The sequence below is a fragment of the Myotis yumanensis genome, unplaced genomic scaffold (genome assembly GCF_028538775.1).
Source record: "Myotis yumanensis isolate MYYU_CA2020_CCGP unplaced genomic scaffold, mMyoYum1.0.hap1 SCAF_21, whole genome shotgun sequence".
NCBI classification, from domain to species: domain Eukaryota; kingdom Metazoa; phylum Chordata; class Mammalia; order Chiroptera; family Vespertilionidae; genus Myotis; species Myotis yumanensis.
The window spans coordinates 14,889,964-15,031,649 of NW_027223772.1; the positions used below are offsets into that span (position 1 = coordinate 14,889,964).

Here is a 141,686-nt window from a genome sequence, read left to right on the forward strand (position 1 = left end):
AACATCACCAGCTCTGAAAACCTGTGTAGACGTCCTGTAACCTTCATTTAGAGAACAATGGCGATTCCCTGGCTTTTGAAGCACAATGCAGTCCAGTGGTCAGCAAGTATCCTATCTAATAAAGCGGGAATATGCTAATTGACCCTCATGCCATCACAAAATGGCAGCACCCACAGCCAATAAGGAGGGAATATGCTAATTGACTGCCCTGCCCTCAAAGATGGCGGCGCCCAGTCCCCTCAGCCCCCCAGCTTCCCAAGGCCGGCCCGAGCCACAGGCAAGCCTCGGATGGCGGTTGCCCAGCTGCCCAGGGCCACCCGAGGCTCAGATAACCAGGGCCAGCCAAGGTTTGCGCTGCGGGCAGTGGCAGCTGCAGAGGTGTGATGGGGCATCGCCTTCCCCCGATTGCCGGGTCGCTTTCCACCCCTGAGTGTTCCTGGACTGTGAGGGGGGCAGGCCGGGCTGAGGGACCCCCCTCCAGTGCATGAATTTTCATGCACCAGGCCTCTAGTAACCGTAATAAAAACCCTTCACTGGGGTTAAAAAGGTAATGCAAACTGAATGGGTGAGTGTCCGCGGGAAGGCTGAGGGGCTCCACGGGAATGTGAACATGTGCCATCACCCAGCTTTCTCCATGCATTTATAAGCTAACACACTGAATGTTCTGTTTGGGTTATTGTATTTGGGCTCAGAGTACAGGTTTTAAAAACAGGCACTCCACCCAGTGCTAGCGAGAATGTGAGGGGCTGGAAACTTACAGAGAGGTTTTAAAGAGGATTGTCCAACAGGAAAAAAAGGGGGGGAGGGGATGGGATGGGGGAACCTGGTGTTTTTAAACCATTTGAAGAACTGCAGAAAAACCATGAAACTTAATTTAGCTCCAGAGGGCAAGCCTCTGTCGGTAGGAGGAAACAAGTTAAACTCACTGTCAAGAACTTGGTAATATTTAAAGCCAAAGGCGCATGGTGAATTCTGGCGTTCACTAAGCCCACCTGGTTCACCTAAGGCCACCTGGCCCCATCCGTGGCCTCCTGGTCACCTGTCAGTGAGGATGTCTCGGGTTGGTGACTGGGAATACCCGGCACAGGGAAGGAGACTCCCTCCTGAGCAGTAGCACCAGGGAACGGCCTGCCCAGGGAGAGGGCCTGTCATCCCAGCAGGAATGGGCTGCAGGTGACAGGGGCAGAGGTTTCTGTTGTTGGCAGTGGCCCTCTTAGTGTAGAAGGCCCCTGCCTATGCCAGGGAGGCAGGCGGCGCACCCAGCGGGCTTCTCTCCTCCTTCCCTCTGACCTCTGGCCTCTGAGGCCAACCTTTCCCTAGGATCCTCGCAAGCTCAGGCTGCAGCTGCCTGCCCTGAGCTCTCAGGCAGTCTTGGGCGCAGGGGGCACCCGGGGGCATTAGGCGCAGGGGTGCACTGGGCGCAGGGGGGCGCATTGGGCGCAGGGGGGCGCGTTGGGCGCAGGGAGCGCACGGGGGACATTGAGCGCAGGGGGCGCCTGGGCGCTGGGGCGCGGCCGGGAGGAAGTGCGGGGCCTGCCCGGGCTCGTTAAGGAAGTTGCCCAAAATGAGGAAGCGCTGCTCTCTGGGCGGCTGAGGCGACTCAGTCGACGGGAGGAGCGAGGAGGACCTCGCGGCCCGCGCTGCTCCGGGACAGCCCCAAGGACCCACCGCCCACGCCCGCCACCCGCCGGACCCCGCGCCGCAAGGCCCGCTGCACAGGTAGGAGGCGCGCTCCCTGCTCGCCTGCGGGGCGCGGGGCCCGGTGCCTAGGGACGGGGAAGGCGGCGAGCGCGGGTTGGGGGGCAGTCGCGGGCCCACTCGTCCGGTTTCGGGGTGCCCGGCGCTGTGCCAGGGACGCTCGGAGCCCTCGGCCCTGGGACAACGGGACATTGATGAGATAGAAGCAGGGGACGCAGCCTTTTGTCCTGATCCTGGAGCCTCCGGGTGCGGCTCCCGCACGGGAGCGGCTCCCGCACGGGAGCGGGGCCTGGGCCCAGGGACTTTGCGGGAACTGGGGACCCAGCGTCGCAACGGAGACGGTGTGGAGGCAGCGGGTCCTGGGAGCGCGAGCAGGATCCGCGGGCACGTTTTCGTTCGGCCACTGACCTGACAGCCTGGCACACCCCGCGGCGCTCACCTTCCAGTTACTCCCGGGCCGCTCCGGACCGCGCCCCTTCCCGCCGCGGGGGGCGCAGGGCGCAGGGCGCGAGCGCAGGAGCCTCCCCGACCTGCTCGCGTTTAGAGCGGTGGCTCCTTCCCCACGCGTTTTCATGGTGAAGCACCTTATTTGCCAGTGTGTGGTGGGAGAGCAGGCGAGTTTTATGTAGTAAAACGTAAATTTGAGCTAATTGTTTAGAAACTGAACTGAATAACTATTCAAAGGCGATTCATGTTTGTTTGTTTGTTTGGATGTTCAAAAACTAGAAAGACAGTCATTGGAGACATAGAGTTTGAATCTTCCCACGTTGGGAACGGTGTTGGGGATTGTTTTAATGAGTTTGCTTGACTCGCATAGATTTCATTGAGCCCGAGTTAAACTGTTGGCTGGCGGATTGCGTTTTTCTTAAAGCGGCAGAGCAGTTCAGCTTGTAGTTAAGAAGAAGTCTGACATTTGAATCTTCATAATGAAAAGCTAATCATGCGACGACGGAGAATTTCTGGAAGCAATGAAATCGACTATACTAACTGATTTCTTTGTTTCAGCCAGAACAAATTCATCGGTATCATACTGGAAGCATTTCAGTTAAATGCGATTAAATTCATTAATGGTCCCTTCACACCCTCCCCCCAAGTGCATGGATGTATTTGTATTTGAGCTAAAAGTGAGGAATCTGGTCAGTTAAAATTATTTTATCAAATCATTTTGTTTCTACATCATACTTTTTATGTTTAGAGAAATTTTGCAGTAAATAGAAATTGTTTTGTTACTCTGTAGTGCTCAGATATATAGGATTATATAGTTTAACTAGAATGTTTTAATGTTTAAGCTAAGGTAAAAAATTAGGTGTGTATTTTAGGTCTTTGCCTTTCTTGAGGGATGAAATTGACAGATCATTTCATTGCTAGGTTTGCATTTCAGAAATACCACCTTGGCCTTCCTTAGGCTCATATTTAATTTTATAAGTGCAGGTCTACTTTCTCTGTTTTTAAACAAAGATTTCTTAGTAGGACATCACTTATGCAGCACATTGCATGTCCATAATCATTATTCAAGACCCTGTGCTCAGATAAGTTTTTAACTCAGGACTTTTCAGAATTTAGAATTCAAATTTAGAATGTGAATGTCAGCGCTGAGAACGTCTGTGAGAACTTAGAAAGGTGCGTGTGCGTGCTGACACCTCGCCCCAGCACAGCGGCCTGGGACCCCACACCGTCTCTGCACCTGCGCTGTGAATACTCTCATCAGGTGGCATAAATAACAACTATAAATAGCTGTGTGTCAGTTTAGAGCAGGCATGGTCACTAAATGAAGGTCCCCAAAATTACTAAGAAACCTCCTTATTTAGAGCTTTTTGGAGTTGGGCTAAAGAACTGACTCCATCAAGCTACTGTGCTTTGGGAAACAAATTGCTTTTCTATTGCCCAATCCTCACCCTTTCCAGTAATTAGACAGGCAATTTCCCCTCTGCAGATTCTGAAATATCAGGACTTCACTGAACTTTCAATGATAACCATTAGTATACGAGCCTGCAAGTGAGAATGGGAGGTATATCCTTACTGATACACGTTGACGCAGCAGCTTTCCTGCCGGTCGGTCTAGGATTGCAGAGCGAAAGTACAGCTCCCGGCAGGGGCGTGGTCACCCTCCGGAGGCAGGAGGCAGTGGTCCTGGGAGCAGAGCTGCCTCCTGTCCATGTGCAGCTGGCTCTCCCGGCCCTGGCACCGGACCGGACGGGGCCCGGGGCCCTGGGCTCTGTCAGCCCTCGGTCCCACCCACCATCGGTGCCCAAGGGATGGCAGGCGCTTTTCACAATTGGGGCTAATTTTTGCTTTTTTAACTTTAACTGTAGTAGACTTTTCCTAACTACACCCGGACTCACCTCTTCTCCCCGCCTGTGCAAGTTTTAACATTTTCTTCCACTTTTGGAATTGTTTAGCTATAAATGAGTGGAGGAAAAATTAGGAATTTAGACCTTTGGGGAGAAATTTTCTTAAATGTCTACATCCTTAACTTTCTCTTTCATAAAAAGCAATTGCAGTCAAAAGGCAGTCTTTTAAAGGGAGAGTGGAATGAAATCGCCTGATGTGTCCCAGCATCTTATCCTTCTACTTCAGCGGTTCTCAACCTGTGGGTCACCAACCTGTGGGTCGAGACCCCTTTGGAGGTCGAAAGACCCTTTCACAGGGGTCGCCTAAGACCATCGGAAAACACATATATAATTACATATTGTTTTTGTGATTAATCACTATGCTTTAATTATGTTCAATTTGTAACAATGAAAATACATCCTGCATATCAGATATTTACATTATGATTCATAACAGTAGCAAAATTACAGTTATGAAGTAGCAACGAAAATAATTTTATGGTTGGGGGTCACCACAACATGAGGAACTGTATGAAAGGGTCGCGGCATTAGGAAGGTTGAGAACCACTGTTCTACTTTGATTTGAACAGGTTGGTTTCTTTTCACTTGTAAAAGAGTTTTTATTTTTTTAACTGAGGAATTGTGAGAAGATTGAAAAAATAAAACTAGGCTGATTAAATTTTAAAGGAAAATTTTATTCAGGGAAATTTTCTGTTAGCTTATAACTTTGTCTGACAAAGTTATCTTGTATCAATTTGAATTTTTTACCCTTAATAATTAATTATGTACTGTTTGCCTATGAAACTTGAAAGATAGTTGAATTGGAATCTTAAGTATAATCAAATTTAGCCAAGGTAATACATACCAGCAGGAAGAACATTCAGTTTATATAGCAGTAGATTGAACAAATAAAAAATGACTCTCTTTTGATTCTTTCATTTCTTGGAGAAACCGTGCATTTATTTTTGGAAGCTGCCTAAGGTAGGTGATGAGAAGAGGAAGGTAGCAAGGATTTAGAATATTGGTGATGCCTCCATGACACAGGAGGGTGTCCTGATTAAGATGGGCAGGGTGTGGGGAGCGGCATCCTCTGTCCTGGGGTACCAGGCTCTGAGACGGAGTCCTTGCTCCTGAAGCTGGTGGCAGGACCCCTCCCTGCTGTGCTGGAGGACTGGAGGGAGCAGGGATGTGGGGTGCTGGCTTCCAGACGGGCATGCTGTGTGTTGGAGACGTGGTCTGAGCGGAGGCCCAGCAGGAGCAGGCAGCAGCCACGGGGAGCATGGGCTGCGGTCAGGGTGAGACCCAGGCCTGGCTGCAGGGTGTGGAGGATGGAAGAGGCCTGAGGCAGGAGGTTCAGCAAAGGCTTGAAGCGTTGGATTGTGGGGTGACACTCTGTAGCTACAAAGAGCATTTGGATGTCCAATGCGTGACCTTCTGCTTTCTCACTTTGTCTTAATTGATAAATCTTCATTCTGTTCTGCCCAGTATAATAATTTAACTTATTGAATCTACCCATTTCTGTTGAGATGTCATGGAAATGTTTTGGTATGGCCAGAGTTAATTTGTTTTTTACTTAATTTTATTTAATAACAATACTTTCCCATTCTGTAGTACTGTTCCCCAAAAGCAGTCTTTTAAATTTTTATTGCTCTTTCTTCTAGAATTCTCCTCATTTTCGTATCCTATGCTTATTTGCTTATGTTTGGCTGTATCAGTTTTAGACAATGTCTGCCGACTTCCTTCTGGGAAACGGGCTGCGGCCATCCTCGGCTGGCCACCGCCGGGAGAAGCACTGGAGAACGGGCCGTGTACTATCGGGGTGCACGTCATGTGCTGACGTTCGCCGCTAAAGCAAGGGGTGCCATATCGTCCCATTTTCCTGGTCTCCTTGTGACTTTTCCTGGGTAAATGCTGTGTGCTCTGTGTTCTCAGGGGGTCCTGTGCCTGTTACATGAGTCTCCCCGATGCTCTGAGACTGAGCTCAAACTCTTGACACAGCTTCCCACTGAGTCAGACCAAATAGCCTATCAGTTCCACTTTTCTCTCTGCTTTTCTGGCCCCCCGCCCCCCCCCCCCCCCCCGCCCCATTTTCTTGCTCCAGTCTGATAGTTTCTCTTCAGTCTCGCTGCGCACACACTAATAACGAAGCACCGGTTGGTGTGAGTGTGGGGACTGGCTGTCTGAAAGCATTTCCTGCCAGTTACTTAGGAAGCCTTTGCTTGACCTGTGGTGTCTTAACCCACCTCCCACTGCACTGAGGTGCACTTTCCCTGCTGTGAATCCCTTGTCATCATTGATGGAAACACCTCCCACCCTTAGGATTTCTATGGTTATTTATTTGTAGCGTAAAACTTTTCTATTTCTTCCATCAGAACATGACCTGACTCATAATAGTGAAAGGTGATTTTTAACTCCATTTTAGCCGTTGGCGTCTCCATTTAAAATCAGCCTCAATGTCAGCTCTGTATTTGTCCGACACTGATGTTTTGTCATCTGATTGTGGGACTTTGTACTTTCCGGGGAGTGGCGAGTCCGGGCTTTCCCCGACAGCTGGCCGAGGCTGGTCCCAGAGCAGTGAGTGGGTGAGCGGGCGAGCAGTGCTGTGCAGTGGTGGATGGTGCTCTGGGGGAGCAGCCCTTGCTCCAGTAGGTGGAATGCTGGGAGCACCATCGCCGAGCAGGGTGAGCACAGATCATGCGGCAGGTCCTCAGCGCCATGTGTGTGATGTGCACGGGCCGTGTCCTGTCCTCGCACACCTCCGTGGTGTGGGCGCGCTGGTTCTGGGAGCAGCTTGGGGACCAGAACTCCTGGGGTCCGCTTTCGGAATACGGTGGCCTTCTGCTCCCCTTTACAAGAGTCTCAGTCCTTGCTGGGGTGGAGACCGAGTCCTGGGTTCATTGCTTGCTCTAATGCCTCGGCCCCAGTTCCTGAATATTTGTGCCGGGGTGTTATCCAGCATCTAGAAGGGTTCAGGAATCTGGAGAAGGGCTGCGTGTAAAGTAATAAAGAGACTAGAAATATAAATTTGTAATACAGGGGGAGCCAGAGGAGACTTAGCTACAGCAACCAAGTTCTCTGAATCTCTGGACCCTTCGCTCTTCATTAACACAAATTGCCCTAAGGCAAAGCAGATATACATTTCAAAGGTTAAGGTTTGGTATACAGCAGGCATGGTCAGGTTTGGGGGAGCTGCCCTGGGCTGTCAGGCAGCAGGCAATAATAGATGCAAATCTTTAGGTTTGGGGAAATGCCTACAGTTGTTCAGCTGTTTGGCCAGCTGCAGGTAATAACATGTAGATTTTCAGGTTTAGGGAAATGCTTTCAGCTATTCCAGGAGGCAATAATATGTATCTTCAGCCCTGCTGAGCCTCAAGGTTCCATCAGCCTTCTGATGAAACTGCTTGTGTTCATGACCTGCTGGAATTAGCCTCCAGCATATTTGTACCAACAGTGGTTGAGAGTAGCTTCTGAGTGCCCACTGGGTTCCAGTCCCACCCTGTTTTAAAGCTACTCTTCGTCTTCGCTGACGGGACGATCACTGTGGGTGTCACTGTGATGCAGGATGGAGGCCGCGCGGGCATCAGGTTCCTGGCACCAGCAGGTGAGAGCTGATGCCTCTGCCATAGCCCCTCCAGGTGGTTGGCCCTGGGAGCCTGCCCCTGCAGTCCTGGGCGGAGCTAATGATGGCACTCCCAGACAGGTGGGAGGCGAGGCGAGTGAGTTCCATTCTAAAACAGTTTTCTCTGACCTCCAAGGTGAGAACTCTCCATCGTTTTCTTTCTGGAAACTGTTCAGTTGTGTAACGGATGCACAAGTCCGGTCCATTGGTGAGGATTTCGGAGGTGACAGGCACCTGCACACCTGGGGGCAGTGGGAGGGATTTTCTCCGCTTGGTTGTCCTGTGTGTGTATGTGTATATCTTCAGGAGACACAACCTTGTGTGTGTGTGTCTTCTTAATACCAATATCATTCTGCACCTTTCTTTTTTTAATCAACAGCTACTGCTAGGGTTGGGGAGCCCTGGCTCTCAATGACTGTGGGGCTTACTCAGCCGAGGGGAGAGCGCCCGCCACTGGGGGACACGAGGCTCCCCCTGACTGGCAGCACTGGCAGAGCCCGAGGCCCCGCCCTCGTCCCCTCCCTGCCCTCCGCATGTGTTTCATGGAGCCCTCAGGCTGACCTGTGGGTCAGGAAGGACCTGTCTTACATTGTAGCAAGCAGATGGTTAATTTCTGGGGAATGTATTTCGTTCTTATTTGTTGCTGACACATTGGGCTCTTGCTTTTTATTGCTGGTGCCAGTGTGGACGTTCTCTTGCTGCTTCCTGATCTCTGCCCTGACCCTCTGCTCACCGTGCCCTCCCGCACTGGGTCTGCTTCCGTGGCCTACTTGGGATTTTGCTCCACCAGAGGGCTGGCCTTTATTTTAACTAGGAGTCCGTCTTCTAAGGCTGCACTGTTGTGTGGCCCTCTCTTAGCCTGTGCCCACGAGAGAGGCGGCGGGTGACCTGTGCACAGGGGAGTATGACCCACTGACCAGTGTGTGTGGGGACAGGGGCTCCCTGCTCTTTGCAGCTGGCCATGCCGCCTCTGCACACGGAGGACTTTCTTGCAGAGGGCCTTCTGCTGCTGCTCGGGTGCCACAGCGGAGGGTTTGGAGAGGGCTTGGCTCCCGCTCAGCTCCCCCGGGCTCGGTCATGTCCAAGGTTTCTCCAGCCCTCAGCTGTCCTCCTGCAGCGGCTGGGCGGGAGTCGCCCTCTGCGTTGGGGCCCACGTTGCTCTGGGTCTGTCGGGCCCGTGCTGGTTTCCACGCCCTGCTCTGCTCCCAGAACAGGCGTGGACTGACACTGTGTTATGTCTTCAGTGCTAGTTCTCTTTCTCTGCGTTTAGAGCTGCTGCACTTGCTTGCAGGGGAAGTCCACCACTTCCTTTTTTGTTTTTTTAGCAACACCAATCAGCTGATGGTCGCCCTGTGTGAAGGAAGTGACAGTGAGGAGGAGGGAGAGGAGCTCACTGGAGCGGGGAGGGTCCCAGGGTTGGGTTTCTCTGTTGCCTGGGAGCTGGGCTCCAGCAGAAAGTGTGTCTGCAGGGAGGGTGGCCTTGTCAGGTCCATTCTGATTTTCAGGAGCTCTCAATGCACGCTCATTCCTTCTCGGCCTGGGTGAGGATGCTGGGATGCTGGCGGTGGCCCAGCTAGGAGCCGCCTAAGCCAACCTGCTGGGAAGACTCTGAATGTTGCTGCTCTTGCAGGCCCCAGCCCGAGGTGTTTCTAATTCAGAACCAGAATCCATGCCCACTGCTCTAGCAGAGAGTGAAAGCAAGGGTCTGCCCCTGGCTTCACGCTGAGGAGTGAAGTCATGTGAGCGGACTGGGGAGCTGAGAGGCAGCACAAGGCCATGCGCTCAGCTCCGGCGGACATGTCAGTTTCACACGTCACCTGTAGTTCTGGAAAATATGTAATTTATCTTTATAGTTTTGTGTTGAAACGTTAAGCAAATTCAATATGACTTGGACCAAAAAATCCCAAATCAATGAGAGATGTGACAACCTCTCCCCCTCAGCTTCAGCTGACTCCCCACCGGCCACCCAGCGTGAGCAGAGTCCTGTGGGCGCTGGTGGAGAAGGGTGGCAGCCCCCTTCACAGTGAGCGCAGCCCGGGCAGTGAGCACAGACACCCCCGGCCCCCCAGCACAGTCCCCGGCAGTGGGTACAGTGAGCAAAGCACCCCACCCCTGCCCCCCAGCATAGCCCTAGGCTGTGAGTGGGCACAGCCCTGGCAGAGAGCACAGTGGGCAGAGAACACAGCAGGCAGAGAGCACAGCGGCCTTCGTGTCTGCTTCCCCAGCAGGAAGATGGCCTGCACATGCCCCTGTCACAGGGCCAGGAGGGGAAGTACAAAGAGTCCTTAGGGGTGGGAAGAGAGCAGGGAAAAGGGGCCATTTCACATGCCTCGCCAGCCACTGTGGGAACATTGTGACACAGGTGGAATTTCAGCATCAAGTCTCAGGCTGGGAGGCTGGAGTCTGAGACCCAGGTGTCAGAGGCTGGCTCCCCCTGAGGCCTGTGGACCGAGCCTGCTTCTGCGTCCCCATCATCTTCCCGAGTGTGTCTTGCCCTAGTGTCCCCTTTCTATGTGGACAGGCATATGGACAGGGCCCACCCTAAGGACCTCATTTTAACTTACTCGCCTCTGTGGAAGCCCTGTTTCCAGAGTCCCATTCAGAGGAAGGGAGTTAGGATCCATCGTAGGACTTGGGGAATGGGATCAGCCCCTGCAGGGGGTTAGGCGGGGCCTGGCCTTCCTCTGTGGCCTTGGCAGGACGTAAACACCACACTGAGCAAGTGGTTATGCCTAAGACACAATTTTCCACCTTAGATTGATGAAAAAATTTAAAGGAACTTACGAGAAGACCCAGACAAAAAATAAAAACTAGGGGTGGTAAGGAGTGGCAAATTCTACAGGATCTTAAGGCAAAGCTACAATGTTGAGTGGACTGACAGACCCAGATTACACATGGAAAGTTATTGCAAGGCGAGGATGGCACTTCCCTGCCGTCAGGGGAGAAGAGGTTATTGTTAATTAAAGGTCTTGGGAAAACTGGCTAATAATTTGGTTGAACATAAAGCTTTGTTCTTTATACCAAAACTGGAGGCCCAGTGCATGGATTCTTGCACAGGTGGGGTCCCTCAGCCTGGCCTGCACCCTCTCCCAATCTGGGACCCATCGGGGGATGTTGGACTGCCGGGCCTTCAGGGATCAGGCCGAAACTGGCAGTCTGACATCCCCTGAGGGATGTAGCAGCGCCGAAGTGGCAGGAGGCTGGGGAGGAACCCGAGCCAGGGCCGGGCGCCCCACAGCTTCTGCTCCCCGCTGTGCTGGCCACCGCTGCCTACCACCCACCACCCGCCGCTACCACTGCCTGCCACCGCCACAGCTGTGCTTGCCAGTCATGAGCCCGGCTCCCACAGCGACACTCCCGCTGTGGGAGCACACTGACCACCAGAGTGCAGCTCCTGCATTGAGCGTCTGCCACCTGTTGGTCAGTGCATGTCATAGCGACCAGTCGTTCCAGTCAACCGGTCATAACAGTCACTTAGGCTTTTATATATATACTAGAGGCCCATTGCACGAAGAGATTTGTGCAATAGGCCTTCCCTTCCCCTGGCTGCCGGCATTAGTTTTCCTCCGGCACCCGGGACCCAGGCCTTCGCTCTGTATGGAGCCTTCAGTCTTCGCCACTCCCGCTCCACTGCTGCGCGCCTATGTATGCAAATTAACCGCCATCTTTGTTGGGTTAATTTGCATACTCTCCTGATTGGCTGGTGAGTGTAACAGAAGGACAGTCAATTTACATATTTGTCTATTATTAGGTAAGACTAGAGGCCCAGTGTACAAAAATTTGTGCACTTGGGGTGGTCCCTCAGCCCGGCCTGTGCCCTCTCGCAGTCTGGGACCCCTCAGGGGATGTCCACCTGCTGGCTTAGGCCTGCTCCCCAGGGGATCGGGCCTAAGCTGGCAGTCAGACATCCCTCTGGCAGCCCAGGAGCCCATGGGATATGTCCACTTGCCATCAAGGAGCAGGCCTAAGCTACAGTCCAGCATCCTTAGCACTACTGAGGAGAAGGGAGAGGCTCCTGCCACCACTGCTGTGCTGGCAGCTGTCAACCTGGCTTGTGGCTGAGCAGAGCTCCCCCTGTGGGAGCGCACTGACCACCAGGGGGCAGCTCCTGCATTGAGCATCTGCCCCCTGGTGGTCAGTGTGTGTCATAGTAACCAGTCATTCCCAGTCATTCTGCTGTTAGGGTCAATTTGCATATTACCCTTTTATTATATAGGATAGATAAACTCCAGGTTGAACAATGAATAAAAATATAACAGTGAAATCATAAAAGCTCTATAAGAAAACTTAGGTGAGTTTTTAAATAATTGTGGAGAGAAGAAGGCCTTTGTAAATGGGACAGAAAATATGAAACCATAATAGAAGAAAGATTGATGGGCATGATTTATAAAATTTTAAGCAAGTTCTCAGGGGAATGAAAAATACATATAAATAAGTGGGGAAAAGTGTAAGGTAAATTTATTTTTAATGCCTGTGGTCAAAGTATCAATAGGATGAAATATGCAGTGAGGTCTTCCAAGTCACGGAGGAGAATAAGCACAGTCCAACAGGAAAGTCAGTCAAGGACTAGCAAGCAGCTAGACAGGCAGGGACCTGGTGCATGAATGCCCTGCTCCCGCAGCGGCGCGGTTTGCTCTGTGGCAAGATGTGGGCAGAGGGTGGTGCCTGGGCACTGGCACAGCTGTTGGGTGGAAGCTTCTGAAACTTGCTTATTTATTTGTTTATTGTTGACACTATTACGATGTGCCCACTTCCCCCTTTAAGACACACATGTGCTTTGGCTCAACAATCTCATTGTTAGGAACTTATTTCACACATAAATTGACAAAGGTGGAGAAGTATATGCATACAGTAATTCATTGCAACATTTTATTTTGTAAGAGCAATGAAAGAAAAGGAAGGAGAAAGGGCTGCATGCCGTGAAGGACTGTGAATCAGCCATGGTGTGCCTGTGCCTGGAACCCCTGTGGGCTTTGCACAAATGTGGAGTCTTTGTGAACCAAATTATTGCCTGGGCTGACCAGCAGACCCTGAGCGATGGATGAACAGATTACTCTGACACATGTTTCTGTGAAAGAGAAGGCTAAGGGGCTGCTTCGCTTTAGGAACAAAGCAGCCTTGATTGACCACCTCCTTAGGCTTTTATTATAACAACAGCTTGAACTAAAATTAACCTCTAGATATATTCAGCAGGGCAAGTATCCCTGAGAAAGCACCTGCTTCTACAAGGTCAGGTCTTTAAAAACTAAACATAGAGATTCTAGCAAAATACCCAGGGGATTGGACTTGTTTGGAAAAGTCAACATAGGGGGTTCTGCCTTCAGCAAGGTCCCCCCAGAGGCCCCCAACCTTTTGGAGAATCCTCTTTTTTTTTTTAAAGATATTTTATTGATTTTTTACAGAGAGGAAGAGAGAGAGATAGAGAGTTAGAAACATCGATGAGAGAGAAACATCGATCAGCTGCCTCCTGCACATCTCCCACTGGGGATGTGCCCGCAACCAAGGTACATGCCCTTGACCGGAATCGAACCTGGGACCTTTCAGTCCGCAGGCCGATGCTCTATCCACTGAGCCACACCGGTTTTGGCAGGAGAATCCTCTCTACAGACCTTCCAACCAAGTCCTGTGCTTCCCCACAAATTATGAAGATGTCCAACTGATACTAACTTAAAGGGAAAGATGTAATATATTTTTAAAAACACATACATGGCCTTAATGAGGTCAGTGGCAGTGAGTTGTTATTTGCTGTGTAGAGATGCAGGCCTGCCTATACAGGTGTGTGTGTGTGTGTGTGTGTGTGTGTGTGTGAGAGAGAGAGAGAGAGAGAGAGAGAGAATAAGAGAATGCAGGGAGGTCTGGAAGCAAAGGCACCAAACTGTGAACAGCATTTAGGCGAACAGTGGGATCAGTTTGGAGAAAAAGGTGAAATATACTTTGTACTCTGCACACAGAAGTCTGCAGTGCTCATAATAGAAGACTCTTTGTTGAGTGGGGGAGTGAACAGGAGGAAACCAGGAAGAGAGCTAACTTAGAACTAGGCATCCATCACGGCTGTTGGGACCGTTCTGTCTCCAAGCAAGGACTTTGGCTTGGAGGAGGGGTGGTGTGTCTAGACGCGGCCGTCACCCACGCTGGCCCACCCTCGGCTGCACAGGCTGCCTCCCCGATCTGGTGTGGTCTGGCCTGCAGCCTGCTTTGAACTTTAATTATTAAGGCCACCTTCCCCACACGTGCAGCCGCCAAGGTTGAGAACCACTGGTTTAGGACCAGCTAGTGGTTTTACAGCGCACAAGCTCATCCATAAAGCAACAGAATTCCCAGCACATTTGGATTTGTCGGTGTGCTGGACATGGGGCGGCTGCGTGTGCCTTCGATTGCAAAGACTCTGGGTGTGTTAGGTGTTAGAGTGGTGTGTGTGGTGGGGGAGGAGAGGAGACAGGAAGGGAAGGTGAGAGGGAGAGAAGGATGGAGGGAGGGAGAGGGAGACAGAGAGAGATTGAGAGAGAGACCGAGAGAAGACAGAGAAGGACCATGTGTGGGCTCTGTGGGGGCTTGGAGTCAGGAGGCCAGGAGGCCTGCGGCGGGTGAGAGTGGCCATGTATCCTCAGCACATGCTCGAGACCTGTAGGGATGAGTGAGTGGGAAAGGGTCCTCGGAGAAAGAGTGCGTGCATTTGTGGCATTTTCTGCACAAGATAATTTGAATATTTCCGTCTTGAATAACAGTGCTCAGCATTTTTCCGCTGTGCTTTTCTGCCAGACAATTCACTGTCCAGCTGTTTCATGTGGATTCTTTCTCATGAGGACATGGTTTCTCAGTGTACGTGTCTTGGCTTCTGTGCCTTAGGGTGCAGCAGATGGTGAGCTGCCGGCCGTTTCGGGATGCTCTGTAGCTGTGTCCTCCCTGGCCCTGACTGTGTATACAACACACACACACACGCACACACACACACACTCACACACACACTCACACACACTCACACACACACACACTCACACACACACTCACACACACACACACACTCACACACACTCACACGCACTCACACACACACACACACACACACACACACACACACGGGAACACCTTGCAGCCAGGGCTCATCCGTGTGTCTGCGTTAGACTTTGTAATAAAACTTTTAGGAGTGGGGTCTTGAACTAGAAACGTCCAGCTTAGGGAAGTGGCTCTGAAGCCCCTCGCTGCGGGCGGCGTGGTTGGCGGGAGCACACCAGGCACGTGCGGTGAATTCCGTCATTTGCTGGAAGGGCTCGGGCTCTGGGACCGCACCTGCAAAGCGAACGTGCCCGGGCGTGCGGCGGGCGGCGGGCGGCTAGAGACCGGCTGAGCAGACACGGAGCAGAGCGGCTGCCAAGGAGCAGCGGCCAGATGCTCCGGGTCGGCTCCCAGCAGGTCGCGCTCCCGGCCATCAGGAACTGAACAGCCTGTGCTAACCTGGGCCTGAAAAAGCAGGCAAGCGGGAGAAAGCGATTATAGAAGACGGAGTGGGAGGACCCGGAGGCAGCGTGGCTCTGGACTGTGCCGCAAGTCTGTTCCCTGACCATGTGCTGGGCACCCTGCTGGGCTTTCCCGGGACCCCTGGGAGTTTCCTCGGCTGCTGTCCCCAGCGCGCAGGGACACCCCTCCCCAGGGCTCACGGCACCTGAAGCGCTAGGACACGGTGACTATTTTGGGCGCAGGTCATGCACTTTAAAAATGTCCAGCTGGAGCCCCTGTTGTAGAAATGCGTGTGCTCTGCTCCCAGCGCGCCTCCTCTGCACGTGTTGGCACTCTCACAGTTCCTTCCTTAGGTTCCAGGAGATCCATGTGAGCTATGATACAAAGTGAGGCATTTGGGGTAAATGCGTCTCTCCTTAATAAAAATAAGACCCGGAGTCACCACATTCGGCCTAAGTAGGAGAGGTGTTGGGGAGGGCCACACAGCCTGCCCGGGGTGATCTGATCTATAAGACCCTCCTCTGTACCCCCCATCTCCCCCAGCCCACACCTTGGTTTTTTTTTTTGTTTTTTTTTTAATATATTTTATTGATTTTTTTACAGAGAGGAAGGGAGAGGGATAGAGAGTTAGAAACATCGATGAGAGAGAAACATCGATCAGCTGCCTCCTGCACATCTCCTACTGGGGATGTGCCCGCAACCCAGGTACATGCCCTTGACCGGAATCGAACCTGGGACCTTTCAGTCCACAGGCCGACGCTCTATCCACTGAGCCAAACCGGTTTCGGCCACACCTTGGTTTTAAGAAGCACTCTGTGCTCCTCCACCTCCGACACTGGCCCAGGTGAAGGCAGGCCTTTCCCAGCTTCCCGGCCAAGAATCTATTGCCATGCTGTCCTGTGCGCCCCCACAGCCTCACATGGCCATTCATATTCAAGTACTTAATTAAATAAGATTTAAAATTCAGTCCTCAGTCACACTCGCCATACATGGAGGGCAGAAGCCACAGGTGGCCAGTGGCTGGCTCTGTGTGGGGCCGAGTGGACAAGCATTGGTCATCCACCACGTGTGGGAGGCAGGTCCAGAGGCCACGCTACACCTGAGCCACAGCCGGTGCATCCTGGGGACGCGAGAGAAAAGCAAGCTCCTCCTCCCACCTTCCTAACCGCTGTGATTGCACTGGTCCACGCTGACTCCTGAGCACACCCATTTCCTTAAGGGGATCCGACCGTGGGAAGTGATGGCAGCACCAAGAGACCCCGAATCTTGTCCGCAGCCTCTGGCCTGGCCCTTTCATCCTTAGCATAGTGACAATCTCCTATTCAACACAGCAGCCTCACACACACATGCACACACACCGCACATGCACACATAGCAGGTACATACAGCACACACAGCGTGCACATGCACACACTGCACACCTGCACACAGCACGCACATGCACTGTCACAGCCTGGCTCAGTGACAGGAACGGAAGTGGTTCCGTTCTCCCTGGAGCAGTGCAGGGGAGGCCGGCCTCGGAGGACATAGGAAGGGGTCCTCGTGTGGAGCACACCCGGCTCAGTCTGGTTTCTGGAAGAATAAAGTACTTTTGTTCCAGAGGATTCAGAACTGAGAAACCTTAGTACTTGTTAAGTTCTCTGCAGTAAAAGCAAGTCCAACATCATTTTCTCAAAATATTTGGGATCCGGGTTTCTGTCCTTTAAAGGAAGGTTTGAAGAAAGAACATGTCCCTCATTAAGGCAAAATGAAGAAAGTGTGGCTTCGTCTGTTCCATCAAGTACAGCAGCACAAGACTCCTTTCTGGGAACAGGTGCTCACCAAAGAGCCCGGGAGCAGCAGCAGCTGAGGGCTGAGAGGCAGGCGCACCCGTGGGAGGCGGGCATACCCGTGGGAGGGGGGCATACCCGTGGGAGGGGGGCATACCCGTGGGAGGAGGGCACACCCGTGGGAGGGGGGCATACCCGTGGGAGGAGGGCACACCCATGGGAGGCGGGCACACCTGAGGAGCCTGTGCTGGAGGAGCTGATGCGGGGCACTGTGCCCTGGGCTGGAGCCCTGGCCCCGGGCTTCCCCTGTTCGGGATAGGGGAGAGGGCTGTTTTGCTGTCGCTGGAATTCCGGAGCTGCTGAATTTAGGAAAGATAAAGTACCACAGAGAAACAGTTTGGAAGGTTTGCAAGTTGTAGGACTTCCTTTCATGACTCAGCCCGACTTCAGGAAGTGGAGCAACGCGTGCTGCTCCTGCAACGGCCTCGGGCATAAGCCTGGGCACAGGGACCCTGGCAAGCCCCCCGCCCCCCAGGTTACTGTGGTAGCAAAACCAAAATGTCTAAAATAGCCCTGGCTGGTTTGGCTCAGTGGATAGAGCATTGGCTTGAGGACTGAAGGGTCCCGGGTTCGATTCCGGTCAAGGGCACATGCCTGGGTTGCAGGCTTAGTCCCCAGTGGGAGGTGTGCAGGAGGCAGCCTACCAATGATTCTCTCTCATCTTTGATGTTTCTATCTCTCCCTCCCTCTCCCTTCCTCTCTGAAATCAATAAAAATATATTTAAAATATAGTGTGTGAGGGTGCCAACTAACAGTGTCTTCTTAAGTTATGGCTTTGGCATTGCTTTCTTCCATTTCCATGTGAAATTCCCAACTCTACTTTGGTCTGGCATCTTCCCTCGTTGCTGCCCCAGGTCGCTGCCCACGTCGGGGTCAGCTCCAGCCAGGTCGCTCTGAGCCCCTGGTCCTCCTGTCCTGCGTCCTGGCTGCAGGCCAGCGTCACCTGGAGGCTGTGAGGAGACTGAGGTCCGGGCCCGGGAGGTTCGGCGTGAGGCCCGGCTCACAGGCCCCCGGGAACCGCAGCCCCTGCTTGCCCTGCAGGAGGGCGGCCCGCGGTCCTGCCAAGAGCCGCCTGGCTCTGCCGGGACCTGGTTTGCTGGTAAAAGCAGCCACTCTTACGCTTGTCTGCGCGTCAGAAACTCCTGGGGCCAGGCCCAGGCCTCACATTTCAGGAGCATCTGGAGGGGTTGGGAAGCAGGTGTCCGGAAGGGTGAGGGCCCCGCTGCACCCCATCTCTGCGGACCCCCAGTGCCTTCCTACCTCCACCGCTGTCTCTGCCAAAGCGCTGACTGCGGGCTCCCAGCAGCCCATGCACACGCCTGCCCGACGGGGCGGCTCCCGGTCTGCTAGCTCAGAGTGTGGCCAGAAGGCCCGGGAATTTCCTTTCCTTGGCTGGCGCCTGGGTAAGAGAATCCAGGAGAAAAGCTTCTTTTATTTCTGGACGTTTACTTTCATTATAACTCGGGCGTGGGCGCCACTCCATAAGTCTCTGCTTCAGGGCCTCTGTCTTGCGTGTTTTGGATCTTTGTCCTCGTGTCTTTCCGTTGCATTGTCACTCTCTGTTAATTCCATTGCCTTTTCTCAAGCTACTCCACCCTTCCCACCATGCTCTCCGCAACTTAATGCCTGTTCCCTTTCGTTGTTGAGATAACACCACCATTTCTTTCCTACTTTGTTTCCTGATTCCTGTCAGCTGATTTCTGATGACTTCGTGTCTCCCCATCTCAGCCCCTAACTTGTGTGCATCACTGGTTTGATTTGCTTTAACGAAGCGACTGCTGTCTTCAAGTTCTTGGATCTCATGGCTAGGTGTGTGGTCTTGATGTCCTCTGCCCTCGGAACGGCTGTCTGGTGGGTGTTTCTATGGGCCACACGGTTCTCCCCTTTCATTTAGTGTAAGTGGGGACTCGGGGCAGCTTCCTCATCGTGGAAGTGACTCGTGTTAGAGAGCAGCCCAAGATGTCTTCTAGCCTGCCAGGGTCTTCCTCATTCTCACTACCGCTGTGTGTGTGTGTGTGTGTGTGTGTGTGTGTGTGCTGACAGAGAGAGAATTGGTTGAATGTTTATTTCTCCCCAGGGAGGCTGCCTGCTGGCCATTCAGAATCTCTCCACCCTCAGGAAGATGCTGGCTCCCAGGGCTGTGGGGCCCGGGGCTTGGCCTGAGGTCTGCAGCTGCCCCTCCCGGACACTCTTCCCTGAGGGTCTCGGTGCCCCAGGTCCAGCCTTTGCTGCGTAGGCTCTGCTCACCGTAGGGATGGGGATCGAGGAACCTACGAGTCCCACAGCAAGTCTCTGTCTTGTTCTCTCGGTGGGTGATTTCAGAGAGAATGGGGTTGTGAAACCTTTACTCTGTCCCAAACTACCTGATATTTATCATATGGAGTAACTTAGAGCAGCGGTTCTCAACCTGTGGGCCGTGACCCCTTTGGGGGTCGAATGACCCTTTCACAGGGGTCACCTAAGACCATCAGAAAACACATATATAGTTACATATTGTTTTTGTGATTAATCACTATGCTTTAATTATGTTCAATTTGTAACAATGAAAATACATCCTGCATAGCAGATATTTACATTACGATTCATAACAGTAGCAAAATTACAATTATGAAGTAGCAACAAAAATAATTTTATGGTTGGGGGTCACCACAACATGAGGAACTGTATGAAAGGGTCGCGGCATTAGGAAGGTTGAGAACCACTGCCTTAGAGTCTTGGGTATTTTTCTTGAACAAGTGAGTGTCTGCAGGAACAGTTAATGGCCCCTAAAGCTGATGCAGCCTCGGCTTCTGTCAGCCTCTCTGACCCAGGGGCCAGTCAGGGCCATGGTGTTGGCTGTCTCCACCTTGCATTGGTTTCCACAGTAACCTGTCCTTTCCCATCATGTCTGCTTATGACCAACAAGGCCACGTGACATTCTGGAGGTCTCTCACGTGGGTAAGCATAAGCCTGAGACCTGCGTTTAGCACTCTAAGATAGTGTCCAGTGTGTCCTCAGATGTGCAGGTCTGCGCGGTGGCTGGGGCTGACCAGCAGACCCTGAGCGACGGATGAATGATTAACACACGTTTAAGTGAAAGAGAGGCTAAGGCACTCCCTGGCTATCGCCGCCAAGTAGCCCTGTTCGCCTGCCTACTTTGGCTTTCATTGTCCTAACAGGTTGAACTAAAATTAACCTCTAGTTACAATCAGCAGGGTAGGTATCCTTGAGAAAGTATATGCTTCTACAAGGTCGTGTCTTTAAAGACTAAACAGAGATTCTAGCAAAACACCCCGGGGGATCGGACTTGTTTGGAAAAGTCAAGGTAGGGGCTGCCGCCTTCGGCAAGGCACCCTCAGAGGCCCACAACCTTCCGAAGAATCCTCCTTACAGACCTTCCAACCAAGGCCCGTGCTTCCCCACGCACGGTGAATTCGCCTACTCGCCACGTGGATGGAGACGGCCTCGGTCTCACGGTGGGGCCAGGCGCCTGAGTCACCCCGGTGTGAATGTGCCTCTGAGCCGGGACACGGGGACACTCTGCCCAGGGGTCCTTTTCCTGTCAACTGAGGGCCCCTGTTTTGAGTTTTGTGCTTTTTGTTGGGGATCTTACTGTTTAAAAATATTTCTAAACAAATATATTTCTCATAACCAGAGACTGATGTTATGGCAGGTCTAGTGCCACCTTTACAAGTGGAAACAGATGGTGCTATAGTAGATGTGCACCCAGCAGGAGTGTGTTGTAAAAGAATGCACACCCAGCGGGAGTGTGATGGAATAGAGCAGACACCCAGCAGGAGTGTGATGGAATAGAACACACACCCAGCAGGAGTGTGATGGAATAGAGCAGACACCTAGCAGGAGTGTGATGGAATAGAACACACACCCAGCGGGAGTGTGATGGAATAGATGCACACCCAGCAGGAGTGTGATGGAATAGAACACACACCCAGCAGGAGTGTGATGGAATAGATGCACACCCAGCAGGAGTGTGATGGAATAGAACACACAACCAGCAGGACTGTGATGGAATAGAACACACACCCAGCAGGAGTGTGATGGAATAGAACACACACCCAGCAGGACTGTGATGGAATAATGCACACCCAGCAGTAGTGTGATGGAATAGAACACACACCCAGCGGGAGTGTGATGGAATAGATGCACACCTAGCAGGAGTGTGATGGAATAGAACACACACCCAGCGGGAGTGTGATGGAATAGATGCACACCCAGCAGGAGTGTGATGGAATAGAACACACACCCAGCGGGAGTGTGATGGAATAGAACACACACCCAGCAGTAGTGTGATGGAATAGAACACACACCCAGCAGGAGTGTGATGGAATAGAACACACACCCAGCAGGAGTGTGATGGAATAGAACACACACCCAGCAGGAGTGTGATGGAATAGATGCACACCCAGCAGGAGTGTGATGGAGTAATGCACACCCAGCAGGACTGTGATGGAATAATGCACACCCAGCAGGAGTGTGATGGAATAATGCACACCCAGCAGGACTGTGATGGAATAGAACACACACCCAGCAGGAGTGTGACATAATAGAGCAGACACCCAGCAGGAGTGTGATGGCATAGAACACACACCCAGCAGGACTGTGATGGAATAGAACACACACCCAGCAGGAGTGTGACATAATAGAGCAGACACCCAGCAGGAGTGTGATGGAATAGAACACACACCCAGCAGGAGTGTGATGGAATAGAACACACACCCAGCAGGAGTGTGATGGAATAGAACACACACCCAGCAGGAGTGTGATGGAATAGATGCACACCCAGCAGGAGTGTGATGGAATAGATGCACACCCAGCAGGAGTGTGATGGAATAGATGCACACCCAGCAGGAGTGTGATGGAATAGAATTCAGGAGGCCCCCCAGCTCGTAGGACCAGGGCCTTAGGCCAGCTCAGCTCACACTGCGCATAGGCTGGCTCAGAAGGCTGGGGGGCAGAACCCGCTCCTCACAGCAGGGTGCCAGCAAGCGTTTCCTTGGGTGCTGGTCGCTGCATCACACAGCATGGGTGCCGGGGCCAGGCCCGCACCTGGAGCGGCCAGGTTGCCAGATTTCACTTTGAACACTCAAGGCACAGCGCCCATGGCGCCACCAGAACAGGCCCAAAGCTTTGGGCTTTATGGGATGTTTATGGTTCAATATTGGCAGGTGACAGTGGTGCTGGCCCCACCAGCCTCTCTGTGGCTCCACAAGAGGTTCAGCCCTCAGCGAGTGAGGACAGTGGTCAGCAAGCATGGCCAGTGAGTGAGGGCAGTGAGCGTGGCCAGTGAGCGTGGATCATGAGTGTGGCCAGTGAGCGTGGACCATGAGCATGGCCAATGACCGCAGCCAGTGAGCATGACCAGTGAGCGTGGCCAGTGAGCGTGGTCAGGGAGTGTGGACCATGAGCGTGGTCAGGGAGCGTGGTCAGTGAGTGTGGACCATGAACATGGCCAGTGAGTGTGGTCAGTGAGCATGGCCAGTGAGCATGGCCAGTGAGTGTGGTCAGTGAGCGTGGACCATGAGTGTGGTCAGTGAGCATGGCCAGTGAGCGTGGTCAGTGAGCGTGGACCATGAGTGTGGTCAGTGAGTGTGGTCAGTGAGCGTGGACCATGAGCATGGACATTGCCCCTGTGATGAAGGAAGGAGGGAAAATTGCCCTCACAGGCCCTGCACTGTGTAGTCACTGTAGTTCTCTGGGTTAGTGCTCACATTTTGTTAAAGGCTGTGCGTAAGGAAAAGAAGGAAATGAAGATGATAAGGCCCTACTGGCTCCGTGAATTGGGACAAGGTCAAGCTTTGTTAATTACCTAGTAGAAAGGAACACTAGATAGCACCTAAATGGGACATGCCCAGGTTTGCTAGCCATGTTCCACTGGGGAGGTATGAGAAATACACACAGAAGGGCTGTGTGCTGCATGGGGGAGGAGTTGGGGCCTGGGGTGGTGCTCTCTCGTGACCTGAAGTGGAACGTGGGCTGGACCCGAGCGCCTGTGGCTGCCATAGATTTCAGATGAGCAAGTGGGGTTCCTGCCTGGAAAAGACTGCAGCCCCATTTCAGTCACTGACTCATTCATTATTATTCGATTTGACAAATGTTTGTGGACCAGATAAAGCCATATGATTGTTCATACAATCATTCATTCATTTGTTCATACATGTGACGTGATTATGGAGCATCTGTTATGGGATAATCATGTTGGATTATGTATTCAGTCTTTCATCTGACAAATGCTTATGGACCATGTACTATAGAGTACTCATCTAACTAGGTGACCTTTTCCTACAAATAAACCAGAGTAAGATTGCAGCAGACTTCTCATCACAAACAGTGCAAATGTGAATGAGTTGTGAAATGCTGAAGGAAAGACAAAACAAGCACCAGCTTATAACCTGTATCCGCTAAATTTTCCTTCGAAAATGGGAAAAAGCAAGATTTCCTTAGACAAGCAGAGAAAATGTATCACTGGCAGACCGGCCCTACAAAAAATGTTAAAAGAAGTTCTTCAGGCGGAAGGAACATGATGCAGGTCTAACACCAGAACCCACCCGAAGGAAGGAAAGCATCAGAGAAGGTCTTAGTTTCAATTGATCTTAAAAGATAACTCTGCATAAAGCAACCGTGTATTGGGTGATGATCGCGTGTCAGTAATTGACGTGGATGGGAGGAAGGGGCTGGGAAGGCTCTTGATGAGGTGCCTGTGCTGTGTGTGAGGCAGTAGAATATTATTTAAAGATGGAATTTAGATTGTAAAATGTATATTGTAAACTCCAGGGAAGCCAATAAAAATTTTAAAAGATGTAAGGGAAAAGTATAAAATGGAGCCATATGAAATGCTTGATGAGAAAGCAGAAAAAGAGAAAAAAAGGAAGAAAGAACAAATGGAATGAATAAAAAAACACAGTTACAAACATGGTAGATATTAATCTAATTAAATCAATAATCCCTTTAAATGTAAATAGTCTACATACACTAATTAAAACACAGAGTTTGTCCACGTGAATACAAAAACAAGACCCAACCCTATGTTGCCTACAGGAAGCCGCTTTAAATGTAAAGACACATATGATGAGAAGCAAAGGGCTGGGGAAAGACACGCTGGGCCAGGGCAGCAAGGAGGAAGATGGAGCGCTGCCTTACTGTTACACTAAGAAGAGCATCGGGTAAGGAGGGGTGTTGCATAACATCAAGGGACCAGTTATCGGGGAGACATGAGCATCTTACATGTGTAGCGCACAAGGAAAGGCATGAGAAGGCACAAGGCAAGCACGGACAGGCCCCAGGGGAGCAGACACGTGCACTGTGGTAAGCGGGGGCTTCTGTCGCCCTCGGCCAGGGCCTGGGGTGAAGTGGATGGAAAGTCAGAAGGACGCAGGTGACCCGGTCAGCACTGTCAATCCACTCGACACCTCGAAGATATTTAACCGAGAACAGAAACATACACACTCCCGTCACACTCACATGGAACATTCACCACGACGGAGCACATTTTTGGAAAACATGCATAAATAAATGAATAAAAAGTCATACAAAGTATGTTCTCAGAACACAATGGAATTAAACTAGAAATGAGTAACAGAAAGATAACTGTAATTTTCCCAAATATTTGGAAATTAGACAATTTCCAGTTATAAGAAATACCCTGTGGATCAAAGAAGAAGTCTGAAGAGGAATTTAAAAATAAACTCATAAAAATTCAAAATATATACATATTTTGAATTGAATACACATGAAATACAGCTTATCACAATGTGTGGGATGCAGCTAAAGCAGTGCTTGGAAGGAATATACAGAATTAGGTATGTATATTAGATAAAAGGAAGTTATAAAATTCACCTTAGACAACTATGAAGAAAAAGCAAAATGACTAAAACAAGAGGAAATAAAATAATTAAAATTGTAGCAGAAACCATTGAAATTAAAAACAGGAAAGCAATAGAAAAAAATTTAAGAACCCAAAGATCAAGAAAATCAATAAGCCTTTAGCCAAAGTAAACAGTAAAAAAAGGAGAGAAGACGCAAATGACCAGAAATAAAAGGGCATCATTACAGCCCCATGGACATCAAAATGACAATAGCAGGACACTGTGGCCAGCTCTGTACTCACCAGTATAGTAACAGGGGAAATGGACTCATTCCTAAAGGGTACAGACCACCAAAGCTCACGGAAGGAAAAGGAGCCTGAATGGCCCGTTGTTTTCTATTTAAATCAATAATTAATACCTCCCCCAAAGCACCAGGCTCACACGGTTTCATTGGTGAACTGTACCATACATTTTAGGAGGCAATTATACCAATTTTTAATAATTTTCACTTCCAGAAAGTAGAGGCAGAGGGATGAGGCCTGAGTGTGGGCTCACGTTTCGATGGCTGTCGACGCAGATGGACACGTGGAGAAGTGCGGTAGGCGTGAGCACGTGTGCAGGTCGAGCTCACACACATGTCCTCTGTCTGAGAGGGCCTAGAATCGGTGGCATCCTCGTGCCAGTGAGCACACCTGGCACCCAGATGTTGTTTCTGAAGCCATTTTAATGAAAAGATTGGGAAGGGAGAGATTCTGGCGCTGGAGCAGTAAATATAGAGGCTGCACGGAGAGTCCTGCGTGACAGAAGGAGCCGGCAAGCCCACATGCGGGGGCCATGCCACAGGACACGGGACTCGCTGCCGTGCCCCGGTGGCTGAGCTGGCCCTGGAGCAATGACACAGGTGCTATTGCACTACCACCTGCTGTGTAGACTAAGTGCCCGGAGTCCGCATTCACACAAGTACATGATTGCATGAATAAGAAAGCGGGAGGATAGACAAGCCTATGCGCAGAATTCCAGACCCCAGAGACGGTACCCCCACATGCCTCTCCTCCAGCGCGGCTGCGCAGGTCCTTCCTGCCAGAGAGGGCGGCGTGGAAGAGGATGGGAGAGGATGGGAGAGGATGGGAGATGATGGGAGAGGATGGGAGAGGATGGGAGAGGATGGGAGAGGATGGGTGGGGACGGGAGAGGATGGGAGAGGATGGAAGAGGATGGGTGGGGATGGGAGAGGATGGGAGAGGATGGGAGAGGATGAGTGGGGACGGGAGAGGACGGGAGAGGATGGGAGAGGACGGGAGAGGATGGGAGAGGATGGGAGAGGATGGGAGAGGATGGGAGAGGATGGGAGAGGATGGGTGGGGACGGGACTTGCAGCGGAGAGACCCGGCCGGCACCACCGCTGCCAGGTGTCAAGGTCAGCATCCACAGCAACGGGCCACGTGGACAGCTTCCCGTCAGCTTCCTTCCCGTACACTCAGGCCCAGTGTAACCAGGAGGAAAGCCCCAGGAAAGCCCCGGGCAGCGGGTTCAAGCTCCTGACCGCGCTCATCAAAAACGGGGGAGTCTAAAACCTCCCAGGAGAAACAGCAGCGGCACACAGTGTGGCATCTTGGGGAGGGGGGTGGGGGGGGGTCCTGGAGCAGAAAAACAGACATTGGGTAAAAACAATCAATAAAAGAAGGTGATAAAGTACGGGTTTTGGTTAATAATGTGCCACCTTTGGCTCACTAATTGTGAGAAGTGTGCCCTGAAGTCATGGAAGGTGTTAATAGCCGGGGACAGGGATCTGGGGTCTGTGGGAGCCCTGCGCTGTCTGCACTTTCCCTGGGAATCTGAATGCATTCTAAAATGAAAAGTTTACCTGAGGAGTAGAGATGATAGATATAACCTCGGCCTTGGCCGGGGAGACAGGCGTTCATCAACGGTCACAACATCGAGGCAGAGGTCAGTTAAAATCAAGTCAGAACCGTGGTCAGAGCTGCAGCAGGACAGCACAGGAGCCCGCGGGGACTGGGTGGTCTGGGCAGCGAGGACACTGTCCAGAGAAAGCACAGAGGGAGTGGGGCCAGGGGCTGAGCGAGCTGCCTGCTGGGAGGGCACGGAGCTCCCGGGTCGGGGTGGGCTGGCGGGTCTTCGGCAGAGAAGTGGCGGGACCAGCTTTGTTTGAGGAGTGAGCACGGCTGAGGGCTGGAGGGTGGACAGGAGCGTGGTTGAGGTGTCACTCCCAGGCCGTGGAGGAGGGAGCCACCAAAGAGGATCTGGATGTCGTCTCCCGTGGGCACGTGGGTGGCACTCTTTCGAAAGGTTCAGACCTGAGCTTGGGAGCCCAGCGCCTGGTTCTGCAGTCGGTGAGGCCTGAGCATTTTCAGCTCCTGCAGGTTCCCGCCATGCTGGTGGCGCCGGGGCCAGGGCTGCGCGTGGAGAGCCGGGACTGGGAGGCGGCCAGGAGGACCCTGCGGCCCTGGCTGCGGCTGAGGAGACTGCTGACCTGCACACACTTCTGCCCAGCACCAGCATGTTCTTCAGAGGCAACTGCCCACCTTGAGCCAATGTCCATCTGTGGAGTGGGAAGGAGGGCAGCATGGCTTTTGGGGGTATCGTGTGGGTCAGCGGGCACCATGCCGGGCAGGCGGGTGCTGCTGGAGCAGTGCTCCTCCGCCGTCCTGGGCCTCTTTCGCCGTCGTCCTCACGGCTCCCTGGCCACACACAGATGGACGCCAGACCCCTTCCAGTCCGAGCTTCTGACTGTACAACGGCAATGCTTGTGTCACAGCGCTGTCACCTCCAGGCTGGGTGAGACCGGTGCCCGTTGCTTTCTGGAACACGTCCCCGTGCTGCACCTGGTGCACCCACACAGGGCTCCTCCAACTCCTGGGCCAGAGGGGGCTCCCCAATAGCCTGGTCCCAGTTACGCGCCCTCCTCGGGCGGAGGGGAGCCTGGCTGCGTTTCGAGTGTGGGAGGCAATGGAGCCTGGAGCGAGAGACTCAAGTACGCAAGTGTTTAGTGAGCGCTTGAGAAGCACCCCCGTGTCAGCCGAGGGCGCGGCCAGGAGCCTCAGTAAAGCGGTGTCTGCTGGCTGGAGCCGCCGTGTGCAGCACCTCTGGGCTCAGGGTCAGAGAGCGCCGGTGTCGCTGTCCTGGCTTAGAGACCCCGCCACCCAGCCTCCCGGTCCCGCTGTGAGTTGGCACCCTCAGGTCGAAGATAGGGCCTGGGTAGGATTTCTCTCCTACTTGGAATTTTAGTATTACACTGTCCTAGGGGTTTTTAAAACAATACAATAATGAAGAAATGTTGGTATGTGCTTCCTGGCAGTTTGAGACCAAGTTCACTTGGTAAGAACTCTTGGGAGAGTGCATTTCAAGTCCATCACTGAGACTCAGGTCTGTTTGGGGATCCATGGCCTTGTCCTTGGGGTGTCCTTGCCTCATTTTACTGTGCAATTGGAAGAGGCCCTGTGCGTGGGAGATCTGCATTTCTGCTCTCTGGCGGCTTTGCATGCGGACACTGGGGAGAAGCCCAGGTCCCGAGGCCCAGGCGACCAGAGCAGGAGGCGCGCCAGCTTGCGGGCTGGGCTGCTGCTATCTCGCTGTTTCTTCCCCCACTCTCGCTCATCCTCCCTTCTGGACACTTCTGTCCACTTGGTGGGCTTTCTCCTCCCAAACTCCACACTGGCCTGGGCTCCTGATTCCGGCCTGCATTTGGGTCAAATATATGAGTCAAGTCAATCCAGAACCGTGACCCCGAAGTCCGCACCCTGTGGGAAGGCGCCTCAGGTCTCAGCAGGCTCATATCTGTGCTCCTCGGTCTCCCCTGAGCGGCTGCGCTCCCCCGCTGAGCACCTGCCCGCAGAGCTGGGGTCAGCCCTCGGCTATCCTGCCTCTCTCCTGCACTCGCCACCTGGCTAAGCCTCCTCTCTGCTTGTCACATAACCTTTGCTGCCTATTTAAGCATTGGGTGTATTTATGTCACAGGTTTGTGAAAAATAAAGACACTGTCATAAGCTTCTGTAATAGTTTACAATGAGTCACTCACAGTTATTCTTTAACTGATTAGGAAAAATGATAGAGATTTTCACATGCATGTTCAGAAAAACTTTCTGTAGCTGTCCTAGTCCGCAGGCGCAGGCCCTGTGTTCAGAGGGCGCCTTCTGCAGCAGCTGCAGGGCCCCGCAGATGTCCTGAGAGGAGGGAGGGCTGGGCAAGGAAAGGGTGCCCATGGCTGAAACCCCCACACAGCACCTGTGGACCAGACAGGAGGACCCGGTCATGGAGGTGGCCGGGCCCCCAGGAGCCTCTGCGCTCTGAGAGGGGTCTGGGAGCGCCATTGGGAGCAGGGCCGTAGCCCAGGCACCTGCGGCCTGTCTGTCTTCCCTGGGAGGTTTGCCCCGATGACGAGAAAGCCAGCGAGAGCGCTCAGCCGCGTTCAATGCGAGTTCTCTTTGTATTATTTTCTCTCTTGTTTTTCTTTTTCCCCAGCGGAGAGTGAGCAGGGAGGCGGTACGGGACACACTGGCTGGGTAACGGTCAGTGGGGAGATGTCCTTGGACCCGCTCGGGGTCCAGCTGCCTCAGCCCACTGGATGCACCTCCCCTCCCTCTTCTGCTCAAGAGGAACGTCACCCCCGACACTGGCTCAACTGGTCGGAGTGTCGCCCTGTGCACCAAAAGGTTGTGGGTCCAATTCCTGGTCAGGGCACATACCTAGGTTGCAGGTTTGGTCCCCAGTCAGGGCACAGACTAGAGGCAACTGATCAATGTTTCTCTCTCACATCCATGTTTCTCTCTCTCTCTCTCTCTCTCTCTCTCTTTCTCTCCTCCCTCCTGTCCACACTCTCTCGCTACAGATCAATGGAAATAATGTCTTCCAGTGAGGATTAAAAAAGATAAATTAACTAATTTACAAAATAAAAAGAGAGACATTACAAGTGACACCTTGGATGGACCCCAGCTCATGGGTCATTCACTAAGTCCAGTGCTCCTTTTAGTAGCCAGTTGCCTCCGACGGCACAGCTGTGCGATGTGGGCGGGGAGGTCGTGCTGAGGGAACCGCTCCTCCCAGTGGTCAGAACCGGGTTTGCTGTCACTTCTCTGAAACGGACCAGCCACCCTGACCAGCCCAGGCAGAACCTCTCTGTAGGCCTGGCCTCTTTCCGCTTTCGTATGCAAATGAATTGAACCCACAGATGATGTTTTTCTTTTTACCCAAGACCTGACACCATTTTCTTCATCATCAAGCTGCAGAGGAGACTTCCGGGCAGTTCCCAAGACTGCTCTGCATTGAGCTGGCTGTGTGGCTTTGGCAGGAGAAGCCCAGATAGCTGTTTGCATCTTCTTTATTTTGTTCCCCAACATGGAAGGATAGGGCAGAAATTGTCCCCAGTTGTTTGTTTCCCAGAGCACCATCCACTTCTTCCACTGTTACCTCAGCCATATCATACGGGGAGGCTGTGGCCAGCGATGCGAATGCAGCCAGCAGCCGCCTGACTGTGAGCGCCGTGGGAGATGCTCTCTGCAGGCAGTGGAGGGGTGCACCCTGGGGCTCGGTGCCAGGGCTCGGTGCCAGGGCTCGGTGGGTCTCCAGAAAAGCAGAAGCCTTGGACCCGAGTCTGGGCCTTTGAGAACCAGGACAGACCCGCGGCCTGCTGCTCCCAGGCCAAGCTTAAAAGCACTGAAATGAACACAGATTTGGGGAACAAGAGTGCTGCCTTTACAAACACTCTTACACCCAGACAAATGGCTGCCCTTACAGGTGAGGTGGGCCTTTTTTTGCAGGCGGGGAGAGCAGAAGATGGTTTACAGCTGACCCTCATTGTTTCTGAGATCTATATTCGCAGTTCGCCTTCTCCCTAGTGTGTCTGTGGAACCCCAGTGAATACTCGCTGTGCTGCGTGCGCTCTGTGGGCCGGCACAGAGAAGGGCAGTCTGCCTCACCCACACGCCCATTCCCAGCGGAGGCTGAGGGAGTGGCTGCTCCCACCGCACGGAAGTGTCCCTCTCATGCTCTGCTCAGAGCCACTTGTCAGCGTTTGTTGTGCTCTTTGTTGCTGTGCTGTTGGAATGGCCGCAGCACAGCGCCAAGTGCAGTCTGGCTCCGCGGTGAAGGAGGCCACGCTGAGCAGCGCTGTGGGCCCTGAGCTCGGTGTGACAATGTCAGCAACATGCACAAAGCACGTTTACTCAAACAGCAGCACAGAAAACCAGGCTCTGTGGACGGGCTGAGATGTCATGAGCACGGGCTTCCAGGGAGAGGCACTGCCCTTCCCCAGGAGCAAGAGTGGCTCGGTGCTGAGAACTCCGTGCCCACGGTGACTGTATGGGACCTGCTGCCATGCAGAATGAGAATCCACTAAAGACGCCCAAGGCGACGAGGATAGGGAGAGGAGAGGAGTTGATAGAATGGAGGGGAAGGAGGGGAAGCAGCGACACGGTGGAGTGTGAGGGCCTCGCTGTGTGAATCCGGGCCCTGCATGGACAGGCAGCTTCCTATGCACAGACCAGGTGTGGTGCTGGGGGCTGGGGCCCTGGATGCATTTGTGGCCACTGAGTGTGGACACAGGAGGAGTGGTGCCCATGTGTGTCTAGATCTCGGTGTCTGCTGCCTTTTCAGGGGGGTCTTGGGCAAAATGGAATTGTGTGGAGCCAAGCAACCAGGATAGTGAATGTGTTAGAATGACATTGAGTGGGGACGGCTTGTGAGCCTGAGCAGAGTGGGAGCAGGTGAGCCTGGAGCAGAGCTGGGAGCAGGTGAGCCTGGAGCAGAGCTGGGAGCAGGTGAGCCTGAGCAGAGCTGGGAGCAGGTGAGCCTGGAGCAGAGCTGGGAACAGGTGAGCCTGAGCAGAGCTGGGAGCAGGTGAGCCTGGAGCAGAGCTGGGAGCAGGTGAGCCTGGAGCAGAGCTGGGAGCAGGTGAGCCTGGAGCAGAGCTGGGAGCAGGTGAGCCTGGAGCAGAGCTGGGAACAGGTGAGCCTGAGCAGAGCTGGGAGCAGGTGAGCCTGGAGCAGAGCTGGGAGCAGGTGAGCCTGAGCAGAGCTGGGAGCAGGTGAGCCTGAGCAGAGCTGGGAGCAGGTGAGCCTGGAGCAGGTGAGCCTGAGCAGAGCTGGCAGCGGGCATCTGACGACCTTGGGGATGCTGAGCAGGATGTCCTATGCATCCCGAGAGCAGCTGAGGGTCAGGGCTGGAGGCGCCGAGGCAGGGCCTGGGCTGAGAGAGCCCTTTCCACCAGGCGTGTCCATCCCAGGCTGGACCAGGGCCACTGGGGGGGCCGGGCAGTGAGCTGGTGCTGGCGTTGTGCTCCCTCAGGACGGGGAGCCTCGGGCTGGGTGCGTGTTCCCCAGGCTCCTCGGGCTCCACACTGCGCCGTCCACGTGGGCAGAGCACCCCTGCACCCGGGAGTTTGTGCTGCGACGCCATGTGCGCTCACGTAGAAACGGAACAGAGGCCCCTGGCTCCCAGGTGGCAGCCTCCATGGTGAGGGGCCGGGGACACTCCGGCTGGAGGCTCAGGGTCAGGGCCAGAGGGCAGGCTGAGCTGACGGCGAAGGAAGCGCTCACTTGAGTGAGATAAAGATAAGCGGGGCCATGAAGCCACCTCGGCTGCGGTCCTTGGCCCACGCCTCTGAGGTGGCCGGAACTGAGACCACGCGCCTGAGAAGGAGAAGCCGAGCAGGTTCGCGTGAGGCCTGGGGTCAGGAGAGGCCACCACGTGAGGACAGGAAGGAGGGCCGAGCGCTGGGCAGGGCGTTCACGGCACAGGCGGGCAAGAGGAGCCAGGGCTCGGGCCATGCAGGGAAGCAGGGTTCGAGGAGGATTTGGGGTGTCCCAGGGCTTGGAGAGGGCTCACCCGCCTCACACTGCGCACTGTGCAGGGCATGGCCAAGAGGGAGGGCTGGCGAGGGAGGACTGGGTGCAGCTTCCATCCACATCAGGGAGAGCTGGTGCGGCTCCAGGCAGCGTCGGGGAAGACCACAGCCAGGGCTTGGGTCATGTTAGAGAAAGCTGTGAGGTCCCTGGAGACCGGCTGGGGCTATCTCCTAGGTCCCCAGCCTGGGCAGGTGGTCCCTGCCTGGACTCCTGCTCCCTGAGGGAGCCCGTTCCCCCGTCGGGTGGTCACGTCTGGGAGAAGCATGTCTTTTCTGACTCAGTGGGTGAGACATGCATGAAGACTGAGAGGAATCCTGGAAGGCCAGGGCCTCGCCCTGTGCAGCTGGTCAGGGCTGGTGCCATTTGCTCAGGTGGGAGAAGCTGAGGGAGGGCGTGCATGAGCCACGAAGGCTCCATGCTGAGCACACGCAGGCTGAGTGTCGGGAAGACCCAGGTGGAGGCCTCAGGCGTGCGGCATCCGGTCAGGGTGGCGTGGAGGGGCCTTGCTGGTAGGCGGTGTGGATGGAGATGATGGGCTGCAGACCCAGCACTGGGTGCTGAGCGAGAGGAGGGGAGCCCTGGAGGGAAAGGGGCTGTCAGGAGGGAGATGGACCCCTGAAGTGGGCACTGCCAGGAGGCTCGGCCTGTGGAGGTGTGACATCAGAGCAGAGGACGGGGGGGGGGGGGGGGGGGGCGGGGGGTGAGAAAGGGAGGAGGCGGGGAGAGGGGGGGCAGAGGGGAGGGCAGAGTGGAGGGGCCAGCAGTGGACGCATGGGAAGCTGGCCAGGCTTTCTCCTCTCCCTCGTGTGTGTACGGTCACGTCTTTGCACACAGAGCCTTTAAAAACAAAACTGGACTCTGTACCCTTATTTGGAAACTGGCTTTCACGTAATTTTAAGTCTGTCCACCTGCCAGGTGCAGGAATGTTCCAGGGGCGGACAGGGCAGTGGGCAAGGCATCCCTTCCTGCCAGCTCTCCGCTGGGGGAGCCCAACTGGAGGGGTCAGGTGTTAAAGGGCCTCGTCCGTGAGGAGGCCTGCGGAGAAGGGTGAGCAGGGTGCATCCTGGGCGGCCCGGGCATCGCAAGGCATTACTTCATGTCCCACAACATGTTTCTATCACGAAATGCAGTTACCTGTGCCTGGGAAGGCCCAGACGTGATGCTGCAGAGACGGGAGCTCGCCTGACAATAGCCCGAGGCCTCGCCTGCTGGCAGCACCTGTTCGTTTCTCAGCGCTGAGCATTTGAATAGGTGGTTCCCCACCTGGAGAAAAGGCCCGGGAACGTTGAGTTGCACAGGGACGGGCAGCCTTCTCAGCTGCTGAGGACGTTCCCGGGTGTGAGATTTGAACGCAGACTCTCTGGGTCCCAGGAGAAGGCAGAGTGAAGCAGCGCCTGTGATGAGTCCCAGGGCCAGCCAGGTTGCTGGGAGGGTGCAGAGCAGGAAGCCTGTCCACCTGGCCGGCAGCGGCAGGAGCCGGCAGCGTGGCCCCACCTGAGGCTGAGCGCCAGGCAGACTCCGTAGTGAGCGAGTGGTATCTACAAAATGGGCGGGAACCGCTCTGTGGTGACAGCACCTGCAGACAGCGGCCGGGACGGAGGTGGCAGCCCCATCACCGTGGTCTGTGTTGTAGGAAGCAGGTCGGAGACCAGGGTAGGCCCTGGGTGGGCCCCTGTGGGAGCCAGTCCTGACGAGGCATGAACGGGTATCAGAGATGTTCACCCCCCAGTTAAATAGCCCAAGAAAGTGCCCGCGTTGTCCCTGCAATGGCCCATGCCTGCTGTCCGCCGGCACAGTGCGCAGAGGCCATCCTCCGCACAGGAAGTGGCCCGGCAGCCATGGCGCCACGCAGGGCAGCCAGGAGGCGCACCGCTCGGGTGACTGCAGTGTCCCTCGGAGCCACACAGGGGTGCCCGTGGGCCTGCCTGCCCCATGCCGACTGCTTCGGGGTGGCTCACAGCAGAGGCGCACCAATGTACCTGTTAGATGAATGTAACTTGTGTTAGGAGTTATGTAACTTTAAAAGTATGTGTTCACACTGAAAATATTGTTCTTGAAGACTTACAGTTTCAGTTGAGCTCACGGTGGGCAGCAGCTATGCCAAGGGCCCCGAGTGTAGGGGCAGCGGACAGCAAGGGTGCCGCTGAGGCCGGGCTCTGAGACGATCCTCCTGCCCTGACCCAGAGCAGAGAGAGTGAGAGCAGGACCTGGCCAGGGCAGCCGTGGCCCGGGGAACAGCCAGCTGGGATGAGGCTGACTGGCATGGAGGGACAGGGACAGAGGGACAGGGACATGCTGCAGGGATGGAGGAGGACCAGGATGGGAAGGAGCAGGCTGGCGGCTGGCATGCTTGCAGGGTGCAGCTGGGGCGATGTGGTCAAACCAGACAGGGAATGTGTATGGACAGAATGGAGGTCACACTAAAGGCATTTGTCACTCAAGCCTTTAGAAGGAGGCTGGGCCCTGGCTGGGCCCTGGCTGGGCAGTGCCCAGGTGAGGGAGGCTCAAGTAGTGGAGGTCCCGGCCACAGGCACGGTCCGGGCCCTGCATTGGTAGCACCGAGATTGCTGGCCTGCAACCCCGCAGGCCCTGCGTTTCAGATCCAGGTGATGCTCATGTGTGGGGGCTTGTAAGTGTTGGGCTGAGGGGGGCTGAAATGTGGATGGGGCCCAGGGAGCGAGGGGTGGCCGAGGCCCAGGGAGCGAGGGGTGGCCGAGGCCCAGGGAGCGAGGGGCGGCCGAGGCCCAGGGAGCGAGGGGCGGCCGAGGCCCAGGGAGCGAGGGGCGGCCGAGGCCCAGGGAGCGAGGGGAGGCCGAGGCCCAGGGAGCGAGGGGAGGCCGAGGCCCAGGGAGCGAGGGGTGGCCGAGGCCCAGGGAGCGAGGGGTGGCCGAGGCCCAGGGAGCGAGGGGTGGCCGAGGCCCAGGGAGCGAGGGGTGGCCGAGGCCCAGGGAGCGAGGGGAGGCCGAGGCCCAGGGAGCGAGGGGTGGCCGAGGCCCAGGGAGCGAGGGGTGGCCGAGGCCCAGGGAGCGAGGGGTGGCCGAGGCCCAGGGAGCGAGGGGAGGCCGAGGCCCAGGGAGCGAGGGGCGGCCGAGGCCCAGGGAGCGAGGGGCGGCCGAGGCCCAGGGAGCGAGGGGAGGCCGAGGCCCAGGGAGCGAGGGGTGGCCGAGGCCCAGGGAGCGAGGGGAGGCCGAGGCCCAGGGAGCGAGGGGAGGCCGAGGCCCAGGGAGCGAGGGGTGGCCGAGGCCCAGGGAGCGAGGGGAGGCCGAGGCCCAGGGAGCGAGGGTGGCGGAGGCCCAGGGAGCGAGGGGTGGCCGAGGCCCAGGGAGCGAGGGTGGCGGAGGCCCAGGGAGCGAGGGTGGCCGAGGCCCAGGGAGCGAGGGGTGGCTGAGGCCTTAGAGACGGTGGCGGGAGCAGAGCCAGTGTAATGAAGGAGCCGAGGCCGCACTGCGAGGCAAGGCCCCTGCGAGGCGAGCGCCGGGCAGAAGGTCCTGCAGAGCAGCAGATCCCTGGCCTCTGGTGTCTGCTCCTTAGCTGAGCTCTCAGCCTGACATGCGTGTAGACTGTGCTGACAGGTGAATTTTCAGAAACTGGACAAAGGAAAGCAATCACTGATACACAAATGCTGGAAGCAAGAAATCAATTGTCCCATCAAATCATAATAAGCGCAGTGTCCTGGGGCCGTCGGGGGCACTGGGCTGGCACATGGCCGGGAGGAGGGTCTGCTCCATGAGCACCTGTGCTCCCGGGGCCACCATGCCCAGCCAGCACCTCCTGCTCAGGGCTTCCACCCTGTCCTGTGTCGGGGTGTGTCTGTGTGTGTGTCTGTGTCTGTGTGTGTCTGTGTATGTGTCTGTGTGTGTGTGTGTCTGTGTGTGGCTGTGAGTCTCTGTCTGTGTGTGTGTGTCTGTGTGTGTCTGTGTCTGTGTGTGTCTGTGTGTGTCTGTGTGTGTGTGTGTGGCTGTGTGTGTCTGTGTCTGTGTGTGTGTGTCTGTCTGTGTCTGTGTGTGTCTGTGTCTGTGTGTGTGTCTGTGTGTGGCTGTGGTGTCTGTGTCTGTGTGTGTCTCTGTCTGTGTGTGTCTGTGTGTGTCTGTGTCTGTGTGTGTCTGTGTATGTGTCTGTGTGTGTCTGTGCATGTGTCTGTGTGTGTGTCTGTGTGTCTCTGTGTGTGTCTGTGTGTGTCTCTGTCTGTGTGTGTGTCTGTGCATGTGTCTGTGTGTGTCTGTGTGTGTCTCTGTCTGTGTGTGTGTCTGTGTGTGTCTGTGTATGTGTCTGTGTGTGTGTGTCTGTGTGTGTCTGTGTATGTGTCTGTGTGTGTGTGTGTGTCTGTGTGTGGCTGTGTGAGTCTCTGTCTGTGTGTGTGTCTGTGTGTGTGTGTGTCTGTCTGTGGGTCTGTTTAGTGACGAAGTGTGTGTGCTGGAACAGGTCTCATCGGTGTGGAGCCTGCACTGCTTCTCAGTGGGGAGCGATCTGGGGGAGGGCCGGAGGGGACAGGGACAGCCGAGGCCGGGGCCCTGGGAGGATGTCACTCTCCATGCCCAGGGCAGAGGCTGGTAGGCTCATCTCTGGGCCTGAGGTGTGCAGCCCTGGGGATGCTGTCACAGGTCTGTGTGTGAGGTGGGCCCAGCACTCCAGTTCCTGGAAGTAACTGCATCGGGCAGGTGCCTGGCGCCAGGGGAGCGTGTCCAGGGAGGCTCCCTGCTCACACTCTGACCAGCTGCCAGTTCCGCGCCAGGTCTCCGTGCCAGGGAGTGCAGGCACTAGCACATCCGGGCCCCACCTGCTCCTTGCTGACCGTCGGGCCAGCACCTCAGCCCTGCTTGCAACAGGACTTCTCTCTCACGCGTCTCTTCGAATCCTGTTCCGTGGGCACTCGTGTCCAATTCTCTGGTTTCAGGCTCCATGCAGCGCGCGTGTACGGGAAACCCAGTGTCTCTGTGAGCGGATGGGGTGGTGGGGGGAGGAGGGGGCTGCGGGGTGAGGAGAGGGGACAGTGTGTTCACTGGTGCAGTGTGCTGGCTCCCGGGAGGGGGCTCCCCTGGAAGCCTGTCTCCTGTGTCCAGGGCGGAAGGCTGGCAGTTACACACCAGTTCCTGCTGCTCAGGCGCTGACCCCTGTCCCTCTTTGTGATGCCAGGTGGACGCGTGTGGTGTGGCGTGAGGGAGACAGCATGGCTGCAGGCGTGGCTGACCACCTGCCCTTCTTCTTTGGCAACATCACCCGGGAGGAGGCCGAGGATTACCTGGTCCAGGGCGGCATGAGCGACGGGCTCTACCTGCTGCGCCAGAGCCGCAATTACCTGGGTGGCTTCGCCCTGTCGGTGGCGCACGGGCGCAAAGCGCACCACTACACCATCGAGCGGGAGCTGAACGGGACCTACGCCATCGCGGGCGGCAGGGCGCACCCCAGCCCGGCTGAGCTCTGCCTCTACCACTCCCAGGAGTCCGACGGCCTGGTCTGCCTCCTCAAGAAGCCCTTCCACCGGCCGCCCGGGGTGCAGCCCAAGACGGGGCCCTTCGAGGACCTGAAGGAGAACCTCATCCGGGAGTACGTGAAGCAGACCTGGAACCTGCAGGTGAGCCGCCGCGGGCACAGCCCCCATCACCCCTCCCCAGGGCCCGCTGCCTCAGACCAGCAGCCCGAGCCATCCACTCGGACCCAGAAGGCAGCCTCCTCCCTGTGCTCACAGCAGCGAGCGTGGCCCCTGCGTGCAGCGATGTGGGTTTCTCCACCAGGAAACCGCGTCACCATTCATGCCGGCCTTTTCAGAGAGCGTGGCAGGCACCCTGTTCGTTATTTACCCGAGGGGGTCGCACTAGACAGGATTCTATAGCTCCGTGACCTCTCGCAGAACGTCGGGTCAGCACCCATGTTAACTAACCGCTATGGCTGCCCGGCATTCCTCCTGTCCCCGCGGTTCACTTACCCGTGGTCGGCAAACTGCGGCTCTTGAGCCACATGCAGCTCTTTGGCCCCTTGAGTGTGGCTCTTCCTAAGCCTTAGGAGGACCCTAATTAAGTTAATAACAATGTACCTACCTATATAGTTTAAGTTTAAAAAATTTGGCTCTCAAAAGAAATGTCAGTGGTTGTACTGTTGACATTTGGCTCTGTTGACTAATGAGTTTGCCAACCACTGCCTTAGCCGGTTCCACTGAGGGACTTCCATTGTTCACACACAATGGGTGGGGAGCACCCTCCACAGCCATCCTTCCGGCCGCCGCAGTGTCTGCGGGGCGGGCCGAGCACCTGGTTTGCCCCAGCGAAGGGCGTGCGTGTCTGGTTTGTGTGTGTGGACAACTTGTCATCCACGAAGGTCCCGGAGGCTGTGACCACTCACACCCACGGCCTCCGGGCCCTCTCTGGGCTCGCCTCCTCGCCAGCCTCTGGTGCGCCTGCGCTCCGCTGAGTCATCGTCCGTGCAGGGGCGGCCGTACAGGCTCCCGGGCCGCATGCCGTGACTGCTTCCTCCCGGTAATACATTCTGTACTAAGTTCCACCTTGCAGAGAGTGATCGTACTCTGCCCAGCGTGCTCGTTAGCAGGCACTGGGTGTGTTAGACCATCCTTCTCCTCCTTTAGAGTCAGGTGGATCAGATGCATCGAGGTGTAATTTACACATCCTTTATAGGTACAATTCTGTGCCTTCTGACTGACACATGGTATAACGAGGCCCCATCCAACCAAGATACGCAGCAGCTCCACTGCCCATCGAGCACCCTGTGCCCAGCCCCCAGACGCCCCCCATCTGATTTCGGTCCCATAGCTTTGCTGCTTCTGGAACTCCATATAAACGAGCTCACACAGCAGGTAGCCTGTCAGACCAGCTGCTTTCGCTGAGTGTCGTGCCCCGGTGAGGCAGCATGTGGGCCTGGCGAGGGAAGCAGTGCGTCGGCCACGGTCATCCTCCCTGTCTGGGCTGCGCAGTGCCACACCCTTCCACTCTGACCGTGATGCCCTTGCTTTGCAGCCTCCCTGGTATGTAACTATCGCTGCTTTGGTTTCTCATTTCATCTGTGAGGCATGACAAAACTCCCATCCTCACCTGCCTCCTCCCTCCTGCTCCTAGTTTGGGTTGATTCTATTTTTACTTTTTGATTCTTGTGGATTGTTTTATAACTTCAGATAATCAGACTCTGGTTCTTCATTGACTGCTATGCGGGATATGTGTTTCTCCCCGACTAAGAACAGAGAGGACAGAGCTCACCCAGGGTGAGCCCCTCCTGTTTCTGTTCAGTGCCATCATTTCCACAGCGAGGTGCGCTCTGCAGTGCCTGCGGTCCCACTCCTGCAGGACAGGCTGCACTGTGCGCGCGGTGCCCTAGGGGCAGGCAGGAGCGCAGGGCTCCGTGCTTCTCCATTGCTCATCGGTGATTGACACGGAACACTGTCCTAGACGACTGAGCCAGGGATGGGGCTGGGTCCCGCGTTTCTCGGCCTGGTGTGGCCTTTGGAAGGCCAAACATCTCAGTGCTCTGAAGTCTGCTTTGTTGTTCACATCCGGAAGGTGCTGGAATACTCCGCAGATCTTACTGGCTTTGTTTATGGGGGCGTGCACTCGAACACTCGGTGATGGTGCGTCAGGATGCAGGCCGGTGGGCGCCTGAGGCCTCACCTGAGCCCTCGCCTGAGCGCAGCTCTGCCCGCAGGGCCAGGCACTGGAGCAGGCCATCATCAGCCAGAAGCCGCAGCTGGAGAAGCTCATCGCCACCACCGCCCACGAGAAGATGCCCTGGTTCCACGGGAAGATCTCCCGGGACGAGTCCGAGCAGATTGTCCTGATCGGATCCAAGACAAACGGGAAGTTTTTGTAAGTACTGCCTCTTTTCCTCTCCCGCACCACGGGCCTGCAGGGGTCAGGGCTGACTCGGGCCTCCATCGCCCGACCCACATGACCGGGGAGCCCACACTCTCACCCGAAGACACATGCGGGCTCCGTCCCATCCGGGGCATTTCCAGTCTGAGCTGCCCCTCATCACTCTCATTTGTTTAGCCCAGTCTGACCCACAGGGAGCCTCCTATGGGCACTGGGAACACCACTTAAAGGCTGTTCCTCAGCCTCAGAGCCAGCTCTTGATGGCAAGCTCGGCTGCATGGTGATGCCTGTGGTATTCGTTTAATCCAGAGGCAGTGCAGGGCCCGCCCAGCCTTAGCCTTCCCCTGTCTTCCTGGGAACTAAGTGCTGGGAGTGCAGGCGGAGTAGGCCTTTGGTCACCGCCCGTCTGGTCTTTGCCTCCTCAGCTCAGGGGGAGGTGGGCGCCCCGATCCTGCTCACTGTTATCCTCAGATGCCAGGGAACCCTCAGTATCGGGTCCTGGAGATGCAGGCCACCTTGGGGGAGGGGAGGGGGGACATGGCCCAGAGAAGGAAAGAAGCTGTCTTGGGCAGGGGTCCCCCTCCTCCTCAAGGGGCCTGGCCGAGGCGACACCACAGCCTGCTGGCAGGGCCGCTCTCCTGTGTGTGCAGAGGTGCTCACTGGGTCTTCGGAGGGCAGGCGCCCCCCTCACCTGGACACTGACACGGCCAGGCAGCCCGTGAGCAGGTAGGCTCATCCCAGCTGACTTCGTAAACTTTCCCTCCAAGTACAATGTTTCTAAAGTATCTCTTCAAAGAATTTTCCATAGACTTTACCATAATGCCTCTTATTTAAGAAATTATCTTAAACACATCATCTTATTAAAAAGTCATCCTTAGAACCAGCACAGACACCCAGGTCGCCCGGCAGTGCCGGAGCGATGGTAGTGGGTGCGGCAGCCGGAAGGCCCTGTGCTCAGAGGCCTCCACTGCTTCCCGAGGTTTGGACGATTACCAGCTTCTCAGGAATAGTTTCCAAAACAAACGTCATGGGGCTGTGGAGAGAGCGTTCAATGTGTTAATCAGCCAAACTGCATCATCTCAACAGCCGGTGAGGCCTCTGCCTTCTTGCTGGTCCAGGGCTTGCAGGACCCGGAGGACGCGTCCTTGGGGTCAGGTGCTGCTGTGGGGAGGCTGTGCCTGTGGGCCAGATGCTGCTGTCAGGGAGGCCATGCCCCTGGGCCACGTGCTGCCATGGGAAGGCCGTGCCCAAGGAGCCTTGAGACGGGTGCTGCAGGGGGTGCTGCAGAACGGCCGGATCCACAGTGGTGCTTCCTCCCCACATTCACATTCACCTGAGACGGTGCATCCTGCCTACTCTCAACCATGTAAACTGCGTGTCCCTCTCTGGACCCGCACTCACTGGTGTCCGTAGCTGTCTGGGCGTGAAACGCCGGCATTGCTCTGGGCACGGTGGAGGCGTGAGCCACGCCAACACGTGCCTCGTGGAGCCTGCCTCTTAGTGGGGAAATGGACGTGGAGTCCTGAATGGAGTGGCACAGGATGCCGGGGCCCGACGCAGGACGGGGCTGCTGCCAGGTGCCTGCGCTGTCCTGGGCTGGGGGTGAGGAAGGGCCTGTGCGAGGAGACGTGAGCAAAGACCTGAAGGCAGTGGCCACCCAGCGGGGATAGCCCGTGGGTGCCCTGAGGCAGGAGCGTGCTGGGCGCTCCTGGGTAATGGAGGCCTGGCTGTGGGCACGTTGGTCTGCCCATGTACGGGCACGTGTCAGGGAAGATCCAACTAAACCAGTGGGACCCGCCTGGGGGTGCAGAGGAGACACTCCTGTGAGCACCCACAGTGCCAGCCCAGGTCCTGCCTCGCTGGCGACACCAGGGACTGGGGCCGTGGGGGTGCCCTGGGCTCCTGAGGGCTTGCATGATGGCGCAGTTGGTCATTTTGAGAAATCAGTCATAGCTCAGGTATGACCAAAAAACAAATGTGTTAGAAAAGGGAAACAAACTTATTTTCCTAAAATTATGAATTCCTTCCCTAGGAATCCAAGATTGGTGGGGTTCAAAGCATATATAATTAGGAGACCCTGTTTTAAAAATACAAAACATACTTTTTTAGAATAAGAAGTAGATCACAATAAATCGTCATTTTAAAGCTGTAAGCGCACAGTTTAGAAAAATGGTGTGATTTTTACTTCCCTGCCTGACGCATCGATAGCACCTTTCCTTCCCCTTACTTGGCCGTCCAGCGTTCGCCCTTCACTTGGTTATAACTGGGCACGACCACGTTCCGCTCACAGGGACCCTCCCAGGCCCACGCTCGCGGTGAGCAATGCAGGCTCGTTCTGTTAGGACTGCTGTCAGCTTGGGAAAGGAAGTTGGAGTAGGAGGAAAAGCAGTCTTCTGTGGTTATGATTAAGCATCTTTTACTAATCAGATAAGACCCTAAAGCCATGTGGTCACATTGCTGGGCCCGCTGGGGCTGGCGGAGGCCAGGGGGCAGGCTGTGGGGGCAGGCCCGGGCCCTCCCTGCAGGAGTGCCCTGCGGTGTGCCCAGGGCAGTGCACGGCCCGGCACGGTGCTGCTCCTGGTGCGTAGCCCTCTCCTCCGTGCTGTGTGCTGCGCTCTTTGTTTCATTCTGTAAAATATGTTACAATTAAAATGCTCCCAAAATGTCGTGTCCTGCAAAAGAAAGAAAAGGAGTTGTCATTTTCTCTGTGTTTAGTACCCAAGTAAATATTTTATCGTTTTGGGCTAAAGTTCTTACAAACCCAGAGCCGAGCCCGGTGCTGGCTGCAGGCGCTATTTTGGAGATGCCCGTGAGTCCAGGCAGCACTGACGTGGGATCGGAGGGCAAGGAGTGGACGGCGGAGGTCACGGGAGAGTGGGGTCCTGGTCCGGGCAGATGGCAGACTGGAGAGTGGGGGCCACCATGCAGAGCCTCCTGGGCCACACCGACGGGCCAGGCACACCTGGGAGACTGGTCAGGTCCTGAGAAGGACCCCGATCTCTTGAATGGCCCAGAGTGGGGGCAGGGCAGGGCAGTGGCCACAAGGGTCCTGCCAGGAGGGGCGGCCCAGAGGCAAGCATTAGATCAGGCACAGAAGTTTGGAGAAATCAGGAGAGAGTGTTGCCCATGCAGCAGCTGAGAGTGTTTGAGGTCAGGGATGTGAGAAACTGAGGCAGAGAGAAAGCCCAGGAGAGTTGGAGTTCCATGATCTGACAGACGTGTGTTTTGGCAAGTGTGCAAGGAGGCCAGGCGCTGTGGCCTGCGGTTTCACCAGCCCCTTCCCCCCCCCCCCCCCCCCCCCCCCCGCCATACCCGCTCGGTGGTGCGGGCCTCAGCGTGCGCTGGCCTGTGGTTGCTGCACACGATGGGCGGGACCCCTAGACACACTCCCTTCCCATCCTCCCATGGCCGCTCTCCAGTGTGTTAGTTAGTCATCCCGGGGACCTCTGTCCCACACGCAGAGGCCTGGGCAGGGGCCAAGGACAAATGCGGTTTGCCCTGCAGAGGCCATCAGTGTCCCGTCCTCAGGGACAGCTGACGGGTCTGCGTGGCGGCTCTGACCCGCCCTGCATCTGAGATCCAGGGCCCTGACCTTTCTGTCCGTCACTCTCGGGGGGAAGTGAACACTGCAGTCTGCGTCGAGCCTTCTGTGTTAGCTCCCATCACTTTCTCTCTCCCTCCTTCCCCCCACATCCGAGCCATTCTTCCCGTCCTTAACACTCACATGCACACATTCACCCACCCACTCACGCCTCCTACTGCGGGGCCCTGTGGGAGGCGCTGCCCTGAAGCAGTGATCAAGATGCACAGATGGACCGGTGAGGGCACACTGGGGCCTGGAGGACTCGGTGCCAGGGCTCTCTAAGGAAAAGGCTGGTGTCCACCAGAATCAGAGGAGTGCAAATCAGAGCCTTTGTCCAGGACGGACCTGGCTCAGGGGCACCAGAGGGCATCCCTGTCCGCCTCGACTATCAGAACAATACCTTCCCCCAGTGTCCTCCCCTCTCTCCCCACCAGGTGGACTCGGCTGCAGGTGAATGCCTCCCTTTGGAAATAGATCCATATTGGGAACACTTTTCAGTGCACGAGCAGCTCAGTGAAAGGTAGCCATAAAGAAGCATTCCCAACGTGGCACATTTCTCAGGGATGTTTGGATGGCTTGTAAGAACATATACTTGTATTCCCTATGGGCAAGGAAACATGTAAATCAGGATAAAGGATGAGGAATGAGAGCTGTACCTTCCGTTGTGTTCCACAAGATGGATACAGAATCCCAAGATGATTCTCAACCTTCTGTGGGGGAGGAGGGAACCACCTGGAGGAGCTTAAAGGCACAGATTGCTGGGTCACCCCCTCTCCGAGTTTTTAACTCACTAGGCTGGATTATGGCTCAAGAATTTGCATTTCTAGCAAGTTCCCAAGGCATGCTGCTGCTGGTCTGGGGACCACATCGAGGCTGTCGGAGATGCCGGTGCCCACTTATCAAGGTTAAGAATAATGATCATTTGAGATTTTCAGAGTTCATTGGGGGAGGGGGGTCTCTAACCATATGTGCAACACATCCCAAAGCCTGTGTTATTTCACTGGTTGGCATAGATAACCTTAAAATTGCTTCTATTAGTAAAAACTTAAGTGAGATAGTAAAGAAACTCAGGCCATGACGTCCGACAAGCCCAGACAGGTAGCTCTGTGAAGGCCACTTAATTCATGTCTCTGACCCCGGTTTGCTCCACGATAGAATGGGGAAGCTAGTGTTTTATCTCGGTTGTTTTGGGGTCGAACTAGGTAATGTGTATAAGTCTAAGCCAGTGGTGGTCAGGTTTTTGTGCTTCTCACAACAACAGATTCTTTTCTATCATCAGTTCTGGAAAATACTCACTTTTCCTTCATATATGACTTTATATTTTACCATTTATTCCTCCAGAAGCTCTTATTAAACATATGTTAGACCTCAATTCATCCTCTACATTTTTCTTATTTTCTATTGCCTTACTGTGTGCCACATTCTGGCAATATCTCTAGATTTGTCTTCCAGTTCACTAATTTTTGCTTCATCTGTGTCTAATCTGGTGTTACACTCATTTGCTGAAATTTTCCCACCAATTGTGTTTTGTAAACATTTCTACCAGTTTTGTTTGTTGTTGTTACTGTTGTTTCAAATATCCCTGAGCATTTTTTGAGAGTACCTTACTGCTTGCTAGTTTTGTGATTCCATCCTTTGTTTCTTTGCATATTGCATGCATAGTTAGTCTATATTCCATATCCGATTGTCACAGCACTGCAAGTCCGGGGGGGGGGGGGGGGGGGGGGGTGTAATCTCTGTCTCTCCTGCTCTCTTTCTCTCCCTGCGCCCTCTCATGACTCATGTTTCCTGATGTTTTTGGGTGGCCTTTTAGCACTCGTACTTATCACTACTCATCTGTGGGGACCTGGCGTATCCTACTGGGGATTGCTGTTCTCCAGAGCTGGCAAGGGTCCCTCCTCCACAGGTCTGTGCTCTAATGCGGGGCTCTCGGCCTCAGTAGTCCCCCTGGCTGCCGGCCCGGTGCTGGCCCTCTGTCCACTGCAGGGCTAATACTGGACATGGCCCTTGGGCCAAACTCACTTTTTTTTTTTTTTTTTGCTATTTGCCACTCACTTCTCACTGCTCAAATTTCAACTCACTTTTTGCTATATCCTTAAATTTCAAAAGCAAATGTGTGTTTAGAAAAAACTTTACCCTTGCTCATTGATGAATGGAACAGCATATGGCTGTCTTGAGCCTCAGATGTGAAAATAAAAGCTAAATCCTATCAGCACCTTCACGTGCTGCTATCGTTGATCAAAGCCCACCATTTCACGTGACAGGTGTGGCTGTGCAGTGCAGATTGGCATAAACACTCCCGACCTGTCTGAATAAAACGGTCAAAGCGGGTGGCAGCCGGATCAGTATCAGTCCATCAGTCTGATCGAGGTCCCCACAAAGCTGACCAAGGAGACTGACCCTGTCCCACCCATGAGTGCGCACAGGGGGAAGGAGAGGGGCTGTGGCGCAGCCTTTGGAAGGAGACATGGGAGAAGCTGGGCCTGGCCAGGTGTGGGCTGTGCTCTGCACTGTCCTCCGTCACATGGAAAGCACGTGCGCCTGCACTTTGCGATGGTGCGAGGCAGTAGCACCGAGATGTTGTGCTTCTTATGCCTTTTGTGTCGTTAGGGCTGTGCCTCCCCTGAGTGAGGGCTCTCCTCATACCAACTTGCGCACCGCCCAGCAGGTCACTCCTACACGCTCTGGCCTGCCTTCCACGCTGACTCCCTGAGAAGGCGCTGCTGGGCCCCCTGTGGCAATATTTGACCGCCTGATGCTGTGTCGGGCCTGGACGGGAGGGAGGAAGCTGCCATGGGCACCCTGCTTCTGTCTGCACAGACCACGGTGCCTTCATCGCAGGCACACCACCCGTCCCAGGTGCCTCCTTCCCCTCCAGCCAGCCACGCTCTGCTCCACCACGCACAGCGGAGAGGAGAATGGGCGTGCCTGGCGGGCTGGGTGTGCCCCCGCTCTTCTGTTCTGTCAGCAGCGGACACTGAGATGTCCTGGGACCTTGGTGGGTGGAGACCGCCGTGAGGGTCCCACCGCCTCCTGGGTCCTCACCTCTCGCTAGTGTCTGGGCATCACCCTGTGCGTTCTCTCCCATAGAGGAGGGCCTCGGAGTCAGCCCCTCCTTGCAGAACCAGCCTTGTCCCCACCACCCCTGGCCCCTGCCCATCACAGAGCCTGCCACTGCGCCCTGGGGAGGGGGGCTCCCCTGCCCTCCCCCGAGGAGAGTGTTCATACGGCATGACGCCAAGACGGGCCCGAGGCCAGGATGGCCCTGCACAGCCCAGCTCCAGTTCAAAGCAGTGACCCCCACGCTCTGTGATAGCAAAACACAAGGCTGTCGTGAGCTTGGCTCTTCCAGGAGATGCGGGGGCGAGTGGGGGGGTAGGGGGGGGTGGATAGGGGGGAGTGAAGCACCCTAGGGTTTCCATGGACCTGTATGCCCGAGGGCTCGGCAGGAGGCTGGAGGCGGGGCCCTGAGCGTCCCCTCTCTGGGCGCCTGTGTGGCCAACGTGGTGGGTGTGGGGCGCAGCGCACTCTCCTGAGGAGCAGGGGCCCACGGAGAGCTGCCACAGCGACTTCTGAGCCAGTGTTGCCCGTCTTTTAGATTAAAACAGCCAGGACCTGCCCCAGCAGCAGGCACCTCACAGTTGCTGGCCGTTAATGTCACCAGCCTCTGGTCTGCGCCACCTCCAGCTGCCGGGCCTGTGGGTTTCCCTTCTGTGCCCTCGCTTCCTGCCAGCTGCGGGCCCTCAGGCTGCTCGGCCACGCCGCCGGGCCTGGTCTTCACAGCTGCTCCAGGCTGTGGTTGTCTGTGTCCTGGGCCCGGCACAGGCAGAGTGGCTGGAGCTCGGGTGAGACCGTCCTCAGCCCTGTGCCCTGTGGAGCCTCAGGAGGTGATGCCTCCCAGCAGCCGCTGGTCCACAAGCAGAAAGCACCCACTCCCCCTGCACACCTTTCATCCTGTTTTATAATGAAGTGACGCCCAGGAACGTGGGCCCCTCTGAGAGCCTTTGCGAGTCATCACCGAGCCAGCACCCGAGTCAGGACCACATCGCAGCAGGTCCTGCTCACACCCCGCCCAGGACACCACTTCCGGGCTGGTGCCCAGCAGGCCTTCAGCCTTCTTCCTGTGTTTCACTTTTTTTATTTTTATTTCCATTTTGCCACCTGAGACGAGTGCACTCTCTGAGCAAAGCCACCTGCTTGGGCTGCGGGGAGCGTGGTGCGTGTGGCGCCGGGAGAGCCGTGCCGAGCCGAGCCGAGCCGGCTGTGCTCGTCCTGCTGCTCTGCTCTGAGAGTCTGTGTGTGAGCACCTCACGTGTGTTTGCTCCCTCTGTCATGGGAGGACAGTGCAGCTCTGGTGACTGTGGATGCTTGCGGGGTGCAGAGTGCAGACCTGGGAGGGACTGCTGACTCAGCATGAGTAGGTTCGATCTCAGTAGAAAATTCCCATCCTTTTCCAAAATGGCTAGATTCACACTCCCTCCAGCAGGACATGAAGGAGCTGGCGGCCCCATTCTCAGCAACACAAGTATGATCAAGCCTTTGAGCGTTTGCCTGTTGGAACGGTGTGGCCTAGGTCCACTTCTTTATTGTGGTCTTAATTAGCATTTCCCAGAGCTCTAGCAAGGTACTGCACTATGTCCCTGGGCAACCTGTCATCCTCTGTCTCGGTTTAAGGGGGCAGTCCATCAAGGCACCAGGGAAGGTGGTGATGGGGCATAAGCCTGGAGACCAGAGCTCAGAGCCCATGTACTGTCCCAGGACGCCAAGGTCAAAGGGCAGGGATGTTGGGAGTGGCCCATGGACACTGTGCTCCCACTGCTTTCTCACTGTGCGTATACATTCTCAATGCTTACTCGTAGTCTTAGCAGTTGTCGTAGTTTCTTAAATCTCCCAGCTCTCCTGCTTGTTTACACTAATCTATACTAATAATAAAGGAATATGCAAATTGTCCAGGACACCGCCACATAATGACCGGATCAGCAGGCTGCGTCCCGCCCCCTGCACTGGCCCCGGGTAGGAGCCCCAATCCTAGCCTACCTAAAAAGCATGGCTGTGTGCCATCATATCAGTAAGAGAGGGACATCCCACACTTGCCTGGGGCATCCAAGTCACTGGCCTAGAGAATCAGGGTTTCAGATAAGGGGGCACAGCATTCCACTGCTATCTTGAGTTTGTGGTTTTCAAGGAAACAGCCAGAAGGGATGATAAACCCTCCGCAAACAGCTCAGCCAGCGCCTATCTAAGCTGTGGCTTTGTTTAAATCGAGCCTTTCTCGCAGTGAATGACCCCAACCCTCCCTGGATCAGGCAGGTTCCTGTGGGGCACGATCTCCACGCAATACAACGGGGGCCCCAGTTTCATCCCTGGCGATCTCATGCATGCTAGCTTGGGGCAGCGGGAAGGAAGGGAAAAGGCATCATGAGGGGCAGCTCGGGCGAGCAAGCAGAAGGAAACCATGTCTGGTGGACACTCCCCTGCCACCCCCTTCAACATATAAGAAGAATCAAATAAACCCATGCAAACACCTCTCCCCCGCCCTGGAGAGATCCAGGACTGAAGGGCATCCTGCCCAGGCTTTGTGTACCTGCTTCCCACTCCCTTCCTCCAAATGGACAGGTTAGGGGCTTAAGGGGAGGAGGAGGAGCCTTGCAGGAAGGGGATCCCCAGGAACCGCACCCCTGCCCTCCCTCAGGAACTGACCTCTTGGAGTGCAGGGCCTGACCCTGCCCCCAGCAGATTTGCATATCCCAGACCCTCCTGTGCTTCCAGGCACTGGGCATTCCGAGTCTTCCCTGCCTCCCAGCCACTGACCCTCACTGTCTCCTACCCCAGAAGCACTCTGTCCTCCCCAACTTTCGGTCTTTATAGCCTAAATGCATGGTGGGCTTAGTTGCTTCTCCACGGATTTTATTTGATAAGAACCCAGTGAAGTCGCTTAGCAACTGAGCTGCTCAGACTTCATCAGGGACAACGAATGACACACCTTACTTGGCTTTGATAGCAAAGCAATCTTATTCTTTTATTTTTTTAAATAGATATTTATTGATTTCAGAGAGGAAGGGAGAGGAGAGAGATAGGAACATCAGTTATGAGAGAGAATCATTGATCAGCTGCCTCCTGCACATGCCCTATTGGGGATCGAGCCCACAACCCAGGCATGTGCCCTTGACCAGAATCGAACCTGGGACCCTTCAGTCCTCAGGCCAAAGCTCTAGCCACACCAGCTAGGGCAAGCAATCCTATTCTTAAAGACTTGATTTTTGAATCATATCAAACCAATATACATTTTTAATGAAATGTCTTCTTTTCTACTAATGCAATTCTACCTTAACGCTTATGTTGTATAATCTATACTAATAAAAGGGTAATATGCTAATTAGATCCAACGTCTTCCAGATATCCATCTGGACGTCCTTCCGGACAAAGCCACTGTGGCGAGGGCCAAGGCAGAGGCGGTTAGGGGTGACCAGGCTGTCAGGGGAGGGCAGTTAGGGGTGATCAGGCCGGCAGGAAGAGGTGATTAGGGGTGATCAGGCAGGCAGGGGAGTAATTAGGGGCAATCAGGCCAGCAGGGGAGCAGTTAGTGGCAATTAGGCCAGCAGGCAGAGGTGGTTAGGGGCTATCAGGCAGGCAGGCAGAAGTGGTTAGGGGCAATCAGGCAGGCAGGCGAGCAGTTAGGAGCCAGCAGTCCCAGATTTCGAGAGGGATATCTGACTGCCGGTTTAGGGATTGGGCTTAAACCGGCAGTCAGACATCCCCTGAGGGGTCCTGGATTGGAGAGGGTACAGGCCGGGCTGAGGGACCCCCCTCTCGTGCACGAATTTCATGCACCAGGACTCTAGTGCATATATAATAAACAAAAATAGCTAGTCCTGTGTGCCCCTTGTGAAGTAGGCTTGGTTCTCCCCATGTAAAAGCCTGTTTGGCCTTTACTGTGTAGTTGGTTCTTAGTTTGACAGCAACCAACTGGCCTCCATGGGGCACGTGGCTGGAAGCGTAGCTCCCACTCAGGGTGCTGGGCTGGCAAAGGGGCAAGAAAGGCTGTCTCTCCACCTGCACCAGCCGCGGAGCTGCGGGCGTGGTGGGAGCCCATCCATCATGCACAGCTGAGCAGGACTGAGAGCTTTACTTTTTAACCAAGTTCCACCCCACACACCACAGCTCAGCTCTCAAGTCTTGGGTTAGCTTTGGAAAAGAATCTATAGGAGCGACAACGGGAAAGTATGGCCATGTCTGTTTCCAAAGCCCAACTGGGAGGAGGCGTCACAAATGTCCCCAAACATAGAAGGCCCAGGCAGGTGGGCACATTGGAGCTCTTCCCAGGATGTAGTGCATTTGGGCCCTGAGCATTTGGTGCCTCAGTTCCCTTGTTGTAGGAAATGCCAGGACTGCACGGCTCTCTAGAACGTCTGGACTCACCCTCTCTCTGCTCTCATGATCCAACAGGCTCCAGTTGCTAGAAGGGGAAAATGGGCTGAGAGCCAGGTGGCTAAGTAGCTCATTTGGGGAGGTCCTGCCCATTCTGTTCCTCTGCAGCCTCGCCTGGCCTTCCCAGGGGGCTCTCTCCACTGTGGGCAAAAGCCCCCCTCTCGTGCACTGGATAAGGGAAGAGGTCACCCAGAGACCCCACCAGGACACAGAAGCAGAACAGGGCAGTCCCTGGTTTTGCCTGTCAATCCCCCCCACAGTGGGTGACCTTCCCTTCTCCCAGGGTTCCTCTCACTGCGTCCTGTGCAACAGCCATGAAATCCCTCCTGAAGAAGGGAGGGCGCGAGACACTCTGGGGGTGGTCCCGAAGTTCCCAGAAAAGTGTGCATCACCCCAGCCTGTGCCCAGCTGGTGGGAGCAGCGGCTGGGCCTCTGCCCTCAGTAGAGAGAGGAGGTGGTGGAGGGCTCACAGCCCCGCCCGCCTCGGGGCCTGTGGTTCTCAGTGCTGGCGCCTGAGCAGCTCTGCGCCCAGGTGCACCTCAGCCTCTTCTGATGCCCAGCGGAGTCCAGCCCAGGCCCTGGGACGTCTTCGTCATAAGCTCTTGGTGTCACAGAGCTGCATGGGGGCCTCCCTGGGCACGGTGGGCAAAGCCCTTGATCCTGAGGTGGGGGCGCTGTGGGCGGCAGCAGGCCCGGGGCACTGTTTCTGCCAGAGGTGGGCTTGGGAGTGACTGGCTCTTCCTGTCTTCCAGGATCAGGGCCCGGGACAACAACGGGTCCTACGCCCTGTGCCTGCTGCATGAGGGCAGAGTGCTGCACTACCGCATCGACAAGGACAAGACGGGGAAGCTCTCCATCCCCGACGGGAAGAAGTTTGACACGCTCTGGCAGGTACAGGGCCATCCGGGCAGTGAGGGAACAGCCCAGAGCCTGCGAGGAAGCCCCTGGGGGTCCCTGCCCGAGACGGGCCCAGCCAGGGCCTGCCCCCAGCTCCAGGGGCCGAGTACCAACACCCAAGTTTGGGAAGCACTGGTCTAGGGTCCTCATGAGGTTCAGGCAGCTCCAGAGGTTCTGCAGCTTCTCCAGGCCCCGCCAGGACTGGGAACCCCCGGGCAGCGCAGCTGGGAGGCACTGGGACGAGAAAACAGCCGTGAAGACATTTACACACAAAGACAGTGTGCTTGGCGGGGAGGAGGGACGGAGGTGTCTGATCAGACTTGTTTTGAGCTGGGAGAGGACGGGTTGAATATAACATGTCAGTGCCATTCTTGCTGCAAAATGAGCCACCATTGAAATGAAGCACCTCAGACGGCAAGGCAGCATCCCTGTGCCAGCCACCGCCTGCAGGCTGTCCTTGCTCATGGCCGAGTTCAGTCCTGGCCAACTGCTGGCAACCCTAAGCAGCTCGCCATGCGGGGGTTGCTCAGGCGCTGTGAGCACTGACCCACGCTGGCCGCTGTGTTCCAGGGCTGCCATGGGCGGAACTAGCTTGCCTTTATTTTAAGTCACAGCATGTGATTTTAGCAAAGCATGCTGGGGCGGAGACCGAGAGGCCGGGCTCTGCCTCCCGGGAGCAGCAACTGCGTGAGCTCCTGTGAGTGAGGGAGGTGAGCAAACAGACGCTCCCGGGCCTGGCCAGGAGCCTCGTGTGGTAACAGCAACCAGAGGTCCCAACTCAGAATCCTGCCTCTAAACACTAGACCAGGACCCTCCTGACCTCAGTGCACTAACAGTAACCACCGCCTCCTGTGCTGTGATTAGAAAGAGAAACCCTTCTTTTCCAAATGCTGGATGTTACACTATTCTCGTCATTTATGGCATTGACCTTGTCTTTTGGTTTGTAGCTCATTAGCATATGGCTCATTATTGACCAAAGACTTTGCTTTATTTTAATGGTATCACTTTGAAAGAGCATTTAGCCTATCAAGTAGTCCACTGCAAATTAAAGAGATGAGTGGAATTCTGCCTGGCGGTATTAATTTCCCACCAGAGTCTCTTGACTCCACGTGATGTGTTGGGCATGTGACTGTTGTCCCCTGCGCGTCCCCTCAGCTTCAGAGTCTGTTGCTGCCGCAGTGCTGAACAGCTCCGCTCATTGGGAAGTTTCTTCCCAAGACGTTGTCCCAGGCTTATGGATTTCTCTGGCGTAGTATAGTCTTCAGCCCTAATTACTTCCTTCCATTGTCTATTGTCTAACTAGCCACTGTGTCTAAGAAAGAACACCCAAAATGCTAGCACTACCTTTCAGTTTTATAGGTGTGACTCCATGGGTTTTTCTGGACAGCAGTGTGAGGTGCCTCTGTGCCCGGCCCCACCCAGGCGGCCAGCGCTGTTTCTGTTGGTAATTCCTACACTAGCATTCCTTCCTGCGGCGTAGGAGCCAGCAGCAGGAGCCGGATCTGGCCCCGGCCTGGCTTGGTGCAGTCCCTGATGAAAGTGGCTTTTACACTCCACAGGATTGTTTTAAATTGTGACAGAGATGGCATGTGGCCTGAAAAGCCCAAAAATATCACTGTCTCGCCCTCTACAAAACACGTTTGCAGACCCCGCCCAGTGGGCAGTCCCTGCAGGTCCACCTACCCGCAGCCTCCCTTGCAGAATAGATTGTCTGAAAACACAGCAACGCTGGAGAGATGGCGGATGTCTCCCTTGTTTTAGGAACCTCAACACTCTTGGCCTGAGAACACACCACTGCACTTAACAGACAGGGGGCGCTCTGGGGTCCTCCCAGCAGCAGGTGAGGGCTCATCGGATTGAAACGTGCTAAGAGGGTAGATTTCATGTTGTGTTCTTACCACAATAGTTCACATTTTGAAAAAGAAAGTCACCTGGAAGGATAAAATATATTCATTCAACAAACATTCACACAAGTAGGTAAGTTTGAGGACTGGAAAGGTACCAATAAACAGACAGGGAAGGGGTATCAGATATAAATATTTTAGGTTGTCTGAAGAGAAAACATCTGTTATGAGAAAAGAAAAGGTGAAATATAAGGACTGTCTTTTTCTTTAAGATTTTTTATTGATTTTTATTTATTTTTAAAAAATATAATTAATTGATTTTTTACAGAGAGGAAGGGAGAGAGATAGAGAGTTAGAAACATCGATGAGAGAGAAACATCGATCAGCCGCCTCCTGCACACTTCCCACTGGGGATGTGCCCGCAACCAAGGTACATGCCCTTGACCGGAATCGAACCCGGGACCTTTCAGTTTGCAGGCCAACGCTCTATCCACTGAGCCAAACTGGCCACGGCGTTTTATTGATTTTTAGAGAGAGAGCAAGGGGGAGAGAGAAACATTGATGTGGGAGCAGAACATCAATCTGTGCCTTGTACACGGCCCCCTTTCCCCGCCCCCCCCCCCCCCCTGCCCCTTGGATCAAGCCCACAACCCAGGCCTGTGTCCTGACCTGGAATCAAACCACCAACCTTTCAGTGTGCAGGATGATGCTTAACCCACTGAGCCACACCGGCCAGGGCTCAGGGCTATCTTACTGCATAGTTTTGATAAGATAAAAATAAATCCACTTGCATGAATTTACTTTTAATGTAGAAATTAGACTTCACAATCATAGTTTTCAGGAACCATTAGCCAAAGATGTCCAGGGCCTGTGAATATAAGGTTATTTTCCAAAAGGCCACCTTTCCCCATGTCCCGGCTCCTGTCACCTGTACTGTGATGGCTTCTCTCTGAAACTTTTGGGCAGAATGACTTGGTCCCTCCAAAGCCTTGGCCCCCAGCACTGTGAACAGCATTCCTCACTATTTCTCTGTCTCTCCACCAAGAAAGGAAGCACTTTAGGGCAGGAAATATGTGTCCACTCAACATCGTTCACCCCTGTCCTCTCTCAGGGCCCGGCGAAGCGGTGCTTGTTGAAGGACTGACTGACTACTGAGTTTATGTTCATAACATCACACAGACGTAGAGCATGTGAGCAAATCTTGGTTATGCAACTTGCTATGAGAGAGAGAGAGAGAGAGGATCCCGAAGGGAACACGGCCTGTGGACATCTGTCCTGAGTCTGAGGGTGGGAGGAGAGAGACATGGGGAGGGTCAGGCAGACACACCAAGGAAGTGAATCACTTTTAAAGTTTGAGAGGGGAGCTAGCTGCTCCAGGTACCACTCCCTTTCCTGCCACCTTACTGCACTCCTTACCGCTTCTCTTCCAGCTGGTCGAACATTATTCTTATAAACCAGATGGTTTGCTACGAGTCCTTACAGTTCCATGTCAAAAAATCGGCGGGCAAACGGGTGAGTGACTAAGACATTGGAATTTCCATCTTTTAGATAATAATAATAATGCCATAATCACAGCCGTGTTTCAGGTTCCGCCTGTTGCAAATTCAGGTGGGATGAGGCCTTGTTTCTACTGAGTGATTGATTAAAAATGATAGATTGCTCCTATTTTACATATATCATTGATTAAAAAAATAGTCAATACCTTTAACTTTAAAAAAAACTAGTGCTCATTGCAGGGGGGAGAAGCAGAGTGGAGATAGTAATGAGGAGGAGTGTGTGCAGACGCCGCATGCTCCCCAGCAGCCGCGCTTTGCGGTCAAGGCCTGATCTCGGAGGAGGTCCTGGTGCTTCGGGGCGAGCAGTAACCATCCCCTTCCTCACCAGGAAATGTGAATTTTGGAGGCCGCCCGCAGCTCCTAGGCGCCAACCCTGCGGTGAGTGTTTCCAGAAATACCGCAGCGGGGAAGCAGGGTAGGGGAGGTAGAGAAGGGCACTTTGGGCTCACAGGAGTCATGGTCATCATTGTTTCCATTACGCTAAAGAGACTGCGGGCGTCAGCTAGGTCTGCCCCGTTCCGAGCTAGTGAAGTTCATGTTTTGGGGGGTTAAATCCTCTCCATTTCCTAAAGGTATGCAAAAGACCATGAAACCCAGTGTTAAATTGGAAGTATGCCTCCCGGCAGATTTGGGAAAAGACAACATGTTGTGCGGCTCAGTCTGAGCCGTCTGTGGACCAGCACGGCCACGTGCACGGTGGCTGGAGCACGCCTGGGGTACAGGACGTCTCCGTGTGCTGTGGGCCGATCGTTGGGTTCCGTCAGCCAGGACAGGGTTAGGGGAGACGGGCCCTGCCCCGAGGCTGCTCGCCCGGACCTCCGCAGGAAGGCCGAGGGGCAGTGCTGGATGGTCCGTGAGGAGCCTCAGGGCAGCGGGGATGCCAGCACTGGGCCAGAACCTACCTCCCTGCGTGCCAGGAGGAGGTGAGAGGTGGCCTGTCCATACTTCATGGGTTTGTCTGAAATGTGCCGGACGCCCCCAAAGAGAGCGAATTCCAGACGGCGAGGAGCTGACGCACCGTTTCACACTCAGCGTGGGAACTGGCTCCTGCTCCTTCTGGAGGTGCTCACTGTGGGCCTTTGGTCCCCCCGTGTCATCTGGGAAGTGTAAAATCACCCCATTGCGAGCTTTGCGCCCCACACCGCACCTTTCCGGCGGCTCCTGGCCAGTCAGTCCACTGCCCCCCCATGAGCTCCATGAGGCCAAGTCCCCTTCCTCCAGGGTGGATGGCGCTGGAACTCGAAGAACCCAAGCGCTCCGTTTAGCCGCGTGTCACCCAGTGGCTTCCAGAAGCCAGGGCTTTGGGACGAGTTATTGACGGATGAGATGCGCACAGAGGAAAGGTGCACAGCCGTGTCCCCCGTGACTGCCCACACGCCCGGCCGCCCGAGGGAGGCGCCGTGGGCTGGCAGGTGTGCCTGCCCTTTCCTGGTGATTTACCTGCAGCTGGAGCTGAACGACTCTGTGAGGCACGGGCTGTTTAATGCAACAGCCCCGACTGTAAGCCTTTTGTGGAAAATAGCCCCCAAGTGATTTTCCAGGTCTTAGCTCGGGCGCCCAGCTCTCCTCACAGAATTCCTAACGGTTAAGAGCGAGTCACTGGGCACAGCCCAGCGGTCCGGCATTGTGGTTAGAAAGCGCGTTAAAAGGAGCATGTTGTGGACCGTAGACCATATTTGTCTTCTCAAACACTGACTCTTCCTCTTTGCTGTTACGGTTTCTAGACTTGGACAGCAGGAGGAATAATCTCAAGGATCAAATCATACTCCTTCCCCAAGCCCGGCCACAGAAAGGTACTCACGCGCCCGCTTCTTGCTGCCCCTGGCCGAGTGGTCGGACTGACCCGCGCTGGGCACCCTGCTGTGTGTGCTGCTTGCCTGCTCTGTGCGCCTCTGCCCTCCTGCTGCTCTGGCCCTCATCTCTTGCCGAGTGTGGCTCTCACGGGCAGCCACCTGGGATGCACGGTGCTTGCCATGCAGGCCCTGGCCACGCTGCTGCGAAGCCCCGCTGTGTGCGCGCTGCCTCTGCTGTGTGCCGCAGTCGCTGCGTCAGCGTGGCAGGTGGGAGCTGATTCTCACACTGGGAAGTCTTTGCCAAGTGAGCCGGTTCCTTCAGCTGCAGGAAGTCCATGTTGAGGGTTCTGGTAACTGGAGGCACAAGTGCATGTGGATGGAGGAGCCGAGGTTGGAAGGGCTGCCCAGCGAGGGCCTGCGCTATGTGCTTCATAGATGCCAGGGGCTAAGTATGACGCGGATAGAGATGAGGTGAAATTGAAGGGTTAGAAACACCAATTTTGTGTGAGGCAGTAAGATTGCCATATATTGTTATATTGTGCTATATTATTGAATTATGAGGGAAATAAAAAGTTCTTTTTTAATGACTTTTATTTATAATGAATCACCTCCCTCAAAACCCATATATCATAAATCCATGTATATGGATTTCTTTTTTCCCCTTTCCTATTTTTACCATCGGTGAGGTAAAAGTGATTCTTTTACTAATAATTCTTTCCATTTTCATATCAGTTGGTATTTTCCAAACATTTCAGCAAATCATTGGGCACCAGCTCATGAAGCAGATTGCCTAAGTGCTTATGAGAAACCAATAAAAAGCATAAATGCCTTGAGGCTTTATTTAGTGAAAGTTTCCCGAGTGGGTAGCCATGCTCAATGCCTTCTCACCTTGTTGACCATGGAAGGCAGACCGCACGGCCGGGAGTGTAGGCGGGGCTTGAGGGAAAGCAATGCGATGACCTGAGCAGAATACGTCTGGGAACGTCCGGGTCGGTGCAGGCCAGCCCCGGGAGACGCCCGCTCCGAGGGGCATCGCTCTCGGGGGTGACAGGGAGCTGGGGCCAGGCCTCGGGAGCACACCCTCTCGCGGTTCCTTTTGCCCACGATGAGGTCAGGACCAGGAGGGGCCTGAGCTCTGGCCTTAGAGCGGTCAGCACTCCCTGATCCCAGGCTCCTCTGCACAGCTGCGCCTTCCGGCCCGCCTGGCCCTGGGCCTGGCGCGTTCGCCCTTCTCCTCGGAGAGGCTCCCCTCGGGTCCAGGATGGTGCCCGTCAGCCGAGGTGACGCCGGTGTCCGGTGTGTTCTCACTTAGGGTGCCTTTCAGTCGTGAATCATCCTTTCAACGTTATGATTATAAATTCAGTTCCAGTCGTGACTGCCCGCCATGGGGCGGCAGCCACACCAGAGTTCATCAGCTGCTGCTTGGACAGATGACCTGGCAGGACACGCTGTGTGCCCGAGGCCCCCCCCCACCCCCCTCACTCACAGGGTCTGCCCGGCAGCCCTGCAGGAGCCCCGGTGACCTGGGCCCCCTCCAGCTCCCACCTTGTTCATTCACCACTCGCTTCATAACAGCCCAGCCGGGAAGCCCCGGAGGGAGCACGGTCACTGCAGGCCCGACTCCGTGCTCACCCGGCCTGTGCTCCCAGGCGTATCGGCCAGAGCTCAGCCGGGGCGTGTGACCACGCGAAGACTTACGTGTGAAAGAGACACACCCTCACACACACATGGGTATCTCCATAATCACGCATGCACACGGCTAGTGTCTGCACACATCTGTATGCAGATGCACCCCCCACACATGTGCCGATTAACCCCAGGCTGAGCCGTACACAGTGCAGGGGCTGGGTAAGCAGGCCGCTGGACGGGGCGGGTAGGACCGGATGAGCCGCTCGGGCACACAGGCTGTCACCACAGCCAGGGGGCAGTCGTGGCCCAGCCTCACCTTTCTCTCTCGGGAAAGTCGCAGCCCTCTTCGAAGGCCCCTGGACTGATTGAAGCAGGCCCCCAGGATAAGCTCTCCATTTAAATAAGCTAATTAGGGACGTGACTGACATCTGCAAAACCGCCCAGCAGTGGGAGACCGGGCGACTCAGCCAGAACGGCAGGACGCCCAGCCCGCTGCGCGAGGGGCAAGCCTCCCCACAGGTCGGTCCCAGCGGAAGCCGCTCTGCTCACTCACACGGCCGAAAGCAAAATCCAGAAAACAAGTTTTAATAGAGCTTTAGACTAAGGAGACGTGTCTAACGTAAGTTGAAGGAGATATTAGTAAGGCTACCTAAAAGTAAAGAATCATGGGTAAGAATCCTAACACCATCAAAAGAGAAATAATAAACTGGGAGTAAGTATTAGTAATGACGTACAAGATTACTATCATAATATATAAAGAAAGTCAATAAATCACTAAAAGTTTTAACTATCTAACAGGAGATTGGGCAGAGAATGTCGGTAGGCTGATTTTAGTAAAGCAAATATAAATAGCCCTTAAACGCAGGCAAAGATGTTCCATTTTATAATGAGATGCAAGTTAGACCTGTAGTCCTCCGTGTCCACCTGTGAACTGATCCAGATAAGCAGCGTGGGGACAGCGTGGGGCACAGGAGTGGGGAATAAGCACCTCACACCTGGTTGAAGTGAGAAGTGATACAATCTCTCAGGAAGGCGTTTTCACAACACCCATCAAAACTAAAAGCAGGCTTTCATCTCTCAGCATTTACACACATACTCTTGCACTCATATGAAGGTGTTTATTGCAACATGGTATATTTGACAATCTGGAAATAACTCAAAAGTCTATCAATGGAAAATACATAAAATCACTTACAGTAATATGCATACTGTGAGAGGCAGCTGAGATCTAAAATTGTTTCCAAAATCCAATGTTAATTGCAAACAGCAACATCATACACATATGTTTGTGCTGATATGGCATAGAATATTCTGGAAGAATACCGAAAATAGCTGCTTTTGGAGTAGCAGATGGTGTCAAGGAGACCCACTTCTCATTGTACACCCTGTTGTGCATTTCTTTTTTTAAAATATATTTTTATTGATTTCAGAGAGGAAGGGAGAGGGAGATAGAAACATCAATGATGAGAGAGAATCATGGATCGGCTGCCTCCTGCACGCCCCCCACCAGGGATCGAGCCCACAACCCAGGCATGTGCCCTTGACTGGAATCGGACCCGGGACCCTTCCACTGAGCCAAACCAGCTAGGGTCTGTTGTGCATTTCTAAACTTGCACCTATTAAATTTACTTCATCAATTTTTAAAAGAATTAAATATTGGGAAATAATTACTCCAATTAATACTGTGAAACTACTTTTTTTGGCCAAAAAGGGGGCTTATTTAAATTTGTAACAACTTTGAAGTATGCATTGAATTTTCATGGATGCCAAAAATATCAATAGTTAATTGATAAAAAGAATTGTGAGATTTAAACTGTAGGTTGAAAACATTTTAATTGCTTATAAGAAATATTTTAGGAGAACTAATAGTTATATTTTCACAAATAGAAGGGGATTTTCCATTATTTAACCAGTTATGAGAAAAGACCACAAGGAATTATTTCAAATATTTCAGTTGTTTAACTAAGGTGTAAATAACTTTCTTGAATTTGTTAATTTGATCAATATAAATAGTTTTTAATAATCCAAGCACAAAAAAAGGTGGGTGTTAAAGCTTGAATTAAATCTAGCATGTGTGTAGTTAATAAAAAGTGTATTTTGATTTGAAGATGATTATTAGTCAAATAATCTTAAAGTTTATAATAAAAACTTAAGGGCAGATGTAGTTTAAACATTTCTTTAGATATTAGTAACATTTCAATACTTTAAAATAGAACAGGATTTAACTGAAGAACACAGGTGTGACTCCCCTCTGCCCGCCCGTGGTGGGCCTGGCGTGATGACCCTCGGGGTGGTCGTGGCACCTGGGTGCGTACGCTGGAGGCACAGGCACCTCTCCTTCCCTTAGGAACTGGACCGAGCAGCCTCCTCCCAGAACCAAAGACGGGCTTTCAGTTCCGCAACCCAGAGGCACGTCCCCCTTACCTCAGCCGTGGAGTGCACCCAGAATTTCACATTACAGTCCGCTCTCCATGTCTTATTCCAACACATACAGTGATGGTTGGAATATTTAAGACATTTAAATACCCAGTCCGCTAGGGTCCCGCTGAGGAAGGAGGAGAGAAAGCAACTCTCCAGTCGTACTGGTTGGCAATGCCAAGGCAGGGCCAGGCCTGAGAAGGGCGTGTTGTGTCATACACTAGTAAAGGGTCAGATTTAATACCTGTGCTTCCAAGGTGAGGGCGCTCATTGTGAAGGTCAGGCGAATCTTCGTGGATCTGAAGGAAACCTCACCTCCCCCCATGCCCTGGCGGAGGAGGCTCCACCTGCTGTGGGACCTGCTCCCCTTCAGGGCTGCGGCCTTTCCACTGGAGACTAGAGCCCTGCCAGCTTACGGCAGCCAGTGCTCCTGAACCCTGCTGGTTCTTTTTGCCGCTGTGATTGTGACAAGTCTGTCTATATCTTTATCACGGCTACTGCCTGATTCAAAAATGTCTTTGAAGGAGTCCAAAAATTACAGCCCAGAAAGGGCGTTCCTGGAGCACGCCCAGTACTCCGGTTCAGGACACTGCACTCGCCTGGCAGCTCCATAGAGCAATTCTGTCTCCCCTTTTGTTCCCTTCTGAGTCCTCGCTTCTTAAACCCAGGCACACGTGACAATGTGTCAGATGCATTTTCTACTTGCAGTTAATCCTGGGAAAAAAGAAAAGAGACCAGGGATTGTGGTTTGGAGCCTAATTTTTATTTTGTTACTGTGGAGTGGTCTGTTTTTACCGGAATTCATAAAACTGGAAGGGCACACATTTCTCCTTGCAGAAAGCTAAGGCAGCTAGTGCCACCTCGTGGTGCCCTGCGGTTTGACTTCTGTTTGGAATATCAGCAAAAATAGGAAAAAGGCAATTGTCAACTTTCACTTACACTTTGTTCTCTAAGCAGAAAAGGTGATGCTATTGATTAGGGAGGAATAAATCATCAAATACAAAGCAGACCAAGTAACTACCAATGGTGTAGTGACCAACAATATGCTTTTCATTAAATTTTAAATACTAATCAATACTGTTATAATTCACCATTATGCCTTAGATCTCACCCTCTTTTTCAAAAAAAAATATTTTTAATTGATTTTAGAGAGACGAAGGGAGAGAGATGGAAACATTGATGAGAGAGAATCATTGATCAGTTGCCTCCTGCATGCCCCCTACGGGGGATTGAACCCACAATCGGGGCACGTGCCCTGACCTGACCCGGAATCGAATCTTGACCTCCTGGGTCATAGGTCGATGCTCAACCACTGAGCCATGCTGGCTGGGGCTATAGCGGCTACAGCTCATTCTTTGCAAAGTCTTCATTCTTCTTTCCCCCTGAGCATAGACTCCAGCGGGTTTGCTGTTGGGTATTCTGCTAACTGGCATATTCATCCAGTGCTTAGGGAACGTGAAACTTGCTCTCTGTCTTCATTTCACCGTAAAGCCACTACTGCCCTTTTAGCTGAAGCAACAGAAAACCTCCTGTTTCTTTCAGAGAAGGGCCTCCCAGGTGCAGTGCCCTCCTCTGTCCCCGGCGGGCAGCAGGGCGTGGGTCAGGGCCGGAGCTGTGGGTGACTGAGGGCAGGTGGGGCCAATGCTAGGGCACTGACAAGGTCAAGGGAATATAAAATTTCTACTCAACTCACAGCAAAAAAAAAAAAAAAAAAAAAAGGAGGTTTTTCCATGAGTCAAATTTAGTAGCGATGCCTGGTCAAAGTTGTGCTGAGGGTGGGTCAGGAGGCTAGACTTTCAGAGGGGAAGGCTATAGGAATAGCAGGATTAGAGTTCCCCATTTCACAATGCAAACTTACATCAAAGAAACAATCCGGAGGTTGCCATTAACACCAGCACAAGGCTTCCTGCCGCTGGCGCGCCTGCTCCACCTGCTCCGGGTGTGAGAAGGATGGCTTTCCTGGGTTAGTAGAGGCTCCGCCTCAGAGGCCGTGATGGTGCTGGTGTGATGGTTGCTGACTGTCCCCGGCCACCCTCCGCTCACCCAGATGTCCCGTGGTCTCCACAGAAGCTCAGACAGAGGCCAGCCCCCGCTGCGTGAGCTTTGGAGTGAGGGGGCGGGGGCGGGGGGCAGCTGGTGGGTGTTCAATGCCTGCTTCTAAACGACTTCCACGTGCAAGTGAAGAGGAGGAGAATGAGAACCCGCAGCGCCTTTGGGAGGTGCAGGTGGAGTCCGGAGGGGCTGTGAGCAGGAGGGAGCTCTGCCCCAGCAGGTCTGGGGTCCCAGCGGCATTTAGCCGCCCAGGATCCAAGCAGTTTCCCGAAGAATGAGATAAGCCCGTTGCTTTCTGCTTCCTTCCTCATTCTTCCCCCTGTCTTTCTGCACAAGCTACATGTGATTGTTTGCAAATAAAAGTAGTTCCACAGCAGAGTAGCAATGCAGAGGTGACCTGCTCTCTGTTTGTGCTTCAGACCTCCTCGCAGGGGACCCGGCCAGAGAGCTCCGTGACCTTTAACCCCTATGAGCCAGAGGGAGCGCCTTGGGCCTCAGAAAGAGGTGAGAGCCGCCCTCTCAGCCCCCAGACGTTTCCTGCTGGGTGAGCGGTCCCACAGCCTCCCTGTAGCGGGTGGGCCTCCTGGGAACCGCTCCTCCCGCTGCTCAGAGCTCCCGCCTCCTCAGTGCTAACTCTGCTCCAGGTCCGAGTCCTGAGGGCACGTCTAGGCGGGTGCTGGGCCCACTACACACCTGGGGGGGGGGGGCGGGGGGGGAGGACAGGGGGGGAGGCGCACCCTGAGCAGACGCCTGGGCTGCGGGAACGGCCTGGTGAGGGAGGTGCTGGTGCGGTGAGGCCCACACCGGAGGCTGCTCCGTGGGCTGTGTCCTCTCTGGACTCGCTATCAGAAACGGGCCTCTGCACGGCCTTCTCGGGTCTCTAGGTGACCCCAGGACATTTTTTATTGGTGAACTTGGTCTGTTCGTTGCTACAAAAGCCACCCCAAAACTTAGTAGCTTAAAACCACAGCAGTCATTTACGGGATCTCTCCTTAAGTCACCTGGTCAGCTCAGGCATTCGGGCCGGGCCTCTCACGGTCGCACTGGCAGCCTGGGGCCGGCCGTGGCGAGCCGCCCGTCTCCACTACCCTGGGCTCCGGCCTGGGCTCCCACATGCTCGGGCTGTCTCCCAGCCTGGGAGGCGTCAGGGCAGTGGGACGCCTTGCATGGCGTCTGAAGCCTCAAGAGCCACATTAATGCAAATAAGCCGCTGTCACCTCTCCCGAGAACGTCACCAGCATCGCTCCTGGTAGACGCTGTAGCTGACAGTTACAGCGGCCACCGAGGCAGGGACGCCTGCACCTCCCAATGAAGGAGGTCGGCGTTTTCAGAAATAAAGTCACCACAGCCCACCAGGAGGGCCGTCCGCATTCGCCTCTGGCATGAGAGCCCTGTCCTAATAAACATTCGCGCAGGAATGGGAGTCACGGACAGCGGGCCCTCGGGCTTATTGCTGCCCCCACGGGCGCGTGAGGCCCGCCTGACTCTCCCTGGCCCCGTCACTACCCAGAGTGGCCGAGGGCAGCTGTGGCCACCGGGAGGTAGGCGGGTGGATGGCGGGACTTCACCCGGCCCCCCCAGCCTGTGCTCCCCACTCCGCTGCAGAAGCCCAGAGAGAAGCGCTGCCCATGGACACGGAGGTGTACGAGAGCCCCTACGCGGACCCCGAGGAGATCCGGCCCAAGGAGGTCTACCTGGACCGGAAGCTGCTGACCCTGGAGGACAAGGAGCTGGGCTCCGGCAACTTCGGCACCGTGAAGAAGGGCTACTACCAGATGAAAAAGTAAGCCGGCCCCCTCCCCGCCCCCGCCCCCGCCTGTGCGGGGCGTGCTGTGTTCATTTAATCCCAAGCACGAAGGGTAACGCACCAGACCTGAGTCTTTCTTTGTTAATAGTATAATTTTTGTCCATTTCCGGTACAGTTACCATGAAAGCACCCATTATGTATATTAAGTATGTAGATAATAATTATATATGTTAGTTTGGAGGTTACACAGGTGTCTTGTAGAGACTTAGAAAATAGAAACAAGTGAAAAGTAAAAATATAAAAATGTCATATTTATACCAGCCAAATATCACCATTGTGAATCAACCATAGTGTGTGTGTGTGTGTGTGAGAGAGAGAGATCTTTATATGCACACACATACACATGCTATTTAATTAAAATGCAATCATTCAGTAACAATGTTGTCTACTTATTTTCTTTGATTTTTTCAAATTATGTCTCATTTTTCTTACCCAGAAAATTTCTAATTTGCTTTCACCCATAATTTCAAATAACAATACCTATTATGCAATAATTAGAATTGCTAAACTACTAAAATCTCTTTGTACTTCACTTGGCCTTTGGAAAATTCCCACATGGAATGTTCAGTGGAAATACTAGTTTCTAAAGTCCTTCGGCACAAACCCCCTCTTTGAATGTGTGTGTTTGAATTAGTATGCCACTGGTATGAATCAAGTTGGTTTTGTTGTTCGATGCTATTTTAAATGTAAGGAACTTGTGTAAATGTTTTTGAGTAGGTAAGTCGCATGATTCAAGGGCCAAGAATATAGATAAAGGTCAACACAAAAGTCTTGCTCTCTGTCGCTCGTCTTCCATGTGTGTATGCTAGTATATGTGTGTTTTAAATGTATACTTATATATGTTTGAATAATGTGCTTACTTTAAAATATATGGACGCATACCACAGTCATTTTGCAAAATGGGTTAAATTATCCTGTACTAAAGTATACATTTTCATAACTAGTCTGTGATAGTAAATTTCTGGCTTAGCTATATATGTAAATGAGCATAGACATGATTGTGGATTCACAACCTCAGCTGGAGGGATCGGGAGAGGAAGGCCCTGAGGCAGGGGCACAGGAGGTCTTTGCAGCCCCCAGCACCGCGTCTCCCGTCAGCAAACACGGCCCGGCCCCCTTTCCTTGCATCCTCTGTACTTCTCGCGGCCTCCCCAGTTGCTTTTCCATGTCGAGGTCTGGCTCAACTTTTTGTTGGGCTCATTTGAAGGTATTTAGTGCTTTTGGTGTTGATATGTACGGTATAATTCCTAGGGTTTGATGTGCTTATCCCTGGTGTTGGTTGAATATGGAAATGTAACTGGCTTTGCCTGTTGACCTGATACCCAGCAGCCTGGCTAAATTCACCTGTTATTTCTGACTATTATTTCTAGTAACTTATCTTTGCAGTCTTCCACCCAGAAATGTGTCATCTATGACTAATGAGTTTTACGTCCTTCTGTTTAATCCTTACACATGCTCCGTTTCTTTCTTGCCTTGCTGTAGTGGCCAGGAGCTGCGGCTCAGTGTGGGAGGAAAGTGGCAGTGGCCTTCTTCTCATTCCTGATTTTGGGGAAAACATCAGTGTTTCCCCGCTAGGTTTGTAGCTGCTCTTATTGGATTAAGAAAGTTTCCCCTTTTTCTTACTTTTTTGAGAGCTTTGTTTTTAATCATGAATGTGTATTACATTTTTTCCACTGCTGGGATAAACAGGTTTTCTCCTTTATTGTGGTACATTATACACTGATTGAAGGATATGTTTATTGATGAGAGAGAGAGAGAGAGAGAGAGAGAGAAAGAGAGAGATGTGATAGAGAAACATCGATCAGTGGCCTCTCATATGCACCCTGACCAGGGATCAAACCCAGAACCTTTTGGTGCGCAGAGGATGCTTCTACCACCCGGCTATACTAATTGATTTTTCAAATATTAAACCCATTTTGCATTCCTAGAATAAACTCTTCTTGTTCATGAATTATATATTCATAATTTTTTATAATTTACTGAAATTTTTATTATTTCTCATAGAACTTTTGTATCTTATGTTCATGAAGATCATCCGTAAATTATATTCTTGTCATTTCTTTGGCTGGTTTTGGCATCAGGGTAATGCTGGCCTTATAAAAATGAATTGGGGAATTTTTCTTTCCTTTTCTCTATCCTGGAAGAGGCTGTAGTGTTATTTTTCTCCCTTAAACATTGGGAAGAATTGAGAGGTTTCTGCATGTTAATTTGACCCCTACCTCACACCATACACAAAACCGGTCTGGATGGATGGTTGATGAAATGTGAAGGTCAAACAATAACTTGTCTAGAGACAGCATAGGACAAACAGTGCTTCCATGACTGAGGAGGAGGGGGGGTTCCGGTGCTGCTCTGTGCCCGTCTGTGTGGGAGCTGCCCGTGGGCAACTGAGAGGCTCGCTGAGCTCTGCTCTGTGCTGCCTGCGCCTGTCTGAGAGCATGTCAGACCTACTCTGCTATTCTCTTACTTTACCTGTTTTATTCCATAGTTCTCGTTTTATTCTTCCGTTGTGGAGTCCAACAAAAGAGCTCCATACTCCCTGCATTTGTGGGAATCATATCACAGAGAGATGCAGTTTTCAAATCATTCGTAGTTAAGTTCCATTCATTGATGTAAGCCCCACTGTGTCAAGATGTTTTCCAGAGTTCCAACATGATCTGTGTGATGTTATTAGAAAATAAAAAAAATAATTCATTTTTTTGCAAAATTGTTGAGGCTTGCTCAAAATTCACAAAGCACTTTAAAAGTTGTGTAAGCTTGTTATGTCTGCATCTCTGTTCACCTACGTTACATACAATCTGAGATGGCAAATCCCAAAACGTTACTGGAGCCCACTCCTGCCTTATCTGTCAGGTCTCATTGGAAGTGACTTACCTGCTCTGTTGTCCTAGGCTTGCTGCTTGGCTGGGGCATTCTGCAGCACCCACCCCGCCCACTGGTTTTAACTGAAGAATTGTTACTCCCTTTGTCTGTGAAGTGACAGAACATTGTTGGAAAACTAGTCACTTACAGCTTCTTACGATGCATGTCCCTTCAGGGCTGTTACGTGTATAACCCGTTCCTAAAGGACATTTCTCTCGAGCGAGCCCGTTGAGCGGTCTGAGGTGTGTGGCTTCTTTGCAGAGTTGTGAAAACGGTGGCTGTGAAAATCCTGAAAAACGAGGCCAACGACCCGGCTCTGAAAGACGAGCTGTTAGCAGAAGCCAACGTCATGCAGCAGCTCGACAACCCGTATATCGTGCGCATGATCGGGATCTGCGAGGCCGAGTCCTGGATGCTGGTCATGGAGATGGCGGAGCTGGGCCCGCTCAACAAATACTTACAGCAGAACAGGTACTGCCGGCCCCGCGCCTCCGCTGCGGGCGCGCACAGAGCACTGGGTGCCCAGGGAGCCTCTCTCCTCCATCCTCCCCGGCACCGTGCGAGAGGAGGTAGCTGCTGTCTTGGGATCAAGTGTGTTTTAGCTCCTTTTGGGCAAAAACAAAAACAAACAAACAAAAACCTCTAATTTACCAGTTTGGATTTCATTCTCTTTGCTCGCTCTGTCCTGGCCCAGGGATAGATAAAGTCAGCTTCAGAATGTCTTGGCAGTCAGCGTCACCTCCTAGGAAAGACATGCTTTGTACAAGAACATTTCATGCGCTTTTTATAGGGATGACCACGGTAGCTTGCCTGTCCGGCTGACCTCTCCGTCCCCAGGAGTAGTTACTGCTGAGAGTGCTGCTGCGGTGCTGATGGAATCACTCAGCCTAGCCGCTGGCTGCTTAATCATCTGCTACATTGTGTTTCTACTTAGGCTGTGTCTTTAATCCCCTGGAAGGGAGGCATTGCTCCCACTTCATGGGGGAAAACTGGGACTCAGGGTGGGTTTTGTTTTCTGTCCACTAGTGAAGCCTGGTTCTCCTTTAGCCGGAATGGCCAGCCTGCTGTACGCTTGCATGCAGTTCAAAGCAAGCCTCGAAAATGGCACCGTTAAACACCGGGAGGATGGTGCTCACTCTTGAACAGCCATAGGGTAACAAGGTCCTTTGTCACCACTCGTGAGTCTTGCCGGAGGAGAGTAGGAAGGGAGAGGACCCACCCCTGTCTGTGAGGCGCACATCGGCTGTTCCTAAATGGACCCTGTCCACCGTCACTAATGACACACTTCCCTTGCAGACACGTCAAAGACAAGAACATCATTGAGCTGGTTCACCAGGTGTCCATGGGGATGAAGTACTTGGAGGAGTGCAATTTCGTGCACAGAGATCTGGCGGCAAGAAATGTCCTGCTGGTGACTCAGCATTATGCCAAGATCAGTGATTTCGGACTTTCCAAAGCACTCCGCGCCGATGAGAACTACTACAAGGTAGGCATAACCAACCAGCCGGTGTGCAGAGCAGCAGGTGGTAACAATCTGAAGCGCAAATGCATCTCCTTTATATTTTACTAGAGGCCCAGTGCACGAATTCGTACAAGGGTGGGGTTCCTAGGCCTGTCCGGTGATCAGGGCCAATTGGGCCAGCCGGGGGGAGGGACTGGCTGGCATTGGAGGTTGGCTGTGGGAGTGCACTGACTACCAGGGGACAGCTCCTGTGTTGAGTGTCTGCCCCCTGGTGGTCAGTGGCGACATAGTGACCAGTCAACCGGTCCTAATGGTCACTTAGGCTTTTATATATATAGATTATGATGGGGTTTCAAGGAGCAATTTCCCTATTTAAGAATAGCTATGCAAAAATGTGCTTCTTAGGCTTTGATTCTATTGTTAAAATGGAAATACTGTAATCCAGTGGTTCTCAACCTGTGGGTTGCAACCCCTGAAAATACATCCTGCATATCAGATATTTACATTACGATTCATAACAGTAGAAAAATTACAGTTATGAAGTAGCAACGAAAATAATTTCATGGTTGGGGGTCACCACAACATGAGGAACTGTATTAAAGGGTCGTGGCATTAGGAAGGTTGAGAACCACTGCATCACAACCTGAGATTTACTCAGAATAGTATCTTCCAAACCACATTCCTTGGACAATAGGGAACCAACAATTAAGTGTCAGAAAGAAATTAAGAACACAACCCCATTTACAGTCACATCAAAGGAATAAAAAATACATAGGAATAAATTTAATCCCGGTGGTGGAAGGCCTGTGCTCCAGGGAAATCACCTCACCGGTCAGGCGGCTGCTGCCAAAGACAAGAACGAAGGCGTGTTGGCGGGGTGAGGGGGAGAGGGCCGCCTGGGCACTGCTGGTGGGAATGGGCACAGCCACTGTGGAAAGTCGGATGACGGCTCCTCAAAAAATTAAGAACAGAGTTACCTACGACACAGCAGGCCCACGTTTGCATAGTCTCCTGAAGGAGAGAAAGTGGCTGTGTGAGGGCGGTCTGTGCCCCCGTGTTTATCGCAGCATTATTCACAACGGCCAAGATCTGGAAACAACCTAAATGTCTACCGGTGGGTAAACGGATAGAGGAAATGCACACACACACACACACACACACACACGCCAACCATTAAAAAGAAGGCAATGCTGCCATTTGCAACAACACAGATGAAGCTTGAGAGCATGATACCGAGTGACATCAGACAGAACAAGACAAATACTCGACCGTCTTACTTACATGTGAAACCAAAGAAGCTGAGCCCCTGGGAACAGAGAAGGTTCTGGGGCAGGAAATGGATGAAGGTGGTCAGAGTACAAGCTGCCAGCTGTGAGCCGAGTAAGCGCTGGGCATCTCGTAAGCAAGGAGGGTGCTAAGAGAGGAGATATTACATGTTCTCACCATGGCAACAACAACAAACACGGTAATTATGTCAGGTGAAGGACGTGCAGCTAACTATACTGTTGTAAACAGCTCATAAGATATATGTGTATGAAATCATCCTATTGCACAAAAATTAAAAGCCAAGTTAGAACCTGTAAAAAGAGACTAAACACTCTAAGAAGATGGTGACTTGGAGGGTATTTCGTAAGCAAACAAAGCAAAATGGGGTAAAAGAATAAAAAGTTGAAGGGGATTAAAAAGAAGTGACAGGGATGGAAGCGAATGAGCGTGGCCCTCGGTGTTCGTGTGCGGGGGCTGAGGCCCACAGCACGGAGCCTGCAGCACCCACGCCCTTTGCCACGCAGCTCCGCCGAGATGGGCCCCACGTGGGCACAGACAGGCTCCCTCGTGTGATCTCCGCAGAAGTGACTTAGAAAATTGAAGGTTTGGGGACACCATGCGTCGCACAAGTCTATTGGCACCATTTTCCAACAGCAATTTGCTCACTTTGCGTCTTTGTGTCATATTTTGGTAATTCCTGCAATATTTCAAACCTTTGGATTATTATTAGTTTTGTTACGCTGATCTTTGATCAGTGATGTTTGATGTTGCTTTTATTAACGCTTTGGAGCAACATGAACTGCACCCACATAAGACAGCAAACTTAGTAAATGCTGGGTGTGCTCTGATTCTCCAGTGACCAGCCGCCTCCCCCTCTGTCTCCTTCCCCACGGCCCTCCTGCTCCTGAGACACAACACTATTGAAATTAGACCAACTATTAACCCTGAGGTGGCCCCTATGGCTGCCACAGACCACGGCTCCTCGGGTGGACCTGGGCAGAGGAAATGAAGCCTCTCCTGTCCCTGGGAACATCCATGATTCCTGGGAGAGGCCAACATGTCAGCCCCGCAGGAGTCTGGGCTCGGGCTTCAGGAAGGAGGCACCTGCAGATGTGCTGGGACAGCGAGCGGGCCCCAGGGGAGCTGCGGGGGAGAGCGCTGCCGTCTCCTGATGGAAGCGTAAGGGTCGGGAGCTGCAGCTCGTGGATGAGCAAAGGAAGTGGTTGCTTCAGACGGACCGACTCCTGGCGAGGAGGCCGTGGAGACTGTTGCAAGACAGCCAAGGCTTTAGAATCTCACGTGAACTTAGGTGGGGAAGCGGCCGCAGGTGTGAGAGGGCTGCCTCCAGGTCTGAAGGTTCTGTGGGTGAAATGCCGTCTGTGAGTAGCCTCAGAGAAACCGGCATGAGAGGAAGTCAATCAATGCAGCCAACTTCACTCTTGTCTTATTTTATCAACTCCACGCCCCCCACCTCAACCTTCGGCCACCACCACCCTGATCAGCCAGGAGCCATCAACACTGAGGCAAGACCCTCCACCAGCAACGATTCGGACTCACTGAAGGCCAGGTGATGGTTAGAACATTTTAGCAATAAAGTATTTTAATTAAGGGATGTACTCTGCTCTCTTAGACTGGATGCATTTGCACACTTAGTGGACTGTAGTATAGTGTAGACATAACTTTTATGCCTTTGCTAAAAGTGGTGTCCCGAGTGGAACTCACAGAACCTCCGAGGCCCGCCTCACACACTGTCAGCTCTGTCCATTGTAGCAGGATGTGTAATAACAAAGTTGTGCTTGCCCCCTTGTGACGGGACTGGCCTGTTTCACGCAGCACCTGGAAGGGCCCCTCGTGGTTCGGCCCTGCTGGCGCGTGTGTCAGAATCCCTTCCTCCGGAAGGCCGGGACACCCGCTGTATGTCGGAGCCCATTCTGTCTGTCTGTCTGTCCTCAGTCAGTGGGCGTTTGGGCTGCCGCCTCGGGCTCTGGTGAGCAGAGCTGCGTGGACACGGTGTGCGCGAGTTGGTTCTCATGCAGTCCTCCGTTTGCCTTGCTTTCAGGCGCAGACGCACGGGAAGTGGCCTGTGAAGTGGTACGCCCCCGAGTGCATCAACTACTACAAGTTCTCCAGCAAGAGCGACGTCTGGAGCTTCGGGGTGCTGATGTGGGAGGCGTTTTCCTACGGGCAGAAGCCGTACCGGGTTAGCCTCTGCTTCCCGTGTCCTGTCCTGGGCCTAGTCTGTCTGAACAGATGAGCACCTGTCACCATAGTCGTGACCTTCCTTCTGAGGCTTCGCTGTCTTTTGACGGTCAACAGGTCCTCAGTTTATTCTAAACGGCAGGAGAAATATCTCATGCTAGCTGAACAGTACATCTTTTTTTCATTGCATATTATGCATGTAAATATGCATAAAATGTACCCAAATCAGCATTAATTAAAATTGAAATAGAAAGTATGGCTATTTCAGTATCAAATTGGCAGCTCATTACAGTTTGTTAGATTTTTTAAAACCAAGGTACACATACCAAAAAGGGCGCAGTTGCTAGGATGCAGCTTGATGAACCTTCACAAATGGAACATGCTTGTGAAAGCAGCCCCAGATGAAAACAGACGGAACCCAACTCCCTGCCCCTGCACGCACGCCTCCCGCCAAGGGCCACCTCGCTGACTTCTAGATCTTAGCTAGGTGCTCCTGCTTTTGTTCTTTTTATCACTGAAATTGCGCTTCATGTACTCTTGTTTCACTGGGGATGGCAGATGGGATGTATTTGTGGCTTTGTTTTGCTTTGCTGAGTGCTATGTTTAAAAATCTCAGGTATATTTTACATGTTTTAGGGGATGAAAGGAAGTGAAGTGTCCGCTATGCTGGAGAAAGGAGAGAGGATGGGGTGCCCTCCGGGGTGCCCGAGAGAGATGTATGAGCTGATGACCCTGTGCTGGACCTATAAGTGAGTACCCCCCTTCCTGCCGTTCATGCAGCCGCTCGGGCACAGCATGCCGGGCTGTCTTCCCCTGGGGCTGGGTGTGCTCCCTCCTACACCAGCAGGGCAGCTCCTGGCTTTCTGGACCAGGCACTTCTATTCTTTAGTCTAAGAATAAGTTGACAATTACTCTAATCCCAGATGTCAAATTTAAATGTAGATAATATTGGCGGGGCGGGGGTGGCCACAGTAGAAAGATGTTCCTACGTCTGGTCCAGTGCTGTGGACCATACCTGGCGACAGAGGGTGAGAGGTACTTGGAGGGAAACGTGTACTTTCCTAGTTCCTGACCACCTTTCGGGGTAGGGCGTGGACACGATGCTGGCTGGCTCTCAGATGAACTGTGAGGTAGCACTGCCAAGGCGTGCCCCAGGCCTGGGAGGGTGGCCCTCAGAGTCGCCTGGAGCGCATGTGATCTTATGGCAGCTCAGCAGGAAGGGAGACCCATCACACCTGGGGATCAGGGAAGTATCGCACCTGGGGATGAGGGAAAGATCACACCTGGGATCAGGGAAGGATCACACCTGGGATCAGGGAAGGATCTCACCTGGGGATGAGGGAAGCATCACACCTGGGATCAGGGAAGGATCACACCTGGGGATGAGGGAAGCATCACACCTGGGATCAGGGAAGGATCACACCTGGGGATCAGGGAAGGATGACACCTGGGGATCAGGGAAGGATCTCACCTGGGATCAGGGAAGGATCTCACCTGGGGATCAGGGTAGGATCACACCTGGGCATCAGGGAAGTATCACACCTGGGGACCAGGGAAGGTTCACACCTGGGGATCAGGGTAGGATCACACCTGGGGATCAGGGTAGGATCACACCTGGGATCAGGGAAGGATCACACCTGGGGATCAGGGAAGGATCTCACCTGGGGATCAGGGTAGGATCGCACCTGGGATCAGGGAAGGATCGCACCTGGGGATCAGGGAAGGATCACATCTGGGGATCAGGGAAGGTTCACACCTGGGATCAGGGAAGGATCTCACCTGGGGATCAGGGTAGGATCTCACCTGGGGATCAGGGAAGGATCACACCTGGGGTCAGGGAAGGATCACACCTGGGGATGAGGGAAGCATCACACCTGGGATCAGGGAAGGATCTCACCTGGGGATCAGGGTAGGATCTCACCTGGGGATCAGGGAAGGATCACACCTGGAGTCAGGGAAGGTTCACACCTGGGATCAGGGAAGGATCTCACCTGGGAATCAGGGTAGGATCACACCTGGGCATCAGGGAAGTATCACACCTGGGACAGGGAAGTATCGCACCTGGGACAGGGAAGTATCGCACCTGGGGATCAGGGAAGGATCTCACCTGGGGATCAGGGAAGGATCACACCTGGGGATCAGGGAAGCATCACACTGGGGATCAGGAAGGATCGCACCTGGGGAGGCACTCATAATTTGCAATAGATTTAATAATGTGGGTACTAGCTGTGCTCTGAGATACAATGGTTAGTGATGCCAGAGCATCCTAGGAAAGAGGAGTATTGCAGGTGCTCTCAGGTGCCACCTGGGACTCTGCACCCAGGGAGCACCACTCACCCCATGGCTGGGCGTGCACCTAAGGGATCTCACCATGGTCTAGAAGCAGCATGTGGTCAGCCCAAAGGGAAAGGGCAGTATGTCCAGCTGCTGGTGCTGACCTTCTCAGAGTAAGGCCCTTTCTGTACCAAAGCTGCCCGCTGGGCCCTGGGCGCTTCTTGAACTGGGCTGTCCGTGCCAGCCAGGGAGAGGCGAGAAGGAGACTTTAGGTGGGGGTGTCCATTCTTTGAGTCTTGACTAACTGCACCCCATGGGGCCCAAACTAGAATCATTAGACTCATTGACAGGTAGGTCCCGGCCATTTTCAAAGTGGAACTCAAAGGTCTGGACTAGAAATTGCGGTTGGGGTGGGTCATATAGGAAACGGAAGACCAACGGCCCTGAGTGATGTTATAGACCTCGACTCGACACCTTGCACCTGCACTGACTCAGGCCCCGGCCACCTGCCTGGAGGCACCTCTGGAAGGCAGGCAGGGCAGGAGGGTGGACCTGCCCTCTGAGACTCCGGACAGGAACCAGGGCACCCACGCTTCTCTCACAGCACCTGTTCCTCTGCGTGGCCCGCGGGAAAGCAGGGCTGGCCTGGCTTTCGCAGGGGCTGTGTGCTGTGCTCCTGGCGGGGCTCGGGGCCCTGGTGGCTGTGAGGCGTCACCGGAGCAGAACAGACCCAGGTGGGGAGATGGCGAAGCCGTGGGAGGGCCGCCAGGGCCGGAGCCTGTGGCATTTATAGCTCTCCAGTCTGCCTGCGCCGTCATGTGGAAGGTTTCACTTCCTCTGAGAAAAATGAACTTTAAATCATTCTGAGACAGGTGGAAAAAAGAACTAAAGTGGACTCTCGGGAGATGGTTAAAGCTAGTGTTCTGCTCTGAATGTGAACCCTGATGTGTTATTTCTGTCCACTGTTCTCCACGGTGGATGCTGACCAGTGAGGAGTGGAAGGGTGTGCAGGGGGCACTCAGGGGGAGAGGGCATTAGGGGATGTGCTCCTTGGGGGGACGGGGGTGGTGATGCAGCAAGGCACCCCGGCGTGGCTGGGACTGGGGGTGATGCAGTGAGGTGCCCTGGCATGGCTGGGGGAGGGGTGATGCAGTGAGGTGTCCCCGTGTGGCTGGGGGGGGGGGGGTGATGCAGCGAGGCACCCCGGCTTGGCTGGGACTGGGGGTGATGCAGTGAGGCGCCCTGGCTTGGCTGGGACTGGGGGTGATGCAGCGAGGTGTCCCCGTGTGGCTGGGGGAGGGGTGATGCAGTGAGGTGCCCCGGCGTGGCTGGGACTGGGGGTGATGCAGTGAGGTGCTCTGGCTTGGCTGGGACTGGGGGTGATGCAGTGAGGCACCCCCGCTTGGCTGGGACTGGGGGTGATGCAGTGAGGTGCCCTGGCTTGGCTGGGGGAGGGGTGATGCAGTGAGGCGCCCCGGCTTGGCTGGGACTGGGGGTGATGCAGTGAGGTGCCCTGGCTTGGCTGGGGGAGGGGTGATGCAGTGAGGCACCCCCGCTTGGCTGGGACTGGGGGTGATGCAGTGAGGTGCCCTGGCTTGGCTGAGGGAGGGGTGATGCAGTGAGGCGCCCCGGCTTGGCTGGGACTGGGGGTGATTTAGTGAGGCGCCCTGGCTTGGCTGGGACTGGGGGTGATTTAGTGAGGCGCCCTGGCTTGGCTGGGACTGGGGGTGATTTAGTGAGGCGCCCTGGCTTGGCTGGGGGGATGGGGTGGAGAACCTGGACCAGATCTGCTCGCCGCCTTTGTCCCCCTGGACACACGGCTCTTGGTGCTGCCAGGCCCACAAGGGAGGTGAGGAGGAAAGGGCGAGCGGCATTGGCGGGAGGGCAGGCGGAGCTGCTCTGAGACAGCCCTGGCCCAGGTGCTTTCCAGCGGAGACTGAGGTCACAGCCAAGTGAGGTCCAGGCGGCGGTCTCCCCATCACGCCACCCAGGGCGCTGTCCAGGGATCTACGCAGACCCCTCCTCTCGGAATGGGCAGCAGGGCCCAGGGGTCCGTGGAGGAGCAGCAGTGATGGCGGCCATGCCCCAGTTAGGAAGGACAACTCCTCGTCACACGGAGGTTCTTTTCCCAAAAGCTGGATTTCGGAAGCTTACAGGTTTCTATGGATGCCCTGGGTGCCGGTGCCGGTGCCGGTCAGGGAGCGATGGTCGGAGACTTTGTCTGCTAGAAGCAGTTAAATGATGTCCAGTTGAATGAAAAAGAACACACAGAGCATTTGGGGGGCATGGCCAGCCAGGAGGCCTGGGAGCGCAGGAGCTGGCGATGGGGAGTCACCTCGGCAAACCTCACAGAGACCCCGGCCCTCCCCGTATGAGCCTGCAGGTGAGGAGGAGAGGAAGTGGCTGCCTGGGCATGACGCCTGGGAGCTTCCAGAACCTGGAGTCAGTGAAGCAAACACAAACGACCCCTGTGTAGTCTCCAAGCTTTCCTCCACTGTCAACAGCCAGCCACCTTTTCCAAGTGACTGATTTTTATATGTTTTTATTGATTTTTTTAGAGAGGACAGGAGAGGGATAGAGAGATAGAAACATCAATGGGCTACCAAGGTGATAGATTTTGATAGCTAGGTAGGTAGGTAGGAAGGTAGGTGGGTAGATAGGAAGGAAGGTAGGTGGTAGGAAGGTAGGTGGGTAGGAAGGTAGGTGGTAGGTAGATAGGTGGGTAGGTGGGTAGGTAGGAAGGAAGGTAGGTGGGTAGGTGGGTAGATAGGAAAGTAGGTGGGTAGGTAGGTAGGTGAGTAGGAAGGTAAGTGGGTAGGTGGGTAGATAGGTGGGTAAGAAGGTAGGTGGGTAGATAAGTAGGAAGGTAGGTGGGTAGGTAGATAGATAGGCAGACGGAAGGGTGGGTGAATGGGTGGATAGAAAGACGGATAGATAGTTACATATATTGATTGATAGGTGATGGGTGGAAAGATAGATACATAGGAAATAGGTAGACAGATCAATAGATAGATAATAGGTGACAGATGATAGATCAGTAAATCAATACGTGATAGGTGGGTGATGGATAGGTATGGTGGGATAGAGAGATACCAGTAAGTAGCAATTTACACAGAAAGACATGTCCACACACCTGAGGTCGATGGCAGACACCCCCGTGCATTGCCTTTCGTTTCCTGCACGCGGAGACACTCCCTCCCGCAGGCCACACCTCTGGGCTGGCGGTGCGGGGCCAGCAGGAGCATCAGCCCAGACAAGCATGTGATGGCACATCGCGGTGGGTGCTGCAGCGCAAGCGGCCGGGAGCACGGGACGGGAACAGGGTTAGGGGTCGCACTTCTGTTAGGGTCCATGTGGCCCCTTTGCACGGGGTTTCCGCCTGACAACTACAGGGTGGGGAGCTTGGGGTCAGGAAATGAGAGGGAAGAAGGGGTGCGCCGGGCACAAGGGGAAGAGTGGACAAAGCCTCAGCCTGGGTGGGCGGAAGCAGCGCAGGCCCAGGATACACAGTGCCCCCTCTGCCCAGGCTCAGGTCGTCCTGGGTTCCTCCCAGCAGCCTGACCCGTGCAGCAAAGGAGAGGCTTCCTGGGACCCTGGCCGCTGTCTTCCCTGAGGCCCCGTCTGTGTTGCGTTTCTCTACAGGAGTTTCCTGGTGCTCAGCTGCCGGGTGAATGAAACCCGAACAGCAAGCTTCAGGCAGGTCTTGTGCACTCAGGTCCCGTAGCGGGGGCAGAACTTTCTGATTTGCAAAGATGATCAGTGTGTGTTCCCTTGGGAGCAGGACCGAGGCTGTCTGTCTGTGTGGACAGTTTCTGCCTGTGTTTCTGCACCCCGGGCTTGCCCACCACATTCCTTCCCGACCACAACCTGGTGTCCAGGACACGGCCCCCACGGCGAGGCCAGGTCCCAGCCTGACCACAGCGGCTGGTGTTCTCAGCAGGGCTGCTTGCTCTTGAAAGATGTAGGTGCAGCCATGACAGCAGGTCTGGAATGACGTCATTTGTGATGACGTAGATGAGGTGCCGAGGACCTAACTCTTGCTTATAGCAAAGGCCTGTGGTCAGACTGGTTCGGTTATATCTTGTTTCACTTAAAGTCACAGACCCACTGCGGACTTACTCTGTTGATGACATTTGACTAGACAACCCATTTGGTTCTGTAGAAACCGCTCTGCCCTTACATTGGTGGGTGGTCCCTGGCCTCTTGCATGCTCCCTAGCTGTTCTCACACCTACACTGAACCTTATAAAATTGTAGTCGTAGGTCAAAAAGGTTGACTCTGGACAGTTCTTAGTTTAATTTCAAGTTTTGTTTCACTTATTGGGCAATTTTACCCACTTAAAATATAGCCAAAAATCTTGCAAAATAAGAAAAATTATTTCCAAACAAGGATAGGTTCTTTGAATTTTAAGAAATACTTGCTGGCAACAGGTCCTGCTCAGAGTGCCTGTGGTAGAGCAGAGACGTGTGACGTTTGTTCAGAGACTGCAAATTGTGAAAGGCTTTTCCCACAGTTTACTGACGCCATTATGGCACCTGGCAAGTGACGAGAGGGAGGCCTTGCTGTGCTGAGATGACCACAAGGCCCGCGTCTCCGCTTCTGCCCGACAGGCTTTGAGTTTTGATAAGACACTTATCAACAGCACATGCTCAGAAACCCTGAGCCATCCAGTTGGGGTGGGGGAGGGACAGTTTAACTGTGGTTACTTTCTTCTTAACAAGGTTATGAGTCAAGCCTAACGGTGTCTGCAGCATGTTGACCAATGATATCTTCCAGACATGGCTGTTTTGCTACATCCTGGGTTAAAGGATCCGGAGTTCCAGTGCAAAATTCTCCATCTTTAAGGTGGAATGAGCCACCTGGGTCTTGCCGGATGCAGATTGGGTTCTGTAGGTCCCAGAGGGCCTGGCTGGGTCCCGGGCTGGGAGCAGGACATGCTGAGAGCCGCAGGTTCTGGAGGAAGCCACCAGGGGGTGCACATGCGCACCTGCCCCAAGGCCCAGCTGTGGCCTGCTTGTCACCAGGGCGACTGACCACTAATGCCTGTCTTCCCTTTCCAGCGTGGAGAGCAGGCCTGGCTTCGCAGCGGTGGAATTGCGGCTGCGCAATTACTACTACGACGTGGTGAACTAAGACTGTGCCGGTTGCGCCGCCTGTGAGCAGATGAGGCACAGGCCAAAGTATACAATCACTGATTTTGAGTCTCCATCTCCCTCTTCCCATCGGGAGAGCCAGCCTCAGGGGACATGCCTGACTGTGGTCCCCAAAGCCCGTCCCGGACACACCCTCCACAGAACAACCGCCTGCCCGGGGAGCATGGGAGAAAGATGGACAGCAGGGGCAGAGGGCTGTGGCTTCCTCCGTGTCTGTCGTCTGTGTGGTTCCCCAGGCTGGTCATCTGCAGGGTCTGTGTCCGGAGGCCCTCGCTGTCTGTCCAGTCCTCTGGCTCCTGGCTGCACCGGAAGCCGCCGCCCAGAGACACCATATGCACTAAGCGCCCCTCGCCGTGTCTCGGCGTGCCCGGGGCAGGGACGCGATGCGACGGTGAGGCAGGCGGTGGGAGGAGGGACTTGCTGGAACGGGCCACCGGACTAGCCCTGGCCCCAGAAGCTTTCCCGATGGCAACGTGCTTTGAGGCTTTCACAGGTCACTTTCTACCAGCACGTGTGTGAGGTGTAGCCAGGCAAGGATCAAGTCGGGACGCTGCTTCTGCTCCGTGCCCTCTGAGCCGGAGACTCGCGTCTCCTGAGGGTGGCCTGCGGGAGGGGTGGCGTGGCTCGCTGACCCCGGAAACCCTCTCCCGAGGCCGCTCTGAAGACTGTCCTCGCACATAGACGGTGACCTCCAGGGAAAGGCTGTCTGTCTCCTTGAGCAGAAGGAGGACAGACAGCAGGCCGCTGCTGCTGTGTGGAGCCCATTCCTCCTCTGCCCGGAGAGGGTGCCGCCAGCACTCTGCCTGCGTCCGCGGTGGGGCCTCCGGCCAGGGCAGGTGGAAAACGAGTTCCTAAAGAAGGTGTGAATCCATAATAAAGCTCAGACCGGCTCCTCGCCACAAGCAGGCTTTACTGGGTGTGATTTGGGGCTGAAGATACAAAACCCAAGAATTATCTTCTTGTCCCCTGTTCTTAATTAATCCTTAACTAGTGTCTGATTTTACTCAAGACCATTGCTAGTCAGTTTGCTGTGGCTCTTGAAAACTAGAGCTACTTAGCCATTATCCTTGGGTCAGTCACGTCACACACTCAGACCGTCTCGTCTCAGCTCTGCTCACACGTTGCAGGGGTGCGTCTGCCGTGTGCAGCCGCGAGGCCCTGCTCTGAGGGGAGCGCGGCTGGAGAGCACAGCGGGGCCCTGGCCTGGCAGGAGACGTCAGTCATGGGGCTCCTGTTGAGAAACTTTTAGAAACCATTCCTTCTTCTAGAATTGTGCTACCTGGTGGTCTAGTGGTTTTGTTAGAATCCCTGTGTGCTGAGCAGATAGTCCAGTGGTTCTCACCTTCTGGCCCTTTAAATACAGTTTCTCATGTTGTGACCCAACCATAAAATTATTTTCATTGCTACTTCATAACTGTAATGTTGCTACTGTTATGAATCGTAATGTAAATATCTGATATGCAGGATGGTCTTAGGCGACCCCTGTGAAAGGGTTGTTCGACCGCCAAAGGGGTCACGACCCACAGGTTGAGAACCGCTGTTAGTCCAAACAGCGGCAATACACATAGTGCCTGAAATTGAAAGGCTAATGACGAAGCCTGTAGTCAGGCGATTCAGAACCCTGAGAGGAAGGGCTGGACACAGCGGAGATGACCTCTGAGGAAGGCTGCGTGCTGTCCCTCCTCCGCCCGAGGTGTGGGGAAGGCCAAGCCGCAGGAGGCGTCTCCCATGCCCTCACCGCTCCTGCCCCTCCCAGAGGCGAGTGTGCAGAGGGAGGAGGGGCCGGGAGCGGCTGGCCCCCAGTGCCGGCCCCGGGGCGGTGTCCCGTGTGTGGGTCCCCCGCTGCGTCCTGTGTCCATCTTCTCTAGTGAAGGGGTCCTGTGCCAGGTCTTCCCCGGGTCTGCAGCGGAGGGGAGGGCAGGGGGAAGGAGCGCCACTGCAGAAGGATTTGTGCAGGGAATGAGCTGAAGCTGGAAGCTGAGGGCTCCATCCGGGGCCGCTGGCCTGCGCTTGGTTTTCACGCGCCTGCTGCCTTCTCGTGGGCCTAGCCACGTCCTTGCCTGGTCTGGCTCACTCCACGTGCTTCCCACGCTGGCCCTGGTTGAGTGGGAACAAAGGGCATCATGGACAGACAGGCTCCCTGGCCAGGCCAGGCCGTGACCTCTGCGGCCACCACCCCCGGAGCCCTGGCGAGCGAAGGTCTTCGCGGCAGAACACTGTGCTGTGGCCGACGCTCCCGCGGGGTTCCCGTGAGCACGGCCCTCCGCACCTGCTGCGCGGCCCTCCCTGCTTCAGTCGTTGGATGGAGACTCACAGTCACCCCAGCAGCCCGGACGCAGCCCCTCCGCGTCCCACCCGCGCCGCGGGGTCTGGGCACCACAGTCCTGCAGTGCCCCGTCCAGTCGGAGGAGCACGGGGCTTGTTTTTAAACTGTGACTCCAATAAAAATTCAACGGATGGTAGTTTCCATGGAAGCTACTGGAGCGCAGTAGGGCGGATCAGGCTGCCCATAACAGTGTGAGCAGCGGCGCCAAAGCAGCGGGTTGTTTGAGATGATAAGTCCCAGCCGACCCTACAGCAATGGGTGCGCAGGCCCCTCCGAGCTGGTCTGAGCCTCGCCGTCTGCTGAAGCGGAAGGCAGGTCACACAGGGCTGGCCCCATGACGCCCTGTTCACGGCTCGGAATCTGCCCAGCGAGGGCCTGACAGCCACATCGTCCCCTCACGGGAGACAGACAGGCCACAGGGCACAGGTGGGTATGGGGACGAATCCAGAGCTCCCATCGCCGCCTCTCCCAGAGGAGCTTGCCCCCCGCACCCCGCACCCCCCACCTGCACACACACGCAGAACCGTCTCCCAGATGGCGCTGAGGGCCAGGGTGGGCGTCATCCCACCAGGACCTGCTGGTGGCTGCGCGGCAAGACCTCCTCTGGATCTGCACAACTGCCAGGTGGTCCCCTGCGCTGGCACTGTCTCAGTGGCGTGGCTGTGGGCAGCCTGGCCTGGGGACTTCAGGCCAGCAGATGGTGCCCTGGGATGGCTCAGGGAAGGGGCTGGCCTTGGACTTAGGAACCTTCAACCCCAGAGAGGGGCAGAAGCCCGAGGTGATGGTTGGAAGCGGTGACAGGAGGTGGCCGCAGCGTCCGTGAGCTCGGACCCAGGGCGAGGACCCGAGCCTGTCTCCCTATGGCCATGGCCAGGAGGGCCTGAAACACGCCTCTTTCTGAGGGAAGGCTGGTGGGAAGCCTGAGGAGGGGCTGCTTTCCCGAGTCTGTACGTGGGGCTCGCAGCAGGCTCTCGGAGCATTGCTCCCTTCTCGCCTGGCTGGCGGCTCAGGACAGAATTCTGTCCCCGCTTCAAGGACAGAAAGTTTCTCAAATCGGAGCATTTTCTGCAGCGGAGGGGAGGGCAGGGGGAAGGAGCGCCACTGCAGAAGGATTTGTGCAGGGAACGAGCTGAAGCTGGAAGCCCTCGCGCCCCACTTAGTCCTTCTCCTTCTCCACGGAGAAGCCTGAACCCTGCCAGGTGTCCTCCAGGGAGTGCGAGTCGGACCATACACCTGCCCTCATACACATGCACACATGCACTCATGCACACACAAACACACATGCACTCATACACACATATACACACTCATATACATATACAGAAACACATATGCATTCATACAAACATACACAAAACATGCATGCACACACAAACACACATGCACTCATACACACATAAACACACACACATACACCTGCCCTCATACACATGCACTCATACACACACACGCACACATGCACACCTAAACAAACATGCACACACACAAACACACATGCACTCACACACATACACACATACAAACATACACACAGGCACTCATACTCATACACACACAAACACACATGCACATTCATAAATACACAAGCACACACATACACATACACACTAATAAAAGAGAAAGATGCAAATTGACCATACCTTTGCAACACCCACCAGCCAATCAGGAGAGAGTATGCAAATTAACCCAACAAAGATGACAGGTTAATTGGCATACACAGGCCCTGAGCAGCCAGGGGCAGGGCAGGACGCTTGTGTCATCACCATGGCAACAACACAGGCATTCCGCACCACCCCAGCCACTCCGGGCCTCTGGGCAGCATGGAAAGGAGGAAAGGCGGCTCCTGTCTGGAGGGAAGCAGTGCTGGCAGCCATTCTTGCACGAATCTTCATGCATCAGGCCTCTAGTACACATATATACATGCATGCACACACATACAGAAATATACATACACACATATGCACAAATGCACAGACATACACACACATTCACACACACACACACACACACACTATATACATATAATAACATTGTCCTTTAAAGAAAAAGCAACTACATTGTGACTGCCCAGGGCAGTGATGTTTCACTGCAAAGAGCTCTTTGTATGGCCACTCACTTATGATGCTGTAGCTGAAGGGAGACAGAGCGTCTCTCCAGAGGCCCCAGTCCGTGCGCACCCTGGACCCCAGCACAGCCGGAGGGACCCAGCACCTCTCTCATGTCCAGGCTCTTGGAAGGGCCTCGCTGGCCAGGTGGTGCTCAGCCCGCATGCCACTCGGCCGGGGACACATCGGGGGCAAGTTGTCTCGCGAGGCAATATTGCACCAAAGCCATGACCTCAGACTGCAACCTTTCCTCTTCCAGGGCTTCCAATGACTGTTTCCATGGCTACCATTAAACTGCTAGAGGCCAGTGCCCAACATTCAGACCTCTTGTAGTCCGGGACCCCTCGGGGGATGTCCAACTGCCGGTGTAGGCCTGCTCCCCCCAGGGGATCCTAGGGCAGTTGGACATCCCCCAAGGGCTCCTTAGCTCTGTTCCAGAGGAGGGAGAGGCTCCAGCCACTGTCGCCGCACTCACCAGCTGTGAGCCCGGCTTCTGGCTGAGTGGCACTCCCCCTATGGGAGCGTACTGACCACCAGGGGGCAGCTCCTGAATTGAGTGGCTGCCTCCTGGTGGTCAGTGCACGTCATAGTGACCGGTCATTCCACTGGCTGGTCGATTTGCATATTACCCTTTTATTATATAGGATGGAGCATTGAGGGAAAATATGTAACAACCCTTCCTCATTCATGCACAGAGCCAGTGTCCAGGGCTGTTTCTCTCCACAGCACCCACAGTAGACACTGCGCCCACAGACCACTCCTTCCTTCCCTGCTTGGGGCAGAGGAGCGGCCAGGCCTCATGGGAGCCAGGCTAAGGAAAGCATGCAGAAAACCATTGTGTTGCATTCCAGTTCTTTTCAGGTGGGCTGTGCCTGAAGATGAGGTTCCAGGGACGCAGTCCCCATGCGCAGCTCAGGAAGTTGGTTCTCGACAAGATGTGGGCAGCGTCTTCTCCCACACGGACAGTACCAGCAGACCCAGCCACTGGAACTGATGTGCCCCCAGGATGCCCCCAGGATGCCCCCCAGGATGCTCCCAGGATGCTCCCCAGGATGCCCCCAGGATGCCCCCCAGGATGTCCCCCAGGATGCCCCCAGGGTGCCCCCCAGGATACCCCCCAGGATGCCCCCCAGGATGCCCCCAGGATGCCTCCCAGGATGTCCCCAGGATGCCCCCAGGGTGCCCCCAAGATACCCCCCAGGATGCCCCCAGGATGCCCCCAGGACACCCTCCAGGATGCCCCCAGGCTGCCCCCATTATGTCCCCCAGGATGCCCCCAGGATGCCCCGCAGGATACCCCCCAGGATGCCCCCCAGGATGTCCCCCAGGATGCCCCCAGGATGCCCCCAGGATGCCCCCAGGACACCCTCCAGGATGCCCCCAGGACGCCCCCAGGATGCCCCCAGGCTGCCCCCAGGATGTCCCCCAGGATGCCCCCAGGATGCCCCCAGGATGCCCCCAGGATACCCCCCAGGATGCCCCCAGGATGCCCCCAGGACACCCTCCAGGATGCCCCCAGGACGCCCCCAGGATGCCCCCAGGCTGCCCCCAGGATGTCCCCCAGGATACCCCCAGGATGCCCCCAGGATGCCCCCAGGATACCCCCCAGGATGCCCCCAGGATGCCCCCAGGACACCCTCCAGGATGCCCCCAGGCTGCCCCCATTATGTCCCCCAGGATGCCCCCAGGATGCCCCCAGGATGCCCCGCAGGATACCCCCCAGGATGCCCCCCAGGATGTCCCCCAGGATGCCCCCAGGATGCCCCCAGGATGCCCCCAGGACACCCTCCAGGATGCCCCCAGGCTGCCCCCATTATGTCCCCCAGGATGCCCCCAGGCTGCCCCCAGGATGCCCCCAGGATGCCCCCAGGATGCCCCCAGGATACCCTCCAGGATACCCCCAGGATGCCCCCAGGATACCCTCCAGGATACCCTCCAGGATGCCCCCAGGCTGCCCCCAGGATGTCCCCCAGGATGCCCCCAGGATGCCCCCCAGGATGCCCCCAGGACACCCCCCGGGATGCCCCCAGGATGCCCCCAGGCTGCCCCCAGGATGTCCCCCAGGATGCCCCCAGGATGCCCCCAGGATGCCCCCAGGACACCCCCCCGGGATGCCCCCAGGATGCCCCCAGGCTGCCCCCATTATGTCCCCCAGGATGCCCCCAGGATGCCCCCAGGATGCCCCCAGGACACCCTCCAGGATGCCCCCAGGATGCCCCCAGGGTGCCCCCAGGATACCCCCAGGATGCCCCCAGGATACCCCCCAGGATACCCTCCAGGATACCCCCAGGGTGCCCCCAGGATACCCCCAGGATGCCCCCAGGATACCCCCCAGGATGCCCCCAGGATACCCCCAGGATGCCCCCAGGATACCCTCCAGGATACCCTCCAGGATACCCCCAGGATGCCCCCAGGATACCCCCCAGAATGCCCCCAGGATGGCCCCAGGATACCCCCCAGGATACCCCCCAGGATGCTCCCAGGATGCCCCCAGGATGTCCCCAGGATACCCCCCAGGATACCCCCCAGGATGCCTCCAGAATGCCCCCAGGATACCCCCCAGGATACCCCCCAGGGTGCCCTCAGGATGCCCCCAGGATGGCCCAGGCCTCCGCCAGCATGTGGGAAACAGCTGTCCATCACCCGTCCCACCACCGTCCTCTCTGGCTTCTGACACTCAACCCTGAAGAGCCAGGAAGCCAGTGTGTGATGTAGCCAGTCCGTGACCTCAATGCTGTCCCTCTGTGCTGTGCAGGGCAGGGAAATTCTCGCAGAGAGGAGGTAGCTAAGGGCACAGGGACACCAGAGCAGGCCCCACCCAGCCCGGGGAGGCCGCCCCCCACCCTCCCCCCAACAGGGTGGAAAAGCTGAGGGGACACCTCCCAGTTACAGCACAGCAGCTTTTCTCTGTGATGGAACATTCCGACGTTTGCTCACTCCGGGACACGCTTCTCTTAGAGTCAGTAAGATGTCCCTCTGCTGGGAGCGCTGTCTTGGGGTCACTCGTGCACCAAGCCATGGCCCCCAGGTGCGTTCTCACACAGGGCAGGGCCCCAGCACCGCTGAGTGCACTGACTCCGGGGTCCCTACTTCTGAGGACCGCAATGGGGGACACAGGGCCCAGAGACTGCTGGGGGCTGCTCTCTGTGCTGCTTCCCAGGGCGCGTGAGTGCGTGTGAGTGTGTGTGTGTATGAGTGTGTGTGAGTGTGTGTGTGTGAGTGTGTGGGTGACTGTGTTAAGCAGCTGCCTGTGTCTTTTCTTTCACATCTTCTTGTACTCTCACTCCTTCCAGGGAAAATCACTTTCCCTTCTTGCCGCACTGGCTGCTTCCCCCTGGGCCTCGGTTCTCAACCTGTGGGTCGCGACCCCTGAAAATACATCCTGCATATCAGATATTTACATTACGATTCATAACAGTAGCAAAATTACAGTTATGAAGTAGCAACAAAAATAATTTTATGGTTGGGGGTCACCACAACATGAGGAACTGTATTAAAGGGTCGCAGCATTAGGGAGGTTGAGAACCACTGCCCCTGGGGTTTAGTGCACAGAGTGATGCCCGCACACTGGCCGCCACGTCACTCACCCCTGCTCCCGCCTCCCAGGGCTGGGCCCCGGCGCATGATGCACTTTTGCTTAAGTCTCTCTAAGAGTCAAGAACTTCTGTTCACAGGAGTGGGGGCGGGCGGGCGTGGGTGCTGGGCACAGCAGCCTCACACACAGGCAGAGGCGGCTGGGCGAGGGGGGAGGCACTTCTTCACACCTGCCCCCTTTCTCGGGAACTTGGACGTTGGCTGTGGCCGCAGCCCCCTGAGAAGCCAGCTTCTCCTGCAGTGCGGGTTCCCAGCAAACACTTCATCTCTCACTGGCGCAGGAGGCCCTGGGGGAGGGCACCGGCTCCGCGGCGCCCACACCTGACAGCCAGCCCTGGCCAGGTGGTCCAGGCCTCAGGCCATGGGTGGCTCTTGAAGGGTTCGCCAAGAGAGAAAACACCTGAGCGGCAGGAGGACCTGTGGGTGCCAGTCTCTCTCCCCATTCTCAGCTTTGGGAAGCACCGGGAGCAGTGGGTCCGAGAAACGAATGCCTCCATGATGCTCCTCCCCCAGCTCTGGCTGCACCTCTGACCACTGCTGACCAGCACACAGAGGGCCTCCTAACAGAGACAGGGCACCACGTGACTGCCCAGAGCACAGCTCGCCCTGCACCTCTGACCACTGCTGACCAGCACGCAGAGGGCCTCCTAACAGAGACGGGGCACCACGTGACTGCCCAGAGCACAGCTCGCCCTGCACCTCTGACCACTGCTGACCAGCACGCAGAGGGCCTCCTAACAGAGACGGGCAGCACGTGACCGCCCAGAGCGCAGCTCGCCCTGCACGCGCTTCGGCGTGCTCGTGGGCTGATGCGCATGGCTCCTCCCGAGCACTCTGCGACAGAAAGCGCACCGGCCTGACATTCTATAGGTGCCAAGCATTTTCAGGGCTGTTTTCTACTTTAGGTCTAAAAACAACCAACTTTTAAAAAATATGTTTTGATTGATTTCAGAGAGCAAGGGAGAGGGAGAGAGATAGAAGCATCAATGATGAGAGCGAATCATCGATCGGCTGCCTCCTGCACGCCCCCTACTGGGGATCCAGCCCACAACCCGGGCGTGCGCCCTGACCAGGAATTGAACTGTGACCTCTTGGTTCATAGTTTGAAGTTAAACCACTGAACCACACCACACCAGCCGGGCAACAACCAAGTTTGAGATCACAGTTATTATTACTCCTCATTTTACAAATGAAAAGGCAAGACTTGGAAAAGAGCGCCCAGAAAAAGGCCAACCCAGATTCCTTCGTGTGCACCCCTGGTTCTTGGTGCTGACTGCCAGTCCGTCCCCGGGTGTGGCGCCACTGCTCTGGAGCGGGCACAGGGCCCGGCAGTGCCAGGCTGAGTGCCCAGGAGGGAAGGCTTGCCCGTGTTGCCCGGCAAGGGGGGGACTGGGACCCATTTGGGGACCTGGGGACACACTCTCTCTGAGGCCCATACTCCAGCCAGGCTCCAAGCCTCATCGCTCGTGGTCTGTGTCAGGGAGCCTACGGGGCCCAGCCTGGCTTTTCTCACTCCTGGTCCCGGGGCTGGCACCTCAGGTCCCGGGGCCACTCCCCTGGGTGTGTAGGCCCCTCTCCTCCTGTCCTCAGGCGCTTATCCCTCTGTGTGTGTCCGGCTCTGATTCCGAACGTCCCCTTTTTATAAGTGGCTACACTACTCTCCTATGACCCTAGTTACTTCTTAACTAATTACACCTGCAGTGCCCTAACCCAAATAAGGACGCATCTGTGGGACCGGGGGTGGGACTCCAGCTCGTGAACCTGGGGGCCTGGCTCAGCCCACCACGCTGTGGAAGGTGCCCTCTCCTCCACTGCCCGCTCGTCTCCAGCGCTCAGAAGGGGCTGAGTCCCCACGGGCTCAGACAGGGGCCTCGCTCCCGGCTCAGTCTCTGGCTGACCTGCTGGCGGCTCCTTCCCAGCCGGACCCTGCTCCAGGCTGCGAGTGGCAGAGCTTCTGAAGCCCCGGGGCCCTGGAACCTCAGCCTTCGGGCCGGCTCCACCCCCTGCTGTGGGGCCAGCCTCACCTGAGACCCTCGGGCAAAGTTCCGAGGTGTCCCCAGCGGGACGTTGGGGTCCTAGCCTGGGGTGAGTGTGGCCGTAACGAAGGCCACGTCTCACGTCTTTGGACCTGGGTCAGGAGGGTGGTTCCCGGGTCCTGAATTCGTCCACCGATGACGAGTGGCCCCCAAGCTCTGACGCTCTGGCCACGTGGGTTTGCCCAGCCCGATCTGTGGGGCAGTCGTGCCCAGTGCAGCGGCACATTCTGGCTTTACCCTCTGACCTCAAAGGGCCTGGACAGCGCCATGGGGTCAGCTCCCACCCCACCAGGCAGGCCAGCGGGCGGAGCCCTGTGCTCCCAGCCCCTCCCCTGAGAAACAGTCTGTGAAACAGCGAGGGCTTTGAAGGTCAAAGGAAATGTTACCGAGATTCTGGGACTCAGCCTAGCGCGTGTGCACGTGTGAGACAGAGATAAAGAGCTAGTAGATGCCCTGGCCGGCCACGCAGTGGTCAGGACGCTGGCTCACGGACCGAAAGGGCACATACCTCGAGGCAGGTTCCATCCCGCCCCGTCGGGGCGTATGTGGGAGGGAACCAACCGATCTGTCTCTCTCAAGTCAATATTTTTTTTTCTCTCTTTCCTCCTCTTCCTTCCTCCCTCCCACTCTCTCAGGAAATCAATGGGAAAAATATCCTCAGGTGAGGATTAAAAAATAAAATAAGTAAATAAATAAAAAAGAGCTAGTCAAGAGGAGAAAGAGGCAACAGAAAGTGTCCTAGCACCAGAGAAGGAGTGGAGCTGGGGCCTGAGGGCAAGGAGCCCAGGGGAGACGCCTGCGGGGAGGTGAGGCTGGAGCCAGAGCGGGGCCTCCCCCGCCTGGCCGTGGCTTGTGCAGGGACCCAGCCCAGGCCCCACCGCGCCGCCCACAGACCTTGAGGAACCCACATCCCGGCCCTGCTTCAAGGCCAAGTCAGCAGCCCTCCTGCACTGGGGGTCCCGGAGGAGCCGAGACGGCTGCGTGCCGACACCACACCACAGGCTGTGGGGAGCCTGGGCACAGCGCGAGAGGGGGGAGCCTGGGCCCCAGATCCTCGCTCTGAGGGTCCATCCGGCATGGGCGGCGGCTCTGTGATGCCACCTAGGGGAGCACCGCCTGGCACAGGCTGCAGGGCCCTCTGAAGCCCACGTGGCAGCTACAAGTCAGGCCCAGCGCTGGGCCCCTCGGCACCTCGTTATCATAACCGACGACCAGCAGGTGAGGAGGCCAACAGTGTCCCCCAGAGCCGGTGGGCAGAACCAGGAGGCCGAGGGGCGGGGCTGCCCTTGGGCAGCTGGGAGTGCAGAGCGGAGCTCACCTGCACCAGGGCCAACTCTGGGCCTCTGCTCGGGCTTCGTTTCTTTGGTTTGAGCCTCCTGTAGGCCACGGGAGGGGAGGAAGAAGGAAGGGTGGCCATCACGCTGAGTCTCCACGCAGAGATGGGCAGAGCAGCAGGCACAGCCAGAGCTGCAGAGGGCACCGCGCAGCCGCTCCCCACGTGTCCACCAGGTGGCAGCCGACACCTGAGCACCAGCTCCTCATGGGTCCTGGGGCTGCTGCTCAGGTTCCAGCTCTTTCTACAAAAGCATGAACACCGCCAGCAGGATGCAACGAGAAGCCACCTGTTCGCAGGTGCAGGAGGACACAGAAGTGGTTTCTTTCCAGAGCGAAGAGCTGGCAGCTGCCTCCTCTTCCAGGGAAGCATGTCTAATCTGCCATGGGCACTGCAGTGAAGGTCCGAGGCTCCTGTATCTCCTCCTGCTATAGCTCTGCCGGGCACGCGCTCACTCCTGCCAGCCTGACCGTGGCCTTGCCCATCTTGAGGCAGAGGCTGAGCTGAGAGGTTGCCCTGGACAGGCCGTCTCAGGCCTGGTGTTCTCGGGACGCATTCCTGGAGACTCACCCCCGGGAGATACACAGGCTCCCTACTGGGCCCCACAGGGTCCGGCCTTGATGGTGGGAGGGAGCGAACGTGGATTTGCTGGCAGCCACGTGGTTGGGGGATAACCCTTTCTGAGTGTGGGTCTCAGGGGTGGCACAGGACCCAGGTCAGACGCACCCTCTGTGATCCCAGGCTAGCTGGGGCCACAGCCCGAGGTGCCTGCGGTGGCGAGGACCCAGCCTCGCCCTCATGGCTGCTGCTCGGAGCTGCTGCACGGCCGCCGGGGGCCAGCGCCAGGCTAGCTGCTGTCCCAGTTCCCACACAGGAGGCAAAGCAAGAGGGAGCCCCTCCGGACACACCCCAGCCATGTTTGAGGTACGTCAGGGGAGTGCTGGGGGCACTCCTGGCCGGAAAGACTTCTTTTCTGTGTGTGGTTCTGCCCCCTCCGTCCACTGGCTGACCGCAGGCCTGAGGGCGGCCCCCGAGCCCCGGATTGAGACCCCAAAGCCATGGTCTGGTCTCGGGTCCCCACGCGTAGGCTGCACATTCAACCAAGAGCTGTTTGCAGAAGGGTTGAGGGACTCCCTCCCACCCTGGATTTTGCCCTTTTGTTCTCTTGTCTGTTAATCCTCACCTGAGAATACTTTCCATAGATTCTTTGAAAGAGTGGAAGGGAGGCAGGGAGGGAAAGGGAGAGAGAGAGAGAGAGAGAGAGAGAGAGAGAGAGAAAGAGAGAGAGAGAGAGAGGCTTCAATGTGAGAGACACCTTGATTGGTTGCCTCCTGCACATGCCTGGACAGAGGCTAGGGATCGAGCCTGAAACCCAGGTACATGCCCTTGACTGGGAATCGGACCCACGACCCTTTGGTCCGAGGCCAACACTCTACCCACTTGGCCACACCGGCCAGGCATGGGTTTTGCCCTTTAAGGCTCCATGGCTTCTTGGTTCCCTGCACCACCGGCCTGCAGGAGGCCTGGCTGTGCTGGGCTCGGACCAGGATGCTCCTGCTCTGTCACCACGGCGCCGTGGTCGTGACAGCCGCCGCCACCTGCTCACAGCAGTGTGCAGGCTGTTCTGCGTGTTGGAATAGCGGTGTCCTGTGGCTGAGGGCCTACGGAAGGTGCCCTCTGTGGACTACACCCCCCATTGGAGACCCGGGAGACATTCTGACACACACAGTTCCCATGGCACAGTGCCAGCTCCTGCTTCGTCCCACCTGTCCTCGCTCTGGGCTCCCAGCCCAGCAGCCAGAGCCCCTCCCCCAGGAAACGTCCCCTCTCCCAGCCCCCGCACCCTCACCGCCCTCAGCGCTCACGTCCCTGTACCACAACGTCGCAGCCCGCGGAGGTGCCTGCCCTCGAGGGGCTGCTGGTCCTTGGAAGGCGGGAGTGGCCTGTTCTCTTCCCTGCCTCCTCCTGGAGGACTCGGCCAGACTGGCCCGCTCCTGCCTCCCCCAGGTGGGCAGGGAGGGCGAAGGCAGAGCCCAGCGCCTGGGCCTTGACCAGCTCCTGACGTTGGCAGGCGTTCACTGGGCCAAACGGCATCATCTTTCTGTCTTTGAAGAACCAGAGGAGAAAGTTCCATTGCCGGGCGTGTCTGTGAGTGACATGTACGTATGTGTACGTGTTTGTGTGTCGGCCCGTGTGTGTTTGTGTGTAATGCCTGTGTGCAGCTGAGTGTTGGGCATGTCTCTAGGTGTCACTGTGTGTCTGCATGTGTGTGTTTACCTGTGTGTGCGTTGGCCCACGAGTGAACCAGGCCTCAGCAAATGGTCCTTCCCTGCTGCTAACTCCCAGGCAGCCTGGGGCCCTTCGTCCTGGTCTGTCAGCCTGACAGTCCCTCCGCTGGGCCAGTACCCACAGCCCTGGGACAGCCTGGCCTCTCCACACACCCAGGCTGCCTGGCTCCAGGTGGCCCTGCCAGGTCTGTGAGGAGACCCCGGGGGTTCTCGCCCCCCACCCTCTGCCCAGGCTGCTGTCTTCTTTCCTTCTGGGCCAGAGAAGGGCAAGATTTGGCCTGGGCCACTCCTGAGAACTTTAGGTGTTCAGGGGCTCTGAGCCCTGCCCAGACCACCTCACCGAGTGGGGGTGTCTGGAGGGATGACCCCTCAGCTCCCCCCGCCCCCCTCCTCGACCTGGGGCAGCCACAGCCCCTACCCCTCTCGGCCATCACTCGGGGCGCTCTTGGTTCTGGTAATGTAAACACTCTTCTTGCTCTTTCTGGAAACCTCAAAACATTCACTTTACCTTTACAGTTACAAAGGAAGTTTTTAAAAATATGTTTTTATTGATTTTTAGAGAGAGAGGAAGGGAAAGGGAAAGAGAGGTAGAAACATCGATGATGAGAATCATTGATCGGCTGCCTCCTGCACGCCCCCTACTGGGGTTCAAAGATGCAACCCAGGCAGGTGCCCTTGACCAGAATCAAACTGACCTCCTGGTTCATAGGTCGACACTCAACCACTGAGCCCACGGGCTGGGCACAAAGTAAGTATTTTGTAATGTTTTCTGCTGTGAATTTGCCAGGCCCTTTTAAATTTCACTCACGGGCCCGTACAGAATTAAAATGTGAGCCTGTTCACGAGGCAGGAGGAGGTGAAGCTGCCGAATACAAAGCTGTCCCTCCTCCACGGCCTATTTATTGACCTGCCGGGTGTTGTCATTCACGTCATTCCCTTCACGCAGAGGGAAGCCGTGGCTCCTGGCGAGCGGTGTAGCAGGCCCTGTGCAGGCGGCTCTGAACCAGGCCCGGGCGTCCCGGCGTGGAGCGAGGCTGCGGGTGTTCTGTCGGTGGCCTGGGGAGGGCTGTCCCCCGAGGCTGCAGGTGTTCTGTCACGTGGCCTGGGGCGGGCTGTCCCCCGAGGGTGCGGGCGTTCTGTCACGTGGCCTGGGGAGGGCTGTCCCCCGAGGGTGCGGGCGTTCTGTCACGTGGCCTGGGGAGGGCTGTCCCCCGAGGGTGCGGGCGTTCTGTCACGTGGCCTGGGGAGGGCTGTCCCCCGAGGGTGCGGGTGTTCTGTCACGTGGCCTGGGGCGGGCTGTCCCCCGAGGCTGCGGATGTTCTGTCACGTGGCCTGGGGCGGGCTGTCCCCCGAGGGTGCGGGCGTTCTGTCACGTGGCCTGGGGCGGGCTGTCCCCCGAGGCTGCGGGTGTTCTGTCACGTGGCCTGGGGCGGGCTGCCCGAGCCACCGCCACTCCCGCTCCCTCTTGACACTGGCTGAGTCCAGGAGGCAAGATCGGGAGGACCCAGGGCCCCTCTGCCTGGCGTCACTGTCAGGGGAGCACCTGGTGGACCCAGGGCCACATGGGGAGAAGGAGGGGGGATGGTGGGGGGGGCCGCGCTGTCTGTGTTTCTGAGGCGGCATTGCCTTCCCTCTGCCTTGGAAGCAAGTTCTCGTTCAAATGGAGAGAGTGGCTTCTGGAGCTCCCAGGCCCCGCTCGCCCCTGCACAGGTGACCCGCACACCTGACCTCGCTTCAGTCTCACTAAAGCCCACGCGCCGGCGCACGGGATTCCGAGTTCGTGCACCCACCCCGTGACCGCGAACAGCTAGACGCAGCAGACCCCGCCATGCCCACACCCTCCGTCCTCAGGGGCTTCACTTAAAATACAGGCCAGGGCTCAAGTCAACCATTTCAGGGTGAAGACCTGAGAGTGCCAGGCCGAGCGGAGAGCCTGCCGAGCCCGGGCCTTGGGCTGCAGAGGCCGCGCCTGGGTCCAGGCCTGCTCAGAACTGGGGCTCAGGCACCCATGACTCACCCAGGCCCCTCCTCCCAGAGCCCCTGGTAACACCTGCCACCCCTGGTTCTCCCCGGGGTCCCTTCTCCCTGATCTCGGTCCTCTGTCCTTACGAACGTCCTGGAAGAGCCCCCCTGGGGGGCACAGGTCCTCAGAGGCCGGTATTCGACGAAGACATGAGAAGCCGTAGGCACATACGGGAGAGACTTTATTGTGGGTGAGTAGCCATGGCCACTCCAGGAGCCAGCAGACAAGGTCGTTCTTCAAAGCAGCCCCACAAAAGCGGCCTCACAAGGCGGCCCGGCCCACCTGGCCGGTCAGTGGCAGTGTGTACACACACTTAGACTGAAGAGGCCTGGTGCCAGTTCGCAGCACGCGTGTGGCAAATGGCCTTGACCACCCAGCATCCTCTTAGGGTTCCCACGCCCTCTATCCTTTAGTCATTCTTCAACGAGGTCTGTTTTGCTATTGAGCTTATTGATTGAGGTTCCAATAACAGGCATTTTTAAAATGTCAAAGGAACATAGTTCTTTCTCATGGCGTCTCCTTGTTCTGTGGGCAGTCTGCTCGACAGGCGCCTGGACTCACTGACGGGCCACCTGTGACCGCGGTGCGGCCGAGCCCGCCCTCCTGCTGGGTTTCACTGTGGTCCTTCCGGGCGCTCCTGAGCGCGGTGCTGACAGTCCGTGCGATCTTGTGTCAGAGTGCCGATCGGCACACTCCTCGGGGCCGTTTTCTTGTCTGTGAAGTAAGACCAGTGCTTACTGGTCTCAAGTAGACCAGTGCTTCTAACTGTTTTCACCTTTGGCAAATGTCAGCTCAGACTGTGTGTGGGAGTACAGTGCGTGAGCGGGAGGGTACAGCTAGGACCGGGCAGGCGCCACCCCGGTGCCCTAGCCCTGGGAGCCCTTCCCAGCCCCACCTCACAGCCCGCTGGCTCCCACACCCGCTGCCCAGGCTCCGAGTGGCTGGCCAGCAGTGAGGGACCCGGTTGTCCAGTGGTCATTGCAAGCTCCAGGACGATGGAGTCCTTGGGGGGGACACCCAGGCTCAGCCGCCTGTGAAACCCCTTCCTGCGTATTCCTTCCAGCAGGTTCTAGAAACGGAAGGGTTCCGTGGCGGGGAGACTCGCAGGGACTTGCTCGCCCTCATACTCGGGCGGAGAGCAGGACTCCCATCAGCGGCTCCCAGGAAAGCCTCATGGAAGGCAGCTGCGGATGACCGGTGAGGCGGCCAGGGGGCACACCGGGCAGTCCTTTGCTTTAAGTGGGTCTCCTGGTGTCAGAGGGAGCATTTCCGGGAAAGACCGGCTGACCTCCGATCTTGTCTGTGTATAACGTCGTAGCAGATGCTGTGAATTAGCAACCTCGGGGCATCCCATCATAGAAGAGAAACGGCCCCCTGCGCCCCACGCTGCCGGCTCCCTCACCGCCGGGCCCCGCGGGCCTTGCCTCCAGTTTCTGACCTAGAAACAAGTCCAGCACCTTGTGGAAAGGCCTGCTATTCCCATAGGCCTGCGGTCTGTCCCCCAGTGCCCCGAGGTCCCCCAGAAACAAGGAAGTGAGAGTTTTGAACTGCTTTGTTCTCCTTATCGGAGGAGAATGGTTCTTTTTGTAAGGGTTTCGGAGAGAGGAATTGAATTTCTTCCTCTCAGGAGGTTCAGTTTTGCATGAATCAAACCACTAATCATAGTAGTAACTCTGGTTACCACCTCCGAGCGGCCACGGGAAGCCGTCCGTTCCTGTGGCTCAGGGAGCCCCAGCCCCGTCTCCCATGCTCTCCCCGCAGAGCCAGGGACTCAGGCCGCCCTGGCCTTACTTCCTCTTACACTCCCATCTCCGTCCTTTTGCGGACATTCAAGGAGAACCCGGATCTCCCCCTTCAAGCCCCAAATGCCCTCCAAGCTGAGATCCCCTGGTGGGGCCGCTCAGGGCTTCCACCACAATCGCCCGCTGTCCCCACCTGTCCCTGAACTTGTGGCTTACAGCAGGGGAGGGAGTCAGAGCCCTGAGGACCAGCGAGGGGTGTCCCAGGCCGGGGACGGAGGTGTCTGGGGATGGCCTGTGTGTCACCTTTAGATCTGCCCTCCCCTCTTTTCCTCCCCCCCCCCCCCCCCCCCCCCCCCGCCAAGCCCCATGGCAGTGCCTGGCCGGCGTGTGTGTGTGTGTGTGTGTGTGTGTGTGTGTGTGTGTGCGCGCGCGCGCTGGAAGTCTCTCAGCCGCTCCTCCCCTGCCTCCAGCCCAGAGCCCGAGCGTGGTCAGCAGCGCCCGGTCATGCCGGGTGACAGCAGGGCCGCGGGTCGCTGTCCTCCTGGTCCCACAGCTTAGCCCCCGACTGTAATTGTGTGGATGGAGTCACGCAGTCTGTGCATTTCTGTCCCTCCTCTGTCAGTCACTCCTGTAAGATTCTCGCCGTGTTATCTCAGGCGCTTTGGACCATCTGTGCTCACCGCGGCAGCTCACCGTGCGGGAAGCTCGGTGTCCACACATCCCTGTGATGGAGCGTGCCCGCCCCGCAGACCGCTGCTTGAGGGCATTTCAGGTGGAAGCAGTGCTGTCGTCTAACAATTTTAGACACAAACCAAGCCCAGCCCCTCCCACCGCACAACTCTCAGGACCAGGGGGCTGGGCCCTGCCGGACGCCTGGACCACTGCCCGGCCCGTGCTCTGGGCAGGCAGTGCTGCCGAGCTCTGAGGACGTGGAATAGAGCTGGTGGTGCTGGGGGTGCTGCTCCAAGTCCCCCGCAAGTTGCTGAAAGAACTGACAGTGAAGGAGGGGATGGGGGCGGGGGCAGAGCAGGCAAGGAAGGAGGGCGATGGCCGCCTCCCGGGACCGCTTTTCAGAGAAACCTGCGCGCTCCACTCCACAGCTGCTCCTCCCTCCCAGAGGGCTGTGAGGCACGGGGCCTCGGCCTCGCTCTGCGCTGAGGAAGCGGGAGGAGGTCACTCATCATCCCTCAAACGTGTCCCCTTGGACTCGAGGAGGTCGGGGCTGGGGAGGAGTCAATGCCAGAGACCTCAGGGAGGCGCCGGCCACCCGCGCTAGTCCAGGGACGGACCTGCTGCCTAGAAATTTCTGGCCCCAAATCAAATTTCCCCGCCCAGAGGAAGCCCTGGCAGGTGGTAAACAGAGAGGCCGTTGGCGCGGGAGACTCGGAGCTGGGTGCAGTGGGAATGCGAGATTCGCCGTCTTTCTGCATGACACATGACAGTCGCCCCCCCCCCCCCCCAGCCAGCCCCAGCACCCAGCACCCAGTCCTTTACTCTGATCCATGGAGGAAGGAGCAGGAGGAGTTGAAGCAGAAGATAACAGGAAGCTCATGCCATGAAGGTCAGTGTAGCAATGCTTGAGCTCTGGATCCCTGGCCAGCAGCCACCAGTGGGACCTGCCATCCCGCAGGAAAAGAGGCACAGGGCAGGCGAGCAAGGAGCGGCAGGTGCAGAGCGGCCACAGGGACCGTGTCGTGCCTGGTGTTGGGTGATAGGAGCGACACGCACCGCATAGTCCCAGCTCCATCCCCCGCCGGATGTCGGATTGTGCTCCCTACGCAAGTGACTGGGAACAAGCATCTGATGTCACTATGAGTCTTCCCATGACACAGAGGGACTGTCACAGAGCGCGCCCTGCACTGCCATCCCGCCCCTCGGCGCCGCGAGCGTGGGTACCGCAGCTGGGAGGCCTGATGCCTGGCTCCCAGGCAGCTGTGCCCCTGCTAGCATCCCTCATGTCACCACCCTCACAGGTCACTTCGGTCCTCAGGGGTCCAGCGACATTCCCGGCTTTGCCTCCTGCGGGTCGGCGGCTGGGCGGGCTCCCTGTCCTGCAGATGCTGCGGTCAGTGGGGAGACAGGCTGCAGAGGGAGAATGGGCACGGCCCTGCCCAGGTCAGTGAGGCTCCAGAGATGGGCATTTCGTGCAGAACGCGGAAGGTCAGAGAAAAGGCCCGAGATGCAGGAAAGGAGGTCCTTGCCCACGGGCCTCCTCCATTGGGGTTCGCCCAGATCTCAGGGCATCCCCAGAGGTTCATTCCCGCTGCTTCACTCCCAGAGTGGCTGGGCGCACCCCAGGCTCATTCCAGCCCCCGTCCGGGGTCCGGGCCAGAGGTGAGGCCGCTCTGAAAGGTTGTGAGCAGGCAGGTACCATCCCCCTGACTGATGCACATCAGCTTCGCCCTTCACTTATGGGCCAGCCTTCCCACGGCCCCTGGCCACAAGGCCAGGACCTGGGAGACTCCAGGGAGGGCGGGTAACGTGTACCCCAGGGCCTGGGCGCCACCAGGGTCAAGAGAGGGCCATGCATGCATTTGGGGAAGAGGGCACAGGTCACAGGCGGGGGACTGGATTGATGTAGATGGGGGCCTAGGGCGGCGGCGGGGGTTGTAATGGAGTCCCCAAAACAGACCCTGACTTGTGCAGAGGCAGCAGGATGGGGAGCACTCTCGATGGATTCGGGGGCGGGGAGGCAGAAGGAGAACTGGGGCTGTGGGAGCGGCCATGGGATGGGTGCTATGGAGGACCACCAGCGGGCAGGCCCAATGGGGCAATGGGCTGGGCCACTGCACCCCAAGCACACCGCATGGGGCAGCCAGGACCAGGTGGCCCGGGGGAGGCAGTGCTCTGGCTAAGGTGCCTGGGAAGGGCTCAGCTAGAGGCCTGCAGCATTATGGGGGTCCCTTGTGCCCCCACAGTGGCCAGCACGGGAGGAATTAGCCAGGTCCTTGACAGGTCAGGCCACAGGTCTTTCAGCAGTAAATCCCATAGAGTCCTAAACCACCTGGCAGAAAATTCCAGAAGTGCCCATGGGCGCACCTTTCCTCTGGGCTTTTAAATAAAGACACAGTGACAGTTACCACTCAGTGATAGAAAAAGTGGCAGAATGTGCGAGGTACCATGTACATTTCAGTATGCATGTCCACCAGGCGTGGATCTCTGCCCAGGTGTGGATCTTTCCCCAGGTGTGGATTTCTCTCTCCAGGTGTGGATCTCTCTCCAGGTGTGGTTCTCTCTCCAGGTGTGGATCTCTCTCCAGGTGTGAATCTCTCTCTCCAGGTGTGGATCTCTCTCTCCAGGTGTGGATCTCTCCCCAGGTGTGGATCTCTCTCCAGGTGTGGATCTCTGCCCACGTGTGGATCTCTCCAGGTGTGGATCTCTCTCCAGGTGTGGATCTCTCTCCAGGTGTGGATCTCTGCCCAGGTGTGGATCTCTCCAGGTGTGGATCTCTCTCCAGGTGTGGATCTCTCTCCAGGTGTGGATCTCTGCCCAGGTGTGGATCTCTCCAGGTGTGGATCTCTCCAGGTGTGGATCTCTCTCCAGGTGTGGATCTCTCCAGGCGTGGATCTCTCTCCAGGTGTGGTTCTCTCTCCAGGTGTGGATCTCTCTCCAGGTGTGGATCTTTCCCCAGGTGTGGATTTCTCTGTCCAGGTGTGGATCTCTCCAGGTGTGGATCTCTCCCCAGGTGTGGATCTCTGTCCAGGTGTGGATCTTTCCAGGTGTGGATCTCTCCAGGTGTGGATCACTCCAGGTGTGGATCTCTCCCCAGGTGTGGATCTCTCTCCAGGTGTGGATCTCTGCCCAGGTGTGGATCTCTCCAGGTGTGGATCTCTCTCGAGGTGTGGATCTCTCTCCAGGTGTGGGTCTCTCCAGGTGTGGATCTCTCTCCAGGTGTGGATCTCTCCAGGTGTGGATCTCTCTCCAGGTGTGGATCTCTCCCCAGGTGTGGATCTCTCTCCAGGTGTGGATCTCTCCAGGTGTGGATCTCTCCAGATGTGGATCTCTGCCCAGGTGTTGATCTCTCTCCAGGTGTGGATCTCTCCAGGTGTGAATCTCTTCCCAGGTGTGGATCTCTGCCAGATGGGAATCTCTGCCAGGTGTGGTCTGATGGAGCAGACCTGGCACAGGTACTCCTCTCCGTAAGTGAAACCATTGTCCGTAATCATCATGGAATGAACTGAATGTATTTCACATGAACCCAAAGCAGAACTTACCAAACAAAAATATTGCTCCTCACAATTCTAACTTAGGTCACCGTTTGGAGTTTTAAACAGAATTGCAGTGCCGGCAGGTCCCGGGGCCCCTCGGCGCTGTTTCTTCCCCTGTGCCTCCGCTGGTTGTCCCGTGCATCTTGGGTTCCCTATTTGGACCCAGGAGAGGGCAGCACTCAGACTGGGGACGCTGACTGTGCCAGGGCAAGCTGATGCCCAGAGCCCTGAGCAAGCTCTTCCATGTACTGAGGCAGGAAGTGGAGGGGAACGAAGGGGCGGTTCATATTGATTTGCATCTTCTGCTTGGTCTCAATACCGATCACTTCCATTTACACAAGCTGTGGAGCGCCTACCACCTCCTGAAAGCCCTCCATGGACCGAGGCCTCCCTCCGCTGGGCATGGCCTCACTGCCCCCCAGACTCCTGGGTGGCATTTGTACCCCCCCCCCCAGCTCAGCTGCTCTCCAAACTCTCCCCCCACGTTCTCCTGCCATGCCCAGAGGGATTGCAAATCTTATTTAAAACTAAATTGCCAAACGTCCTCTGGGGACGATGAGTTCGGTCATCTAAAACACCTTTCTGCTGAGGACGAGCGAAAGCTGAATGCAGCGGAAGCGTCAGGGACCTCGGGGTGAGGCGAGGGTCTGCGCGGGACACGCCGGAGGCCTGCCCTTCCCGGGCCCTGCCAGCTGCAGAGGGCCGCTGAGAGGCGGGTGCACGGCCCCCGACTCAAAGGAAGTGGCTGAAGCCAAGGTATGGATGGGATTTAAAGCCACAAGGAGCTGGCCTTTGAGAAATAGAAGTCTCCACAATGCACGTGCTGTGTCAGCTGGAGGCGCACATGGAGATAAAAGAAAACTGGCTGCTGACTCACACTGCACACACAGGGCATGGCTAAATGTGAAGGCAAAGCAACAGGCTTTTAGAAAACAATTTAACGAATGTTTTCTTGAACATGGGATAGAGAAAGAGTGATTAAACAAGATGCCAGGAGCACTATCCACTAAAGGGAAGACTTGACAATTTCTTCTACTATAATTTTAAGATCCTCAAGCATCAAAAGACACTAGCAAGAAGGAAAGGTGAGCCATGAAGCGAGAGCAGACACCTGTGGTGACTCACCTTCCAAAGGGCTCTCTGCCATGTCTGCCGGGGATTTCTACAAACCAAGTAAGAAATGACAATCAGTCCTAGCCGATTTGGCTCAGTGGATAGAGCGTCAGCTTGTAGACTGAAGGGTCCCAGATTAGATTCTGGTCAAGGGCACATACCTGGGTTGAGGGTTCAATCCTCAGTGGGGGCATGCAGGAGGCAGCCGGTTAATGATTTTCTCTCATCATTGATGTTTCTATCTCTGTTTCCCTCTCCCTTCTGCTCTGAAATCAATAAAAATATATTTTTTAAAAATGACAATCAAATAGAAAACTGAGCAAGAGACTGTAAATGCCATTAAATCTGTGAATAGGCACTTATCAGAGAAAATTAAAGTCACAGTGTGACGGCCCTATACACACCAAACGGTGTGACAGCTTGACATCATATATGGAAGCCAAGGACACAAATAAAGCAGAGCCCAGCAATTTCACCCCAGGAATGTTTCCAACAGAATTGCATGGACATGTGCACCGAGATATACACAATAATATTCATAATAGCTATGTTTGTCACAGCCCTAAACTGAAAATAACCCAAATGTACATCAATAATAGTGATATATTATTCATAAGGTGTTGTGCTAGACAGGAATGACAAGGAATGATCTACAGCTACATATAGCAAGCCAGAGACAAAAGCATACTTACCGCATGCTTTTATCCTGATAAAATCAACAGCGACCCATAGTACTCAGTTGCTAAAGAAAAGTAAGGAAGTGATTTCCATGGAAGGCAGGGTAATTGTTTCCTGTAGGAACTGGGCCAAATGGGGCGGAGTCCCGGGCGTGGTAGTGTTTTCCTTCTTGTCCTGTACTGGTTATGCAGGTCTTTACTTTGTGATGAATTATCTTGGCTCCGTGTAATTTCCTGATCGTGTTTTGTATTTTACAATAAAAGGAAGATAGAAGGAGAATGTGCAGGAGGCCAGGCACCGGCACCCGCGTTTGCTCACAGGCACGCCGTCCAAGGGACTCGCGTGGCTTTTCTTCGCTGTGGATCTGTAAGCTTAGCATCGCCTGCACCCCTTCAGGATGCATCGCAAGCCTCCAGGGAGCTGCCCTTGCTCAGGGCTTTATTATTTGCTCTCCTCCTAATTTCCCAAGTAACTTCCTCCATGATTCTTGGAATTTTTATTTTGTGAATTTTGATAATTAATTTTATATTTTTTCATATTATTGCAGTGTTTATAACTAGTATTGTCTCAATTATCTATTGCTGTACAACAACAATACTAACACGGTGAGTTAAGACTCTGATGATTCTTCCTCATGACTCGGCCGTCTGGGCTGGGTAGTAGAGTCTGCTGGGCTGGAACGTCCAAGGCGGTTTCTGCACTTGGCTGGGCATTCTTTCTAAACTCCATGCGGTTTTCACAGTGGATCTCTCTATGTGAGGCTCAGGGCTCCAAGAGAGAGCCTTCCACAAAGTCAAGCTCAACCAACATGCAAGCTTTGCAAGTCTCTCCATCATGCTGCTAACGTCACTTTGGCCAAAGCAAGGCACATGATCAAAATCAATCAGCCTCCTGGCCTCCCCGCCTCCAACTTCCCTCGCTCCCTCAGCACCCGCCGCGCCACTGGAAGCCCGCCATGTCCCCCCCCACCCCCTGGTGGTCAGCCCACGTCATAGCGAGCGATTGAACTCCCGGTCTCCCAGTCGAACTCCCGAGGGAACAATTTGCATATTAGCCTTTTATTATAGGAAGGAAGGATGTTAGAGGCCAGGTTAACGAGGTCCTTTTGAGGGGTTTGTGGACTTGTGTCTATTTTTTGAAGCTTGCTGCATATGTCAGGGCTGGTCAAGCTATAAAGTGGGTGTTCAGAAGAAGGGTTCCCTCTGCGGAGGTGGGGCTAAGGTGGTAAATTTCCGTAAGGCCTCCTTGAGGTGGGGGAGGAGGAGAGCTGGGTTTCCGTCAGGGCCCTGAGTGTTTTTATTGTGTCATAGCTGACCGCCTTATGGACAGCCTTTTGAGTCTGGCAACGAGACAGGTGATTATATGGCTTCGGAGCTGGTGCCCTGGAGAAGTAACCTTTAGTCCCATCTCAGGTCAGTTGGGGGACCACATCAGCGCCAACTGGGTTGGCCACCGAGTCCTGTCTATGGAGGGCACAGCATGGTCCTGGGGTCAGAGAGGAAGACAGGATGACATAGATGTCATGCCAGGTCAGGTCATAGGACTGGGTCAGGTACTCAAATTCCTTGGTAAAGGTGGTGGGGTCGGTAGAAAAAGATCCGAGACGCCTCTCAATCTGTGCGAGGTCCCACATAGAGAATCGGACATGTACCCAGACAGTACTCTCAGTTCCTGCTCCCTCCCTCAGGGGTAGATGGGGCACAGGAATAGAAGTGGCTGTTGAGGAAGGTGGTCTTTGGGTGGCCCGAAAGCGAGTGTTAGGTGGGAAAAGTCTGTATTGGAGCTCTAGTTCTCGGGATTTGGGCTCTCAGGGGCCGGGAGGTGGTTGCTGGTTAGGAGGGTCTAGGTTTTGGGAATCTACTACAGTGAGGGAGGGTGTGTGTAAGGGAGTTGATGGTCTCCTGGGTCAAAAGTAGTTTCTGAATCAGAAGTGTTAGGGGTGATGTTTCGTGTGAAGGAGAAGGATCTGACGGGTAGAGCAGGACTGAGAGAGAGGGCTGGGACTGAGGGTGAAAAGGCCTGGACAGAGGGAATCTCTGACCATTTTCCATTGCGGTGACAGCAATTATCTAAATCGCGCAATGTGTTAAGATGGAAAGTGCAGTTTTCAGGCCATTGAGACCTATTATTTAGCTCACATTGTGGCCAAACAGTGTTAGAAAAGAAAATGAGGGCCTTGGGCCTGATCTGCCCTGTGAGTGCAGAGGGAGTGTAGCTTGGCCCACGAGAGAGGAGGGGTGAGTGACGGATCATAAATCCCAAGGTGACTGCTTAGGGCAGGCATCCCGCTGCTAAACAAATCATCACGAGAAACGAGGGGTGACCCTCTGGACTGGGCGTCCCCAGTCCAGAAGGACCCAGGGCTGAATGGCTGAGGAGCCTTCTGGCCTAGCGCTAGGGCTTTCGAGAAGAGAGACCTTCGAGAAGTCAGTGAGAGAGAGTGGACAGAAGACTCCAGACGAGGGAAATTGTGGAACGTCACTCACCTAGAGAAGACTGGCCGGTGTGGGATGGAGGGTCAGCGATGGAGAAGGAGAGGTTCCCGATCCGGTGTCCTCCTTGGCTGGTTCAGGAGGGCCCTTAAGGGAGGGAGGCCTGATCGAGGCCGGCAATCGAGTCACCAAGTAGGATTGGGAGGCAAGCCCAGGACGAGCTGCCACTGCCTACTGCTCTCTGAGTAGCAAACTCGGGGTGAGCAAAGCCAGGGTGATGGCTCCCCATCCCCAAGGAACGCTCCCAGGTTTCAGCACCAAATGTTAGGGTCGCTGAAGGAGGAAGGCACGAGACCAAAGTGGTGAGGGATCGTGGATTTATTCAGTCATCTGATAGCAGATGGGCTGAGCCCCCAAATGGCACCAGCAACCAGGGACGGGGAGCAGGTTTTAAGGGACTGTAAGTGGGCTTTTTCTGGGAGAAGCATTCTCTGAGCAGGCGCAGATCATGGGAAGGTGGGAGGGGAAGGATAATGGTCTTAGCAAGTGGAATGTGGTGTCAGCGAAAGGGATGTGGGTTGGGAAGTGGTCAGAAGGTCAGTTCCGAGGGGAAGGGAATAGCTTCAATGATTTGATCAGCTCTAACAGGAACAACACAAGAGCATGAATACAGAGTCACCAGGAGCCAGCAGAGCAAATGCAGGTCCACCACCTTAATAAATGCGTCATAGTAAACAATGATAAACACAAACACGCAGGATCGTCAGCCACGTGTATGCAGGAACACATAGAGCAATAGAACGACTTGGAAAGTGTTTACATAATAGAGCCCTATTTCCTTCTGTGCACTATTTCCTTCTTTGCTGATTTGACCAACGGTTTATGAGACCAAAGCGCCACCCATTACAGCACACACTCCCCACGCAGAGCATGTGGATAGAAGAGCAGGGATTTATGAACACAAACATTACAAACTTCAGTCGGCTGCAGAGCAAACATGTCCATTGACGGGTAGAGGCGAGTTTCCATGATCTGGTGAGCACTGTATGTGCCAGGTTTTGTGTGATCGGGATGCAGTAACGCTGTCCTTAAATGACTTAAACCTGCCTGCAGCAGTTTGAGTATTTAAAACACTGACGAAGGTTAGTGGCTGCTTACCTGTAGCTCAGGCTTGAACTATAACTCTGCGCGCACGGTCATTTTCATCACGAGTGCACGTTTTCTGGAAGGTCACTCTCTTTTGTCTTATTCGCCGCCTCCAAGTTTACCGTTTCTGGATGAAAGTGCCCGTGGGGTGTATTCTGCCCTCACAGGTCTGGCGGTTCCCCTGGCTGCCCTGCGGAGGGGGTGCCAGCGGGAGGACCGCGCCCCGCGCACCCGCACGTCACTGCTGGGAGACGTGGCTCTCACAGACACTCCACAGAGCAGAGCCGTCCCTGCCTCCGGGCTGGTTTCGAAGTCCTGGGCGGGCAGGGCATCTCATGAGGGGCGTGGACACATAACACGAGCGGTTCCAAAGTTACTCTGAACGTCAGTGTCTGGCTTTAACGTGATGGCACAGAATCTCGGCTTCCCTCCTTCCCTCGGAGGTCACCCAACAGCAACAAGGAATATTGAAAACAGAGACTACCTGAGGAACGAGAGCTCCTCAAACCCCCAAACTATGATGTAAGAGAGGGCTGACCAGACCAGCAGCCAACGCGCTTGGGAAACAGGAGGAAGGTACCGGAAAGCCTGGGGAGCAGGTTCCGGAGTGAGCGAGGGCCTGGAGCCGCCGCCAGCCAGTGTGCAGCGATGGGAACAGATGGCAGGGGCTTCTCTGTAACGTGCTCGGTGCTAGTACCCGGGCGCTAATGGCAGAGCAAGCCGCGGGCGCTGGGAGCGGTTTGCTGGTGAGGAGGGATGGAGAACAGAGTCAAAGCTGTGAGCTGGAACCTCTGCTGGAGGAGAAAACGGGGCTACAATACCTCCGTGGCACACACAGCCCTGCCATGGAGAAAGCCCTGGCCGTGGGACTGGTCCAGCCCCTTCCTCAGGAAGGACTGTCCAGTGACCTGTCCTCCTCCCCTCTGATACAGTGCTCCTCCTCCCCTCTGATGCAGTGCTCCTCCTCCCCCTCCCCCTCCCCTCTGATGCAGTGATCCTCCCCCTCCTCTTCCCCTCTGAAACAGTGCTCCTCCCCTCTGATGCAGTGCTCCTCCCCTCCTCCCCTCTGATACAGTGCTCCTCCCCCTTCTCCCCTCTGAGGCAGTGCTCCTCCCCCTCCTCCTCCCCTCTAATACAGTGCTCTTCCCCCTCCTCCTCCCCTCTGATGCAGTGCTCCTCCCCTCCTCCCCTCTGATACAGTGCTCCTCCCCCTCCTCCCCTCTGAGGCAGTGCTCCTCCCCCTCCTCCTCCCCTCTAATACAGTGCTCTTCCCCCTCCTCCCCTCTGATGCAGTGCTCATCCCCCTCCTCCTCCCCTCTAATACAGTGCTCTTCCCCCTCCTCCCCTCTGATGCAGTGTTCCTCCTCCTTCTCCTCCCCTCTGATTCAATGCTCCTCCCCCTCCCCCTCCCCTCTGATGCTGTGCTCCCCCTCCTCCCCTGATGCAGTGCTCCTCCCCTCCTCCCCTCTGATGCAGTGCTCCTCCTCCCCCTCCCCCTCCCCCCCTCTGATGCAGTGCTCCTCCCCCCCTCCTCCCCTCTAATAAAGTGCTCCTCCCCCTCCTCCCCTCTGATGCAGTGCTCCTCCTCCCCTCCTCCCCTCTGATGCAGTGCTCCTCCCCCTCCTCCCCTCTGAGGCAGTGCTCCTTCCCCTCCTCCCCTCTGATGCAGTGCTCCTCCCCCTCCTCCCCTCTGAGGCAGTGCTCCTCCCCCTCCTCCCTTCTGATGCAGTGCTCCTCCCCCTCATCCCCTCTGATACAGTGCTCTTCCCCCTCCTCCCCTCTGATGCAGTGCTCCTCCCCCTCCCCTCTAAAGCAGTGCTCCTCCCCCTCCTCCTCCCCTCTGCTGCTCTGGGAAGAGGTGAAGCACAGTGCTCTCCTGCAGATGGCCTGTGCCCTGTCCACTTGGTGTGGCTGCATCAAGGTTGGGACTCTCTCGCTGTCCCTGGAACTGAGCGGATGCTGCCTTTCCCGAGCACGCGGCCTCGGAGGACCGAGACTACATGGAGGGGTGGGCAGCCATGTCCCTCCGCTTCTGCACTGGCCCCAACACAGCAGTGCCTTCCCTCTGATGCAGGGAGCTGGACCCTGATGTCCTCACGGTGTCTTTAAAGAGGCCAATGAAGACGTGTGCCTCTAGTCCACCTTAGGGAACGGAGGGCCAAGCCCAGGCTTTCTCGCTCTTCCCGTTGCATGTCCCTCTGAGCACCTCTGTGCTTCTTTCCCTGGTTCCCCACGGGAAGTCACCTGATGCCGCCATGTCAGTCAGGCAGGGGAAGGCAGGCCGTCTCTAGAGAAAGGCACAGGAAGTGCTCCAGGGAAGCTGCCCAAGCAGCCACCCGGCGGGGAGCACCTCTGGCCGCAGCAGCTGGAGACAGAGGTGGGCACTGCGTCTCCTCCAGCCGCAGCCGCACACACGTGCTGTGTGTCCGAGGTCCTGCAGAAAGGGCGAAACAATGGACACTTTCCCCAGGGACAGGCCAGCAAAGCGTGGACTGAGCGACGCTGCACCATTATCGGCTGGAGCTCTGCTCAGCTGAACTGAAGTCTCCACATCTTCTCCAACCAGGCCTGCCCCTGCCCGCATGTCTCTCTCACGCACCTGGAGACGCCAGGCACCGCTGCTTGGCCTGGCCGGGCCTCACGCCTCATTGCGCTTTAGAATAACGATTCCCCAGACGCACGTATTTTCATGGAGAGAAGGAAGATCACCTTTCAGGTGCTCAGACCCCGAGCAGGCTTCCTGCTGAGGGCTTTCTGGACGGGTTTTGTGGGAAGCCTAGGATGGGACGGGGCATTGCCTCTGCACAGAATGGGAGCTGAGGCCAGAGAGGCGCCCCAGGGACCTGGCAGTGGGTGCACCTGCCGCTGCTCTGCCAGGGACAGCCGCCAGGAACTAAGACGTTGGAGCCATGCCAGGCCCATCTCTCCTTGCGTGGCAACATCGGTGCTGCTTCCGCACACACGTGCTCTGGGGGAGTTTTCCCAGGTGAGGCGCTCGGCACCCCCCTGCATCCTGTGCCCTGAGCTCCTCCTCAGCGTCACCGCTGCGGCTCACACGCTAGGGAGGAGCCGCCCGGGCTCAGCGAGGGCAGGCCCGCAGACTGGGCTGCTGCCGCCACTTCCCTCCCACCCACACTCATCCCTCTGCTGGTTCAGGCAGAGCACGTGTGTGACCGGCCCCCGCGCCGCCCCCACCCAGGAGGGAGGGCCCGGCTCTCATTAGGAGAGTGCACACCTCCTGGGAGCCTGAGAGGGGCGCAGTGAACAGAGTGTGGCCACCGGGGCTCAACCGCTACCACTGTGTCGTGTCCCCCTCCCCGCTCGGAGCCAGTGGAAGTTAGCTACAGACATGGCAATGCACCCTGAACTCCCCGCTGGCGGCTCTGAGAGACGAAGACATACCCATCCCAACAGCTGGGGTTCCCCAGGGAAATGAGCCCGCAGGGTGTGCAGTAGAGAAGGTGCCTTCAGGGACTGCCCGGGCTCCTGGGGCTGGAAGCCGCCCTCCGCAGGGCGGGCGTGGCAGAAAGGCGGGGCGGGGGTTCTGTGAAGGCTTGAGGCTGAGACCCTCCAGCTGGGAGCTCCGGCTGGGTTCCCTGGGCAGACTCTGAGCAGAATTCCTTCGCTGGGAAACCTCTGTCTCTGGTTTTAAGCTCTTCAGCTGATTGCATGAGGCCCACCCACAAAGGAAAGGTGAGCTGCTTTCCTCAGAGGCTGCTAATTCCAATGTTAGTCACATAGTAAACACACCTCACGTGATGACTTAGACCGGTGCTTGGACAAACGTGGCCCAGCTAAACTGACACAATAATTATCCCAATCATCATGCCACTCAAAGCGATATTACTGGATAACAGTCCAAATCTAGGGTGGCATGCTTACTTCGAAGCAAAGGCAGAGCATGCCGTTCCGGTAAAGGGAAGCCGGAAGGAACGGTTATTCAAGGGAAGACGTGCAAACTCTTGATTCCCAAGCCACTCACTCTCTGTCCCCTTACAGACCGGGTGGCCCCTGCCCTGAGGCCTGGCAGCCCTGACACTGGGCTCAGCGAGCATCACCCGAGCGCCTCCAGGCCCTTGCGAGGTCACTTACCGCTCAGTGAGCTTCTCCCAGCCACCGCGTAGCCACGTGTGGGGTGGCTTTCCGCCCGACACTGTCCCGAGGAAATGTCCAGGTGATAACATCAGGCCTGCTGCTCCAGATGCGCTTTCACGTCACTCTAAGCGGCGCCTGCGGGAGGTGCTGAGTTCTGTTCCCAGCGTTGCTGCAGCCCGGCCAGCACCGGCTCCCTGGGTGAAGTACAGCTCACGCTCAGGGAGCCTGTGAGCTCAGGGTCCTTGCACAGGCAGTGGGGGTGCGGGGGGAGTCACGGAGCTGCCGCCTCTTCTCCGCAGCGTCTCCAATGGCTGAGGCCAGAGTCACCCAGAAACCTCGGGAATCAGGCGGGGCCCACCAGGGACTGACCCGGAGACCTGCCTGCCCGTGCCTCTCCCATGGCTGGGTCTCTCCGGGATGACCCTGTGGCGGCCTCTGAGCTTTGCAGGCCCAGGTGGAAGCTGCCAGCGTCAGAGCCGCGCACATAATTTCTGCACAGGCTGTTGGTCACCAGCCACCCTAGGACTGGGCCAGATCCACAGGAGGGGTTCGGACCCCCCAAACTCTTAAGGGGAGAGGCAGCACGATCCCCCAGCAGATGCGCTCGGGACAGATGATGATGTGAAATCCATCTCTGAAAACCAAGCTGCTCCGCGGTCAGACCTCGCGGGTTTGGAAGGGACAGAGGACTCGCTCTGCACACTCAGGGCTACGCAGGCTGGATCCAGCCTCCACCCAGTGCCAGCGGCTGCGGCTGCACACGCTCCCCAGTTACGTGTCCAAGAGAAATAATGTGCTTGCTCTTTGCACGTGGTTCTGCCTTCCTGAGTTCCCCAGATCGTTCTAGATACAATTTTGGCTCAGTGATCATTTATGATAAAAATGAGAGTAAGAGAGACTTCTATGTTTTAAACTAGAGTCCCAGTGCACAGATTCGTGCACCAGCAGGCTCCCTCAGCCTGGCCTGTGTCCTCTGGCAATCTGGGACCCCTCGGGAGATGTCGGACTGCCGGATTGATCAGGCCGAAACTGGCAGGCTGACATCCCCTGAGGGATGTAGTAGAACACGAAGCGGCAGGGGCCAGGGAGGAGCCCAAGCCCAGGCTGGGTGCTGCTCCGCTCCCGCTCACCCTGGCCCCATTGTGCCTGCCACCACCTCCGCTTGGGAGCACTGCAGCAGAGGTGGGAGAGGCTCGCCACTGCAGCTGTGCTTGCCAGCTGTGAGCCCGGCATCTGGTGCCTGTCGATCAGCTGAGTGACGCTCCCGCTGTGGGAGCGCACTGACCACCAGGGGGCAGCTCCTGCATTGAGCATCTGCCCCCTAGTGGTCAGTGCGCATCACAGCTACCGCCGACCGGCTGGCTGGTCATCCAGTCATTCGGTCATAATGGTCACTTAAGCTCTTATATATAGAGATGAGAATCATGCAGCACCCGGGCTGTCACCGAGTGCGGCTTCTGCAGCCCTGTCCTTTCGTTCCCGCCAGCACTGCGTGTACTAACAAGTGTGCACAGTGCAGTCCAAGCAGAGACTTGGGCATGTGGGGGAGAGCCAGCAGTGTCGTGCTGGGCGCGGAGCAGAGCCAGAGAGCACACAGTGGGAGTTCTCTCGTCCCAGCGAGCAACGAGCAGCGTCCCAGGGTCCCAGCGAGCACTGGCAGCCCCTTCACCGCTGGCTCGTGTGTTGGAAAGAAGGCTGAATGGCTGCACACAGACCAAACACAGCGGCTGAAATCATGTGTTCTGCCTCCTGTCAGATGTCAAAGTGAACAGCCTGGGCCGACAAGACAGCTCTGCCCTCTCAGCACGTGGCTTCTGCGCCGGGTGAAGCAGCTTCTCCCATTGCCCGGACTTCCCAGGGGGCAGGCGGCGGGTGGCGGGTGGCGGGTGGCGGGCGGCGCAGCAGCGGGCAATCCCAGAGTTTCTAAGTAGCTTTACTTCCTCTCCCATCTCAATGGTCCAGGCTGGGTCACATGGTCATCTCCAGCCATAAAAGAGGCTAAACACAGTGTCTAGCTCCTGTGCCCAGTTCACACTCAGAGGGTTTCCATTACCAAAAGGGAGAATGGGTGTGGGGGGGCCGTGGCTATCTCTGCCCTTCCCAATTTTCCATAAAGAACAGAGTTGATAGGATTGCTGTGACAGTGGATATAGGAAGTACTTGTTATTGGCTACTGATACCAATCACCATGACAACCATCTGTCATCTCTCTGCACCCTTTGCATAGATGACTTCCCCACCATGCGAGTCTGTGAGGAAGAAATCCTGTGGACTGAATGCCCCCTGTTTCTTGGTCAATGGTTTTTCCTGATGTTGTCAGTCTTGATCTCACCTTCTGTGGCTGAAATATGATTGGCAGATGAGAAACAGAATATGATTGACTATTACCTTCCTCTCCAGGGCCCTTCGATGCACATGTAGAGCCCATCTCAGCACGTGGTGTGTGTGTTGGGGGCAAGGAGTGGGGTTAAGCTTGCCCTCTGGCTCCACCTCTTGCCTTGGGGGTCCTTTTTTTCTCTTCTGCTCCCAAACCTTTGCTCTGTTTTTATTTCCCAGACGAATCTCCCCTCCCCCTGCCCCCCAGTGCATGCAATGCCTCCACCCACACTCTGTGGAGAAGACGGTGTGGACCCTGTGATGTGAAAGGCTACTAGGAATCCAGTGCAAAAGTACTTCCTGTCCCATGAGGCATGCAGTCTGCACTCTCTCTCCCGGACAAGCACAGGCACTAGAGAGAGTCAGAGGCTCTTCGTGAAAATAATGACCTCCAGGAGTCGACACCGTCTGTCAAATCTATTTGAGCAGCTCACACGTGTGGAGAGGCACCTTGGGAAATGCCCGCCCTGGGCTAGCTGCAGGGGAATGTGCAGGGTCAGGGTCACACTACTCGGGCCTCGGTGTGGTGTGAGGACTGATGGGAGAACGGGGTAAATCCGTGCCTGGCATATAAGAGAAACGTGACATGCACCATCTTCACCAGACAGGGCAGCATTTAACAAGAGCCCAGGTGTCGGGCACGGCAAAGGGCTCCTCCAGACCCGCTCCCTGCTGACTCTCTAGTACTTTCCGGGTCTCCTCTCACCACGGAACCAGTGTGGGCGAGCCGGGAAAGTCTGATTAGGCTCATTCTGCCTGATTCTCACCTTCGATGTGCGCAGTGGAAGCCCGAGGACCGTACCCACCTCCCACCCATCCCCGCCCTCCATGGTGCTAAGCCGAGCAGCCCACGAGCACAGCCGGCAGCCAGCGCCTGGCTCAGTGCAGGCAGACCCAGAGCAGAGCTTGGCGTCCAGGGACCATGTGGAGGCGGTCGGTGACCCAGGCACCTGAGGGACAGACGTGCTGCCTCCAGGAGCCCTGCACTTGAGGGTTATCTTTTTCAGCTCTACGGGCCCTGAGGGCCCCATTGGGCTTTCCATATTTGAGATGCCTGAACCAGGGCATCTGCTCTGACGGTCCCCATGACAACCCCAGGTGCCCGGAGTGAGCACCCCACAGGCTCTGCCAGCAGGAGGCCCATCCACTAATGGGATGAAGGAGCCGATCCCACCCGGCACCCAAACCAAAGGGGGAACTCGGCACATGAGGGTCACACCACCCTTGCAGTCAGTGTGAACAAGTGCACTCCTGCACAGAGTGGTCCTGCTGGTGGCCCACACCATCGCAGTGTCTGTCTCATGCCCATCCCGCAAGGGGAGCTGTGTCCTTCCCATTTTGTACATGAGTAAGAGACAGAACTTGGCTCTTAGGATTCTCATTTTTAAGGCTATTTAAACCAGAGCAGATATTTGCTTTTTACTGACCAGCAAAATGTCAACTGTCAAAAAAGGGGAGGGGACGAAGGAATGGGAGAAGGATGGGAAGGATGAGAGGGGGACCCATCAGCTAGTGTGGGGCTGACATAGGTTGCCGGTTTGTATTATTTCACAGATGTTAGAAATAGTGGTTGTTACCGTTACCTACTCTCACCACACGAGCGGAATCTGAGACAAGAACAAGTGTCCTCACACCCTAAAGGACAGGCACCCATTCATCTGCCGGGGCCCCATTTTTCTAATTCCCACTCTGACAACGACCTGAGCATATCCACATGTGAGACTGCAGGACAAGGCCACGGGCCACACGGCCCACCACAGCCCCTTCCACATGTGAGACTTCAGGACAAGGCCACGGGCCATATGGCCCACCACAGCCCCTCCCACATGTGAAGCTGCAGGACAAGGCCACGGGCACGCGCCCCACCACAGCCCCTTCCACATGTGAAACTGCAGGACAAGGCCACAGACCACACAGCCCACCACAGCCTCTTCCACATGTGAAGCTTCAGAACAAGGCCACAGGCCACGCGCCCCACCACAGCCCCTTCATCGCCTCCCACAACAGGCCCCCATTTGCCTCAGATGACATCCAAGGCTCTTGAAAGCAAATTGTCCTTCCTGGGCCTTTGAGCTTCCAAATATGTAGGTATGAAAAGGGCCACATACAAAACCTGATAAGCTCGGCAGGGGCCTGCATGGTGGCCTTACAAACTCAGAGACCTAAGTCACCACAAGATGGCCTGGCCATACCGTCCCTCACTGACAGCAGTCGTGTGCGTGGGATGTCCCAGGGTAGCACTGGCCCAGCAAAGGTCCGACCTCGCCTTCACAGAGCCGCCTGCATCTCCCTGAGTCTAGGGTCATGTCCCTGACAACAGTCTTGGCAGCAGCAAAGGAATTTCCCTTCCAAACCCCTCAGGCCACAACCCAGGCACTGGCAGAGACCTGCTGTGTTATCTTGGTCATGGCTGACTGTGAGCTGTCCTGCACCCACCAAAGGGAAAGAAGCACGTGTCGGAGGAAACCAAGATGGCGGCATAGGTAAACACCGGAGTTTGCTGCCTCGAACAACCACTTCAAAAATACAACTAAAAGACGGAACGGACATCACCCAGAACCACAGGAAGGCTGGCTGAGGAGAGATTCTTCAACTAGAAGGAAAGAGAACAGCATACTGAGGCTCAGAGGAGGCACAGTGTGGAAAATACAAAGGTACGGAGGTGCGCATGGAGCCGGCTGGTGGCTGAGGGTGCGGTTGTCATTTTCAATTGGGAGGGAGTCTCAGACTCTGAGCTCCAGATCTGGGCGAGTCTCTAGGGACTCAGACTCAAACAGGAGAAGCGGGATTGTCTGGCATCAGTCGGAACACAAGGGCAGCTTTCTCTCCAAGGTTCGCAGTGGTTGCTGGGATTCTGAGAAGCAGAGCCTCTGGGAACAGGACTGAGAGCAGCCATAACTGCTCCCTCCGCCCACCCTGTTGATCCCGTGTGACCCGCCCCACCCAAGCCCTGCGCAGAGCCATTTGCCGGATAGCCTCAGGCAAAGGCTAGATTAGCACCTCTCCAGAGGACAGAAGTTTTCCCACTGCAGAGACAGCTGATTCTCACAGCCAGTCGGCCTGGAGGTCAAATCCCTCTAGTATTAACTACAACAATCAAGGCTTAACTACAACAAGACTGCGCACAAAGACCACAAGGGGGTGCACCAAGAAAGCATAAAAAATGCGGAGACAAAGAAACAGGACAAAACTATCAAGGGAGGATATTGAGTTCAGAACCACACTTTTAAGGTCTCTCAAGAACTGTCTAGAAGCTGCCAATAAACTTATTGAGATCTACAAGAAATCTAATGAGACCCTCGATGCTGTGATAAAGAGCCAACTAGAAATTAAGCATACACAGACTGAAATAAAGAATATTATACAGACTCCCAACAGCAGACCAGAGGGTCACAAGAATCAAGTCAAAGATTTGAAATGCGAAGAAGCGAGAAACACCCAACTGGAAAAGCAAAATGAAAAAAGAACCAGAAAATACGAAGAATATAGTGTAAGGAGCCTCTGGGACAGCTTCAAACGGACCAACATCAGAATTATAGGGGTGCCAGAAGATGAGAGACAGCAAGATATTGAAAACCTATTTGAAGAAATAATGACAGAAAACTTCCCCCACCTGGTGAAAGAAATAGACTTACAGGTCCAGGAAGCACAGAGAACCCCAAACAAAAGGAATCCAAAGAGGACCACACCAAGACACATCATAATTAAAATGCCAAGAGCAAAAGACAAAGAGAGAATCTTAAAAGCAGCAAGAGAAAGAAACTCAGTTACCTATAAGGGAGTACCCATACGACTGTCAGCTGATTTCTCAACAGAAATTTTGCAGGCCAGAAGGGAGTGGCAAGAAATATTCAAAGTGATGAATGCCAAGAACCTACAACCAAGATTACTTTATCCAGCAAAGCTATCATTCAGAATTGAAGGTCAGATAAAGAGCTTCACAGATAAGGAAAAGCTAAAGGAGTTCATCACCACCAAACCAGTATTATATGAAATGCTGAAAGGTATCCTTTAAGAAGAGGAAGAAGAAGAAAAAGGTAAAGATACAAATTATGAACAACAAATATGCATCTATCAACAAGTGAATCTAAGAATCAAGTGAATAAATAATCTGAGGAACAGAATGAACTGTTGATTATAATAGAATCAGGGACATAGAAAGGGAATGGACTGACTATTCTTGAGGGGGAAAGAGGAGTGGGAGATGCGGGAAGAGACTGGACAAAAATCGTGCACCTATGGATGAGGACAGTGGGTGGGGAGTGAGGGCGGAGAGTGAGGTGGGAGCTGGAAGGAGGGGAGTTATGGGGGCGGAAAAAGAGGAACAAATGTAATAATCTGAACAATAAGGATTTAATTTTTTAAAAAAGAAATGGGATCATATACATGCTGCTTGTTCCTTGCCCTTTTAATTTATTGTCATCTTATCATGTTCAGATAAATAAACCTACCTTATTCTTAATTACTTCATAGAATGTAGGATGCAGGCACTATAATTTAACCATTGTCCTATTGATGAACATTTTGGCAATTGCCGATGTTTTACAAACAGTGTTAAATAACAAATATCGTTTATTGTTGAGAAGTTCTCAAATCCATCTTTGGGCATTAATGCAAGTATTTCTGTAAGACAGACATCTAGAATTGAAATAGTTGAGCCAACGTAAATGCAGATTTTAAATTGTAATAAATAATTTTCTATAACAGTTTGTATTGCTGCCAGCAGTGTGAGTGGGCCTTGCCAATATGGGGATTTTATCTTTTTCTAGTCTTTGCTAACCATGGAGATTAAAAAGTGGTATCTATTGTTTCAAAAAAAAAAAAGAAGCACGTGTCACCGTTTTACTGTCCCCCGATCCCAGAGGCCCTCTCCCATCACCGCTCTGCTGTCTCCCACCTCCCCGACCTGTCACAGGGATTTCATGTGAGCCTCTTACTCTACATCTTCTCTTTAGATTGGAATGCATAGAGTAGGGCGCAAAACCGCCATTCCTGGGGGCATCTCCCCCTCCGCTGAGACTTTGCTTCTTGGCAATTGTCATCAGTTTGACTCAAATAAACCTATAAAAATTCTCCACAGATCTGAACTCCTGTCAACATATGGATAAAGTATTAACAAGTAACAAGCCATAAGCATATTTGTATATGGCGTAGAAACATGGTGTACTTTAAAGTGCAGGCAAAATATTCGTAGTGAATAAAAGTTAAGTGTTTTTGTTTGGTTCATTCCTCAACTAGAAGATAGTTTAGGGGTAAAAAGGAAATAAATCATTCTTGGGCAAAACTATCTAGCAAAACTGTAGGGCTGACTGGCCGCTCTGAAAAGGCGTGGTTGCTGCCTTGTGGGGGGGGGGGGGGGGGGGGGAGGTCTGCCCTCGGGACTCCATGCCAGCTGGACACGGCCTGGAGGCTGAAGGGCCTGGGGCTGAGCTCCGCCTCAAGGAGCAGCCCTGCGCTTTATCAGGAGGCAGGGCCGCGTCCGGCTCTGCTGCGGGGACAACAGCCCTTCAGCGCCCAGTTCCTTGGTGACGTCCACACAGGCAGCGACATGCGGCCTGGGGCAGGCCTTGCTGCAGCCGCTGGGCCCCAGCCCTCGCCTGCTCATTGTTCTGTGCACGCAAAGGCCGCTCCTCAGGCGGGTTTCGAGGGCCTCTCTCACCCTACACGCGGGAAGCCATGTGTCGCTATTGCTAAGTGGGTCCTCGGCTGCATTCGGGACTGAGATAACGCGAAGCGCAAACACGAGAAAATGGAATTACCCTTCGGTGCTTCCTTAGGGATTCTTTGTTTTATTGTTCCCAGAGGGATGGCTGTGTATTTCCTCAGACACAAACAAAATAACAATCGCTCACACTGATGGAGTATTTGCCATGTGACAGGGCTTATAAGCATTTCCTGTTCAATCCAGTTGCTGGTCTATCAATCAGCAAAGAATAGGACGCTCCTGTCTGCGCTTTACAGACGAGGACACCAAAACCCAGGGAAGTCGAACAGCAAAATCGCAAGGTAGTGAATGAGATTCACACACCATCTTTCAGACCCTCAGACAACCCTGCAGATGCTACAATTGCCTCTCCTGCACCAGGAGCAGCCGCAGGCCACGCCCTCCCCAGCCTCCCCCCCCCCCCCCTCCCACCCAGGCAGCCCCTGCTCCAGCTCCTGCGTCCCAGAGGAGGCACCTCACTGATTCCTCCAAGTGCTCTGCTTGGTTGTTAAAATCAAAAACAAAACCGAGAGACATAGAAACTTACTATACGGAGAACAGCCCAGATGTTCGCTCTGTAAGTGCAGACAAATACTGGAAGGGGTCTTTAAAGAAATGATCCTATCCATTTTGTGAAATATTTACTGCAAACATCCTGCTGCCTCAGATTGCTTAAAGACAAGTTAAATTAGGAGAAGAGCTTAGGGAACTTCTTTAGTGATTAGAGGGATGGGCTGTAACTAGCACTTCATTTGTACGCACACGAACGCATCCTGAGCGGTTTCTCAGACACGTTTCATGTGACGGTCCATGCCCCCCACACGCATTATACTCACTTTTGCGGACCCTAGTGTCCCAAGTGGATGAAGACCACTGCAGAGCGGTGGTCAGAGCTCAGTCCCGGTGGGGAGGGAAGGCGGAGGAGGCGCTCTGAAGGGAGGAGGGCAGAGCCTGCAGGCCAGGCCTTTCTAGAGGTGCAGAGAGGAGAGCAGCTGGGACCTGCAGTCCCAGTGCAGGGAACCAGCCAGCGTGGCTGGGTGAACTCCGGGCCCTGGGGTGGTTTCTGGTACTCGGCTGGCACAGCGCGGCGTGCTGGCCACAGGCCTCTCCCAGGCCCAGTGGGCCTCCTTCTACACAATGATAACCGGAACGGTGAGCCGAGGGTTCTTCCCGGGGTCCTGTCTGCGACGCTGCGGAATGAGCTCTGCAGACCAGAATATTTAAGCAAAAGTGTGGAAAGTTTATTGAAGCAGATGCAGACGCCCCGCATGGGGACGGGCTCCGTGATGGGCTGCCCGTGAAGCCTTGTAGTCCAGGGTATGTATTTGCCACAAGCCTGTTCCTCTATCTATCCGCGTTGTCACTCATTGCGCTTGCCCAGCACGGACCTGAGCTTCCCCGCTTCCATGTGTCCTTTCCCTGTTCCTATGCGTTCGTACACCTTGTTACTGCAGGCCCTTCCTGGGTCCCAGGCCTCCTGCTCTGAGTCCAGAAACATCCTATTATTTCTGCGTGGTTGGTGCCTGTGATTAGGCTGCTCAACGGCCCTGTCTGCCTGCCTGTGTCCCACCCACCTTTGTTTCCCACTGAACCCCGCCCTGTCTGCCTGCGTGTCAACTTAACCCTCTTAACAACAGGAAGTACTGCTCAGAGCGCAGGTAAGGCCACCTGCCCGGGGCCCAGCAGAGCGGGTGGCGGGAAGACCCTGCCAATTCCACTTCCATCCTGTGGCCTGTGACTGTCCCTCAGGGAAGACGGTGTGGAAAAGGCCGTCACCTACGGGAAACTCTGGAGGCACTAAAATGACCAGTGGTCGCCGGAGCGAGTGGGTAGAGGATGGCTAGGGGGGCAGAGAGGATGTTTAGGGCGGTGGAACTACCCCGTGTGCTCCGTGGTATTGTACACTTGTCTCCGCACATGGAAGTCCCACACCAGGAGTGACCCCGAGGTGAGCTGCCGACCCCGGCAGCTATGACGTGTGAGTGCTGGTTGATGGATTGCCAGCTCTGCGGGGGAGGGGGGAGTTGGGGGAGCAGCCCTCGGCTGCAGGAAGAGACCTGAGTTGTTGATAGTGGGGGAGACTGCGCGTGTGGGGACGGGAGTGTAGGAAATCTCTGTGCCTTCCCCTCAATTTTGCTGTGAACCTAAAATTGCTCTAAAATAATGTCTTTTTAAAAGTCAATTGGTAGCCATGGCCAGTGGTGTTAAGTGGTTAGAGCGCCGGCCCATGCACTGAAGGGTCTTGGGTTCAATTCCAGGTCAAGGGCACATACCTCCATTGCAGGTTTGATCCCTGGCCCCAGTCGGGACACTTGGAGGAGGCAACCAATCGATGTGTCTCTCTCACATCCTTGTTTCTCTCTGTCTCTCCCTCCCTCCCTCCCTTCCACTCTCTCTAAAAATCAATGGAAAAAATATCCTCAGGTGAGGATTAGCAACAACAACAACAAAGAGTCAATTGGTGGATTTAGCAGAGACAGAAATAACCAGTGGTCTTGACTAGTGCGGGTTTGAGTGGGAAAGCAAGAGGTCGCAGGAAGACCTGACCACAGGCCTTCCCTGCGCTCTCTCCACGCAGGTCCAGGCAGGAAGAGGGAGGCGGCCCACGCCTGGAAAAGCCTGGGCTGTGGGGATGTGTGCGACTCCAGCCCACGCCCTCTGTGGGCCCCAGGAGGCAGGCCAGAGGACAAGCACACGAACACCGTCCCACAACTTGGAAATGTGTGCTTTAACTTAGCCAATCAAACTAAGTTTGAGAATGGAGTGGTTGAATCTAGTTAATTGGTTCATCATCATTAATTTTCAATGTTATTGATGGTTCTTCCTTATGTCCAGCCTTGCGTAGGCAGACGCAGAATTTCAAGCGTTCGGAGAGGCCGGGGTTGGAGTTTGAGTTGGGAAGTGAGGAGAGGGGAGCAGCCCCTCCTGCAGGTGCCCCTAGATGAGAGGGTCGCTGGCTGCAGGGCAGAACCACCGAGCAGCTGGAGATGCCCAGCCCAGGCGCTGCCCAGCCCACTGCTCAGAGATGGGAGAGGCACCAGCGGCTACAGGGCTTTACCTCCCGCCGGGGCCCGCCATGGGGCAAGGCTGGGCCCACTGCCCGCAGCGCTTGCAGAGTCCTCCGGGAAGGACCCTCCTACCAGAGATTAGAAATCAAGAGACTCCGTAGCTTGTGAGAAAGCAGAAGTGGCATCCCCAGGAGTGCCTGCTCCCTCCTGGTGACTGAGGAGACCGCTCCATGACGTGGGGTACGGTGGCTGGGGAGCCAGGCCAGAAGCTCCTGCCCCCCCAGCTGCGACATGCCCTTCCTCTCCGGGCCAGGACCCGGCTTTTGTCATTTAGGAAGATGTGAGGGCCGCACCTGTGTCCTGGAGACCGTGGGCACAGAGACCCCCCCTCCCGGACTCTCCCGCATTCCTTCGCTGCCCAGCACGGCCCCACACAAACGCCAGCTCTCGGAATTGCCCTGGCCCATCCGGACAGGCCAGACCTCGTGACAGGGAAGCAGCTTCAAGGGTAAAGGTTGTGGAAGAGGTGGGGGGACCCTCAGCAGTGGAAGAGATGGTCCCTATCTGATCCTCTATGGCAGGGGTCCTCAAACTTTTTAAACAGGGGGCCAGTTCACTGTCCCTCAGACCGTTGGAGGGCTGGACTATAGTTTTAAAAAAAAACTATGAACAAATTCCTATGCACACTGCACATATCTTATTTTGAAGTAAAAAACCAAAACGGGAACAAATACAATATTTGTATTTGCATGGCTGGTCCCTATCTGACCCTCTAGGACAGTGATGGCGAACCTTTTGAGCTCGGCGTGTCAGCATTTTGAAAAACCCTAACTTAACTCTGGTGCTGTGTCACATATAGAAATTTTTTGATCTTTGCAACCATTTAACAAAGAAAAATTAACCAAAAAAATGAGTTCGCGTGTCACCTCTGACATGCGTGTCATAGGTTCGCCATCACTGCTCTAGGGCATAGCTGGCTCGGATCTGACCCTCTTTGTCTTACCTGGTCCGGATCCGACCCACTATAAACACCTGAGCACTGTGGAACGAGCAAACCTCCCAGAGGCATCTGGTTCTCCTCGCCCACCTCCTTAGAGGAACCTTTTTACACCTTGAGATGGAAATTGCAAGATCCCCAACTAGGAGGTCAGCCCTAATACGAAAGTAGCAGCAACCATTCTTATTTTATCTTTACTGGCAAGACTGTACTCAGCCCCTTCAGCTAGAGGAGTTTCCTGTGCAAATACTTTTTTAAAATCTCAGTAAAAATATGGAATTGTAGTCTAATTTTACCTTTTAAGTGATATGTGAACTAGTATATCTAAGTGTCCAGATGGAAGGACCTCTGTCTCTTTCTTCCTCCACCTGCAGATGATCCTTCTGAGTCCTATGTTCTTGACCAGGGGCCACGGGTCCCCCAGCGGCTGTGAATAAAATCTGGAAGATGGAAATAAAGGAATCCTCATTTTCATCCCCTGTAGCTGGGTTTAGTGCCGACCTTGGTTATGGATGTTGGCCGCGGCCGTGGGGCGGGCAGCTCTGGAGCCTCAGGATCGAGGGCGTTTGCGCAGCACCTTGCCCGTGAGGCTCTGGCGCCACCCTACATACTATGAACGCAGTTTGCTCATCTGTTCACAGAGCGGGGTCCCCCTCCCCCCGCCCCCAGGTCTCCAATGTGAGCTCTGCTTGCTCCGTGCTCCATGCTAGGTGCCTGCCCTGGTCTGTCAGCCTGGGTCCCTCTCGACAGTGACTGCTGACCAACTCGGACACCAGGCACCCGGAGGGTAGGTATGGGGCATTTGCAGGATATCCATGGCGACGCCCGGGGTCTGCCCTCAGTGTGGGGTGGCCCTGGGAGGGAGGAGGGGGCTGCCCGTCCAGGCTGGACGCTCAGAGGCCCCACGTGCCACCAGCCAGAGGAGGAGAGGCTGGCCTGGAAGAAGGCGCCCTGGCTGTGGGCGCAGACCTGCCTGGACCTCCCCACGCCGGCTGGAGGCAGCCCTGGGGCGGCAGGTCACGGGCAGGCCTTTTTACGCAACCGGCTTTGTGGTGGCTCTCCTGCCTGGCATCGGGACATCTGCCGGAAGTCAGGCACCGCCTGTGGGTCCGCAGCCATCTCCGCCGCGTCCTGCTGCCGTTGCCTGAAGCCACAGCCCAGGCTGCGCCTTGGGGAAGGGCTGAAACAGGCAGCGTGGCCTGGGCCATCAATCAACACTGGCGTTGCCATCCAAGGTGAATCTGATGCAAAAATAAAATCAGAACCCGCAGTCCAAAATAGCCTGGGCGGCTGGGCTCTGCCTGTGGCCGGCGGCCGGACCGCAGCACCTGGGGCTCCCGAGTCGGGGACCGGGTCCCAGGTCACGTGGCAGCGGGATGTGCTGCCTGCTCAGCCTTCAACTGCCGTCCTGGCCACCAGCTTCCTCGCAGCAAGAAGACAAAAATACAGCCGCCCCTGCGCCCCAGCGAGCGGCCCCCCTGCGGCTGCTCCCCGCCTGCCCTTCAGGGTCACGTGGAAATCTGGGGTCACCTCTGCCCGGCCCCACTCTGAGATGAGGCCTGCTCTGCAGGCCGAGGAGGACAGCTCCTGCCTGAAGGGCGAGTCCCGAGTGAAAGACGCCCGCTGATGCCAGCGGGAAGCCCTCCTGACCAATGTGCCCACTCGTGCCTCTTCCTTCCAGCCGGGAGCGTCCGGCCTCTTCCCTCCTTGTCTCCCAGTCAGGGTGTTGCCTGTGGCCAGGGACAGAGGAGCCACCAAACATGCCAAACAGAGCGCTGACGGACCATGGGGCTCTGAGGCAGACAGAGGAGAGAGGCGCTGGGCGCTGGGTACGCCTCGTCTGGTCTGGAGGGCCCTCGGGGGGGGGCAGGGAGGAGCAGACCTGCAGGCACCAGGCCCCACACCCGGGCACCAGGCCGGCCTGGCAGACAGCTCCATGCCTGAAGGAAGAACCTGAGTCTCAGATGAATGGAGCCCAGAGAGCAGGGCAAGAGCAGCCCAAACAGAAAGGCCGGGGAGGTGCCCCTGGTGAGAAGAGGGGGGCTTGCTCGGCCCGGCTGGAGGCCTTGATGGGGACAACAGGGTGGGGGGCGTGGTGACATCACGGAGGCAAGGGCTTGTTGAAAAATATCTGGTGTGAGAGGAAATTGCAGACATAAATAACATGATACTTGAAACAATAAAAACAAGTTAGCCACAAAAATCAATCCACGAAGCAGCAGAAAGTAAGAAACAGTGCCACCAGGAAGCCAGAAATGACGGCAGTTTCTGTGCCATTGAGAGAAGGGAGATCCCTGTTGGTGGAGAAACATGTTGGTGGAGGAACAAGAGTAGAGATGATGGAGGGCGGGGTCTGGCGTGCCTCCGCCGTGAGAGCCCTGTGGCCACAGGGAGGACTGGTCCTCCCCCCCGCCCCCCCGCCCCCGACACTAGACTGAGCATCACTGAGGCGGAGGGTCTCACCCGGACCCCAGAGGTAACGGGATCAGGGAGCAGAAGGTGGGGACCAGCCCAGCACCGGAAGGTCAGTCACCAGCTCCCCTGACCCAAACGGATACCATCCCCACAGTCCTGGCACCGGAGCTGCCCTAGGAGGAGGCAGGACTCGCCAAATCACGGAGCTGAACGTGTGTGGCCGCCACGCGGAGCAGCACCCACTGCGCACACTGAGCACACGTCCCGGGGGGAGACAGTCTGGCAGATGTGCCAGCACTGCAAGCCAGCAAGGGGACACTGAGCATTTACGGGCCAAACATGAAATCAGCCCCACCCATGTCCTCGAGAGGGTAGGAGGGAGGGGGCGCACCTGAATAGGGGGTGCTCACCCCGGGGCGAAGCTCTGTGCTCCCCAGGCACAGACCGGTCCTCCGCATCCCCTCTCCATCCCGCATCGCGCTTCCCGTCCTCCTGGCACCGGGCAGCGCAGCCGGCAGGACAGCACGCCCTCCCCCTCACATGCCCGGGCCCCAGGCCTCAGCACCCTTTGAGGAAAGAATCTTCTAAAAGTGAGTCCTGCCTCCCACTACCCCTTGCTGTGTTCATGGAACCCTCTCCACCAGCTTCCCCCGCCCCCCCGGACCGCTGAGGGGGCTGCAGAGAGACCAGGCTTGGGCACAGGACCCCCTCCAGGTTCGAGGCATGGCTTCCAGGCCCACGCGCCCCCTGCACACCTCCCTCACTGTGTGCTTCTCCCAGCGGTGGGGCCAGAAACCGCCTTTTCCCAACTCAAAGTGCTGGGCTGCTGGGCTCGCTTGGTCCCTGCACCTCTCTCACCCTCCCCACGTCATCTACACATTGACCCCCAAATCCACGCAACCTCCTGACCCTCAAACTCAACATCTCTAGTGAGAGGTCAAACAGGCGTCACCAATGTGCCCCAATGTGAAGCCTGTGCTGTTGGCTTCTCCCCACCCTCCCCACACGGAGCAACACCCGCAGCTCAAGATGAAAACCTTGGAGTCACCGTGACCCGCTCCCTCTTCACATCCCAGCACCACAGCCCGGCCACACGGCCTCCTGTGGGAAAGCTCAGCAGACTGCACCTGGCCTCTATGTTCTCACCCTCAACTCCCAGGAGACCCTGGGGAGGACCTTCACAGGCGAAGTGGGCGGAGCCACTGCTGGTGACACGCTCCAGGGTCCCCCCTCGGAGTAAGATGTCGTCCTGTAGCTTCCAGACCCAGCAGGCAGCACAAGCCGCTCTGGGTCCTGCCCCCGCCCCCACACTGCTCTCCTCACTGCTGCTGGCATGCACGTTTGTCAATGAGATAAGAAAAAGAACGAGAAGTCAATATTGGAATAGAAGCACACCAGAGCAATTAGTACAGTCAAATGCGGCCATCGTTTGAAGACAAGATAAAGACGAAATGACTGGCTGTCTAGGGAATCAGATGATCCTAACAAGCCACGAGGCTGGAGGGAGAGCTCGCTGCGTGCGCCGGTCAGACACCCGCAGTCAACATCGAGCTTTTCTCTGCGCAGCAACAGCTGATCAGGAAATGAATGGGAAACAAATCCCATTGACAGTAGAAACAACATCACACATTTCCTAAGAGCTGTGTGAGACCCGCCAAAAGCACCCCCCAAAACACGACACGTGACGGCCAGGAGGACCCTGCGTATGTGGAGACGCATTTATCTCAATGAGAGTCCGTGTTGTGAAGAGGCCGGTGCTCCTGAACGAAGCCTGTGAGCCCAGTGGAGGCTGGGCAGCACTTCTGCAGGATTTCCCCCCAACACCTTGTTATGAAAGCTTCCGACAAAGAACAGTGAAAGGATGTTAGTGAGCATCTGTATGCCTCCTTCCAGATCTATTACTAACAGGTACACACTTGCTTTATCACAGGCCATCTTTCTATCCATTCTTCTATCCAAACATCAATCCATCTTTTTTAAAAATATTTTTTATTGGCTTCAGAGAGGAAGGGAGAGGGAGAGAGAGAGAAACAACAATGATGAGAGAGAGTAGTCATTGATCGCCTGCCTCCGGCACACCCCACACCAGGGATCGAGCCCGCAACCGGGGCATGTGCCCTGATGGCGAATTGAACTATAACCTCCTGGTTCATAGGTCAACGCTCAACCACTGAGCCAAGCCGGCCAGCCTCAATCCATCTTTTTAAATACATATCAGTTGTAGACTTCATTACACTATTACACATATCATTAGCTACAGTCATTACATTTTACATTATTTTTAAAATTTACATACAATTAAATGCACAGCTCATAAGTAAACATTTTCAAAGGTGTGGGGTGGAGACACCTGTGCACCACACACTGGTACCAACCATGAGGCGCAGGCCTCACCCGGAAAGTTCTGCCCCGCACCTGCCGTGGATCTGCGCCCGCTGCGAGGCAAACACTTTCCCATTTCCCCACCAGGCGTCAGTGTTGCCTCTTCCAGAAGTTGCACAAATGGAACCTCGGTGCTCTTTGTGTCTAACTGCTTTTGCTCAGTGTAATTATTTTGAGATCCAGCCCGTGGCTGCCTGAATCTGGGGCTCCGTTCTCGGTTCCTGCCCAGCATGTCACTCACTGTGCAGAAACCAGCTGCCATCCAGTCGGTGGTTGGTGAGAACCTGAGCCATCTATCCACCGGTTTTAGGTGAAATTGGGAGAGCCCCTTCTAAAACAGGCGGGAGGGGAAAGCGCCCGGCCCGCCGGGACTTCTGGAAGAGACGTGCCCTGTAGGTGCGAGAGCACCTTGATGGCTAGAACAACTTACAAGAGTGGACCCGACACAGAAAGGCACATGAATCCACAGAGTAGAATTTACAAGTCCGGAGACAAACTGATGTATAGGAAATTAATGTATTTAAATAAAGTCGGCATTTTAACAGTCCCCACTGCACATTAGATGCAAACTTGAAAAAAGGAAAGAAAAACATAGAAACCCCGGAAGACAGCACTCTGGGGAAGGTGGAAAACCCGGGGCCAGAAGGGAACAGCCGGCGAGGCAGACATCACAGCCGTCTGCGCAAGGGAACATGGGAGTCACACGGACAGGCAGGTGGCGGGAGGGAGGGCCATCACGGCCTTGGGTTTTAACTCCTACAGATCAGCAAGAATCCCGTAACTCCTAGCAAACCCAGCAAACGGACTGAACAGGGCCACCGAAAGGCAGAAACACAAATGACCAGTGTGTCCCATAAATGTTCAGTTACACAAAGAATGGCGAATGAAAGGCCAGCCATTGGCAAAGGTTTCAAAAGGGAACATCACCCCTGCTGACGAGTTGGAGGCATCGCACAGGCGTCCAGAGCAGCGTGGTGAGAGCGCCTGCACACGGCACATCCTGCCGGTGACCCACTCCTGGTGCCCAGCCTCGAGTGTCTGCAAAAATACTGGGGCACAAATCCTGGGATTAAAAATACTGAGAATAATTAACATGTCTTTCAAGAGGAAGCAGTTAAACGAAAGGTGATCATCCATACTGCTGAATGTTATTTAGCTCCTTAAAATATTAAAGGAGAGGTTTCAGATTACCATGGCAAGCAATCTCCACGCTCCATTTTAACAAGAGAGTCTGTTATGTACTGTGCGACCTGATGCTCATAAAAATGACCCGTTAGGAGCCCACGTGCAGGGCATCACCACACGGGACAGCGCCGGGAAGGCCGCCTGACGGCCGCTCCGAGAGCGTGCTCCTCTCCTCCCCCCGCCCGCTCACAGCTGGGCCTGAGGCTGTGTGGCTTGTCTGGTAGAGTGTTCTGTTTGTTCTGTTTGTTTTTTAAAGGGACAGTGGGGGTGGGGAGTCTTTCTTATGACTCTTGAATCTTAATAATCACCAATTATTTGTAACATTTACAAATATGTTCTTGGCCCCTTTCATGGCTTGACCACTGGCCGTGCAGGCTGGGAGAAGAGTGCGGCATCGTCGTCCTGGCTTGCGGTCCCAGAGCAGCCCCACGCCGCGGGCACAGGACATGTGCCGTCTCTGACGCCCAGGCCCTGCCAAGGGGAGATGGTCTCCACTTGTAGGGGTAACTCTGGGACTCGGGGGTCACCCCGGGCAAAGCCTCACAGCTGCAGCGCAGGCCTGGACCCAGTCCCTCGGGCCTGCAGCCTCCCCTGGTTTCCTCTGAGGCCCTGGCTGCCCGGAGTGGCGCCCGAGACACTGTCACACCCCCGGGGGGCACTGCACCAGGTCTGACCAGAGCTGCAGTCCACGGGGTGCCCAGGGCCTGACTCCCCTGCTGCCCCAGAGTCGAGCGCCACGCCTTCCCATACACAACGCGCACACACAGGCAGACACGCATGTGCTCTCAGTGCTGGAATCTCAGACTCTCTGGGCACCAAGAGCAACCTGGCGGAATAGCACGTGGCCCGTGGCAACGCTCCGAGGAACAGGGCTGCTTCTGCGTGATTCCTTGTCACCCACAGTCGGCACACGATGGGCTTGGTGCCCGCCACGCGGCGGGTGATGCAAGCGTGTGCCGACGCCTCAGTGGAACTGGACCGGGAACTCCTGCCCCATCCCCTGTGCGGGCTCGCCAGGCACCCAGGTGTCCTAAGCATAAGCCGTGTCCTGGCCTAGATTGTGCCCCATCTTCGCCCACGTCTCCGTCCATTTAGCAGTTCTCCCTCCCCGCCCCTCCCCCTCCCCTCTTTCCCTTGGCCTCTGCACAGTGCTCAGGCCGTGAGGCTGCGGCACTCCCCGCTCCCACGCTCTGCCCTCCTGCCTGCCCCAGCCACCTCACCTTCACATACACACCAGGACAGACTGGGCTCAGGCGTTCCCTGTCTCGTAATACACTTGACGCTTTAAAGAGCCAAACCCAGGAAATTCTGGTACCAATGGGTATCAATTAAATCCAGAAAAGGAAATATTTGGGGATAAGTGAGTCGGGCACTGAGTACCACGCGCTCTCTGCTGTCGCTGAATGTGTAGACTTAACATAAACGTGCACAGAACAGAGTGTCACAGGCCCGTGTGCAGCCGAGGCTCCCTGCGCCTGTGGCCCTCAAGGCAGAAGCATCTCGATCACACCCAGCAGCAGCTACTCTCCCTTCCTGGGCCCCCCCTTCCGGGGACTCTGAAAGCTGCTGTGTTTGTGGATGTGAGCAGGGAGCACATCCCTGCGGGACCACGGTTTCCTCCTGCGTCTGCAGCCTGCATGTGTCTATTAGCGTGGCTCTCAGAGGCTCCCCCGAGTTCCCGTCAACGTGCCTGGGGGCCTAGCACCCCAAGATGAAGAGGTGACGAAGCAGCAGTGCCACACTCTCTGAGGACAAGCAAAGGCCTGCTCGCTTCCTGTGGGCGGCGTGGGAGTGTATTGCGGGACAAAGCCACACTGGGCAGATTGTCAGACCTTTTACCAAGATGGCCTTGCACCAGCCCATAACCCAGCTGGTCCTGCCATAGGTGCCCACACCAGCCCTGCTGCTCTTCGCTCCCCTCCTAACAGACAGGACCACGCTCTCCCCTCCTCGGCCTTCGGTTACGACCCTCACAGGCGCCTCCTGTGGTCTGGCCGTCTGACAGTCCTTCCCAATGGGCTGCGTGTCCTGCGGATTCTGGGGCCGCAAACACCTTGTCTGGGATGGTGATTCACACACTCACATTAGCCAAGGACTGCCTCTCCGCTTCTCATGTGGATCCGAGGCCCGTGAATTCTGTCTGAGCGGGTAGAAAACAATGACCTCATCGGCCCTGCCTGCGCCGGACTTGCCCTTACAAGTCTAAAGCCCAGCTGTGTCCTCCGCAGCTTCCAGGTGACTCAGAGGCCGGTGCTGTACGGCCTCCGGGGAAAGACCATGGGAAGCAACAGTTGGGTTTTTGTTTAGCTTTGCTATCGGGCTCCTGCTTGTAAAACCTGCTGGGAATCTGGGAGTGGGAGCCAGGAGAGGAACTGCCCTCGCTTAAAACTGGGGTGTGGCCTGGACACGAGCTGCTGTATCTCATGCGCCCTCGTAACCAGGGCCGGCCTGCTCCCTGTCCCACCGCAGTCACTGTCTTCCCTTGGAAAACACTTTTCTCTACACTCACCTTTCTTGGGGGGTTTCCTATTCCTTGAGGTTCGTCTTGCTGTCGGAATCGACCTTCCCCCAGCACAGCCACATTCCTCTGCTTCAGGACTTCATTGCCTGACACCAAACCAGAGTCATTTCCGAGCCAGAGTCACACACACACACGAACACGCACATGCACAGACATATGAATACACACACACATCACTCCAAGCATCTCCAGCTCTTGGCCTCACACATACTACATGATGGTGCTGTTTGGGGTGGGGTGGGGCTCTCCATGAGGGCCACCCAAGAACCCAGATAAAATCTGGTCATTCATTTCTCAGATCTCCCAGCGGAAGCCACCGTCTTACACAGACAGGTGCTCGTGCACGGAGAATTGAACGAATCACTTTAAGCCGAGCGTGAGTGCAGAAAGCCGGTGCACAGGCCCTCCTGGCACAGCCGCTGCAGACGGTCTCGGGCTGTGGCTCCTGGAAACGCCGGGACGCCTCTCACTGGTTCTGAAAAAGCCCGGCCGCGCACTTTGTTCTGCGGCGACCGGCACGGGTCGGTTTCCCCAGGAAGCAGATTAGAGATAAAAATAAATGACTGTGGGAGCTTTCAGCCACCGCATTTGGGCGTTGGTTATGCAGCAGCGGTTCCCTGGGCAGCCCCTGCTGTGCGGCCGGCCCCTGACCCCGCGCCCCCCTGGCATCAGCCGGCAGGCGGCCACAGACCGAATACAGGGCGATCTGCTCCATATGCCGGGGCTCCACCTGTGGCTCCAACAGTCCACGGCAACGTCAAAAGCATAAATAATTGTGACACCGTGTGACTGAGTACTCAGTGCAGGGTTAGCTAATTCCAAGCTGAGACTTTGAATGATATGTACTATGTAAGCATGTTGTGTTGCTGTATTGCTAGTTAATATCTAAGATCACAGCACTTGATATGGCACCTCCCCCGGAGGTTCCTGGAGCAGGTCGCGCTTGCCCACACCTCCGGCAGGAGCAGGTGCAGGCGCTGCTGAGCAGGCGCAGCGCCCCCAGTCGCCCCCCCCCCTGCACCCCCCTGCCCCCCGCTGCCCGCTGACACGCACGCGCGCTAACATGAGACACAGACGTCTTCTCAGAGCAAATGAGCTTCTCTTCGATCTATCAGAGCATTTTACACGTCCCCGTCTTCACGTGCGAAGGCCCAGCCCGCAGCCCGCTGGGAAGAGCGCAGGAGGCTGTGCTCTCGCGGGCAGGGCGTGGGGCTGGTTGGGAGAGAAGGCGGGGCTCAGCCCCTGCTCCCCTCACCTCTGCGGCAGGAACGAGCACCACGGCCCTTCTGGGACATTCCCAGCCTCTGCAGCTGCTGGAGGGTCAGAGGCAGATCTGGTGCAGCCTCCTGTCCCGTCCGTCCCCTGTGCTGCCACACCCCTGAGACCGCTCCTGCCAGTGCCCCTGGTCCCCGGGAATGTGAGCCAGAAAGGCCGCCCAGTCTCTGGGGACCGGCTCTGGGCCGGTGGGTGCACCTCAGCCTCAGGGCAGTCGGGCCGTGCTGAGGGCCGGTGCCGGGCCAGTCCCCACGAGGCCATCTCAGGCCTCTTCCTGCAGCCGAGGGCTGCTCCCCCCACTCCCCATCCCGGGCGGGGCCCTCAGACCAGCCTGACTCACAGGACTCAGCACGGCAGTGTGCGGCCCTGCTTCACTGGCTGGATAGAAGTCACAACCATAACAGAGAGGCACAGGGCAAGTCTGCAGAGGACGGGCGCCAGCCTCCACCTTCCCCTCCCTCCCGCGGGCAACTCAGCGCCTCCGCCACAGCCTCACGTGAAAGCACGTCCGGGGAAGCGAGGCCCAGCCCGGGGCGGCTGCAGGCTGGTGCCATCGCGCCTCGGCCTGAAGCAGACCAGGTCTCAGAGCCCAGAGGGAAGCGGTCTCAGCGCAAGCCCTCCGTCCACACTGACCGCTCGGGGACCAGCCGCAGCAGGAGCAGGGCCATCCTGGCAGGAAGCAGCCCCAGGCCTCGCGCCCCCGGGGGCTCTAGCCACACGCAGCCACGGAGACTGCGGCACCCGAGGCAGCGCCAGCCCCAGCCCCAGCCCAGCAGGCCCCTGTCCTCCTCCAGGCTCTACTTCCACGGGTGGGGGTGGGGGGTGCAGGGGGGTGCAGCTGTGACAGCGAGGGGAATGCAGCTGTCACAGCGAGGGGGGTGCAGGTGTCACAGTGAGGGGCGTGCAGCTGTCACAGTGAGGGGGGTACAGCTCTCACACTGATGGGGGTGCTTGTGTCACAGTGAGGGGGGTGCAGCTGTCACACTGAGGGAGGTGCAGCTGTGACAGTGAGGGGGGTGCAGCTCTCACACTGATGGGGGTGCTTGTGTCACAGTGAGGGGGGGTGCAGCTGTCACACTGAGGGAGGTGCAGCTGTGACAGTGAGGGGGGTGCAGCTCTCACAGTGAGGGGGGTACAGCTGTCACACTGAGGGGGGTGCAGCTGTGACAGTGAGAGGGGTGCAGCTGACACAGTGAGGGGGGTGCAGCTGTCACAGTGAGGGGGGTGCAGCTGTCACAGTGAGGGGGTGCAGCTGTCACAGTGAGGGGGGTGCAGCTGTCACAGTGAGGGGGGTACAGCTGTCACACTGAGGGGGGTGCAGCTGTCACAGTGAGGGGGGTACAGCTGTCACACTGAGGGGGGTGCAGCTGTCACAGTGAGGGGGGTGCAGCTGTGACAGTGAGGGGGTGCAGCTGTCACAGTGAGGGGGGTACAGCTCTCACAGTGAGGGGCGTGCAGCTGTCACAGTGAGGGGGTGCAGCTGTCACAGTGAGGGGGGTACAGCTGTCACAGTGAGGGGGTACAGCTGTCACACTGAGGGGGTGCAGCTGTCACAGTGAGGAGGGTGCAGCTGTCACAGTGAGGGGGTACAGCTGTCACAGTGAGGGGGGTGCAGCTGTCACAGTGAGGGGGGTACAGCTGTCACACTGAGGCGGTACAGCTGTGACAGTGAGGGGGGTGCAGCTGCGACAGTGAGGGGGTGCCGCTGTCACTGAGGGAGGGGTGGTGTTTGGTGGGAAGACCGGCAGGCGCCAGCCTCCCACAGGAAAGCAGTGGTGCCTCAGCTCGGACTTCTGTCTGTGGCCTGGGCTTCCCCCAGCTGACGCGGCCTGTTCATCTGCGCCGCCCCCAGCTCCTTCCAGGTGACAGGAGGGAGGGTCACACGGACAGCACCCCGGCCTCTCCCAGGCTGTGCCCACGCGAATGAACAGGAGGCGTGTTTCTGTCCGCCTGGCGCACCGAGGTGGCCCTCACTTCAGAAAACCAACTCCTGATGGGACCCCCGCGGAGTCCGAGTCACAAAACAGCTGCGGCCTCTGTTTGCTTTGTGGGTGGGCCACGCAGAGTGGTTCCAGGTGACAGAGCCTCTCAAAACCTCACAAAGACAGCTGACATGGCCGCCACTCAGTCCCTCCTTGTTCAAGTGGGTACAGGACCAGCCAACTCCTGGGCACTCTGCCCTGACCCCCAGGTCCTGCCATGGCACCTCCTGCCCCCCCCAGTTCCTGCCATGGCACCTCCTGCCCCCCCCCAGGTCCTGCTATGGCACCTCCTGCCCCCCCCCCCCAGGTCCTGCCATGACACCTCCTGCCCCCCCCCCCAGGTCCTTCCATGGCACCTCCTGCCCCCCCCAGGTCCTGCTATGGCACCTCCTGCCCCCCCCCCCCAGGTCCTGCCATGACACCTCCTGCCCCCCCCCAGGTCCTTCCATGGCACCTCCTGCCCCCCCCAGGTCCTTCCATGGCACCTCCTGCCCCCCCCCAGGTCCTTCCATGGCACCTCCTATTCCCCCCCCAGGTCCTGCCATGGCACCTCCTGTCCCTCCCAGGTCCTTCCATGGCACCTCCTGTCCCTCCCAGATCCTTTCATGGCACCTCCTGTCCCCCCCAGGTCCTGCCATGGCACCTCCTGTCTCCCCTCCCCACCCCGTGAGGTCCTGCCTCCGCACAGGGTGTAAGAAAGGCCTGTGTGCGTGCTACTTCAGTCGTCTATTTCTTGCAACAAAAGACCCTGAAATAGTAGCTGAAAACAGCAAAGTGTTTGTCACTGTTCACAGCTCTGCCAGCTGCCGGGACCGCAGCGGCCTTTCCTCTGTGCTGCCCACACCTGGAGGCCCGCCCTGGCTGGAGCCCGGGTGCGGTGTGCCAGCTGGGAACTTGGCTGTGCAGTGCCTCTGCGCTCCGCACGGCCTCCTGGGCGGCTCCCAGGACATAACACCCTAGAACCTTAGGGGGAGGGAGTGGGCTCCGTCCCTCAGAGTCAGAGGGAGGGGGACGAGGAAGGGGCCGCCACCTGTGACCCACCTGGTCCCGCAGGAAGCTGGAGATCACATCACCTGCTAAAGGCAAAGCCACAAAACGCCGTTTCCCACCATGTGGTCAGCTCAGTGCGGCTGTGACGCCGATGGGTGTGAGAGCGGCCCGCAGCTCAGGGCTGTCCCGCCCGCATGTGCCTGACGGAGAACCCGCCACACAGCCCCACGCATGCCCGCCCCGCGGCTGTCAGACGCTGTGTGTGATGACGAAGGACAGCCTTGGACACTGAGGAGAAGCTGGAAGTAATACAAGACCTGGTAAGACAGAGGTCACAGGATGGGGCCAGGGAGTCACACCTACAGAGTTCAGGATGCACCGCATCAAAGAAATGACACCGAACCCAACAATAAAGTAAGATAATGAAGTAAAACCACAGCATCATACAAAATAGCCCCAAAGTGGGGATAACCCAAGTCCATCCACTGATGGGTGCAAAGCACCATGGCAGACCCACACGATGAAATGCGCAGCCGAGTGACAGGCAGTGGCTGGAAAGCGGCCCCATGCGGCAGAGCAGGGTCACCCAGGCCGGCGAGGAGGGGCGGGAGCAGGCCAGGCTCCCCAGCTGTCCACGCTGGTGAGCTTCATCCGTGCACCCTTCCCCAATCACACCCAACTCCGTGTGCTTGTCAAGGCCAAGGGTATGTTGATGTGCACATTTTTGTTCACTGAGAACTGAAGCTGTTTCAAAGGCCACGGAATTGCTAACGAGGCTTTGCCTTTACTTTTTTTAAATATATATTTTATTGATTTTTACAGAGAGGAAGGGAGAGGGATAGAGTTAGAAACATCGATGAGAGAGAAACATCAATCAGCTGCCTCCTGCACACCCCCCACTGGGGATGTGCCCGCAACCCAGGTACATGCCCTTGACCAGAATCGAACCCGGGACCCTTCAGTCCGCAGGCAGACGCTCTATCCACTGAGCCAAACCGGTCAGGGCTGCCTTTACTTTTGATAAATGAACTGTGAGACTGCACGGTGCTGCGTATTCTGAGGCAGCCCCTGCTCCCCGCGGGCCCTGCTACGTCTCACACAAAGCCCCCGACCCAGCGGCTTTAGGAAGGGGACGGCCACATGCTGACATTCATGTCACTTATTAGGAGCAGTGTTTCCACTTCTGCATGTGAGGCCAGGCACGCAGACATCAGTGCTTATAGCATCCACAGGCATGTTCACACGTCACATATCGGATAGAGTGCCATGCGTGTGAATTTCCCCACCCACATGACGGGCCCCGAGGGACCTGCTGGAGGAGGGCCGTGGGCGGGGTGGAGGGCGGGCCGGCCCACGAGGCTCGCAGCCACCAGCCGGCTCCTGGGCTGTGGGGCGGGAGGCCCGTTCAGTTACCTGCTGCTGCCACTCATTGCCGGTGGGAATATAAAATGGTGTAGCTACCTTGGAAAGCAGTTCCTCAAAATGGCTAATCCGGAGTAACCACATGATGAAGCAGTTTCACTCCTAGGAGCATACTCAAAAGAATTGGAAACATATGTGCACACAAAAAGCTGTGGCTGTTTATGTCAGCATCATACAAAATAGCCCAACAGCGGGGATAACCCAAACCCGTCCACTGATGGATGCAAAGCACCGTGTGGCAGACCCACACGATGAAATGCCGCTCGGCAGTGAGAAGTAAGGGAACCGGGCACACACACTGCAGCAACGGTGAACCGTGACAGCATGATGTTGAGTGAAGTAAGTCGGGAACAAGAGGCCACGTGTGATATGGTTCAGGATATTAAGCTTCAGAAGACGCGAGTCCATAGAGCTGGTAAGGCTGATGGCAGGTGCCGGGGTGAGGAGGGGTGGGGCGGAGGCGACTGCAAAGGGTGCAGGCTCCTTTTCGGGAGATGAAGACGTTCTAGAATTAGACATGGCCACCCAACTCCATGAATATGCTGACAACCACTGAACTACGCATTTTAAAAGGGTGAATTCTGTGGTCTGTTCATTATATCTCAATATTTTTAAAAAGTCAAACAACTTAAACAAAGTAAAATAGCAAAGGTAATATTTAACTTCTAGGAGATGGAAGTTTGAAAACAGTGCTTGTGAGCTTACATCTTGCTTAGTCAGTAGAGAATGACAATGGTTTTCTTTTCTTTTTTAAAAATATATTTTATTCATTTTTTCCAGAGAGGAAGGGAGAGAGATAGTTAGAAACATCGATGAGAGAGAAACATTGATCAGCTGCCTCCTGCACACCTCCTATTGGGGATGTGCCTGCAACCCAAGTACATGCCCTTGACCGGAATTGAACCTGGGACCCTTCAGTCCGCAGGCCGACGCTCTATCCACTGAGCCAGACCGGTTTCGGCAAGGTTTTCTTTTCACTGATGACTTTCCTCATCCTGTATTTGAAAATGATTAGAAAGGTGTGCTTTTTGTAAACGATTACTGAAACATTTCAAGCACACAGAGAACGCTGGACAAGACTAAAACAAAGCCCGGCGAGCACGCACCTAGTCCTGTTAGAGCCCAATGCTCTGTCCTGTTTGCTTCACGGATCTTTCATTGCATAAGAAATAAAGTTTTACGTGACAGTTGAGGATCCCTGAACACCCTCCCCGTCACATCCCCCCACTCCGGCCCCCGTGCAACTGCCACTCCATTCTCCACTCCTCAGTCTCACACGTTTTTATGTCTGTGCTCTTTAGCATGTTTGTGAACAATATGAGAGTATTCATTTGCTATAAAATTATTTATCAATGTTACCATGTTGTAAATAGCTCTCTGTAAATTGCTTGTTTTAGTCAGCCTTGTGTTTTCGAGGTGTATCAATGCTAATCCGTTCATTTTACTGAATGGAAAACACACGGTCCACATTTGAGGGGCATGTCCAGCCCATTCTCTTATACGCGGACATTACAACCGGTTACGCGCTTCCAGCGATTGGGCCCCGCGCTGCTGTGAGCGTTCGCTGCGTGACTCGGGGCACCGACGCAGTTTCTCCAGGAACTGCCATTGCCAGGCGCAGCTGTCTCCTCCCCGAAGCTGCCAGATCGCCTTCTCCGAGGTCGGCTCGTTCAGTCCCTGTCAGCCAAGTCCGAGCTCCCAGCCCTCCAGCCCCTCCTCGTCCACATCTGCTCATTCGATGCTCACCTTTCTGATCACTAGTGAGACTGAGCATATTTTCATGTTTGTTGGACTTTGGGGATATGTCTTATGTGATTGCCTGTTAGTGTCCTTTGTCCATTATTCCTTTGGGTTGTTTGCTTTTTCTTAGAAATTAAAATGATTCTTTATATATTCTGAACGCTAATCCTTGGGCAGTTATGTTTGCCAAGATCTCCTAGACTGCACCTTTCCTTTTCATTTTTTAAATATTGTCTCCTATGCTTGTTTTTTGCCTTAATATAGTCAAATAGACCAGCTTTTTTATTTCTGTTCTTGCCTTTTGTCTTTTGAGAAATCCTTGCCAATTTTCAGATCATAAATACCTTCTTGTGAGCTTCAACTTTTTTTAATTTTGCTTTTCACATGTAGGTCTTCTTTCAACCTGGAGTTATGTTTGCCCAGAGCGTGAGGCAGCGATTTACTCTGCTGCCTCCCAGCGCTGTCCCCACAGGGCTGATGGGACCACACCCAGCCAGAGGACCACCTCTGTGACACATCAGGTCTCCGCAGGCACAGGTCTGCGTCTCGGTTCTCTGCCGTGTTCCTTTGAGCTTTGTTTTTTATTGTAGCTTTAGAGAAAGTCCAAATGCCTGGTGAGCAAGTCCTCCCACCTGACTCTCTTGTTTATTCTTTGCCATTTCTTATGTGAGGTTTTTTAAAAAAAAATTGTTATTGGTTTTAGAGAGGAAAGAAGAGGGAGAGAGAGATAGAAACATCAATGATAAGAGAGAATCATTGATCGGATGCCTCCTCATGATCCCTACTAGGGATTGATCCTGCAACCCAGGCATGTGCCCTTGACAAGAATTGAACCCGGGACCCTTCGGTCCACAGGCTGACGCTCTGTGCACTGAGCCAAACCAGCTAGGACTATGTGTGAGTTTTTGATCAGCTTGTTAAATTTCCCCCGAAATATTTGTTGGGTAGCTTTTGAAATTTCAATGAATTCTTGGATTAATTGAGGGAAATGGACATCTTTATGCTGTTGAATCTTCCCCTCCATGAACATCTTACTTCTCTGACTATTGGTCTTTTATGTATGTCAGCGACACTGGGGTTTTCTCCATAAAGACCATGCCCAGCGTTTGTTAGATTTACTCACAGTTACCACATGCCCTGTTGCCACCATAAATGGCATATCTCTCACATTGCACTAATGTTGTCTGTTGCTGATCTTTGTATATTGATCTGTGTCCAGAGATATGACTAAACACCCTCATTGGTTTTAATAATTTGTCTCTAGATTCCCTTGGATTTTCCTGTGTGAACAATCTTATCATCATCAATAATTTCAGCTTTGCTTCCCCTGTGGAAATGTTTGCACTTCTTATTTTCTTTTAATACCTTATGTAAGTAACTCAGGTAAAATACTGGATAAAATGAGTGATAGCAGACGTCTCTACTTTTCTTTATTTGATTGATTGATTAATTGATTTTTTTACTCCTCACCCGAGAATATGATTTTCATTGTTGAGAGAGAGAGGAAGGGAGAGGAACATCGATCAGCTGCCTCCTGATCGAGCCCACCCTTCAGTGCGCCGACGGCTTCCACCCAAAGGGCCGCGCCAGGCCGGCAGCCCTTCCCGACTTTAGGAGGCTGAGCTAATGCTCACACTGGGTGCTGCAGCGACAGGGTTTCTGGAGATGCTTGTTGTCACGTTAAGAGACTTAGATCTATTCCCCATTCCTACGGGTTTGTGTTGTGAATTAACATCGAATTTTAAGCTGTTAAGGTGTGAGTTACACAGACTGGTGTTAGTGTGCTCTTACAGCCCTGAGTAACCCCTATTTGTCATGACCCATTACTTTTACCTGTCGCTGAACTCTGCCTGCTAATAGCAGCGAGGGTATTTATGTCCACATTCGTAAGGAAGATCAATCTTTTCCTTTCTCATGCTGTCTTTGTCTGATGTGGTATTTTTA

General features: G+C 55.3%; 1 protein-coding gene across 1 annotated transcript; it reads left to right on the plus strand.

Annotated features, from left to right (window-relative positions):
• The first annotated feature begins 1,616 nt into the window (after positions 1-1,616).
• SYK (spleen associated tyrosine kinase) lies at positions 1,617-82,015 on the plus strand. Its single transcript, XM_070400790.1, has 14 exons — positions 1,617-1,719; positions 37,726-38,164; positions 40,237-40,397; positions 52,167-52,305; positions 55,586-55,667; positions 56,040-56,089; positions 57,436-57,504; positions 64,023-64,107; positions 65,209-65,386; positions 68,534-68,743; positions 69,569-69,758; positions 73,060-73,200; positions 73,836-73,948; positions 80,534-82,015. Exons 2-14 carry the CDS (start codon positions 37,760-37,762, stop codon positions 80,604-80,606), a joined length of 1,896 nt encoding a protein of 631 aa, XP_070256891.1. The 5' UTR covers positions 1,617-1,719; positions 37,726-37,759; the 3' UTR covers positions 80,607-82,015.
• Positions 82,016-141,686: the final 59,671 nt, after the last annotated feature.

Bases quoted from the DNA above. Each gene is read 5' to 3' on its own strand.
- SYK (XM_070400790.1), top strand. From the start codon at position 37,760: ATGGCTGCAGGCGTGGCTGACCACCTGCCCTTCTTCTTTGGCAACATC. The intron at 64,108-65,208 runs GTGAGAGCCGCC...ACTCCGCTGCAG, and splicing joins GCCTTGGGCCTCAGAAAGAG to AAGCCCAGAGAGAAGCGCTG. The intron at 65,387-68,533 runs GTAAGCCGGCCC...GCTTCTTTGCAG, and splicing joins GGCTACTACCAGATGAAAAA to AGTTGTGAAAACGGTGGCTG.